Source organism: Cupressus sempervirens, chromosome 7 (assembly GCF_028749045.1).
Source record: "Cupressus sempervirens isolate cs-2001-9-10 chromosome 7, ASM2874904v1, whole genome shotgun sequence".
Lineage (NCBI taxonomy): Eukaryota > Viridiplantae > Streptophyta > Pinopsida > Cupressales > Cupressaceae > Cupressus > Cupressus sempervirens.
Window position 1 is genome coordinate 512,960,122 of NC_143124.1, and position 109,971 is coordinate 513,070,092.

At 33.4% G+C, this 109,971-nt stretch overlaps 1 protein-coding gene across 1 annotated transcript; it reads right to left on the minus strand.

Annotated features, from left to right (window-relative positions):
• Positions 1-12,300: 12,300 nt before the first annotated feature.
• Positions 12,301-94,025, minus strand: LOC149547780 (protein LATERAL BRANCHING OXIDOREDUCTASE 1-like). The gene is made up of 4 exons (XM_089791830.1): positions 93,584-94,025; positions 93,256-93,497; positions 91,632-91,962; positions 12,301-12,659 (listed from the first exon to the last, which is right to left on the minus strand). Exons 1-4 carry the CDS (start codon positions 93,842-93,844, stop codon positions 12,405-12,407), a joined length of 1,089 nt encoding a protein of 362 aa, XP_089647956.1. The 5' UTR covers positions 93,845-94,025; the 3' UTR covers positions 12,301-12,404.
• Between the last annotated feature and the right edge of the window lie 15,946 nt (positions 94,026-109,971).

Consider the following 109,971-nt stretch of genomic DNA (forward strand, 5'->3'; position numbering starts at 1 on the left):
CCTGATGATGGATCACATAGTGTGATTTGAAATGTTGATGGTAAAAATCTCAAGAAGATCTAATCTAAAAGCTAAGCACCATAATATTGTCCTTTCTAAAAATAAAAACTTGAGCAAGTGTGGAGGTGAGGGAAAAGTCATAGGTTATCTCCATTTTCGAATTTCTTAAAGAATGAAGTGTTTAGAGGCTCTCCAAATTTATCTAGGCACTTAAATCATGAAATTTAGAGCCCTAACATGTTATACTATCATGTAGGTAACTCATTTCCTAAAATGGCACTTTGGGGGACCACTTCTAGGTCCTCTAAAGTCCCTATCAAGTTTGAATCAAAATTCAACATGATATTGATCTCTCCTAACACTCTCCCAAGTGAGTCTAACTTGGATACTTAATGGGGATTAAATTTAGGTTAAATGACTTCATACCATAAAACCCTAGGTGACATGTCATCCACACATGGATAATACAAGTGTCAAGTGACACATTAAGGTACATTACACATCACAATGACATGTCTATAATTACACATGAATTTAAATATATTACACACACACACACACACAATTCGCATTTATGAAATAAAACACATAACAACAAGGTTTTGAATCTTTGAAATGTTCACCTTGGCTTTACCATGTTCACATAAGTTTGGGCCTTGATTCTCTGATTAAATTATATGGTTCAATTCTCTGCACACCAAACTCGAGCATTAGTAGTCCAAGGAAATCATATATCTGAAATAAATGTTACATAATTAAATTCAACATTGACATACTTTCATAATTCAAATCACATATAATTTTTTTGGAAACATTTAGAACATCAATGTAATTTCTAGTTTTCAAAATGAAATCCATATATCAGTTCCAACCTAGCTAAAATCCAATAAACATAACATAAAATTATCACAACTAGTATCATTTTAATTTAATTGAGCATAAGGGAAAAAAATAATTGTATTCAAATATCATCACAAGATATCCCATTATAAGATAAGATCAATTATGTCAACTAATCAGGATGCATGCATAGTGAGTTCAAAAATTAATCAATAGATAAAACTAGTACATCTTATTTGTTAATAAATCCTAACCATAATACTAATTAGCATCCCATGATAATATATCCTCATAACACTACTCATATAGTAATTGACTTGATTCATTTACATCATACCTCATCCTACCATGTAGATGCTTTTCCAATTTTAATAACTACCTCATCCTACATTATTAATAACTTCTCACAAGGGTGAATGTTGAATCATTTTTTCCATAATAACCATCTAAATCAATTATCCTAACAGAGCATAAAATACTATGAATCCATCAACATAGTTTCTAGGCCAAGACATCTTGAACCTTTACTTCATAAGGTCTTAACTTATTAACCTAATGTAACCCAATAGGTTATTCAACATAGCAATAACTAAAAACTTTATCAATCTCAAATAATATCTCTAGATTTGTTGTTGATAAGGAAAATGTCAATCATGATGTACAAAAATCCTAGGACCTCTTATCATCATTCTATCATAAGATGTATGGAGAGAAATATATGATCCACATCCCTTCACAAAAGTCTAAAACATGTTATCTTACCTCTTAACTCTTTCCAAATCCTAATCATATTCGTGTCATTAAGATTTATAATACGGCACCAAAGAAGAGCCTTACATAGTTTTACATTGAAAGATAACCTAAGTGATTGGTGAGCATGAATAAATGGTCGTCTGCAAATTATTAATAAAATGAATGTTAGTTCAGAAATTGAGGATTTGTCAAGTGTTTTATGACTTAGACGATTTCTTGAATAGATTTTTGGCCTTTTCTTTGATTTTATTTTGCGTTTATGTGTATGTTGATCTCCTATGATGGAAAAAATCAGCCTAGAGGGTTGATGATGATAGAATGTAAATAGGTCTGGTTATAGTTGATAAGTTCACTATTTTCTTCTACATGTTCCAATTATCTTTCATATTTGTTCTAATGAATGTGGATCTAGCATTGTAATATGTGCAATGTGTTCTTGATTTTTCTTTCTCTTTAGATGGACTATTCTTTTAGATTTGGGTCTCAATGTTATATTTAATGATTGTTGAAGCATCAAATCAAGTTTGGGTCTTATAGTTAATTCTTATATCTTATCCATATGGGTCTATGCTACATGAAACTTGTGTATTTAATGATAGCCTCTTATTTGTTTGGATCATTGGTTTGGATTCTTCAGAAATATGAATTATTTGCATTTTTTCTATTTCCTTAGCTAACATAAAACTTATTTGCAATATATATATATATATATATATTGGATTGGTCAACCTTGTTGTAATATCCAATTATCTATCATGTATATAAATATTTTTGGTGAATTAGAAAAATGTAAATTTTTTTGAAGCAAGTGAAGTATCTAAACCACTTAACCAATCAATAGAGTAGAGAAATATGAGTATGAAAAAGAAGGAAAGATAGAAATAGTTTGTGGGTAGACTAGATAGTATTTTGCATATCAACCTCTATTATCAGGGGAGTCTATCGTTATCTACTTTGAAGAAGAGTAATTAATTTAATACAATGAATCTTGGGTACTTGATTTTGTGAGTGTATCTTTTTTGTAATGAACCTTTATATTAAATTTTGAATAAGTGGGCTCCTATTTTTACAATAAGATAGGGATTATTCTTGCCTATATTTATTGGTGTATAGGTAGTAAGACTCTAGTTGTTATTATGGAGTAGTTAAATCTTAATATTTTATAATAAAATTATATTTTTTCATGAACTATTATTTTAAGGAAGTTATAACTATATTCTTTGATAGTTTGGAATTTCCACATAAATCTTGGTGTTCTTGTGTTGATGATTTTGTTCTTTACTTGCATACTTTTTCATGTGGTTATTACTAAAGTTGGTTGTTGGATTTTTTTTATGTTGACTTAACACCACCCCCCCCCCCCCCCGCCCCCCCCCCCCCCCCACCCAGGTATTGAGAGTTTCTTTATCAAGAAGTTGGAAAATCTATTGCACCTTATGTTTGCATAGAAAACCCAAACAAATTGAGTTCTATGTCTGATTAGTACACATTTTATTTGTCACACATGTCAAACATTATTACTCAATTTGATAGATCTCCTATAATTGAGTTGAAATTATGTGTTTCAAATACTAACATTATTTTAATTGTATATAGGTATCATGTAGTATGATTTATTATTACTTTTGTGAAAAGTGGTTTGATTGATGCATACAAATCTTTACATGATTTTATGGTTAAGTAAAACACAACATTCTATCACTCTTTTCATGTGTGTGAAGGGAAAATTTATTTAGACCATGAGATTCTCCATATTCTATTACAACTCAATTAAATTTTTTTGAAGGGTTTCAAAATTAGGGCTATGCATCCTTATGATTCTTCGAAGGAAGAGGGTGAAATATATTACAAATTATAGGCTTTTTACATGGAACAAATGGAGTATCTTTCATACAACTATAGAAGATAGATTCTAGTATGTGAATGGGAGATGTCATTTTTTGGGTCCATTGATGATGAAAAATTATGCTAGATGTTTAAAACATATTCTTTCTAGTACAAAAGGGTTGTGAAAAGAATCATTGGAGATGAAATCCTCTATCCTTAGGCTAGAAGGATGATTTTCCCATCCCAATAATATATGTCTTTCTTTGAACAATACTTTAAATCTATTATAGTTCAATCCATTTCTTTAGTTGATTGTTGAGAAGGTACTTAAGGAGGTTTTATAGTGAGATGTTAAATTGCTCACAATGGTGCAAGCATATGATTTGTGGATGGGATAACATGAAATTGGTGGTATGTGTCCATAATATTTCCTTTTGAACGATATAGATTTATGGTAGGATACAATGCCATAAAGAATACATTGGAGATTCAAAATTCAATTTACCTACAACAAACACTTGAGAGGAAAATGATGGTCATGTCTTATGATCTCACATAGAGGATTCAAAGGAAATTGATTTATTATTGATATTTCTTGCACATGTTCACAATAAACCAATTTGACCTATTGCATTGAATCTACTAATATATGTCATTCAATATGATCCATACATGAAATCTTATGATGGTGCTACCTCCTCCCATCAATCTCAAAATTCTCATATCCCAATCCTAAGATTATCCTCCCCTACACACACCCTAGTGGGTAAATTTCAAGAACAATAGGGTGAGAGTGGCATTCAAGTCGATGTAATGGAGTAAGATGGTTGTTACTGCAATATTTATTTTTTTTATTTTTTGGTAAAAGGGGTCTACCTAGTATATTGTAATTTTTTTTTATGTATGTATATGGTACTAGATGAGGGTCTAGGATGAGTAATAGGCAGGGGCTTTACACTTTGTATATTTAAATTTTTATGTTCATCCATCTAGCCAACAAGACCCATTACTTACCAATTTTGTATTTTTCAGAATTTCTCTATATATCAATATATATAAGCTAAATGTATTTTTCTAAAAAAATTATAATTCAAAACATGATGATTAAGAACTACTTGTTACAGGCAAGAGCCTACAACCCAATGGTAAATTGTGAGCCTCTCATTGGGGAGGTCTTGGGTTCAAACCTACTTAAAATTAATGCATAATAATAATTAATCTTGACAATAATAAATAATCTAGGCTTCAGCTGATTACTGATTAAAAAAACTACTTGTTACATCCTATATATAGGTATTTTATTGTCCTTGTTATAATGAAATAAACTTAACATGATATATTATACATATGAATTTATAATATTATATTATCATATAGCTTATAAATACTAAAAAATTAAAATCACTAATAGGAGAAATAATATAAAAAATAATAATAAGACCACTTGAAATGAACTCATCATATAGACTAAACATTTAAATGAGAAGAACTTATAATAAAAATGAAAAGGTAAGCATGAATTTTTGAAAGGGCGCATACCCTTGTATAAAAAATATCAAAATAAAAAGAAATAAAGAAACTGCATTCTCAACTCAATACAAGTTTCTTAAAGGGAAAGGCAAAAAAAAACCTAGATTAGTGTCATGTCCCCTTTTCAAATAATTAAAAATAATCATCTTTGCTAAGGCAGGCAGACTCAAAAGGGTAAAGTTTTGGCAAAAGGGGCTAATCTTTGGAAACCAATGGACTAATAAATAAAAATTATTATTAAAATATGTTTATTAACCCCTCTTGGAAATGAGTTAGGGTTATGCCCTCTTTTAAGGGATTTGGAGGCATTTTGGGCTTATTGGAGAACTTGATTTTTGCTTATTGCTTTGTTGTTCTTCAGAGGCTGCCAAACCTATGGAGAAGGAGACCCAAGGATGGGAGTTTGCAGGTTTCTAAGAAGGATAAGGATGGGATTTTGAAACCATTCCATGTGCAATCTCATGCAAAGTTTGCCTTTGTGCTAAACAGTGCAAATTTGTGAGTTTTCGCGTGTGTTTTTGTAAGAGTTTGGTGTTTCCGGTTGAGTATTTCATATCAGTTTGGGTTACTGTTATATTTTAGACTTTTAAATGTTAAAATAGAGCTGAATATATGTATTGGGTCATGGTTAAACTTTTGTGATAGATTATTAGTGTTTTGTGGTGTTTTCGGACTATTTTGTGTTATTTTTGAGAGCCCGATGAGCATTGTTTTTGCCCTCCATTTGGGAGTTGTTGTGTAAATGTTATACAGATCTAGAAATGTCATTTTGTAGGCTATTATCCTACTAAAAATTTTGTAAAAATGTCCACTTTCAGATCTATTAATAATATGTGAAGCTGTGACATTTTTGGCACTATTTCAGGCATACCCGATTGGGGTTTATTGAATAATTGGTGGATCTTTGAAATATTGGTTGTTTGATTTTAAAATCTAATTAGAGGCTTGAAATATCATATAAAATCAGAGGAAGGGATATTAAAGTGGTATCAGAGCTATGATCTTGCCAGCCTGAGGGTTTGTAGAAGTTTGCATGCAACCAAGTGAAAGAGAAAAGAGATATTTGCAGCAAGAAAAGAATAAAGAATTTTTTATCAAACCTCCAGTTAAATGTAAAAGTACAAAATCCAAGGAAGGAAAAAGTATGGTTGATCAAGATGAGATGGCAAAAAAAAAATTTCAAGACATCCAAAATACTCAGAAGCAAACAGTGGATAGTTTGGCAGAAACTAGAGAGGCTTTGCGGATATTGATAGAAAAACTGCAAGGAGTTGCATCAATTAATGAGAAAGAGAGCACTTCAGAGGAGCCAAGAAATCAGAAACCCACACCCTCTAAATCAACAAAAACTATTTTCCTACCTAAAAATGAACCACCAGTACCAAATCTAGCCCTTAATCTCATGGAAGAGGTTACAGGTAACTTGATTGCATTAAGAGCTACTTACAATGGCTTAGATGATGACTTTTGCAGTTCAGTTCCTTTTAGAGAATATTTGGATATGATGAACACTTTGATGCCCAAAAAAGAGTACAGGAGTGAGCATGACATAAGTGGAAGAGAGCTCAAAAATAAAATAAGCAAGTTTATAGCACCTACTTTTGATAGAACAAATAAAATTTCAGCTAGAGCATGGCTACAAAAATTATAGACCTTCTTCACACTTAACCCCATGAAGGAGAGTGATGTTGTTCAATTTGCAAGTCTACACTTGGAAGATGTAGCATACAATTAGTGGTATCATGGAATGACTACTCAAGGTCATGATCAAGTAACTACATTTGATGATTTCAGTCAAAGAGTGATAGATAGATTTGACCTCAAAAATGATGAAGAGTACTTTAAAGAATTGTCAAAGTTGAAGCAAACCAAATCAGTTAATGAGTATATAGAAGAGTTTCAAAAAGTAGCTATTATGGTACCTGATATGAGTGAAAAGAGGATTGTGTATCTTTTTCTTGATGCTTTGGAAGATTCTGTTAAGGGTTTGGTTAAGGCTTTCTCACCCTCAACCTTACAAGAAGCTATCAAAAGAAGCTTGCAACTTGAAACTTGTGTGCCTATGAAACCAGTCACTAATCAAAAACCCCCAAATCTTGGGCAACATAAGGGGAATTTTTAGAAAAAGACTTTTTCAACACTACCACCAAAAGCTATGATAAATGTGGCAAAAAAAAGGTAGATGAAGAGACTAGGAGTGAATTACGAAGGAAAAAGCTTTGTTTCACTTGTAGAGAACCATGGGTTCCAGGACACAGATGTTTGGGGAAAGGTCAAGTGCACTATATTGAAGTTGCTTCAGAATCTGATTCAGATGAGCATGAGGAATTTCATGATACTAAGGAGGAGGAAGAAGAAGAGAAAGAAAAAGAAATCAACAAGGATGGCACTTTAGCAGCATTATTAGGAGTCCCAAGATACCATCCCTTTTGAATTCGAGGGGTACTAGCAGGGCAAAGGTTGACAGTTCTTCTTGATAGTGGGACAACTCACAATTTTATTGATGAGGGATTTGTCATGAAAAGAGGGCTTAAAGCAGAAGATTTTGAGGGATTCAATGTTACTGTAGCTGATGGATTCACTATGCCTTGCACACGGGTGGTGAAACAACTCAAGATGACCTTAAGAGATTATGAGTTATGTGATGACTTCTATGTGGTTGGCATTGGGGAGACAGATCGTGTATTGGGTGTTCAATGGTTGCACTCTATTGGAGGCTATTACATGAACCATCAAACTATGGAGTTTAAATTTCATTCCAATGGGAAAGAAGTCTTATTAAGAGGCTTACCGAATGGAGCACCTAAGGCAATCTCTGCAAAGAGGATGGAGAGGACTTTTCGAAAAGGATAAGTAGCATGGGCAGCAGGAGTCATAATCCATCCAACAAGCTCTCTAAAGAATCAAGGTAATTTGCATTTTGAAATTCAAAATATTCTTGATAAGCATAGTATAGTTTTCAATGACTTGCCTCCAGGATTACCACCAAATAGAGGTTTTGAGCATGTTATAGAGTTAGAACAGGGTGCCAAACTAGTTATAATAACCCCATACCACCATCCAAGAGGTTATAAGGAAGAAATTGAAAAAACTATTAAAGAACTCCTGGACATGGGATTCATAAGGCCTAGCTCTAGTCCATTTGCATCATCTGTGGTACTTGTCAAGAAAAAGGATGGTACAATGAGAATGTGTATAAACTACAGGGCTCTAAACAAGAAGACCATAAAAAATAGGTATCCCATACCACACATAGATGAACTCATTCATGAGTTACATGGTGTTGTATACTTCTCATAAATTGACTTAAGATTAGGGTACCATCAAATCCGAATGAGGAGTGAAGATGTAGAAAAGACTGCTTTCAGATGTCGCTATGGGAACTTTGAATTTCTTGTTATGCCATTTGGCCTCACTAATGCACCTGCAACATTCCAATCTTGTATGAATAAGGTATTCAACCAGCATCTTCAAAAATTTGTTTTCGTATTTTTTGATGATATCTTGATTTACAGTAAAACATAGGAAGAGCATCTAAAGCACATAAACACTGTTTTGGGAATCTTGGAGCAGAAATTCTTTTATGCTAAGCTATCTAAATGTGAGTTTGGTTTGACAAAGATCCTATATTTGAGACATATTATAAGTTCTAAAGGAGTATAAGTTGATCAACAAAAAATCCAAGCAATTTTGGATTGGCCTCCACCCACTAATCTTACACAATTGAGAGGTTTCTTCGGGTTGTGTAGCTACTATAGGAGATTTGCCAAGGGATTTTCTTAGCTTGTTGCCCCCTTCACTGATTTGACAAAGAAAGGAGCTTTTTTTTGTACAGAAGAGGCATAAAAAATATTTGATAAGCTTAAGGAGGTAATGAGTTCATGCCTTGTGCTTGCAATTCTAGATTTCTCTTTACCTTTTGTTGTTGAATGTGATGCTTCTAGAGAAGGTATAGGGGCTGTCCTAACTCAAAGGGGAAATCCAATAGCATTTGAGAGTAGAAAATTAAATCAATCAGAGAAAGGTTACTCCATCTATGATAAGGAAATGTTGGAAATCATGCATGCACTTCATAAGTTTAGACAATATTTGGTATGTGGGAGATTCATTGTAAAGATAGACCATAATAGCCTCAGGTTCTTCTTGAACCAAAGGGATTTGAATGATCGTCAACAAAAATGGGTAAGAAAATTGCAAGCTTATGATTTTGATATTGAATACATGAAAGGAAAGAATAATGTGGTTGTTGATGCTCTCTCAAGAAGCCCACTTTGTGTTCCTTAACATCTATCTCTTCTGATTGGAAAGTCTCCATAATTTCAAAGTATGCTAAAGATTCCTTTGCCACCAAGATTTTGGATAAGTTAGTGGATGATAACAGGTACAAGGTTGTTGATGAATTGATTTATTACAAGAATAGGATCTTCTTAGTACCAAGATCAAAAACTAAGGAGAGGATATTGAGGGCCTTTCATGATAGACCTTTGGCTAGTCATCAGGAATACTTCAAGACATACAAGCAAATTTGAGAGCAATTTTCATGGAAGGGTATGAAGGATGATGTCCTTAAACACATTAAGGAATGTACGGTATGCCAATAAAGCAAGAGTGAGCAAAATTTTCCTACAGGGTTTTTGCAGCTACTTCCTATTCCTGAACAAAAATGGGAAAGTATTTTCATGGACTTCATCACTGGGTTGCCCAAGGTTCAAGGTAAGGATTGCATATATGTGGTGGTAGATAGACTAACTAAGTATGCACATTTCTTTCCTATCACATCTGATTTCAAGGCATCACAAGTGGCCTAATTATTCTTCAAGGAAATTTTTAGATTACATGGCTTGCCTAGAAACATTGTCAATGACCGAGATAGTAGATTCTTCAGCTCTTTTTGGAAGGAGCTCTTTCATTTGGCAGGAACTAAACTCACTCCTAGTGCTAGCTATCACCCTCGAATAGATGGACAAACAGAGATAGTTAATAAATGGATAGAGGGATATTTGAGGAACTATGTTTCAAATCAACAACATGCTTGGGTGAAATGGTTGCACCTAGGGGAGTATTGTTACAATACATCTCATCACATGTCTATTGGTATGCCTCTTTTTCATGCTCTTTATGGTTATGATGCCTTTTCCTTTGTTGATCTAGTACTTTCAGATAGCAAAGTACCTGCAGCAAGTGATTTTGTCAAGCAAAGCCAAGACATAATAAGGTCCCTCAAGGATAATCTACGACATGTACAGAACCAATAGAAGTTGTATGCTGATAGGAAAAGGACTAAAAGATCTTTTGAGGTGGGAGATTTGGTATTTGTTAAGTTGTAGTCATATAAGAAAAGCACCTTGAAGAAGAGTGAGGCAGAGAAACTCAAGCCAAGGTTCTATGGGCCTTATAAGATCATCAAGAAGGTAGGAGAGGTAGCTTATGAATTGGAGCTCCCACCAAACAACAAAATACATAATATTTTCCATGTATCTTACCTGAAGAAGGTTCTAGGCCAGAAAACCATAGTATCTATAGAATTACCACCTCTTGATGATGAAGGAAAATTAGTTTTGATAACAAAATAGATTTTGGATACAAGAGAGAAAAGATTGAGAAATAGGAGCATCATAGAGCATTTGGTCAAATGGAAAGGATTACCACTGGAGGATACAACTTGGGAAGGAGCACATATTCTTGAGAATTCCAACCTTCATTGCTTGAAGACAAGCAATATTTGGGAGGGGAGGACATGTCATGTCCCTTTTTCAAATAATTAAAAATAATAATCTTTGCTAAGGCAAGCAGGCTCAAAAGGGTGAAGTTTTGGCAAAAGGGGCTAATCTTTGGAAACCAATGGACTAATAAATAAAAATTATTATTAAAATATGTTTTATTAACCCCTCTTCGATGTGAGTTAGGTTTATGCCCTATTTTAAGGGATTTGGAGGCATTTTGGGCTTATTGGAGAACTTGATTTTCGCTTATTGCTTTGTTGTTCTTCAGAGGCTGCCAAACCTGTGGAGAAGGAGACCCAAGGATGAGATTTTGTAGGTTTCTAGGAAGGCTAAGGATGGTATTTTTAATCCATTCCATGTGCAAGCTCATGCAGAGTTTGCCCTTATGCTAAACAGTGCAAATTTGTGAGTTTTCGGGTGTGTTTTTTGTAAGAGTTTGGTGTTTCTGGTTGAGTATTTCATATCAGTTTGGGTTTCTGTTATATTTCAAACTTTTAGATGTTAAAATAGAGCTGAATATATGTATTGGGTCATGGTTAAACTTCTGTGATAGATTATTAGTGTTTTGTGATGTTTTCGAGCTATTTTGTGTTATTTTCGAGAGCCCGATGAGCATTGTTTTTGCCCTCCATTTGGGAGCTATTGTGTAAATGTTATATAGATCTGGAAATTTCATTTTGTAAGCTGTTATGCTGCTGAAATTTTTATAAAAATGTTCACTTTCAGATCTATTAATAATATGTGAAGCTGTGAAGTTTTTGGCACTATTTCGGGCATACCCGATTTGGGGTTTATTGAGAAATTGGTGGATCTTTAAAATATTGGTTGTTTGATTTTAAAATCTGATTAGAGGCTTGAAATATCATATAAAATCAAAGGAAGGGACATTACAATTAGATATTAATAACATAATCAAAAGGGTGGAACAACAATTGGCAAGTTGCAAAACAACAAAAATAGATGAAAGAGTTGGGGCCCTAGTGTAAGGAGGGATTTTGAAATGGTCAAAAACTTTTATGAAAAGACTAGATTAAAAAAATAAGAAATATATATCCTAAACATATACAAAGTTCCCATAAAGAAAGGAAAAACAAGTCCAAACTAGCTAAAATAATAAGAAAAATCATAATCAAAAGAGAGGAACAATAACAAAAAAGTTCCCAAAATGAGAAGAATAAATGAGTTGAAGCCCTAATTTCTCATTTTTCTAATAAATACTAATTTATATTAAAATAAAATTTAAATATAATCATATTAACTCTGTAACAATACAAATGGATAAAATAGTTTTACTAATTTATATGTGTAACTCTTTATATTGCATTTTTTTTATAGGTACATAATCTAATTTTAATTAAGAATATTTGAGTCATGGATTGTTATATTTTGTTTACCTTTCTATTATAAGTCACATGACATTGCAAAAAATATAGAGAATGATTGTTTTTACTTTGATATTTTAGATGATTGTCTTTCAATGTGATTAAAATACGTTATCCATTAAAATTTTATTTATTTTTATAAAGTTAATTATAAAATATATATATATATATCGCTTCTAATTACATGATTACTATTATTTAATTTCTATGTTTTTTTTTTTAACACATTTTAACATAACATGTGATTCTAAAATAATTATTTTTGAATAATAAAAATAAAAGTTTAATATTTTTAATAGAATCTATTGTTTTACATTGGTATTGAACTATTGTAGCTAAATGATAATAGTCAATCATTTTCATGTACTTTTAAAAAATCAATTGATTTCTTTCCTTCAAGCTTCTTAGATAAACAATGCATGGCATACTCAAAAGTTGTAGTTTTTTTATAAAGACTAGGATGGTATTCATCTATAAGATCTACAACAGGCCTCACTTCCACCTTATTGTCTGGGTTGCAAAAGGTAGCAATTGATGTCCTTTCCTTACTCATGTTTGTCACTGCACGATGTTCAACACTCTTGTATCTTCCATTGCTAATTACCTGTTGATAATCATTATCATTTCTATATAAATATCACAACAATATTGATATATCAAAAAAAAATCTAGGAAAAAAGGATTTTTTTTATCAAAATAGTTTAAATTTAATCTAAATCACTTGCATACAATCCTTATAAAGGTATCTTTCATTTACTTTTCATTGTATTTTTAAAAATACTTAACCTCTTAATTATGTAATACCCACCCATAGCTTTCTTTTAGAATTTGATGCCAAATTGTTGTAGGTCACTTTTTGTGTCTGTTGATTATTTAAGTGATACTTGAGGATATGAATGTATGACATTACATTATAATTTGATATATTATGAGTCATTAGATAGCTATGAATATATGAATGCTCATCTTAACAATAGTGGAAAAGCATCTAATTGACTACACGATGTAAATTCATCAAGGTGATGTATACTTATGAACCCTTTTATTGGAGATGACTGTTGTATTTTGATTTGGTCAATCTTTCCATTATGGTGCATTCATGTAGTTTGATGTCATTTTTTGCTCTAAGTCAATTCAGGGTTTAATTAAAATTAATTATGAATTAAAAAATTATATCTTATAATGTATTGAAATGTTAAATATTTGACTATTTAATTAATTAAACTAATTAAAAATATATGCTATTAAATGACTTAAACAAAAATTCTAAATATACTAAATTAAAGATTTAATTAAATATTACATCTAAATTAGAAATTAAATGCATAAGTAATAGGAATAATATTTAAATATCCTAAAAATGTTAATTCTAACTAATATATAATTATGCAATTTAAATGCACTTCAATTAAATAAATTGAATTGGTGATCTAATTATAAAGTTGTGTTATGACACTTACGCAAAGGATAATTTTAGAATTATTATTTTTAACTGCTTAAAGTTGAGTTTATTTTATTTTAGAGTTGCATATTTTGAAAACCCTAGCTTGTTAGGTTTTCTATATTAGATTATTATTTTGTCATTTTAGAGAGGATTATAGGGTTAGAAGTTCTAGATTTTTTTAGCGATTAAAGAATTTGGTTTAAAGATTTGGATTTTGTTTTTAATATTGATTTTCATTATTGCAATTCAATTTTGTGAATTGAGGTAGGGTTATAATCATTTTGTATTTTCTATTAGAAATATCATATTATATGTGTCTACATACACCTTATGTAGATTTTGAGTGTTGAAATGGTGTGTTTAGGAAATTGAGTTATTATGAGAATTTTAGAAATGGCTTTTTATTAGGTTGTTCCTATAGGAAATTATTTTAACATGGTATCTGCTAATCTAAAGAGGTTTTTATACAAACTCTAGGAAGTTGGTTTAACTAAAATGCATGGATTTTCCTAATTAGGGGTTTTGCATTCTTAGTATTTATTTCCTTGATTATATATGCATGTATATATTTTAGATTAAGGTAAAATCAGGTTTTGAAGGGGTCCCAAAATCCCATATAGTGAGAAGAGTGTAGAAGAGATCCCTATAAAAAGTCAAAGAATATATATGTGCATCTATATGTTAGATATGTGATTGTAATATATATATATGTCATAATTGATTGTAAATATAAGTTTTTTTATTTACTATTTCATTTGATAGATATTTTACCACTATTTAATTAAGGCTACCCTAGGAGTCACTTTATCAATGACATCATCTGAAGTTTTGATGAAACCAAGAAAGATTAGTAAGGCCTCTTTGCACTTTCTAATGCATTCTCACTATAGAGAGCACCACATGTCAAAGCAGTGGAGTTTTGAAGGAAAAAAGGGATTCAAAACCATGAAAAAGACCAAAAGCTTGCCACATGTCCAATATGAAATCAAACTTTTCCATAATCCAATAGGCCCTAATATCCAAGTAACATATTAAATTGTTTGATCATCTAATGGTAATAATCAAGATATTCCCAAAGTTCAAGCACATATTTTCATTCTAATGGAAGGAGTTTTAATTTAGACACAAGTGTCACCCATGTCGCACATAGAAAGAGGGAAATTACTACAAGGTCAACATGTTGAGGCATTTGTAACAACTAGCACAATGATTCTTCTACATGGTGAGAATCAATTTTCTATTGAAAACATTTTTAGATTCAATTTGGATATTTATTTATATAAAAGACCTGTTAGAATTTTGTAAAGGGAAAGATTTTTGGAGAGTTCAGTTAGAGTTAGATTTCTATTTTAAGAGTATTATTCAGTAGTAGAACATTGTACTATATACGTATTTACATTCTTTTGACCCTAGTCTTTTAATCTATGCATCATTCATAGAAGGATTTTATTGGACTTTGCTCAATTTCTCTATTTCTTTATGTTCCTCTATATTTTGTCGAAGGGTTTATGGTTTTGTGTCATCTCTAAAAAAGATATAGCTATCGTATTCTTCTTTTAGGCTCTTATAACTCATTGCAGTTTGCAAACATTCGGATGAAATATGGATACTCTTTCAAAATTTGTAATATGCAATTATACCATACATCCAGTGAATAATTTTCTTTGAGGATAGTTAATTTAGAGTGATAAAGAGGTTTTTATTTCTTACAATCCTTAAAAGGTTCTTCTCACAGGGAGATATGAATTATTTGGCCCATGACTAGGAGTTTTTTATTGCATTATCTTCCCAACAATAATGAGTATGTGGCATTTTGTGTCCATTCTCAAGGTATAGCCCTCTTATCATTTTTAATAAGAGCTCAAAGGGTTCAAAATCTATAGCACATTGTCTTAGTTTTTTTTTTTAAGGTTCTTCCCCCTTTCCTAAAGAATCAAAGAGAAGAGTTAGCTTCTATAAAACCCCAAAGGTTTCTTTGTAGTATGCACCTCAATTTTTCCCCTAAAAAGATTTTTAATTAATCTCATGTAGGTGGGAACCTAGATCTAGTATTAATAGAGTTCCTAGCATGACTAGTGAGAAAAATATTTCATAGTTGAAGAAGTGGCACCTTCTTCAACATTTTTAGCCTACAAGAGAAAATTTGAAGCCCCCAATCACCTTGTGGCCCAAAAATGTTAGGTTGTTAATGATGGTACAGTTCAATTTCTCAAATTTATTCTCCCTCTCATTACTCACAATCCCCTTTCTCCCCTCGTGCATTTAGATGGAGGGTTATGATGGCTAAAAAATAATTTCCCCTCCCTTCCATGAAAATTCACTTTCTACCTCATTACCAATAATCTCAGGCTAAGAGTACTAATAGTTTTACTTTTTGCTCCTATTAACTTCTATGAGCATGCTTACCCTATTTCCCATAGTAGCCCTACGGGGAAACAACAATATATAATCTACAAGGATATTTTATTGAGTTTCTAGGTAGAGCTAAGAGAAATTGAGGAGGAGGAAGAGTATTGCCATCATTGAGAAGAGTTGGATTATCAAGATTATGTAAGGAAACTCAGGTGCGAAAACAGCTTCCTACACTAATATCATAAGGAAAGTATGATGCAAATCCTATTTAAATCTTCTACACTTACAAATTCAATATCATGTAAACAACAATGTTGCAGCCAACCATGCATACAAAAAATAGATAGAGAAAGGAACACATAACACAAAGATTTTCCGGTGGGGAAAAACCTTTCGGTAAAACAACCCCACCCCTTCAGAACCTGCACAATATATTATCTTCAACACAAGGTTACAATACACTTGCAATGCAAGTTCAACATCAACAACAGAAGACTCCAGTAGCTACTCGCAGTACCAACAATACACCTTTTTCGCATCGCATCTCTTCACAACCCTAAAAATGCTTATAACATGTGCTTCACTTTAGGGCTACTCCCAAAGGTAAACCGTATTAGGGTTTTACCATTCTCCGAAAAATAGGAACCCCAAAAAAAATTTTGGGCTTGGGGTAGAGTGTACGATACTCAAATATCTTAGTTGCCACATGTCTTCACCTGTCATTGAATCTTCCTAACATAGCTCTTACATGTCATAGGAATCCGTCATAACCATTTTAGTCATGATCTCCTTATACCCAATTCAAGATGTCGACACATCAACATTATTTGCAAGAAATACATTTTACAAAACAAATAATAAGAATAGGAATTATACAAGGTCGAGACACCTTATTCCTAACAGATTACATGTTACAATAGAAAGATAATATCCTTATAAAATAAAAGGATTAGTTCCTTATGATGAAAGTCATTATTGAAGAAGATTGGAAAAGGTGGCTAGTTTTAAAGAAGGAGGTAGAATGTCTGGCAATGGGATTCCACTTTCTCATAGCATAGACAAAATGACTTTGGAGAAAGAGGGAGAAAAAGAATATGAAATGAAAAAGGATTCATGGTAGGATATTGAGAATTATGTTTCTAAAAAAACCACCTTTTGCACATGGCACAAGAAAGGGGAGAGAGAGAGAGAGAGAGAGAGAGAGAGAGAGAGAGAGAGAGAGAGAGGATATCAAACACTTCTTAGGGATTCCTTTCTTCATTGATATGGAGGAGAGAGAGAGAGAGAGAGAGAGAGAAAAAACTAGTAAGGAAGGTAGTTTAGGAAGAGGAACTTCATGTTCTTCTAATTCTAAATTATCACTTCTATTTTATTGAACTATCTCTAGACTAAGAGTTCCTAAAATAAATTGATTTAAGGGTTGATTTTATAAATGAATTCATTTTCATTTTCCATCCATCAACCTTGTTTCAAAGACATCTAGGCATATAGATAAAGAGCTACAAAAATAGAAGGAGAACACCATAGAAGTAAATAAACCATTAGACTCTATTATATATGGTTATCAAGAGAAGGAGGGTTTGAGAAAATCATTTTAAGAATATCCCATTAGATATTTAGCCTAGGCCCACAAGATGTCATTGGTCATGCTTATTTCAAAGCATGAAGATGAGCTTCATGAATAAAAGGAGAATCCCACCCATTTTTCACAAGTATATGACCTCACAATGTAGGTGAGTTTTTTTATAGTTTTCTATCTTTGGGAGGAATTTTGACTTGTCAGATGCCTTTGAAGCCTTCTTTTCTAGCTAGTTGTATAGAAACTTATTTTAATAAATAAACTAGTTAGGAAGGTAGCTACTTCAACAAGCTAGTTAATGACTTTATTTAATGTTGTAATGTAAAAAAAAATAGTAGGCTAGGTTGATGAAGTATGCTCTCCTTAATACCATAAACTCATAATAGAAATAGAGAAACAACAACATATGCAAGAACAAAATATGGACTTCTTATTTGCACTACAAATGCAAATTAAAAAACTCACAAGTAAAATATGCTAACCCATATGGGCACCTTCATTATAGTAATCTGCAAGACTAAACTACGAACTACCACACAGAGATGTTCTAGACATTGTTCGGGCCTTTCTTAAATAGGTAATTTTATGCCACCTAGGAAGGTTCTAGACATTGAAACTTAATACCTAGGGCCGACAGACCCTAACAATACATATAGAGTTAGCCAAATACATCATTTGTAATTATTTTCAATATTTTAGGAAGCCCAACTTTAAAAGGCCATAACTCATGAACCATTGCTCCAATTAGCTGTTATAACCACTTTTCAAAAATGTTAGATCCTAATCTATAGGCTTGGAATGGCACTAGCACCTTTTCGTTGAGTTTTCAGACCTCATCCAGGCACTCTAAGGCCTCTAACGGTGAGCCTAAAGATTTTTCTTCAATTTTTTCCACTGAAAATCTGCAATAACTTCTCTGGTATTTAAGTTGGAGCAATGAGATTTTTATGGTAGTCTTATAACTCTAAATTGAACCTTCCTATAGAAAATGAGAACATTTTGAGCTCGTATGACAAATTTACTAAAAATAGCAAGTTCTCATTAATAGTAACCACCCTATCTACTAGTCATTATTAAAATAGAAAAGACTGAAATGAAAATATTTTTGGGTGATGCAAGATTGCTCTTACACCCAAGATGCTCCTACATCATAGGTTTTTTTAGTTTCCCAAGAACTTTTATTGTACATGTCTCATTCTCCTTAAGGAAGTACATGTTTAGTTTCCATATTTCCTCCAATTGCATGCTTGTACAAGCTTTGTCTTCTCTCCTATTTAAAGTTTTTTTTTTACTTTTTTCACAATAGATAAGGCTCTAGTCAATAAAACCACATATTCTAGGTTGATTCTTAGTAGGCTAAGATCCCTTGCGAGTCACCAAAATATTGATATTTCAATTGCAATTTAATCAAGGTTGTCTTGGAATTATATTTATTGATTAGACCATGTCAATTTTTAAAAAAATTTGAAAGCTTAGTATGCCATATTTTTACATTGTGCACTCATTGTAGAGAGCACCAAGTGCCAAATTGATGTTGTTTTTAAGGAAAACAAAGAATCAAATCTTGATGGCCTACTACATGTCTATCTATGATTAGACCTTTCCAATATCTAATAGGAACCAATATCAAGGTAACATATTATGTTCTTTGATCATTAAATTGTGACATTCAAGGAATTCCCAAAGTTTAAGCACATATGTTCATTATGATGACAAATTTTTTAATTTAGACACATGTGTCACTCCATGTAACACATAGAAAGAGGAAAATGATTGCAATGCCAAAATGTTGAGATAAGCTTAACAACTATTGCAATGATTCTTCCACCAAGAAAACAATTAGTGATCTCTTGATTACATTTTCAAGATTTAGTTTGGATATTTCTTTCTATAAAATACTTTTAGGCATTTTTTAAAGAGAAGGCTTTTTGGATAGTTAAGTTAGAATTAGGATTTCTATTCTAGGAATATTATTCATTAGGAGAATATTGTAATATAATTGTATTTGCATTCTTTCAATCCAAGTCTTGCAATATTTGCATGTTTAATAGAAGGAATGTATTGGGATATGCCCATATTTCTTTATCTTTATGTTCCTCTCTATTTTGTGGAAGTTTTTGAGGTTTCATGTCATCTCTAAACAATTATAGATATCATTTATATATTTTATGATATTATAATTCATCATAGTTTCCAAATCATTGGATCATTTTTTACTACTCTTTTTGAATTTGCAATCTAAGGTTTTACCGTGCCATCCAGTGAAATATTTTCTCTGAGAATATTTGTTTTAGAATAATAATAAGGGTATTTTCCTTTCAATCCTTAATTATTATGGTTAGAATATATAGCCCACCAATATAACTGAGAGGGGGGGAAGGTGAATCAATTATCCAACTATTATCACAATTATCAACCTTAATCAAACTTAACCATGTGAGCAGTATAATCAAAAACCACAACATGATACTCATGTACAATAGCACCAAATATGTTAACTAGGGAAACCCTTGATCAAAGGGAAAACCTTGGTGGGGATGGTACCCACAATATGATATACTAATATAAGTAATCCTTGTTAGAGGATGCACCTTGTTAGGAGTCTATAACAACATTCAGTACATATCAGTCCCTGTTAGAAGACTTTGAATCCTTGTTAGGAGATTCCAACCCTATTAAAGGTTGTGGAAGGAAAATGGATCCATTATCTAAACAACTTCAATGGAAAGACCAATGAACTCACTATCCAAATGATCTCTATATTATTCATTGTAGAATAATAGAGTTGTATTGTACTACTCCTTCCTCTTTCTCTATCCTATAAATTGAACCTTTGCTCGTTTGGATCTTGTTACCAGATCACAAACTTTGCATCAAATAATCCCTTGGGTCACTAACTCGCATTCACCAAACATCTATACTCATTTTCATACTTTTCATTCAATACTTGATCACACACACATAGTTACAAATAAGGAAAAATATTTTCTTTATACACTATCTTAAAAATAATTCCTTGAGTTGGCCTTGAGGCTTTCCCAATTAATTATAATAAGATAATTAATTAATTCGCAATTACAATAGCACTTTCGCCTCATAGTATATACAAAACTTCACATGTGTGATAGTAGGGTTTGCACATTCACTAACATCACCATTTGACTATCATCTATTACTGGCTAACCACACATCACCAGATTATATCTCTACTAGAAGATATAATAGGATCATCAGAAATTGTTTTCCATGTGCTCTATCTCTACACTGCTCTCTGTAAATCACTTATAGATTATGTACATCTTTGACTTGGACTCTGTGCATTTAACCTCATCATTAGAACACAAGTTTGAACATTTCCTTGAATGTGCATCACATGTACATCAAAACTCTATCCATATAAGTATGATCTATGTATGCTACTCTTCCAGTCTTCATAGACTTACTACCATGTTGTCATCAATGACAAACAAAGTTGTGAATGCAACAAGTACACTCTAATACTTAGGATACTCTCCCAAAGGAATACCATTAGCATTCATGCTAACAATCTCCCCCTTTGGAATTGATGGCAACATAGATGAAAAACATCTAAGTTCCAAGAATACCAAATAGTGCTCTACTAATGTTGCTTCTATTCTCATCTTTTCAAATCCTCTTCATCAATCAAAGCTGAAAATCCTTTGGAACATTGCTTGATCTATATCTTCATCCTATATATCTCCCCCATAGAGATATTCATGAATCTTTCTAAATCTCCCTAATAAAGTAGAGATTTTTATGCACTCTTCTCCCACATACACACCTAGGACATTCTTCTCCCCTATATACGCTTAGGAGATGTTTTTCATGCACTCTTCTCCCCCATTGACATCAATGACAAACACTTCATTATGTCAATTGCTGCTCAAACACTTTAACCAACTCAAGTATCCAAAGACATTGTTTAATATCAAATACCAAGAGTCCTTAATGACTCTGCTCATCACAGATACTCCCCCATATAAGAAGCATCAACGTTTAGTCTAGTCACACAATAGTTCTCCATACCACTAGACTAATGCAATATCTACATCATCTACTCTAAAGTAGGCAGGGGCCTAACCCCAAGCATACCTCCCAAGTACTCAAATGTATCTTTAGGGAAGGGGTTTGTAAAGATATTTGTAATCTAATCTTTAGTACTCATATATTCCAATCTAATCTTTTTCTATCACCTTCTCTCTCAAAACATGATACTTAAAAGATATATGCTTAGTTTTAGAATACAATATAGGATTCTTAGACATACTCCCTATACTTGTGTTATCATAGTATATGATAACAGGTTCTAAAAATTCTATCCTGGCATCTTTCAGGATCTTCTTTATACACATCAATTGATTACAATTATTAGTTGTTGCCACATACTCCTCTCTAGATGTACTCTGTGAGATACAATATTGTTTCTTGCTTAGCCAAGAAAACAATCTTCCTCCAAGAAAGAATGCTCCACCACTATTGTTGTTTCTATCATCAATACTACCTGCCCAATCCACATCAGTATGTGCACATAGAGTGAAATCATTTGATCTATCATACCATATTCCATAAGTAGATGTCCCCTTCAAATATTTGAATATCATTTATACTGCTACATAGTCATACTCCTTAGGATTATCTTGAAATCTATCTACAATCCCAATTGCATTTTCTATATTTGATCTGGTGTGATTCAGATATTGCAAACCTCCAATCATGGATCTATACTTTTTTAGCTCAATTGTAGGTGTCTCATCTTTGCTAGATAACTTGTAACTAGTTATCATTGGTGTACCAATAATCTTACAACTTTCCAAGCCAAATCTCTTCAACAAGACTTTCAAATACTTAGCTTGTGAAATAAAAATGCCATTATTATTTTTCACAATCTACAAACCTAGGAAAAACTTCATTTGTCCTATCATTCTCATCTCAAACTCATTCTTCATTTCTTCAAAAAACTTATCACTTGCTTCATCATTACCTTCAAATATTATGTCATCAATAAATTTTACTATTATCAACAAACCATTCTCTATTTCTTTCAAATACAAGTTACTATCTACCATACCCTTAGCAAATTCAATATTTGCATTATAGTTGTCCAACCTTGGATAACAAGTTCTAGGTGCTTGATTTAGACCATATAGAGCTTTCTTTAGTCTACATACCATATTTTTATCTTCTATTAGAGGGAAACCTTCAAGCTTCTCAATGTATACCTCTTCTTCAAGTTCTCCATTCACAAAGGTTGATTTTACATCCATGTAATACACTTTGTATTTCTTGTTTGCTGCATAAGCCAAGATGATTCTTACTGATTCTATTCTAGCTATAGGAGCATAAGTCGTATCATAGTCTATTCATTCATGTTGTGAATATCCTATGCACGCAAGTCTAGTTTGGTTCCTTGCAACTTCACCTTGCTCATTCATCTTATTTCTGAATACCCATTTGGTTCCAATAACATTCTTTTCTTTAGGTCTTGGAACTAATTCCCATGTTTCATTTTTCACAATCTAATCTAATTCTTCCTTCATTGCTTGAATCTAATAATCATCTTTACAGGCTTCATCTACACTCTTAGGTTCAACTTGAGAAATCAAACATATCTCTTCATTAAATCTATTTATTGTCATCACTTCTTTGTCTTTGCTTCCAATTATCTTCTCTAGAGGGTGATTCTTTGTCAGATTCCTGATAGACATATGAGTTGCTAACTCAACTCTTATCTCTTATCTTAGTTCATATCTTTCTCCTCTTTGCTCAATAATTTGTGCATCATTGTTAGTCTCAAAGGAAACTTCTACATTCTGTCTAACAATTCCAATATTATCTTCTTTTCATCAGAGTTTTAATCTATCATCTTTTCCTTAACTCCAAACTTTTCATCAACTTTTACATTTGTGCATTCAATTATAGTCTTAGTTTAATGGTTAAAGCATCTCTAAGCTTTACTTTTCAATGAATAACCAAGAAAGAAACCTTCATCACTTCTTGGATTAAACTTACCAATATCATCATCTCTCTTTATATAACATTTTCTTCCAAAGATTTTGAAATACTATACCAAGAGTGAATGACCAAACCATAATCCATAAGGAGACTTGTCCATACCATTTTTAATCTATACTCTATTCATAGTGTACACTACTGTATTGACCGCTTCTCTCCACAATCTCTTGGATACATCATTCTCAAATATCATTTCTCTTGTTGCCTCTACTACTGATATATTTCTTCATTCAAGAATCCCATTTTTCTCAAGTGTCTTGGGTGAAGAAAATTGTCTCTTGATTATATTCTCTTCACAAAATATGTTAAACTCTCTAGAGGTAAACTCTCCTCCTCTATTAGATCTCAAACATTTTATCTTAACACCAAATTCCTTCTCAACTCTATTCTTGAATATCTTAATTTTTTCAAATGCTTTAGGCTTTATTTTAATAAATTCTACCCATGTCACTCTAGTGAAATCATCAACAAAATCATGAAATAACTTTCTCCATAGAACCCTCTTGTCCTTTAGGGACCAATGAAATTAGTGTGAATAATCTCTAGCTTCTCTGTAGTAGTGAACTTCTTGTTGGGAAAAGATACCTTCTTCTTAGCCAAGATATGTACATTCTTTGCAAACAATATTAGTAGGCTTTATTATCTTAGGTAGATCTCTAACTGCAAATGTGCTACTAATCTTCACAATGTTATCAAAATTTATATGACAAAACCTTTTATGCCATAGCCAACTGTTATCCACCTTAGCAACCAAACACGTTATTTGAGTAGGATTCAATTGAAATACATTACCTTTGGACCTTGTTCTAGTTCAAATCAGCTTTCCATCTTTGTCTTTGATAATGCAAGTTTTCTTTGTGAATTATAATAGATAACCTTTATCTACCAACTATCCAACACTCAACAAGTTATGCTTTAATCCATCAACAAAGTAAACATCATCAATATTAGTCTTTCCATCTAGGGTAATAGATCCTAACCCTGCGATGTGGTAGGTTGCATTATTATCAACTCTAACAATACCTCCATTATGATTCCTGAATTTAAAAAACTTATTCATATCACCAGTCATGTGATGTGAACATTCACTATCTATTATCCAATCAAAATTCTTTTCAACTTGGGAAACTAGATATTTTTCTTCTTTAATTTCTATGTCAAGATCATCTTCCTTAATGGCTATGAATCCTAGCTCATCATCACTTTCACTCTAAACTTTTTCATTAGATTCCTCATCTTCATTTGCATACAAACAATTTCTAGGTCTTCTAGGCTTAAACTTTCCCTTATACATTTTCTCTCTTTTAGGACATTTAAATGCATAATGACCAAATTCATTACAAGTCCAACATTAAAAAAAATTCTTACCATCTAGTTCTCTTCTTACAAGAAGGGCTATACCTTCTTTAATCTTCTTATCCTCATCAGATTTGGTTCTGCTATTGCTAGCAAAATATCTATGTGTGCTCACACTTCTACTCAAATTAGGCAGAACACTTAAAGTAGTGAACATTATTTCAACTCTTGTCAATTCTCCAGATTGTCTTAGATTTTTTTCTATTGATTCTAATCTTGCAAGAAAAGTTTCTCTTAAAAACTTCTCAGTATAGGGTATCAAAAGTTCAATCATCTAGCCTACTTTCTTGAATGGTGGTGTCAAGATTTTCAAGATCTTCCATACTACCTCATCTTCTTCTTTGGATCTACCATATGATTTAATTCCTACAACAATCTCAGATATTCTACCAACATAGCTTCTTACACATTCATCTTCCATCATTTTAGCATCTTGAAATGCCCAAATCCAATTCTACAATCTTATTCTCTTTGTATGTGTATCACATTCAAAAATAGATTATAATGTTTTCCAAATCTCACGAGATGTTAATAGAGATTTTACCTGATTATATTCATTTTCTAGAGGGCTGATAGTAAGGCTTATTTGGCTCGAATATTACACATAAACATATATCTTTCTAGTTCATTGCATTCTTCAAGCTTTTCTTCTTTCATGATTGCTTCTTGTGTTTTGTCACAAGCCAATGACCTGGACCTATACACAATAGATGAGTCTTCATCTTATCCTTCCAACTATCATAGTTGAAGCCATCAAATTTAGGACTATCCTTTTCTAAAAAAGATTCACCATAGATCTCACAAATGTGTTAATCTTTTTCTTAAAGGACCTAAAGCTCTAATACCAATTGTAAGAATATATAGTCCACCAATATAACTAAGAAGGGGGGTATATCACTTTTCCAACTTTTATCACAATTATCAACCTTAATCAAACTTAACCATGTGAGTAGTATAATCAAAAATCACAACAAGATACTCATGCCAAATAACACTAAATGTATTAACTAGGGAAACCCTTAATCAGAGGGAAAATCTTGATGGGGGTGGTACCCACAAGATGATGTACTAATATAAATAATCCTTGTTATAGGATGGACTCTCTTAGGAGTCTATAACAACATTTAGTACATATTAGTCCCTATTAGGAAACTATGAATCCTTGTTAGGAGATTCCAACCATGTTAGGAGTTGTGTCAACCCCATTAGGAGTTGTGGAAGGCAGATGGACCCACTGTCCAAACAACTTCAAGGGCAAGACCAATGAATTCACTATCCAAACAATCTATGTATTATTCATTGTAGAATAATAGAGTTATATTGTACTTCTACTTCATCTTTATCTATCCTATCATCTAATCCTCTACTCCTATTCTTGTTACCAGATCACAAACTTTACATCCAATAATCCCTTAAATCACTTACTTGCATTCACCAAACACTCTACTCCTTTTTGCACTTTGCATTCAATACTTGATCACACTCAGACTTACAAACAAGGAAAACATATTTCCTTTATCCCCTATCTTCAAAATAATTCCTTGAGTTGGCCTTGAGGATTTCCTAATTAATTATAATAAGATAATTAATTAATTTGCAATTATAATATCATTTTCAACTCATAGTCTATACAAAACTTCACATATGTGATACTAGGGCTTGGGCAATCGCTAATGTCACCATTCAATTGTCATCTCCTACTGGCTAAGCATGAATCACTAGATTATATCTTTGCTAGAAGATGTAATAGGATCATTATATGTTAATTTCCATGTACTCTATCTTTGCACTGCTCTCTATAAATCACTTGTAGCTTCCATACATCTTTGACTTAAACTTTGGGCATTTAATCTCATCATCAAGAAAAAAGTACAACATGTCCTTAATTGCATGCCACTTGTACATCAAAACTCTATTCATACAAGTATGATCTTTGTCTACTACTTTGCCAATCTTTACAGACTTATTACTATGTTGTCATCAATGAAAAATGTAGTCATGAATGCAACATGTCAATACTCTCCAATTCTTAGGATACTCCCCCAAAGGAATACCATCAGCATTCGTGCTCACAGTTACTTCTCAAAAGAAGATATGAACTCTTTAGTTTATTTCTAAGATCTTGTTGTCATGTTCTCTTCCCAACAACAAAGAGTTTTTGGCATTATGTAACCATTCTTCGGGTATAACCATCTCGTTATCACTAATGGGAGTTGAAAGAATTTAAAAATATATAACACATATCCTTTGTTTTTTGTTTAATTTTCCTCCCACTTTTCCAATGCACTAAATAGAAAATTTGATTTCCATAAAACATTAGGAGTCAATTTGTAGGACACAACCCTATCCTACCATATAAAGCTTTCAAACTACCCTCATTTGTATGCTAAAAGCCTAGATTCAAGATCAACATATATACATAATTATCAAAAAATAAATATATACATTCAAAATAAAATTATGGGTATATATGTATATATCAAAACCTATATTTGATATAAATATATATAAATACATTTGTATTCAAAATATATGTAAATATAAATATATATTGTAAAAAAAATGTATAGAATGAATATACATGAAATATATTTTAACAAATAAAAAATTTGAGGTGGTGGACCACCACCCCTATCACCCATGTGGGTGTACTATAGTGATTATCATAGTATTATAGTATCATGGGTACATTGTAGCTCTGCAGTAATCACAGGTTGTAATACATACAGTAGCTACAATAAACACAATGTGGGGTGGGATGGACCCTTGTCCCCCTCCTCCCACTCCTGCCTCTCCAACACCATGAAGTCATTTATAAATATGCAATTTTAAAAAGAAAGTATTTAAATATGAGTTTAATTTTTAATTATTGGTATTTTTATAACAATTAATATTAGTATTTATTAATTTAGCTAAAACATGTCATAATGTTACTTTTTAATTGATATTTATGTTTTCTCAATAATTTATAATTTTATTAATAATAAAAGGGTGCTTACATCTTGAAAGTCTCATAAATATGAGCTTAATCTTCAATACATCAACTTCCATGCATCCCATCTATCAACCAATAACCAAACCCTTCCCTAATCTCTAAGATGCACACATACATCAAAAATCAATGCATATCATTCCCCAAACAATTGCTCCAACAATCACTACTATTTTCAACACTCTCCAAACCCTTACATATTAACCATCACATATCACTTGGAAACAAAAGAGTTATATTGACCTACCTAGAAGACTATTCAATGACAATACATTTTTTAAATCAAGATTTTTGGAAACCAAACTAAAATGTCAAATCTCATTCAACTAAAGACCAAAATACCTAGAGTTATGGAATAACATTCATCTTCACTGAGATTTCATGGAATTCCTATTTCTTCAACATTGTGGAACCCTTTTAGGGAAAGCTAATACATTTAGTACATGTAAAAATTGTGCCTATGAATGTCCATATTCATTTCTCCCCACTGTATTAAAATATTTAGTTTATATTCCACTTTATCCACCTTTCCCATTTAGGGTATGAATGGCATAAGTTTAAGTTATCTAGATTCTTCCTCATCCATTACACCTTCTCAGATATCTATTCCAATTCTAGACACTTCCCATTCTAAAATAGATTCTATAGTATGAACAATAATTCTTCATCAAACCAAAAATTAGCAATCCAAAAAAATAGTTTCAACTTCCTTAGCTAATTTGAACCCGTGGGACATCAAAATCAAAATAACATCCAAATTAACCTTGGACTCATCTTTTTTTCGTAAAACACACCCAAAATGAAATATATCATTTTATATAGCCTAGTCTTCAATGTTCCATATAACCTCTCTCACCACAAAGGACCAAGAAAGAATTCATGTTAATTTTTGGTTGAGACTTTGAAGTTATCTTCAATCTCAACACCCTACTCCAAATTAATCATCTCATACTTTTCCCTTGTAAAAAGTTAAATGCCTCAAATAGAACTATAAAAATTACATAGAGGATGGTGAGGACCTACATTTGAGGAAGAGTCAACTACTACTTAAAGAAAATGGAAGGGGCATATTTCCAAGAAACCATTGAAACATGTGAAGGATGAGGGAAAAAGGTGAAAAAAATATTAAGGTGGTTCTTTTATCTAGTGATGATTATGATGCTTGAATAATAAGGACATTCATACTAACAAGGAGGAGCCTAAGAGTCAAAAGATGAAACAAAGAAGACCCTTCCATGATCTAAAGAGAAAAAAGATAAAGAAGACTCCTCCTAAGCCTAGTGGTGATGTTAGGAGAATTGATGTGAATGAGGCTTCTCAACACTCCCCTAAGACTTTTTTTATGGACAATGTATCTTTCCCCAAGACAATGAGACTTCTCTTTTGAAGTAAAAAACTCATAGAAGGATGTGGACCTGAAAAGAATTAAGCTAGTAATTTCTAGGCCTAAGATTAATCTACCGGTTAGGGAAGAGGAGATTGGTGTGGATTCTCTTAGGCAAATTATTGACCCTTACGTTCTCATTCTAAGTGACTCTAATAGAGAATCCAATATAGATGTTCTCAAAACCACAAGGAATGACATATTGGACTATTTCAGGTCCATCAAATGGATTTTGTGTGAGATTAAAGAGGTGAACCTTGGGATGATGGATCTTGAGAGTAAAATGGATATCTAGAAACATGTGGCCAAATATAGTAGAGTAGATGTTTATTCAAGCTCACTTGTTGTATAAAAGAAGAATAATACAAGTTCTAGTGTGGACATTATTGTCTTTCATATCCTAGAAGCTAAAATCTTGGATTTGGATGTTGGGATTTCTAGTTTGTAATCTTCCTTAAAAGGGATCACAGAAAAGAGCTACAAGATCCTAAAAGCTTCTAATGAGAACATCAATATTCTCATTAGTAAGTTGGAGGTGTCTACTAATGATAGGGCTATTATCCAAATCATAGAAGATAAAGAGGCTAATACTAATTGCCACGATAGCCCTAGTGAAATGACCAGAGCCCACACTAGAAATATGACCTCTTCAGCAAACAAAGGTTAAGGAGATATAGGCAGTGGAAAAGAAGTACAAGATCAAGATGAAGGTTGCAAAGCTTTTAAAATGTCTAGGATAGTAGTATTTTTGATGTGTGGTGATGTTCTTTTTTGTGGTGGGATGTCTTTTGGGTTATTTACTTTTGTTTTTTGTCCTTTCCTTAGTTGGCCTTTTGTTCTTGGTTGGTTTGTTTTATTTTAGTTATGTTTTATGACTTGGGGCTTTAATGATATAAAAAAATTATTTCTTTTGTTAGGGGTTTCATGGGCCCTTCAAAACTTATTTTCATATAACCAAAAGCTATATAAATTACATAATGATCCATTCAACAAACCATGTCAATAAATTAATATTGAAGTAGTTGTCTTCATTCAATTCCTTTTTATCTCTTCTCTAGTTGTCATATCACAATAAGTAATTTGAAATATACATTATGCCAACCAATCCTCATATTCTTGAGATCACACTCTAAAATACTTCATCTCTCATCATGATTAAAAATCATTTTTTGTGTCCTACTACTTTCATAGCATAAATTACTTCAAACTCTTCACTTTTAATAATATCATTAAATATTCTTATGAAATTCTATTTGTTTAAGAATTAAATTCTATGTTATAATCCATTTCCCATTGTTCATTTTAACTTGATCAATCTTTTAAAATAACCATTCAACTCTTTTTCCATATGCATTTAGAAGTCTTCAATCCTTGAATCCTTGCCTATTTCAAAGGTTGTGATCCATTTTGAGAGAGGGGAAACTTTTTTATTACCATCTCAATGCACATGACTAACTTTGAAATTCTAAATATGTTCTTACAACTCTAAGTTTGCATCAAGGAGATTATATAAATACTACACATTATTTTTCCATTTCCAATAGAATGAACTATAATGAGAGAGTCACCTTATAATTGAATCCATCTAAAACCCTTAAAACTACTTAGCTTCAATACTAATAAAGTGTTCTTTCTCTCTACTATTATTTATTCCATCTATTAAATTTTGTACTTCTATGACTAAGTTTCACCGTTACAATCATGAATGATGACCCCAACACATGAAGGACTGGAGTTTATCTTAGCTTCTCCATCAAAATTTTACCTTAACTCACCGATTGATTGGCTTTCCCCAACTTCCCCCCTTTCTTCCCTTTATTAGCATTTTTCTCAATACTAGCTTCACTATGAGCTTTAATCCTAATCCATGATTTTCTAAATTTCTTATTTCCCAAATTATAATGAACATGAGTGGGTAAATGCAAGTTTGTAGCTCCAAAAACTTCCCCAATAATATTTAATTGATCCTATATTCTAATCTCTCCAATGACTCTAATTTGTCTAAAATAATACTTCAATTTCTCTATTTCCACAATTCCCAAATCAAAATTAAAGGACTAACAACCCAAACATGTGAAAGGATTTTTTTCATAATAAAATGATAGCTATTAAAAAAACTTCTTTATGTTGAAGTGTATCATGCCAACCTAGATTCGATTTAAGAATATTCCAAATATTCACAACTACCTTGCAATTAAAAAATTAATAATCTATATCTTCTTCATAATCTTTAGTACACATGACATATCTAGTTTTTCCATATACTCTTAATATTTCTCTTCTTTCCCTTGTTAATAGTATCCCTTTAATTGAAAGCCACACAAAAGATCCTTCCTTTGGAGGTTCCCAAAATAGTTTAACTACCCAATTTTCATCCTCTATAACCCTCTCTAAATTTATTTATTCTATCTTTACTGCATAATCACCACTTTTAGTTGCATGCCATACAATCTTATCTTTTGTTTGAGCTATTAAGATTTTCCTACTCTTGAACAACGATCTCATTAAATTTGGAAATTGGTCTAAATACCCATGCCACTTACACTCTTCAACACCCATTAATGCTTAAAGTGATGTTTTAGTTCTAAATAATTGCAAAATTTATCTCGCCACCTTTGCAAAATCTTATTCTTGATATCATGATTTTTTCTATATCCTTTAAAATTAGCAATATGCCCTAAGACTCATCCTAAAACTTAGCCTTCTTACCATCTCCAACCTACCAAGTACTGTGGTTATTGATTATAGACTTGCTATCAATAATAAAATTCAAGATTAGAAACTCTTTAAGTGTATTTAAAATTTTCAAAATCATGATATCCTTAATTTTTTCAAGATACTTAACTTTTAACACTATTACCTAGATTCAAATAGTTGCACCAAACAAACTTCACCCACATGCTTCATTCACAAATTTCCATCTCTAATTCCTACCCCACCATTCTCCTTTTCTATAAAAATTTGGTTCTAAGAAAGAAGATGATGTTTATCTTCTTTACTAGCCTAATTCTAAAAGAATCTATGCATTCTTTGACCTAACATTTTTATGATATTTTGTATAATTTTAACTCATATCACAGAAAAAATGGGGAGCGCTAATATCATTGATTTAAGCATAAGTATTATACCTATTAAAGTGAGCTATTTTCTCTTCCACCCCTCAATTATCTTGAAGAAAATGTCAATTAGATATTTCCATAGTTTATCTCTTCATGCACCTCCAAATGGTGGGATTCCCAAATGGTTTCCTTGAAGGCTTCCAATCTGCCTCATTCCTTAAATTTTGCAAATCTCATTCTGCTTCTATATATTAGTATTGAAAATATAACTTCTAATTTATGTATTGGTCTAAAGCATTATTTTATTTATCAATAGTGTCATTTATTATTCTTTATTGTCTCAAAGAGGATTCTCCCATATTATAAGAATCATATACAAACTACATATGAGATAAAGGAGCAATACCCTCAATTACCATAATGAAATCACCCAATCATAGATTTTAATCATAATAGCAAGTATAAAGGATGGGAATGGATAACCTTTTCCAATGATTTTTTTTGAATTAAATAAAATCTATGCATTTCCATTCATAAGAACTGAGAACCTTGGGGAGCTTTCGAACTTTCAATCCAGATTATTCATATCCTAAAAATCAAATTTCTCCATGACATTGAAAAGGAATTTTTTATTAGTTTTTTTATAAGCCTTCCTAATATTAAATTTGATCATTATATCCTTTTATTTGTCTTTTCTCATAGTTAATAGGTTCATGGACTACAATAATCCCTTTAAAATTTGACCTATTTGGAGAAAACCTAGTCTTGCCACTAGATATAATTGAATCTAACACATTCTTTAGGCTATCAGCAATTATTTTGGCAATAATCTTATCTATCGTGCTAGACAAGGAAATTGATATATAGTCCCTAAATGTGTTCCTTTCTTCTCTTTTTGGGATAAGGGATATTATAGTATTATTATTGTCCTTTAAAAATTATCACTTTTAGATTCTTCAACAACCTTTCAAATGCATGATCCTACAATATCCCAAAACCTTTAAAATAATATGGTTGAGAATCAATTTTTCCCTTGGGCTTTTCGATGCAGGGAGTTTGGAGAGTCGTAACTTTTGACTCGAATCTAGGTTTTCTTATATTTTTGTGGGATTTTTTTAAAACCTATAGTTGAGGTGGAATCCATCTTAGCTAGCTCTATTGGGGCCATTTCAATTTATTTTTCGAGAGCTAGAAATTCCATCTTGACCTTTGAATTTTAGTTTTAAAATATCTTAAATGTTTTCTTGTTTTGTTTTGCTTTGTAATAACTTTAAAACTCCTTTCTAAATTTTGGAGATTAGTTGACAATTTTCCTTTATGGTTTAAAGGGTAGATATAGGAAACTTTGGATTTGCTTTCAAAGGATTTTTTAGAAGTTACAAAATATAGCATATTTTCTAGTTGTCAAAATTTTCCAAATTTGGAAATTTCTTGTTTTTTCTTTTTGGAGTTAGTTGTTATTTAAGGGAGTTAGAGATCCTATAGAAGCAATTTTTAGTAATGAACAATTCAGAGTTTGAATCTAAGTGGAGTTTTTTTCATGATTTATTAAGTTCTCTATGAATTGAGATCGGTGTGCTACATCACTTTCTCACCTCCCAATTCAAAGAGGGAACTTTGAACCTCATCTTTAGAAATTAGGTACATTAACAATACATTTATGTTGCACCAAAAGATTGACCTTTTAATGCTTGATACAATCAATAGACTTACAGAAGATATGAGAGGTAATTAAACCATGTCACAAATCCTAAAGGGAGTTGTTGGCAATTATTTCAATAGGGATGACCCCATTTGATCTTTAATATATAAAAAAATTTTGAAAGGTCTTTTCACTTTTACTAAGTTATGAAAAAAAATTATATCCATATCCCCATTCTTTAGCCAAAATTTATGCAACTTTTATCTCCACAAAATTTACATTCTAGCTATCACTTCTAGTTATTTTTTTGACCACTTTTATGTTTGATATTCATCTTCACCCATTCCATTCTCAATAACCTTGGAATCCAAAGTAGTTAAATCATCTTCAAACTCTGACATTTCCACAAATATATTTCTAAAATTTCCCTATTCCAAAATTTTCAATTTTCTTTATCAAATTGTAGCTTCTTGAAGGAAAAAGGCCTTTTTAACTCGTCTATAAGGAGAAGATCTCTAGAGTTCATAAATTCTATCTTTAAGTTCATCATCCTATAGCCACATTGCCTCAAATTTAAAAGTGCCTCTATTTAAGAAACATCTTCTTGAATGGAGACACTTATAGGGTAGTGATTAGATCTAGTAATAGGGAGGATCTTTACAAAATAAGTCCAATATGTTACTACCCAATTTCCATCAATCAAAACATATTGAGTTTTTCCATTATATTTAGGAAATTTCTTCTTCTATTAGTTCAAGGAAACAACAAAGTTCTTAATTCTATCTCAATTAACCCATTATTCATGATAAAGTCTAGAAAATATTTTTGACCTTTCGCACCCTGCCCAAAACTACCTTTATTTTTTGTTGGGCTAAGGATGACATTAAAATATCCTTGAAGGATTAATTTCTCATTTGAATTTTTATAGGTGACGAATTATAAATCTCCCCATAGATCCTTTTTTTAAAGAGTGATTTCTTAAAGCATATAAATGTAATACATTAAAGATTGTGAAAATTTATTTGCAATCTATTCCAATCTACTTCCATTTCCTATAAAAACTTCCTAATTGCACATCCATTATAGCTTCATTCCACATCACTCTTAAGTACCTCATTTTGCCAACAATGTCAGATTATAAATCTTTCCATCTAAAATACCATTTTTTTAAAGAATCTACTTCAACACCTTGTAAATTTGTCTCTTACCAAAACTAAAGCTTGTAGACACACAAATGTGATTACACTAATTCATAATTAGATTTGGTCTTATCTCAAAATCTTGATTAAATACTACTTATTTAATTAAGCTATGTTGATTTCCTATTTAATTAATTAACCCCCTTCTTATATTAATTAAATTAAGTTAAATTTATTTATCCCCCTTTCTTCTTGAATTAAATGAAATCATTTAAATCAATTAACTTCTCCTAATCCAACCATTTTAAATCCTATTTTCCAAGTTAGCCACTAGAACAAAATATAAACCATTTTAATATTCAAAGTGGATTCTTAAATCATTTTTATATTTAGAGTGAATTCTTAAATCATTTTTATATTCAAAGTGAACTCCATATAATCATTCTTTAATCAAAGTAGATTCATAAATCATTTTTTATATTTAAAGTGGATTCAAAAATCATTTTTTTATTCAAGGTAGACTCAAGATAGTCATTTTTCATTCAGATTGGAGTACTAAATATACATTTTTAATTTGAGTGGGATTCTCCATTATGTATTATTAAATCAAAGTGGATCCCATGAAAAATATTTTTAATTCACCTTAACCTTACCCTGATGTAATCATGGTAAGTTCTAAACTTGACCCCAACCCTTGGAAAAAGCCTATAAATAGAGCTCTCTACCCTTCACAAATCATCCACCATTCAAGTATTGCTATCATACCATTTTGCATCTAAAGCATAAGAAAAAGAAACACCATTATGTGAAAATGTATCCACTTCATTGAAGCTTGAGCATCATCTTTTGAGCACACATCCATAATCTTGGACAAATCTAGAAAGCAAGGAAGGATCTTCTTCATTAGGTTTAGGGAGGTTTGCATTTCTTTAGGCTCTTTGTTTTATTGTTTTCTCATTTTTTATTTTATAATCATATATGTAGTTTTTGTTATTGTATTTTGAATTCTTTCATTGTTGTATGTATTCCCTTGAACAAATTTTCATAGCTTACATTTTGGCACACCCAATGGGACTCGATTGACAAACCATCCTCTTATCCTTTTGGGTTTTGTTTTGCTTTTAAAACTAAACCATTTTCTAACATTTCTACTTTTATTTGAGTGTGTTGCAATTTTATTTTATTTTGTTAGGCTTGAAAGATAAAAAAGGGAGAATTCGTTTATTGTTGAAAAGCTCAAAAGGGGTTATGTTCCCAAGACTTTCCCTATTCTATCTTTACTTCTCTTCTCTCTATATTTTTCTAATTCTTAATAACCAACAAGATAAACATTTTAAAATAATTCACTTTTTTTTTTGGTACTTAAAATGAACATTGTATGCTAAACAAAACTTCACACTTTGTTTTGGGTTCTCAAAATCAACAAAAGTTAAAATTGAACAAGCCAAACCCTCACTTGAATTTGAAAAAAAAAAATGAAGTTTTATGCATCTACATCAACAAGTTTGGTGGATATAAAAAAGTAATTAAAAATACCTTCTTCAAAAAAACTCAAAAAACATACAAGAAAATCAAAATAAAACATCCAAAAAATACCCTTTTTTTTTAATACCACAAAAAACACCTAAAAATATTTAAAATGCCTAATTTTTTTTCCCAAAAAATACTTGATCGAATGACCCTTAGAATTCCTATAAAATTGGCATCGATTATTAGAGCCTCCATTATGACTAGATGGCCATTTGTCCCTTGACTAGTTTTATATGGACTCAATGATGTGGTGTACTCCTAGAAACATAGTAAATACTGGTTCGTACTTCTGGAATTTGATTGTGTTGTAAGTTTTTTGCATCAACGTTTCGGATCACACACAGTGATCCATCATCAGGATGAAGAGCAAGAGAAAAATACTGTTCTCTTGCTCTTCATCCTGATGATGGATCACTGTGTGTGATCCGAAACGTTGATGCAAAAAACTTACAACACAATCAAATTCCAGAAGTATGAACCAGTTTTTACTAATGGATTGTGGAAATCAAATGACACTCAACATAGTAAATGTCTTTTAAGCATGAACTTCAATTGATGATAATTCCAATACTACAACTTTGAGTTAGATATATGCCTTTTAATTAATAAAAAATAAAGCATCCATTTTTTCAACACTATCTAATTGGTATGTCCATGTTTCTTCATACTTCTCAACCCATTTTTTGCATGTCAAAGAGCAAGATTTTTAAACAATGATTATGAAAATTCTTAGTATTAGAATGAGAGTAAATTAAAGTAGGTGTAAGAGAATTTTACTATTAATAAAGTCTCTCATTATTTTCATACCTGAAAACGATGACAAAGACAATTTCAAAACTAAGAGAAAAAATAAAAAAATAAAAAAATTTGTTTATTTATTTATCAAGAGAACTGGGCACAACTCAATAACATACAACAAATCAAAATGTTCATTGAGGCTCTCTTGGTGTAAGCTAGATATTTGAGTGTTGGCAGGGGTCACACCATCTTGTGTAGTTCCTAATGTTGAAACTCCTAGCATTGAGGCTCCTTATCCCTAGATTTCATTCATCAAAATTGTAAAACCACTATTCCTCAATAGAATATTCATCTATTGAGTAAACTACCTATCAAAAATATATCCTTTCCTTTGATTTGCAGAGACTTCTTGATGGTGTAATATCATGTAATAAGTTGCCTCCTAAAACACTTTAGCTAACTCTTTCATAACATCCACTACATCTGATAGTTCCCACCCCTGGTAGTGTTAGTGCTTGTTGAGGAACATTACACTTAGCCTTAAAGCTCTTTTTCATCACTTTATAGTGCTCTTTGTCTACCTTAAATTGGTTTAGTTACTTCTTGAACCAATTTAATCTCTCATTAATAGTAACCAGCTATTCTTGTGACCTAATAGAAATGTGTTATTATTTTCCATATTTTCTCTAAAAGCCTCAACTTAGGCTTGCAACAAAACAAGTTAACTTTGAACACTATTCTCTTGGGCTCTCTCTACTACTACTATACCCCCCACATAGATTGCTTCTATCTAGGCCCTATCTTCTCAAGCCCTTTTGACAAGACCTTGCAACTAGACAACCTCTTTCTTAGCATTTTTGGATCTCTCCCTCTCTACTATAAGAGACTTTAGTAGCTCACCGCCCATTGCAACTATTGCATCATGAGCCTTTTGAAGCACAAAACCTAGTCGAGTTCCTTTGTATGGCCAAAATGTTGGTTCCATTAGGCCACTTCATTTCTTGTCAAGAAGAAAAGAAAGGATAGCTAGATGGTTTATCTCCCTCAAAGCTAGATGTACATATAGAAATATCATTGACATCCCCAATAATATTTTTCCTAGGTCTCCATAGGATTGCCACCACTTCAACAATTAGCTTTGCTCAACACTTTGGATGTACTCTATTCAAGAATTTTTCCATCCACTAGACTTAATGGTATATAGAAGCACACTTCCTTAGGTATAGGCTCTATCCTTTCACTCTAAGGTGACAACTCTATACCTGGATCCTCTTGACTTGTGAGTTGTGTTGTTCCCTCTAATAGTAATCATAGAGAATCAATAGCAAGGTCCTCCAAATTATCACTAGAGCTACCAAGTTGAGGTAGAGGTGAATCAACTTGGCCCCTCTTAGGAGCATCATAGATGTATTTCCACAAATCAAGGTGAGAAAAAATTTGGCCCGCATCTTTTCGCCTACATCTTTCTCTCACTTTCTGGCTCATCCATTTTCCAATAGCAAGGCTTTCACTATCATCTTCACCCCATACTCTTCTACTCTTCTCTACCATCTCGATTACTTTTTGAGCTTGATCTTGAGAACTTTCCATGACTATTGTTTTTTGCTCACTCTTTCTTTCCAAAGACTTATCTTGAGAAAGTTTGATGCTCTTTAACATTTTTACTTTTTTTATCAACTTTTTAGTCACCTATTTATGGAACTTTTCAACAAAAAAATATTGTCTACAAGGTATCTCACATCTTATCTTTTGACCTATTAACTCTAATCATCCAATCAAACCCTGAGAGGGTTTGATAACAACTGAGTTCATAAGTCAATGAGCTAAATTACACAAATTTGATAAAAATAATGCATCAAACAAAAACACTTTTCATAAATAGTCAAAATGCATCCATTGTACCCAATCATATCTACCTAGAGACAAAATAGGTGTTTCTAAATAATCATCCTAACCAATGTTTATTAACACTCACCGTAACTAGTATTTCTTAACACTCATTATGGACATCAATGTTCGTAACCACTTAATGAATATGATATCTCAAATAATCACAATAATAACAATCAAGTGTGTCTCTTGAAACTACCACCTATCTACCTATTCCCAAAAATATCCACTCACCCATCTCCCCATGTTTCCCATGATATTTCAACATCGCGACATGAGACAGAGATATACTATTCCAATTCTTGAGCTTTGAAAGAGAGTCAGTACATTACCATGGAAATTTTTTTATTGTATCATATTAGATCAAATTTTCTATCTCCTCATCCTAATATTTTTTATAGTGATCCATGTAAATATATTGGTCTATCATTTATACATATCCCCTTGCATTTAGTTTTTTGTTTGGTCTCATTATGCATATCCTAGATTATTGTGCTTTCACAAAACCTTTAGTTATTCCCAACTATGAATTTCAGAAAGTCATCATGTGATCCTTTGGCATCAATGAATTTTCTTGAAAGATTTAAACCTCTCAGTCCATTATAATTCCAAATGCTACCAATAGGTCCTTGTAGGATGCATCCTTCATGATGTCTAACTTGGTTCTATAAATATCCATTACTATCAATAGCTTTTGAAAGATTTTGTTTTTCATGGCTTTACTCTTTCTTTCAACATTGGTTTTCAACTTTGGTTATTGACTATATTTTCCAATCAATTTGGTCATTCTCTCCTCACAGTCACTATGAACTCATATATCATGGTGCAATATGAATGGGGAAATCTAAGATGTAGGCCTTGTTTAGTTTTCATCTATTTTTTTGTTTTCCTATGAGTTGGGGGATGTGACCCTTACATATCCAATCATGTGATCACTTGTGGTTGCATGGTGTACCCGAGAAATATCATTTGTTTGTGGGTTCCTTAGTATTAGTTCCACTTTGAATCCTCTTGGACTCATATGTTGATGCTACGAAAATCCTTGTGCGTCTATTTTGAGTTCATCCCATTCAACATTGGTGACAAGCCCTGATGTTCTTGATAACCTTGGTAGGTCTTTAATTTAATATATTAGAATAAGTGCTCAAATCTATGGTCTTATTCTCTTTTGGATACCCCACACTCAATCTTCATATCCCTCATCTCACCATAATCCCCTAGTAATTTTCCCTATTCATAATCAAATCAATCCTATCAAAGCATCCAACATCCTAATCAACCATCTAAATTATTCCATCCCCTATCACAGTCACCACCTAAAGGGATCTATATATCAATCTTCCTCAAATTTCCACCCATCATCTAAGCCTATCATTCCCTCATATATCTTCAGATATTTCATCATCATCCCTCATCCTACCTACAATATCCTTTCCATTTTGAGAGTAGAATTGTGTTATCTTCAACTCACGTGTCCTCTCAAGGGGGCATAACCCAATATATCTACTTTTTCACTCTCATAATCTGGGGTAACTTTTTTCCACAATTTCTTTGTGTCATTTACTACTTCAAACATATTTGAAATAGTGTTATTCTAACACTATGTCAATGAGGGGAAAAATGTAGACACCCAGATCTAATTACACTAATTCATAATTAAATGGTCTTATTTCAAAAATCTAAATTAAATATTATGTAATTAACTAAGCTATATTGATGCCCTATATAATTGATTAAATATAGTTCACTTAATTAAACAAGCAACCCTTGCTATTTAATTAATTAATCCCCCTTCTTCTATTAATTAGATTAAGTTTAATTAATTTATCCACCTTTCTTTTTGAATTAATTGAAATTAATTAATTTATCCTATCCTAGCCCATTTAAATCCTATTTTCTAACTCACATGGCTAATTTAATCAATAGTTGAAATTTATAAATCCCATTTTCCAACTCAACCACTGGAGCCAAACATAAATCATTTTTATATTCAAATTGGATTCAAGATAATCATTCTTTAATCAAAGTGGATTCATAAATCATTTTTTATTCAAAGTGGATTCAAAAATCATTTTCTTATTCAAGGTGGACTTAAATATAATCATTTTTATTCAAAATAAAGTCCTAAACAACAATTTTTAATTTAGGTGTCATTATTCATTATGAATTTTTAAATCAAATTGACTCCGATGAAAATGAGTTTTAATTCACCTTAACCTTACCCTCATGTAATCCTGGTAATCTCTAAACTTGATCCCAACCCTTGGAAAATTCCAATAAATAGAGCCCTCTACCCTTCCCAAATTATCCACCATTAAAGTATTGTTAGCATGTCATTTTCCATCCAAAGCATAAGCAAAAGAAATATAATTATGCAAAAAAATCTCCACTTCGTTACATCTTGAGTGACATCTTTTGAGCACACATTCATAAGCTTAGAAAAATCTACAAAGAAAGGAAGGAGCATCTTCATTTGGTTTTAGGGAGGTTTGCACTTCTCTAGGCTCTTTGTTTAATTAGTTTTCTCTTTTTCTTTTTGTCTAATCATATATCTAGTTTTTTATTTTTTATTTTGAATGCTTCCATTGTTGTTTTTATTCCCTTAAATACATTTTCATAGCTTATAAAGACAACTTCACCTCGTCAATGAATCTCTTAATCAAGAAGACCTTATTAGGGGCATTGTAGCCCCTAAAATTCCATGAAAGGACCTTTATGGTTTTCAATAAAAGGAATAACCCTTTCCCAAACTCAATAATTTCCTATGATTAGTTGTATTACCATCCTTCTCCAACTTCATTTTATTTCTCTAGCTTCCATATTTTTTTATCTCCAATATTAGGCTTTCTTTTTAATTAAGGATTTTTTTCTATAGTTATAGTTTCTATAATCTTGGAATTATTCAATAGTCCTAGCTTGTCCTTGCCTCTCACCTTATCTTTTGATATAGATTCATAGTCAAACTCTTCTATGGTTTCCCCTAATTTCCTTAACACCATCAAAGGAAATCAAGAAGTTTTAGGGGGTATTTGAATGTATTTATAGAAAAACCATTCCTCACTCCTTCCATCTTGAATATCTCACTAAATAATTATTCCCCTACTCCTGCCCTTTAACGATGCTTATGGATATTAGAATCAATCATTGGTTTTTATTTTTTTTTCATTAAATATATGCTATAAATAATGCTTTGCAAAATATCCCTTTTTGGACTCATAGCCATCATATTCACCAATGTCCTCTCTATTATCGTCTTTGGAGAGAAATTAATACCCAAACATTCATTTTTCTCATATTGTAATAGCAAGCCATCACCTTCTTTATGAATTTCAATGAGTTTAGTTTTCATTTTTAAAAAATTGGCATCTTTATCCTGCATTACATTTTCTTTACTATTACCATTATTAGCATGTTCTCAGCATCCTCTTGGGTCTATCTGAAGTTATTTGATTCTTAAACATTTTGTAGCAATCAATTTCAGAAATATGATCAATATCACCTTTTGGCCTCCACCCTAGATTAACTATGAACAATATGACCAATCACTATAAAAATAATTATTTATGATTTTAACCCATACTTGAAACTCCATGGTAAACTCATCTCTCTTGCATTCCAATAACTTAAAAGTACATCTATTAATAGATTCCTATCAAGCCCTTTGCCTTTCTCATAAATTCAGATCTATCCTTTTTCACTATTTTTTTTCTTATCAATGATATATTCCTCACATTTGTCAATCTCAATCCATTTCATCCAAAATACTTCTCTTTTTCTTATCTATAAAAGGTCAAGAAAAATCTCTTTCCATAATATTATAACCCTTTAATAAATAGTGTAGTCATCACTATCTACAACTTTCTCGACCTTTACAAATGATTCTACCTTATTCACTATCATTCTCATAGTTTCCTTCTTCCAATATTCATGTCCTAAATTTGGTAACTTAATCAAGATAGGGATCAATATTCACCTTTCGGCCTCCACCCCAAATTAACTATGAATAATATGACCAATCATTATAAAAATGATTATTTATGATTTTAACCCATAACTAAAACTCCATGGTAAACTCATCACTCTTGCATTCTAATAACTTAAAAGTACATCTATTAATAGATTCCTATCAAGCCCTTTACCTTCCTCATAAATTAAGATTTATCTTTTTTCACTATTAGTTTTCTTATCAATGATGTATTCCTCACATTTGTCAATCTCAATCCATTTCTTCCAAAATACTTCTCTCTTTCTTATTTTAATAAGGTCAAGAAAATGGTTAACCTCTTTCCATAAAATTATAATCCTTTGATAAATAGTGTAGCCATCACTATCTATAGCTTTCTTGACCTTTACAAATGAGACTATCTTATTCCCTATCATTCTCATAGTTTCCATCTCCCAATATTCATGTCGTAAATTTGGTAACTTAATCAAGGTAGGGATTTCCTTAGCCTTCTCATACATATATAGGGTCAAAATGTGAAGACCATTCCAAAAAGTAAAGACATTTCCCATCGATAAAAAGGGCTCATTGTTAAAAAGTTGGTCCTTATTTTAAATAGAAGAACAAATCACCAGACAAAAGTCATTGGGAATATTTTTTAAAATACAACCCTCACTCTCATGATCGTTACACTATTTCCTTATTTTACTAAAATAAGGAAAAGTTCTAGACCATTTCAATAAAAAAGAATTTTCCTTTCAAAAACTTACTCACTTATCCTGTTATGCTTTATGTGCTAAAAGAGAAGTGACACATCCATCCTCTACATTTTTACTTATATGTTGGGTCTGATCTCCAAACTTCTCCATGGGTTTAGGATGCTAGAACTTCTTTTGTATCCTTTCAAAGTCAAAAGATTCTTTAGTCACCTAAAATCCTCATTATGGTTAAATATCTGATCAAATACTTGACCTTTTACTATTATAAGGAATATTATACAACCATTTCTCATAAATTTTTAGAACCCTACATGCATTTCTTGTCTAATACATTTCTCAATGTTGAATCTTGTTTAATTTTTCTATTAAAATTCCAACCAAATCCAATTAAACAAAATTATAACACAAGCCCTAGTATTTTATAAAACTTCCATCATTCCCTAATGCTTTTGCTCCACAATTTTGATAATAAAAACATCCTTAAAATGAGAATATTAGAAATAAGTTAATAAATATTTATTTGGATTTTTGAATAATATTTTTAAATTAAATTTCATAATTAGATTAATTATAGATTTGTACTATCTCAAACTAGAAGCACTTATTTTGAGACCTTGTAGCCCTCCCTAGTGTGGCTTTGGTCCCTTCCACTTCTTCCGTCATTTCTCAAATCTCTAGGTCATCTCTTATTTTATACCTGGCCCTTATAGGTGTTATTTATCACCATTTTGGCATCTTCTGGTGCTTTCATCATTTCTCACTTCTTTATGAACTTTCCCTAGGACATTAGGATCATCCCTCCTTGCAATACCCTCAAGTATAGGTTCAATAGTTGAAAGGGAATTTGGTCATGAGACTCATCTTGTCTTGGGTATTTAAATTGTTTTATTTTATGCCCTAGTTGACTAACTTTTTTTTAGTTCCAAAAAATAGTATATAAGGGAGCTTGGTCATTTTATTTTCATCCATCCTCAATCAAGCACAATTACAAACACTCGTGCATGAGATATCAAGCAATAATTTCAAGGCATATATCAGCCATTCATCAAGATGGAGCATTTCCTTGTATCAAACTTCTTTTTACCAAGGTGGTAGTGATTTTGGCTTCTAAGGAGGATATCTTCCATTCACTCATTCAATTATTCCATTCTTCATCAAGGTAAATTGTAAGCATTCATGTTCATAAGGTTTTGACTTACATAGTTTCCTTTTCGTTTTTGTGTTGAGTCAAGGCTATTACATTAACATACTGGATTGTATACCAAATTCAATTTCATCTACAAGGGTAATTACATTTCTCATTATAAAATTCAGTTCTAGTATTTACTAGAATTTTCTTTATCATTTTCATTTCAATTTTAAGGTAGATTCCTCAATGTAGGGATTCACCAAGTCAATCCCTCCCCCAACAAACAAAATCAAATTTTCTTGTGTGTGGGAATAAATTATTAAAATTGTGAATTCAAAATAAGAAACCTACAATCAAAATCTTATGAGATATTTGAGGTCAATCTTGTTTCTACCCTCTACAAACATAGTCATCAAGTGGAATGTAGTGCTTGCCCTCGATTACATTTTTCTGGACACATTATTGCTATTATTATCAGACTATGTTAGACTAGTTTTATGTTGATGGATTAGTAGCATTGTTTCAAGACTATCAAACACTATGTTATGGATTTAGTTGATGTATGATGAGATTACTTAGACTCTACATTTTATGTATGCATGATGATTATTACATTGCTTTCAGATATTGATGATGATTAGTTAGATGGTTTATTATCACCTGTGTTTAATTATGGATACTTACCCCATACTTGCATGTGTATGATTTACATGTTTATTCTTATGTATGGCATTTCTAATGTGGTTAAGGAAGGGAGTCGTAATCACCTGCTAGTCGGGATCTACACGATGCACCACTTCCTGCCATTGCTCGTTTAGCTTAGCATTATATATATATATATATATATATATATATATATATATATATATATATATATATATATATATATATATATATATATTGTATGTACATGCATGGTTTTTATGCAGGTTGCAGGTACCGGGTATCAACTTCCCTGAATTGCCAAGATGAGCGTACCCTATCGCACTATCTCAATGATAAGAGAAGGGAGATAAATTCTCAAGTCCAAATCCCAAACCCTTAAACCATTTGTCTTGGAGAGATAGGACAAGTATCTAGATATTTTACCTTTCGAATGTGTCAGATGACATAATTCGTATTTTTAACCCTTTGGACTGATTTTGTATTAATTGTTCTATGATGGGTTTTTATATTTTATCTTGGAAGTCTATGGTAAATTTTCTATTAATTAAGTCTTAAATAAATAGATTTAATTAATAAAATTAATTATTTGGAAAAAATTAATATAATATCATGATCTTTTGATATTTTGATTATAATTAATTAAATGGAGAATTAATTGAGAAAAGAATTAAATAAAAGAAATTAGAAATTAGAAATTAAAATTAATAATAATAAAGTAATAAATAAATAATAATAATAAAAGTTATAAGAGAATTAAAATAAAAGTTATAAGCTTGCCTAGGAGTAAACACACCTCTTGATTGCACATATGTCAACAACATAGGAGTTAGTGCACCAATTAAGCACATGGTGTCTACAACCTTATGACTTATCTAGAAGGTTTGAATAGACTCATGCTTAGTTGTCAACACCTTTTGGTTGTTTCTAGAGACATTCTAGGTGCTTCCTGAGAGTTCTTTATATTCAGGCACTCCTAGAGGCTTAGGGATCGAGTTTGGAGAGCATTTTTGGAGGAGTCGGGAACGTAGGAGAAGGAAGGAGCTTGCTCTAAATTTTCTGAAGAGAAGCAAATTAGCATCAGAATCTAGATAGACTCTTGTGATTTTACCTATGATATTTCTACTTCTTGCATTCTTGTCTTCTTCGTGTCTTCTGAATACTTTCTGAGGATTCTATGTGTGAATTTTCCAATTATTTTAATCTTGTCATAGATATTTAATTCTTATATGAGAAAACCCCTCATGCGCAGATCCGATGAAATTATGGAACTAGGGTTAAAATTTATAGTCAACCCTATTAAAAGAATTATTGGATAAATTTAGAGAACAAATATTTTCTTAGAAGCCCTTAAAAAAAATTGTGTATATGTTCCGTAGAAATATACATGTTTATATTTTTAGATATGCATACATATGTGTGTGTGTGTGTGTGTGTGTGTGTGTGTGTGTGTGTGTGTGTGTGTGTGTGTCTATATATATATATATATTGAAAAAAATTGAATTGTATTTGGGCCAAGTAAAAACTGAATCGTATTTGGGCCAAGCGCTTATTAAATACGTTTGGTTTTTTTTTTTTTTTTTAAATGCACAAATTTAAGTGGGCGGGGAGGGACAAACCTGTACCCCCACCCCACCTAGGGGCACTGCTACTGTAGGCCTGCATCAGCAGGCCTGCACAGTACCCCCTCATTTGTGGTGACATTTTTTGATTTTTAACAACTTTTTTTTTTTTAAATGTTTATGTCATATATATGTTATTGACTTTTAATATGTACACTTTTTATTATTAATAACGTTGGTAAAGTTATGATGCGATTGGTGATTCATTTAATATTATTAAGAGATGGTTATATGTTATTATATATAAATATATGTATATGTATACATACATACATACATACATATATGGATGAAATTTTAATATTCTAGTTAATTAGATATTAGATTTGAAGAAAAATATAGTTTTAAATTAATCAATTTACTTAATTAGAAATTGATCTAATTAATGTTAATTAAAAGTTATGATATTTAAGTTATAAATATATTTTAGTTATTCTCAAAATTGTAAATTGAGTTTTTGAAAAAAAAAAAATTGATAATTCATTATCAAAATAAGAATAACGTATAATTCTTGGAACATTTAGAAAATTGAATTCTAAGAGTTAGAGGGAAAAGTTTTAATCCATCAAAACAATACATGGGTTAGGAAAAACATACAAAGTGTTTCTCCACTTGATATCTAAATTTGAAAATGAAAATTGAGACCTCCACACTTAGTTTAATTATAAGAATTTAGCAAACCAAAACATGTGCTTGCATTGTGTTTTCTCTATGCTATCTGTTTTGAGTTTTTGGGTTGACTAGTGTTGACCAGTATAGGACGTCTACCAGAGGCTCAGGGGTTATGATTGTGATGTCATGATGTCTTCTTGATCTCGATTCCTTATAAACCCAACCATGGTAATTTGATGGTATGCTCTATGAGATGTTTGTATTCACTGATTGTTATTGTTCATCAGTCTTCTTGAGTGAAGCTGAGTTATATGTATATGAGACACTTGACTTAACCATTTTTGAGTCATCGATTAGTTATCCTTGGATTATTTTCCAATCGCCATGATGGGACTGAAATGTTGATTTATTTCTTGATGATGTCATGTTGTGACATGTTTTGATTCAATCATTTTGGAGTCTTCGATCAGTATGATTTTGAGATATATTTTGGTTATTGAAAACCAATGGATACTTTTGATTATCAGTGATACCTTCAGTTGCCAATAGAGAACTGTTGTGGTCATGATTATCTATGATGCTTTTCATGTGCTCATGGAGATTTAATGCTCTTATTATGGATTATTCTTTTGGTATTTTCCAGTCGTTTGTATAAGACTGTGGTGATTTTGTGATTTATGATTCCATGAGCTTAGGGTAGGTTATCTACTTGTAGTGTTAGGAAGTGGCTTGCAATGGGGGTTGGGGCCCTAAGAGGCTGCCAAGGTAACTCATTATAAGTTTCCTTAATAAGTGAAAACATTCACACCTAATACTAACTAAATGAACCTAAAAAGATAATTTTTTTGTTCTTGCCCATGCCTCAAGTGCTAGTACAGACTAGGATGGGAGTAGAGAGAACACTTGGTTGCAACCTTGCATTCTGTAGTATGCCTCGTCTATATGAGAGGATACTAGTGGCTGTATAGGGATCACTAGGGGACCGGAGTCTATTGGGAGACTACCAAGGTAACTCCAGCATGATTTGTGCGATGACACTTTCCCACTTGCATAGTAGGTTTCCTACATGTCTTTTTTGTGCCTCTGGGAATTAGATGTCAGATTTGTGTTGGAACCTTTGAGTTAGTATACTTTTAGGATTCCTGGACTTAGAGAGTATTTATTCTATGTGATTTGAATTGAGACACCCTAGCTGATGCATTCATGATTATGATGGTGGACATGTATCCTTATATTGATGATTTGCATATGTTAGATGATGATATCTTATGCTTTACTTTGTATGTTAGATTAATTTCTGAATATGATGTAGTATGGTTTAGGAGTGACATTCCTACTATGTTAATACTGATGATCTCCTCAATGATTTGGAATGTTACACACGGAGGGATGGCTAGGACCCACGATGGCCTAATGATGTTATTTACGGTTGGGAGGAACCATGCACTTAGTTAATTATGTTTGATGATTTATGGTTATCTCTTATGATGGTGTATCATGTATAATGTATGGTTTCATTTATGTTGTTGCATCATGGATTAGATTTAGAATGATGATATACTTTATTTCACACATGTATATTCTTTTAATCCTATCATACCATGTGACATGTACAGTGGATGATTGAGCAATCTAAAATGTAATTCTAAAAGGACACTTGCATAGAACGTTGGATTTATCATTATTATTTCATGAGAATGTGATGTTAGATGAATAGTTAATTTAGATGTAATTCAACATTAAGGGATCCATAAAGAATGTAACCTGTTATGTAGGTTTATGTTTACTTTCATTTGGATTGTTGCTATTGCTTCTATTATCATATGTATAAGTTGTAAATGGTTTTTACTTTCATGTATTTTTTTATTTTAAAAAAAAAATGCTACCAAACTTAGTGAAACTTTAAGTTAATTCCTTGGATCCCTTGGCGGAGCATTACATGGAACATATACTAGTATAGGTTGACCAAGTTGACCTTAACCTAGAGATTTACAATTTTTAGGCTTTTTTGTATTTTTTTGTTCTAATTCAAAATATGCAATTATTTTCTATGTTGTGATTTCTAGTCAATAGTTTTATGAGTAGAAAGGTATTTTGTATAACTCCTATTTAAGGTGAGTTACTTTTTCTCTTTTCCTTCGGTCTCTAAAATTTGATTATTTTCTTTACTAGGGTTTCACTGTTAGTCCCAACTGATATTGTAATTGATAATGAGAGATTTTTAGGTGATGATACTATGAATGTATGTAAAAGAGTCATGTCAATTGTTATATTATTATTTATATCAAAGTCTTAATTGGCTAGAGATTATGTTAACTCAAGAAGGTACCATATTATTAGATTGATGAAGAGGATTTGAAGAATGTATGATGAAGACAAAGTTGATATGTAAGGTATTCAATGGGTGCTTGAATGAGCTAGACAATAATTATGTAATATTGGTTTGATTGTTTTACAATAATGTATTGTCAAGAAGTATTAAAAGTTACAAGCTTAATCAAGTCACAAAGTTAATGAAGGGAGATTGTACTCACTAAGTGACTACCATATTTCCCAAGCTATTGGTAAGGATGAAGAAGAACACAACATTGCCCCATCAACTTAGTATTAACTAAGTTATATGTTGCTCAAGTAAATGTAATGTTTATCAATTCACAACAAGATGAACAAGTTTGGGAATTTAGAGTCTAAGGCCATCTTTTGATGAAATTATGGAAAGATCAAGAAGGTCTAATGTGAGAGTTTGTTGCGAGACCAATGATGGAGAAAATTCAAGAAGGGTATGATGAAGGAAATTAAAAAAAGGATAAGGATGGACACAAATTTCTATGTAAAGTTATATTTTTTATATGTCTAAATTCATTGTATGAAGGAATTTAGTTGTAAATGTAAGATCGATAATATTGTTTAAGAAGAAAAGATGGAAGGATTTGGAAACTTTGAGAAATTTATTTAAGGAGAAGAACAAGGCAATTTATGTTGTTGGTTCAAAAGTTGGTATTATTGTTGGCTCGTGTTGTTGCTAAGTATATTGTTAAGAGGAGATCAAAGTGTGAAGGTGAAGAAATAAAAAGGAGATTATTGATCCAAATGAACTAAACAATGAAAGGACAAAGAGAGGGAGTTGAACAACCAAGTTAGAATACAAAGTGAAGAATGATCCAAGAGAGAGATCTAATAGAGGGGAAAGAAGGGATATTTTAACAAGAAAAGGTAGTTTCTATTCTTGAAAAATCACTTTATACTATTACTATTTAACTATTATAGTAGAAAATCTTGGAAGTATCGAATGGACCTTACAAGTCTATGAAATTATATATGGTAAAATCGATTAGTAGTGTTTGTAAGTCCTTTAAATCAAACCACTCTTTTTAGTCCTAGATAGTGAGTTATAAGGTCTAGATGATATTTTTTTTAAATCCTCTAATAAGGTCACTTTAACAAAGTGTATGTACCCTGTAACAAGGTTGTCACCTGGCAGAGCTCACTTTAGAAGAGTATTTTTTTGGGTTTCTGGTCCCAGGTGGTTTTTCCCTTAACAGGGTTTCCACATTAAATATTGGTGTCAAAATTGTGTGAATGTTATTTGCGTTGCAAGTTATTTTACATGTTTTAATAGTTTAGTGCAACTCAATAATTTCTAAGATATCGCTAGGTAATTACTGGAAAATTACTGATAATCCATAATGCAAGGAATAATTTGATAAAAGTTTGGATTAAAGTATTTAACAAGTTAATCAAGGACTATACCAAGTGATTGAATGTATTAAGGATAATGATATTAATTTTTACAATGCTTTGATGGTGTTGAAAAGTTTGAAGGGACTATGAGATAACTCTAGATATAACTAATTCACCCCCCCCCCCCCCCCCCCCCCCCGCCTCCTCCATTATCTAACAATTTGGTATCAAAGGAAAGGTGCTTGGAGAAATAAGTTTAAAGGTACTTGAGAGAAAGATCAAAGATGTATAAGAGAGAGCCACCAAAGCTAAATAAGGAGAATGATTCCTTGTAGCAAGACCAAATGAGATTGAATCTTGTAGGTATTGGTGATAATATCACAAATTAGTTGTATAATAAATATGTCACACTTGTTGGTCCCTTGACTATAGAGAAATTGAATGAAAAGAGGAGTCATAACAATATGATTATCTATATTGCATCTTCTCTAAGTGATGTTGAATTTAATGATGTCAAGAACTATGTCAATGCTAAGAAAATGTGGGATAAAATGAAGCTAGTACATGCAAGAGATGAAAATGTAAAAAGAACCAAATTTGAAATTCTCAGAGGTAATTTTGTTGACATGAGAATGAAGAAGGTGATAATGTTGCAAAATATGTGAATTGAATCAAAGATCTTATGAGTGCAATGAGAGCTACTTAGGTGCCATCTTGGATTCTAAAATTGTAAGTAAAATCTTGAGAACTCTTTTACATGTCTATAATATCAAAATTTCTTCTATTCAAGAGGTAATAGCCATGCCTTGTAATGATCATACACTTTATGGTCTAGTTGGTCATTTAACTACTTTTTAGTTGAGTAATTATGGTAACATTATGGTTACAATGGAAAATGATTTTAAGTCCTCACTAACCATCAAAAATTCAAACAAAGAAAAGAAAAGCAAAGAATAAATTGAATCTAAAACTAAAGATGATCTTTATGAGATTGAAGCATTACTTACAAGAAGGTTATCAAGAGGTAAGGGTAAATACAAAGGTAAATTACCCTTGATCTACTTCAAATGTAATGAGGTTGGTCACTTTATTGCTAAATGTCTTAACAAAGGAAATTTTGATTGAAATGACAAGAAACATTACAAGTACATGAAGAATATGGATTGAAAAGACAAAGAAAAGAAGTCATGTTACATTGTTGAAGAAGAGCACACCAAGAAAAGTTTTTATGATGACAAGGAAGTAGTTAAGATGGTCTATGTTGCAATCAAAGAAGATCCAAATAGTGAAAGGGATGAGAATAAAACTACCCTTATTTTACATATTACCAAGAATTATTCATGCATTATTAATAGTGGTTGTTCACATCATATGACTGGTGATCTAAGTAAGTGTGACAAATTTGAAGAAATTGATGATGGTGGAATTGTTAAATTTTCTAGTGATGTTCCATACTCAGTGAAAGGTAAATGATCACTAATGTTGAATGGTAATTAAATGTGATGATTCATATTGGGTTCAAGGACTTAAATTTAATATTTTTAGTGTTTCTCAGTTGAATAACTCAAGTCAAAAGTTGGAATTTGAGAAAAGGAAGGTTAACATCTTTGATGATGAAGGTATAATCTGATTGGAATAAGAATAAAAACAAAAGTTAATTTATTCTACTTTGATCCTATAGTTGAAACATGTCTATTTGCTAGAGTTGAAGATGTCTGATTATAGTATAAAAGGTTGTTTTGTGCAAACTTTGAAAACATGGTGAAAATCAATAGAAATAAAAGAGTAAGATACTTACCAAATCTGAAAAAATATGAGATTGCTATATGCAAAGAATGTCAACTCGATAAGATGAAAAGGTCAAGTTTTTCTAGCAAGGTACACACACCTCTAAGGATTTTTAGGAGTTTGTGCATATTGATTTATGTGGTCTGATTGGAATTGATAGTTACTATGGTGATAGATACTTTATATAATATGTGGATGATTATTCAAGAATGATGACTATAATGTTCATGAAAGTGAAATCACGTGCTTTTGATATGTTTAATTGGTACAAAGAAAGAGTTGAAAAGGGAACTAGTAAATCATTAAATTGTTTGAGATCTGATAGAGGTGGTGAATTTATACTGTTTGAGATACCATTTTCATCACAAAAGTTAATGATCTCAAATAGATCTGAAAGTGGTAGAGAAGCAGTTGAAATTGTTATTTATACTCTCAATCAAATTCAATTGAAGAAAGGAACAAACAAGACACCTTATGAGTTATGGTATGTTCGTACACCAAATGTAAGTTATTTTAAAATCTTTGGAAGTAGATGTTACATTCACAAGGATACTAGGAATGGAAAACTTGATCTAGAAGGAGATGAAGGTATAGTCCTAGGATATTCATCTAATAAAAAAGATTACAAATGCTTGAACAAGGATACTAGCAAGATGATTGAAAGTGAAAATGTAAGATTTTATGAGTTTGTAGAAATAAATAATCTAGAAAGAAAGAAGGAACTTGAAGATTATAAAAAATTTGTTTATTTCTATGATGATGCACCAGATACTCTACCTGAGTTATAGCACAAGCCTATCGAGCATGAGGTAGTTAGTACCTAATTCACATGCAATCTTACTCAAGCATCTATCAATAAAAACTAAGAAAGAAGTTTAACTTCTACCAAGTGGAAAAAATAATGAGAATCAAAGAATTGAACCTATATTAGCCAAATATGTGAGGAAGAACTATGCACTTAAACAAATCATTGGAAGCAAAAGTGCAGGATTACAAAAAAAAAATAATAATAATAAGAGAAGGTACATGTTAAATAGCTAATTTTGAGCCTAGATTAGTTAAAGATGCATTAGATGATGAATGTTGGATTAATTTTATGAATGAGGAGATTGATCAAATTGAGAAGAAAAATACATGGGCACTTGTACTAATACCTACTAATAAGAATGTGATTGGAACAAATGAATTTTTAGAAGAAAAAAAAAACTAAATGAGAATGGAGAAGTGGTAAAAAACAAGGTTGGATTGGTTTGTAAAGTCTATGCATAAGAAGAAGGTATTGACTATGGTGAAAATCTTGCACCTGTTGCAAGAATGGATGGTGTAATAAATTTATTGGCTTATGCTACATACAAGAAATTCAAGGTATGTCAAATGGATGTTAAATATGCCTAAAAGATTTTCTAAACCTAAAAAGAAAGACATGGTCTGCAAGTTGAACAATATATGGATTGGAGCAAGCCCCTAGAGCATGGTATGAAAGATTAAACTCTTATTTGATTAACGTTGGATTTTCTAGAACAAGTAAAAATTGAAATTTGTATTTGACGAATGAATTACAAGATATGGTGTTGGTTGTTGATATATTTATTGATGACATAATATTTGGAGGAAATGATATGTTGAGTATGTCATTTTCTAATCAAATGAGTGCTAAATTTGAAATGTCAATGTTTGGAGAGATTAAAAAAAAAATCATTGGTTTGAAATTTTATCAAACATGGAAATATATATATGTTGCTCAATCCAAGTACATAAAAAAAGATTTGAATTTTTTGGGATGGATGAGTCTAAACCAGCCAGTAAACCTATGGTGATGAGTAAAGTTATCAAAGAAAGACACTATTAGTGAGGTTGACCAAGCACAATACAAATCTATGATTGGGAAGTTACAATATGTTGTACATAGTAGACCTAATATTTCCCTAGTTGTTTGAATTGTTGCAAGGTTTTCTTCTAATACAAGGGAAACTCGCTTGACTGTAGTAAAAATGATATTCATATATCTCAAGGGAACTACAAATTATGGCATATGGTACAAACAATAAGATGACTTTAATCTTAAAGCTTACACAAATGTTGATTAGACTGGAAATGTTGATGAAAAAAAAAGTACAAGTGGGGGATCTTTCTTTTTAGGAGAAAAGTTCTTTCTTTTTAGGAGAAAAGTTGTTAACACGGATAAGCAAGAAACAAAGTTGTATTTCACAATCTATTGTTGAAGCTGAATATATTATTGTTGCAATCAATTGTTCAAATATAGTATGGATCAAACAACTATTGGAAGGAATGCAAGAAGAAGTAACTAATCCTAACACTATTTACTATGATAACATAAGTGCTATAAATATATCAAAAAATTCAGCGATGCATGCAAACACAAAGAATGTATCAATCAAGTATCATTACTTGAGGGAACAAGTTCAAGAAAATCAAGTAAGGCTTAATTGAGTATGTAAAGTCTAAGGAGAAAATTGATAATATATTTACCAAGCCATTACCTAAGGATGCTTTTCAGTATCCAAGAGGTAAACTAGGGGTTTTGCCCCTATCCAAAATTTACTAGGTCAAGTTACATCCTACATCAATTTATTTATGAATTAAAATATCTTTATGGAGTTCATGTAGAAGTGTTCACATTTTAGGAGCATTTATGAAGTTGTTAAGTTAACTATGATGAAATTGATTTAATTTGTACATGTAAGGTACAAAGGTAACTACAAGGTTTTATAAGTTTCATGATGGAAATTATAATGACCTTTGACATTGTTGTTAAGGGGGGAGAATATACCCAAAAGGGGGAATGATGCAAAAAAAAATAGAATGCTACAATTAAAGACCATAATCAAAGGGGGAGTAATGTTAAAGATATTGAAGAGTTTTTGGCTACTAAAGATACGGACCAAGTAATAGCTTGAAGAACCAGAATTGCAAAGTTGTATTGTTGATAGTGCATACATTTGATTATCTTATGTAATGTTTTGTAATGTAAAACATTATGTTGTATTTTGCCATCAATGCCAAAGGGGGAGATTGTTAGTCCCAACTGATATTGTAATTGATAATGGGATATTTTTAGGTGATGATGTTATGAATGTATGTAAAAGAGTCATGTCAATTTTTATATTGTCATTGATGTCAAAGTCTTAATTGACAAGACATTATGCTAACTCGAGAAGGTACCATATCATTAGATCGATGAAGAGGATTTGAAGAAAGCGTGATGAGGATAGAGTTGATATATAAGTTATTCAATGGATACTTGAATGAGTTGGACAATGATTATATAATATTGGTTTGGTTATTATACAATCATGTATTGTTAGGAAGTATTGAAAGTTATAAGCTTAACTGAGTCACAAGCTTAATGAAGGGAGACTGTACTCACTAAGTGACTACTATATTGCTCGAGTGATTGGTAAGGATGAAGAAGAACATAGTATTGCCCAAGAAATTTAGTATTAACTAAGTTATATGTTGCCTAAGTAAATGTAATTTTTTATCGAGTGATAGCAAGATGAACAAGTTTGGGAATTTGGAATATGAGGCTGAAGTTTGATAAAAATGTGGAAAGATTGAGAAGGTCTAATGTGAGAGTCAATGTCTTTTGCAAGATCAACAATGGAGAAAATTCAAGAAGGATAAGGATGGACACCAAGTTTTGTTTAAAGTTATATTTTCTATATGTCCAAATTTTGTGTATGAAGGAATTCAGTTATAAACATAAGATCAACTATATTGTTCAAGCAGAAAAAGATGGAAGGATTAGGGAGCTTTGAGAAATGTATTTAAGGAAAAGAACAAGATAGTTTTAGGTAGTTGCTTCAAATGTTTTGTTGTTGTCATTGGCTTATGTTATTGCTAAGTATATTTTTAAGAGGATATCAAAGTGTGAAGGTGAAGAAAGAAAAAAGAGATTATTGAGCCAGATGAGTCGAACAATGAAAGGAGATAGAGGAGTAAGAAAAAAGATTTGACAAGAAAAGGTAGATGTTATCCTTAACAAATCACTTTATATTGCTACTATTTAACCATTGTAGCATAAAATCTTGGAAGTACTAAGTGGACCTAACAAGTCTATGAAATCATATATGGTAACATCAATTAGTGGTGTTTGCAAGTCCTTTATATTCATGCGACTCTTTTTTGTCCTAGATAGGGGGTGATAATGTCTAGATGTTCTTTTGCAGAAATCCTCTAACAAGGTATGTAATTTGTAACAAGGTTGTCTCTCAATAGAGATCAATCCAAAAGAGTGAAATTTTTGGGTTGTACATCCCAAGTGAATTTTCCCTTAATAGGGTTTCCACATTAAATATTGGTGTCAAAATTGTGTGAATGTAATTTGTGTTGCAAGTTGTTTACATATTTTAATAGTTTACTGCAACTCGATAATAATTCAGATATCACTAGGTAATTACTAGGAAATTACTAACATATGGTAATGCAAGGAACAATTTGATAAAAGTTTGGATTAAGTGTTTAACAAGTTGATCAAGTACTATACTAAGTGATTGAATGTATTAAGGATAATGATGTTAATGTTTACAGTGCTTTGATGGTGTTGAGAAGTTTGAAGGGACTATGAGATAACTAGACATAACTGATTCAAACCCCCCCCACCCCCCTCAGTTATCTAACATTCTTATGTGTTTCTTGTATTGTATTTGAATCATTCAATCTCAAGCAAGTTAATCATTTTCACACTTAATCAATCAGTTTCATCAATTCACTTTAATCACATTTCAAATCTTAAGGTTAATGAACATTGCATGAAAAAGGACTTTCTTGTGTACTTCCTTAGAATAATATGGGTTTAGTATTAATTGGCATGCCTTCATTTTTCTTGGGTTTTACTAATCTAACTTGAGTTATATTGATTGTTATGTTTGGAATCCCCTCTTTCTTTTATATTTGAATGCTTGGGGCGGATGTCTTGTTTGATTTACACATCTTATTGAGTGATTCCATCCCTAAATAATTTTGATGTATATATGATACATATGGTCATTAGATAATCTATTTAGCTATGATATTTTATTAATAAACACAGACACACATACATACACATAGATGTGTGTGTGGGTGTGTTAATGTAAAAATGGTGTCAAATTAATTAAATTTAAATATACTTAATGAATGCAATTGAATTTAATATATATTTTAAGTAACTTAACTGGAATAACAAATAGATGAATTATTACTTAAAGCCAATTGATGAAAATTTTGGTTGTTTCCTATTTGTTATCTATTTGAGGTATAGGTTGAATTTATGGATTGTTTACCAAATGATTAAGAGTTGTTATTTTTGCATAAGTGTACTTTATGCATGTATAGTGTAAGTAGTTGATTTCTCAATTTTTTACCATATAACCTTATTCTTTAGCTTTGATCTCATATGTGTTAAGATTATTTTTTACAACACATTTGTGATGTTATGGTTATTTGAGGACCACTATGTTCCCTAATTTTTTATGGAGCTAATTCAAAGTTTTTTTTAACCCTTATTGTATTATTTGATTTAAGACTAGATACTTTATCTAAGTGTATAGTGGGGGAGTGACTTGCAATGGGGGCTAGAGCCTTTAAGTAGCTACCAAGGTAACTCATTACAACTAGTTAATAAGTGATAGTAATATATTAATACAGTTTATAGATCACTTAATAATATGTATTTTGTACCTAATCTATGCCTTGAGTGCTAGTACAAGCTAGGATGGAGTGTGTCATGATGATTTCTTGTTCAATGATATGTTGAGGTATAGCATAGTTAGTATCATTATTTATATGAAAAGTATGTTGGTCTACTGCATAAGATTGCTTGAGGGAAGAGTCCCAAGAGACTACTAGGGTTACTTTAGGGTTAGATGTATGCGATGATACTTCCCCATATGAATCCTAACTTTCCTACATGTGTTGGGTGCCTTTCATAGAATGTGTAGTACATCTTGTGGTAGAGAGCTCACAGGATATCATGTTATACTTTTGTTGTATTTCATACTTTGATATCCAAGTGATGTATGGTTTTTATCTCCTTACCGCTATGGGATGATTCTCTAGGTTCCATGTGGTCAAGTGGTATGGATTCTTTTACCATTTGAGATTCTTGACAACTAGGTTTAGGTGCTAGATAATCCTTGTTGTTGTTACTATCTTCTTGTTCATCTTTGGATACTTTCTCTTATCTATCATGTGTTGCATATTTGTATAATGTACTAATATATTAGTTGTGATACCTATTTAGAGAAGAAGTATTTTTATTGTAGATTTACTTGATTTATTATTGTATACCATGTGGCTTGTGCAAAGGAGTATGGTTCATTATGTACAGTATGTGAATCAATTGTATCTATGTTACATTTATATGATGATGTGTTTATTATTCACATTTCATTATGCAGATTTGTATGCTTGGGATTTTTTATTAGATTAGTTAACATATATGTAATTCTATGTTATGGAACCCTTGAGATTAGTTAACTATAATTGTGTTTACTTATATGTATGATTTATTTTATTTTGTGTTGCTTGAGCATTATTATTGTGTAAAGTTTTAAGAAACGAATTATTCCATCAATCTATTATCATGGTTTAGTTTAATTTATCTTGGGTTCCCTAGTGGGGCATTACAAACTAACCCACTTTAAATGAAAATGAAAGATGAAAATTTTAAAATGTTAACACCTCGAGAAAATATGTTCCATTAGAAACCAATCAAATATTGAATGACATATACCTAATATATTAGTTAAAATGTAGGCCATGATATTTTCTCTTTACACCAATAGTTACAAGCGTGAAAGTAAACCATATTCAATCTAATCCCATCTTATGAGATACAATATTTTTCAAATATCCTCCACAAATATGTGTAGAGGAAACTAAGACATTTAGTATAAATTATTTAAATTGTAAGAAAATAAAATAAGGGTGATTGAAATTGTTAAATTATTATAAAAATTGGGCATGTAAATTGATTGAAGTAGAATTAATGTAAATTAATAAATAATTTATGTATCTATTGATTTAAAATAAGAAGGATTGCAGTTTTGTGTATCTTGAAATGAGCTTTATTTGATGAGACACTATGAAAAAGGACTAAGAGAAGATATTTAATATTGAATTATAAATATATGAACTAAGAAGTACAAATCATTGGAAAAAAAGGTCAAGTTTGACTTTCAATCTACTATTTTAGTCAAAATATATGATTGTATCTCAAGGGTAATTCTCACATCTATTAAAAAAATTGTGTTTGATACCTACACCAAATATTTTCCTACTAATTCACTTAAGGTAGATAAATGTAGTACTAATTCTTGTAATAGGATTGAATTTGAAGACTTCCTCGACCCATAATCAAGTCCTTGAATAAATTAACAATAATTATAAAAGAGAGATGGCATGGAAATGAATTTTTATGTGCATCTAAGAGTGACTATCAGTGACATTGATCGTAGATTTTTTTTATTACAAGAAAAATAGGTTTTGAAGGAACCCTGATAATCTTTAGGATAGAAAGTGATAATGATAAAGTACTAAGCCCAAAGAAAAATAAAATTTACTAGAAAATCCTAAAAGACAACACCCAAGACCAAAAGGCCAGCCAAAGTAACACCTCAAACAACAATAGAAGAAACTAAAAATAAGAAAACATGAACTAAACCAACACCTAAATCTAGTAGAACAAACAACTAGACCAAAAGAAACAAGAGACCTTATGCAAACTCTTTGAGAGTGTTGGACACCTCTCCACATAATTCATTCATTTTTTCTGGAAACCTTCTCAATAAAAAACTATTATGAAATGCATTATCTAAGCTTAAGTATAATTAGTGAATATTTAATTACACCAATACAAATCTTATTGAATATAAATATTTCCTATAAGGATAAATTTTTGAGGTTCTTCAAGTCAAATATAGAAATCCAATCAAAATCTTGATTTTCTCTTAAAATTGGAGCCCAATTGAACCCAAAATACATCAAGCTTGTGGGATTTTATGGGAAACATTTTTTTCTTGCATTTTATCTATATGATAGCTCAATCATGATGATAATTACAATTTTTTACATGTCAAAAAATTGCATCATTAGATTTCCCCATTTACATCGAATCAATGTATGGTGTGTCTTCTCCAACCTCTATTCTATCATGGGGAGGTGACTTTCCCTTTCTATGATGGTGATTACTTCACTTTTTTGGTACATGGATGCGGTTTCCTTTTTGTGAATCAATTCTACAGGTTGAGATATTTTATCAAATTGATAATTGGTGCTCTACATTGGAGGAGTTGGGTCCATTATTTGATTGATCGATGTGATTGCATCTCAAACACATGTCACATATATAAGATTTTTAAAGACTTTTTTTTGGGCTTGTGTTGGACTTACATGGTGTAGACATGTGGCAAAAAAGTGGGATTTCTTTGAAAGTTGATTTCTAACACCTTTGGGATACTACCATCTTGACATGTGGCATGTAGTGAAATAGGATGCAAATGGAAATTCGGTAGAGGGAGGCCACATATTTTAGGACTTAATTGAAAATTTTGATTTTTAGTGACGATATATACGATATGATTTATTGAATAATAGAGTTAATTTGATTGCATATTCAAGGTATTACTGAGTGATGATTAAGAAATTATCTATTAGATGATTGATGAGTAACAATGCAATGCATTCTATTTTGATATATTAGTGAATGATAATTTTTTATTGGTGAAAGAGTCGCTACCTCCCAAAAAAATTGAGTTGCCACTCTTTATTTTTATATTTGAAAATACTAAATTATTTTCCAAATTGAGCTTGCAGTGCCTCTCATGTTTGCATTATGTCCCATGGCTTAGATACTTTGAAAATTTCATGTATTTATTTGCATTTGATATGGTCTAAGGACCTTATTCCATTTTGGTTGCTAGAATCATAACTGATAGATGTTATATGTTATACTATTTAGTTTCAACATATCTACATGAGGATGCTAGTGATGTGACATGATGCTTTATGATTATGTTTGGTTATTTTGTACTTGGACATGAATTGTGTTTTATGATTACCTAATGGATATTCTAGATTCATTATTGGTGTGATTGTGTTGCATATAGTTATATTGTTCTTTTAGTCAACTTATGCAATGATGCAAATGTATTATTTAAATGAAGTTAATTAGGTGCTTTATTATGCAATTATGTGTACTTGTTGCTTTGGCTATTATTTATCATGCATCTACACTTGATGTTGTTTGTTTACTATATAGGAACTTATATCCCCAACATATGACACATGGAGTTGGTGATTTAGTCATTCATATTGAATCAATATCATCCCTATATGGGCAACATAATCTTTCTTAATGATATTATTAATTCTCTGGTAATTAGTAAAACAAAATTCATAATGTTTTTCTTGCCTAAACCTATGAGCATATTTGTGTATTTTGAATTTCATAATTGTCACAAAAAAATGTTATTTAAATGAAAGTTTAATTATTTAAGAGAAATGATGGATCACTGCCATGAACACAAGCAAAGCTTGGGCCTATGCTAGGGCTTGCATGCGCTAACATGTTCAACATCGAGGGTGGTTTGGGCGTTTGGGGGGAGTGAATGAGTTCTTGGGGGAGATTTTCTACTGCATTAGGAGCCAAAGTTCTTGCGCTGAGGGGATTTGCTAGTTGGGTGGCTTATCTGGCTAGTTTCAAGCCCATAGGGGGCCCTTTGTTGCTTCAAACACCACCTTGTGTGTGTCCTTGGAGGGAGACCTGTGGGTTTTTGTGAGGGTGGGGTTTCTATTTCGTCTTTCTTTTCTTTTTTTTTGTGTCTCGATCCATTGTGAAATGGGGGACCAAGGTATTGCCTCATCTCAACTCTTAGGCGAAGATATGGAGATGGGTGAACCGTCTTCTTTACTACATGTCAATAATAATGCATTGAATGGTAAACCCCAATTGGGGGACGGTGATTCCTCTCCAAAAGGGATGATTTGATTAAGAAAAGTTAATGGATGCTTTTAGAGATCCGAGGATCGGCCAGTTTTGGTTATTTTACCAGAGCAAGTCTTGGAGGATGTCAAATACTAGAGCAATCAGGCTCTTATTTGCAAATTCCTAGGCCTTCGCCTATCTTTTCCTAAGCTTGAATCCTGGGAAAGCCAGGTGTGGAACCCAGAAGGAGATATGGAAATTATGTTAGCAGCTAACAACTATTTTATGGTTATCTTTTCAAGCATGCAAATAGGAATAAGGCATTTGAAGGAGGCCCTTATTTCGTTAACTAGGTGGGGCTCTTCATCAAGCCTTGGCACATGGGATTCAACTATGCTGAGGAGATCCCATTGCAAGTTCTGGTGTGGGTTCACTTACTAAGGCTTCCTTTGGAATTCTAGAGGGAGGATATCCTTCACTCAATCTCTCTGCTTCTTAGAAAACCTGTGGCTTCAGATACTCAGACTCAGGACTGTAAGGTAATTTCTTTTACTCATCTTTGTGGAGAAGTTGATTTAAATAATCCATTGCTAGATTCTATGGAGATTTGCATGGGTTCTTCTTCCTGGATCCAATAGCTAGATTATGAAACCCTTCCATTTAGATGTAGAATTTGCCATGAATATGGTCATTGACATTGCAGATGCCCCAGGAATATGGCCCCCTCCTTGGCTGCCCCCGGCCCCCTCCTTGAGGGAAAAGCCCCTTTATCTAACAAACCTATTGATAGTGAGGGATTTATTCAAGTTAAGTCACGTAACAAAGGTAAGGGTAAGAAGAGAACCTGGACAGACAAGCAGATTGATGGCACCTTTAATAGGTTCGATGCTCTTGGGGACCTAGTCCAAGAGGAAGGTAATCTAGTTGAGCTCTCTTCTAGGGCCAAAGGTTAGCATGAAATTCTAGTTAAAGATGTGTAGAAGGAGGATTAGACATTGTCCCCAAGGAACAACAAGCTAGACAATTGGATATTGAGTTGTCATCCCTTAGTCAGGATATTGGAGATCTTCGAGGGTTATAGGGTTCAAAGGGATCAATCTTGGTGGCATCTAATCCTCTTACGCTTAAGGGGACCTTAAACTCTACAAAGTGTAATAAGGCTCCTCCTGTCTTGCGCATAGAACAAAACACCTTCAAAAAGGGGTTGTTCAACAAACCATCAAAGAGTGACAGGAAGACTGATCAAGAAAAGGTGAAGATAATGGGTGAAAATTTTGGTTGAGTTTGGGTCTGTGAAACCCATTGATTCTCATTTCTCCCAACCCCATAAATGATTTTTTTGTCATGGAATGTAAGGGGGTTAAACAACATCCCTAGACAAAAGGTTGTTCATAGATTAATTAAGTCACAGTCTCCAGATGTGGTTTTTATTCAGGAAACTAAGCTTATAATGGATGGTTTGGCTAATTGTGCTTCGTAGATCTGCCCCCAGGGCTCTTGGTAGGGGGTGGGTGCTTTGTATAGTTAGTGGGGAGTGGCTTGCTTCTGGAACCCAAGGAAAATCTCCCCACTATGGTGGTTTTCTAGTCGGTCCTCCATTTCTCTAGTTGCCTCTAGTTTTGAGACTAGAGAAAGGTGTCTTTTATCCAATATTTATGCTCCTACTAATTTTTCAGGTAAGTCCTATTTATGGGCTCATATCAAATTCATCAAGTCCCTGGACCCTTACCTCCCATGGATTATGGTAGGAGATTTTAATGTTGTTAATAGTTTGGATGAAAAATGTGGAGGATTAGCTAGGTTGGACCCATCTTCAAAGCTTCTCAAGGACATGATTGGCTCCTTGAATCTCATTGATGTGAAGCCAACCAATGGTGTCTTTACTTGGAATAATCAAAGAAGTGGTGTCGAGGCTATCTCAAAAGGCTTGACAGATTTCTAATTTACTGCTACTAGATGAACAACAGGTGGATCACCAATTCTGAAATTTTTGATTGGAGGGGCTCTGATCACTAGCCTATTAAGCTCTCCATCACCTCTTACAAACTCACCAAAAATCCCTCCTTCAAATTTTAGTTGATGTGGTTAAGAGACTTTTCTCTACCTGACCTTATGTTGAATTAGTGGTATCAGGGGAAGCCTGCCCATGGTACGACCATGTTCACTTTCAGTAAGAGGCTTCAACATCTGAAGTGTAGGCTTAAGAGATGGAACAAACAGTGTTTTAGGAATCTACATGCTCATAAGACTATTGCTTAGACCAACCTGGATAATATTACCCATCAAATTTGAGACCAAGGGCTACCCTCTAACCTGAGTAAAGCTGAATCATTGGCTCTTAAAGGACTAGAAGAATGGGAGCTTTAGGAAGAGATTTTTTGGAAGCAGAAATCTCATGTTGATTCATTTCAAGAGGGGGATAGGAAGACTATTTTCTTCCATAACTCAGTTAAGGCTCGGAGGCAAGGGAACTCTTTCTCCTCTCTTGTCTCTATCGATGGAGCTCTAATCTTTTCTTGTGAAGACATTTCTAGGGAAGTTGTCAATTACTTTTCTAATCTTCTTACTCAAGAGGATCTTTCTGTTGAGATTGAGGAGTGAGACATTTTGGATTGTATCCCCCACCTTATCTCTGCTAAGATGAATGGGGGCCTCTTAAGCCCTATCTTGCTACCTGAATTGGAGGAAGTTGTGTTCAATATGAAGAAAGGTAAGGCCCCTAGCCCAAATGGTTTTTTGATCAAATTTTTCCAAGAATTCTAGGAAATAATAAAGTTTGATCTCCTACATGTGGTTCAAGAATCTCATAGGAATAAACAGATGCTGAAATCTTTGAATTCTACCTTCTTGGCTCTCATACCTAAGAAGGAAGGGGATAATTAGTTGGATCAATTCAGGCCTATAGCGCTATGTAATGTTGTCTACAAGATCATCACCAAATTGATTACTAAGAGACTCAAGCCACTCCTTGGTTCTTTGATCTCTGTTGAATAGGGGGGCTTTGTTGAAGGAAGACAAATTTTGGATGGGGTTGTGATAGTAATGGAGGCAGTCCACTCTATGGCTACTTCTAGGGAGAAAGCTATGTTCATTAAACTAGACATGGCCAAAGCTTATGATCGGGTGAGTTGGGAGTTCTTACAGAAAATTCTTTTGACTTTTGGGTTTGATGAGGAGTGGGTGAACTAGATTCTTAGCTATGTTGCCTCACCCTCCTTCTCAGTTCTTATTAATGGAGAACCTTTAGATTTGTTTGATGCCTCTCAGGTACTTTGGCAAGAGGACCCTCTATCTCCCTACTTATTCATCATCATGATAGAGGGTCTTGGAAAATTTCTAAATTCTTAGGTGCGGCAGGGTCTTATTCAAAGTTGGAGCTAGAAAAATGACTATCCTTCTTATTCTCATCTTTAGTTTGTGGATGATACCAGGTTGATGGGCACAGTTAGAATCAGTGAGGTAGTGAATATCAAGAAAGCTTTGGATACCTATTTGAAAGCCTTAGGTTAGAGAATTAATGATGATAAGTCTTCTATTTATTTCTTTAATACTCCTCGACTTATTCAAAGTAGGATTGCTAGGATTCTTAGATTTCAAATCGAGTCTCTTCATTTGATGTACCTTGGGGTCCCTTTATCCTTGGGTGTTCAGTGAAGGGACTACTGGCAGGGGATGTTGGATAAATTTCAAAGTAAGGTTAGTCACTGGACTTACAGATGGTTATCTTATGTTGGGAGAGTGGTTCTGCTAAAGATGGTGGTGCAGTCTCTCCCCATTTATAGGTGTTTTGTTTAGGTCCCCCACTCTAATTTTGTGAGGGATTTCGATGCTCCATCTCAAAAATTCCTTTGGTTAGGTAGCCTTCTATCCTCGAAGTGGAGCCTAGTCAAGTGGGAGTCTATGTGTAGGTTGAAGCATGCTGGTTTCCTTGGTCTTAGATCAATGGCTCTTGTTGCTATGGCTTTAGCTACCGAGTTGTACTAGTGATGGTGCAATAGTCAGGACCAAGATTGAGCCAAGATTCTTACCCATAAGTATTTTCTTGGTGCTGATTGCTTTGATGTGCCACGACTTCCTTTAGTGGGTAAAGGCTCTTGTATTTGGGATACTCTTAAGAAGGGAGCCCAACTTGTTAAGGTTGGTCTCTTCTGGATTTGTAACAGAGATTCAGATGCTCTATTTTGGTAGGACTCTTAGGATGGCCACCCTCCCATTCTATCAAGCTTTCCCCAACTTCTACCCCTTTTCCATACTTTTACTAATGTGGGATGGTTTAAGGTGGAGCATTTTAAGGCTATCAAGCATTTGGGTCAGGTGGGGGTGACTTGTTAAAAGGATCCTCAAGAGTGGTCTACTAGTGGCTCTATTAAGGATCAAGCTCTTCTTTCTAGAGTTTTGGAGAATAGGTTATGTAGCTCCCTTATTGGGAGGGGCGGCTTGGCCTGGAGTCCTAGCCCAAAAGGTAAATTTACTGTGGCTCAAGGCTATGCTATACTTGATAGGAATTTACATGGTCTGACAGAGGTGCACTGGAGGAAGAAGGTTTGGAGCAACTATTCTTGGCCCAAATGTAATTTTTTCTTATGGTTGTTGGTTCAGAAGAAGTGCCCCACTTGGGAGAATCTTCGCAAACGAGGTTTCCAAGGACCTTCTATTTGCTTCCTTTGTTCACATAATGAGGAGTGTGCCTCCCACTTGTTTTTTCTCTACCCTTTTTCAAGAGAGATATGGCATATATGGTGGGAGGCTTGGTGTCATGGTTATATTCATGCTACCTCTCTAATTGATTTTTGGGAAATTTTGGGCAGACCTCCTACGAAGACTTCTTTCTTGTAGGTTGCCTAGACAGTTGGAACGGTTTTTATTCTCTAGAATCTCTGGCTAGAAAGGAATTGCAAATTTTTTTGTGATTCCAAATTAGGAAACTCTTAGCTGTGGAAGTTGATTCTTAATAGGCTCCAAGAGACTATTTTTGCTAAGTGTGATATGTCTGTCTCTATAGATCCTGGTGACCGAGTTATTGTGAGGAATCTGAACCTAGAGGATAATAGTTGGGGATGCACTCTTGGCAAAAGACCTTGCCATGTTAAGCAATGATTTTTTTGAGATGGGAGGTGGACTCCTCCCAAGGCTAGGACCTTGAAGATTAATACAGATGCTTCTTCTCAAGGGAACCTTGGTCATGCTGGTATTGAAGCTATAGGTAGAGATAACAAGGGTGATGCAGTTTTTCTCTTCTCTATTTACAAGGGTCAACATTCTAATAATCTGATGGAGGCCCTTGCTATTAAGATTGTTGTTGAGCATGGATGCTCTTTAGGGTGGAGGAAGATCATCTATAAGTGTAATTCTCAGACTATTGTGGATATGTTGAACAACCAAAATTTGGAGGATGTTAGTTGGCAACTAGCCTCTTTGGCTAGACAAATTCTTAGTCTCTATAGTCTCTTAGATTCTGTCTCCTTTTTCCATATCCCTCACGAATGGAATAGAATAGCAAATTGTTTGGCAAAGTGGGCTTCAACAAATGTGGGTTGATGTGATATTAGTGGTAGGGATGAGTTACCTTTTGAGTATTGTGAGATCATTGATCAATTGTTACTGGAAGACAGGAGTATGTAGTGTTGCTTTGGGCCTTTAGCCTTTGCTATGTAACTTGGATTTGATTGAATAAATTTTTACCCCTCTTTTTCCCAAAAAAAATTATTTAAGAGAAATTTTATATTGATTTAATTTATTCTTATTTATCGACTGATTTACTAAAGTTGAATTCCAAGAAATTGGGATTGCATTATTTATTTGGGAAAAAGGGGTCCAATTAGTTATTAAGTCATTTTAGTAACCTATTTTGCAAGTCACTTTGGAAGTGTTCTTATATTAGCAAAATGAACTTTATTATTTCATCCTCAACTTGTCATTTCATGTTTGGAGAGAAAAAATTACTCAAACCCTCTTGTGGAAAACTACTATTTTGTTTGTTGGGAGAGATTGGCTCAGTGTATCATCATGAGGTCATTCTCATTGGATTCATAGAAGGGAAATCTCACTTGGTCAAGTATTTCATCAGATTTAATGGATCAGTTATTTTGTGGTTGTATTTCTCATTTTTTTCCTTTTGGCTATAACAAAGGGCTTTCTCATTTTTAATGTTTTATTTCATTTTAGCTTACATTTATTGTTTCTAAATGCTCGAGGGATGAGAACTAGTGTTCCTTTATGTTTCCATGCTTCAATTTGACCTAGTTAAGTAGGTATGAATATTTTTGTGAATTTGGAATTTTAAATTGTAAGTTTTCTTACTATTATGTTATTAAAATTTGTGTACAATCTTGTGTCTTGAATTTTATATGATATTTTGGTGTTTGATCCCATTTGGGAAATGGGTTTATAATTTCATCAAATTCTAATAACTTTCATTTTTTAGCAATCTTTTTCTTGCCTCATTTTGCATGTTACTCAGATTTTCAAGTAGTTCTTGGAACATGTTGTGGTTTTGGATTTGGAATGTTTACTAGTTTCTAATCTAGACATAATTTTACTTTTTGAGCATTAGTATCCATGCCAAATTCATAGTCCAAGCAATATGCCCAATTGAGTGCATTTTCTACTTGATGTTTTATTGGCATTTCTAATCCAACTTTTGTTTTGGTTCTTTGACTTTTGTGGAGTTGATTGTGTCCACAAACGAGCATGGCATGCATATGATGGGATCTTGTGAGACCCAAACTCTTGGATATAGGTTGATTGAGAGATTTTTCATTTGGGGGTACGATTGGGAATTTGCATTGCCTTTGGGTGCTCATCATGTGATGAGTGTGGTTATGTAGGGTAGATGTGTGGAGTGGTTTCTCTCATGTACCTAAACTTAGAAGTGACTAACAAGGTAACGTGAAGAGGATTTAACAAGTGATAACTAGGATTAACTTATGGGCAATAAAACTTAATGATAAGATAAGTGAACACCTATGAGGTTTCAAAGTGTCCTAAGGGAATTAGTTCAAGGGTGTGGTACCTACGGTTGCCAATATTTTATAAGAGTTGCTTCAAAGGCACAATGTGAGGCCTTCTATTATAGTTGATCCATGTCAAGTATGTGGCCTCCCAAGGGAGTTGAACCATACCAGATATATCTTGGGATTGCCAATGTTAGGTAGATTCTAAAGTCCCTACATAGTTATTACATAGAGTGTTTGACTAGTGACCTTTTGTACTACATTTTTTAAAAATTAAAGTCCACCATTAGAATTAAGAAGGGGAGGGTAAATATCTTATGCGCTTTAAAGAATCTTTATCAACTTTAGAAAAACCAAAACATACAACCAAAAGATATATCAACCACAAGATGATAACCATACAAAGTGAACCAAGATATGTTTATTGATCTTAGACTGGTTTTGACAAGTGATTGGCAACACACTTAAGCTATTTACTTAGTTCATGTTGAGCACAACATGTAAATATTAGACCATGCCAAGTTGCAATGAGTGTCGAATCACTCAAGTGTCGAGAAGATAGACCATGCCAAGTGATTTAAGTGCCGAGTAAATAGTGGATGCCGAGTAATGCAAGTGCCAAGTCAGAAGTAGAAATACAATGCATGTTGAGCATCAGTGACTTCATATGCCGAGTGAAATAGTTTTGACATATTTGTTTGTAATGGCACAAACAACTATGTAAACCATTTCTAAGTCGACTTAAGGAAAGATTTCTATCTTTTGGAGATAAGGAAAAATCTATATTTGGATTCCCTATGTAATTACATGTAGCCAATCAAAAAATGGGAAGGTTTAAGCAACAAAATGGATGAATCTCAGTTGTAGATTCTTACCAAACCCAAAGCCACTAGAGTCTTCTTAAAGAGGATGAAGCCCTAAACTCTTTACAATGAAATGACAGTGTATGATGGGTGAATGAATGAAATGGAGAAGCAAATAAGATAGTTTGTAGAGCATTCAAGGTGACTTAGATGTAAGAGTGAATTGCAGAATCAGTTAGAGAAGAACAGAGGATAGAGAAGGATGCAGCATTGATACATCAGATTGTGAAGGATCAATTAGAGATTGTGTAGAGGTGATTTGTTATCAGGCAAGCAAGTGCCAACTATAGAATCTATGTTGAGACATTTAACAGGTGATTTTAGTTAAATCTCTTAATAGAGTAGTCCTAATAGGTTGTATGAAATCGTTTAACAGGGTGTTTACTTAATTGTAAGTTGAAGTGCTCTAACCAGGCACACTTCTAACAGGGTGGTGAAATCCTCTAACAAGGTGGGACTTAATATTAGGATAAAACACGAATAGAAATAAAAACTACATGCAAATATAACCAATAATAGAAAATAATAGATCACATAGAAATGAACACAAAGCACCAAGATTTAACGTGGTTCACCAAATCCTTGGGCTACATCCACCAAACAGCAAGTCCGATCTTATTACAATCCAGTGATTACAACCTGATTACAGTCTGTAATCTCTTACAGCTCAATACCGCCGCAAGAACCAATTTTGCATCACAACATAATGAAAAATACCTAACCCTAAACCCTTTTATACAAGTATTTTATCTGTTTAAGGGTTACAACATGTCGGTCATATGTTGACCATAATATGTTGGCTACAACATCGACCACAGCCCAAACCCCACTAATTATGAAGTATGTACAATACTTTCCTGATCAGTCACCATAATCTAACAATCTCCCACTTGGGAACTAATCAAGCTCCACACTAAACAACAATCTCCCACTTGGAGACTAATCCTGTAGCAATACCACTACCACATTGGGCTCCCACTAGATCAAACCACCCTGCACTCTGTTGTTCTTTTATTCATGTTTAATCTAAAAGACCAACCAAAGCTGAAGAGGAGTTAAGCTTCTCCCTCGTTACAACCTTTTTCAACATATGTGCTGGATTGTTATTTGTACGGATCTTCTCCAACTTTAACTGTCCATCCTCCAAGACTGATCGAATGAAATGGTACCGCAACTATATGTGTTTGGTCCTAGAATGCAAAGCTGAATTCTTTGCAAGATGAATGGCACTCTGACTATCTGTGAACAAATGATTATCCTTCTGAGGATGTCCCAATTCTTCCAAGAATAACTGAAGCCATATCATCTCCTTGGCTACCTCTGTAGCAGCAACATACTCTGCCTACATAGTGGATAGAGCATTAATATTCTGTAACCTAAAAACCTAGCTCACGGCTGCCCCACCAACAGTAAAGACATAACATGTAGTACTCTGCCTTTTATTAATATCCCCTGCCAAATCTAAGTCAACATAGCCCTACAAATCAGTAGTAGAGCCCCCAAAGTGTAAACACTTATTGGATGTTCCTCTCAAATATCTGAGAATCCACTTGACAACATTCCAATGCTCAAAACCTGGGTGACTCATATACCTGCTAACAACTCCCACTGCATGTGCAATATCTGGCCTAGTGCATACCATAGCATACATCAAGCTTCCTACAGCTAAAGCATAGGGTACCTTGGACATCTTATCCTCCTCTTACTGTGTCTTAGGACACATCTCCTTAGTCAATTTCAAATGACCAGGTAAAGGTGTGCTGACAGCTTTAGCATTCTCCATAGAGAAACGTTGCAACACCTTCTCAACATAATCAACCTGAGATAGCATTAATGTTCTATTCTTCCTATCTCTGCAAATCTTCATACCAAGGATTTGTTTTGCTGCCCCCAAATCCTTCATAGCAAATGCATGTGCTAACTAGCATTTTAGCCCCTTAATATGATCCATGTTAGACCTACCTACAAGCATATCATCAACATATAAACATAAAATAATGTAGCTATCATCATCCAACTGCTTAAAATAAACACAGTAATCTGAATGACACCTATTATATCCATGCTCATGCATAAAACTGTCAAATTTCAGATACCATTGCTGCTCATGCATAAAACTGTCAAATTTCAGATACCATTGCCGAGGTGCTTGCTTCAAGCCATATAAACTTTTCTTCAATTTGCACACTAAGTTCTCCTTACCTTTGACCTCAAAACCCTTTGGCTGAGCCATATATATTTCTTCATCCAAATCACCATGAAGAAATGCTATTTTAACATCCAGCCACTCTAAATGCAAATCTTCAGTAGCCACAAGACTTAAAACAGTACGAATAGAAGTCATTTTAACAACAGGAGAAAATATCTCATCAAAGTCAATTCCCTTTTTCTATGCAAATCCTTTTACAACTAACCTGGCCTTAAATCTTTTCTTACCTCCTTCCTCTTCTTTCAACCTGTAAACCCACTTATTCTGTAAAGCCTTTTTACCTGCAGGCAACTTGCACAAATCCCATGTCTTATTCTTTAGCAAAGAGTCCATTTCATCTTTCATTGCAGACTCCCACTGAATCTTAGTATTCACCTGCACAGCTTCATCATAACTTTCAGGTTCACCAACATCAGTAAGTAAAATAAAATACAAAGAGGGAGAAAATCTTTGTGGAGGTCTAATTTGCCTCATTGACCGTCTAACATTCACCGGTGTCTGTGGTATTTGTTGTTGCAATTGTTACACATCATGAGGAATGGTTGGAACATCAGCTTTTGGAGTATCATCCAGCACTACATAATCATCTTCTTTCTTCTCATGTTGTTGCAACAGATCTTTGTACAACACTTTCTCATTGAATATGCATCCTAGCTTCTTACAATTTTATGATTTTCAAAATCCCAAGGCCTATAGCCAAATTCATTAATGCCATATCCAACAAAGACACATTTCTTTGATTTTTCTTCTAGCTTGGTTCTATTTTCAGAGTCTATATGAGAAAAAGCTTCACAACCGAAGGTCTTTAGAAAAGAATAACTCACCTTCTTACCAATCCATGCCTCCTCTGGAATACCACAGCCCAAAGGAGTAGAGGGACCTCTATTAATCAAATATACTACAGTATTGATAGCCTCTGCCCACATGTGTAAGGGCAACCCAGCATGCAACCTCATGCTCCTTATGCGCTCCATTATAGTCATGTTCATGCGTTCAGCCACTCTATTTTCCTGCGGAGTCCTTGGACCAATTTTCTGTCTACGAATACCATTAGTGGAGCAATAATCTTCAAATTCATGATTGCAATACTCACCACCATTATCAGATCTGAGACATTTTAATTTCTTACCAGTCTCATTTTCAACCAAGCATTTCCATTTCTTAAAAGTTTGAAATACATCAAATTTTTGTCTAAGGAAATAAACTCATACTTTTCTAGTTGTTTCATCAATAAATGTAACATAATAATGAGAGCCACCAAGCGAAGATACCTGAGCTAGTCCCCATACATCTGTATGCACAAGCTCTAATTTCTCCTTTTTGTTTTCCTTCCTAGTCTTTACAAAACTCACTCACTTTTATTTTCCATACACACAACTTTCACAGAAATCCATATTAACACATTTCAGACCTAGTAAAACTTTCTTTGAATGAAGTACTTTCATACCTTTCTCACTCATGTGCCCCAGTCTATTATGTCATAGTGATGTATCAGAATTTACAGCGACTATTTGTTCTCCTTACTCAACTGCAGCAATTGTTCCTAAACATTCATTTTTCTCTAAAACAATCAAAGTCGAAGGAACAATATGACCTGTACAAAGATATAAGGTGCCTACTTTCACACCTTTTGCTACTACAAGGGAACCTTTTGAAACTTTCCAATTTTTATCATTAAAAGTAACTACACAACCCTCATCACCAAGTTGCCCCGCTGAAATTAAATTCCTACTCAGCCCTGAAACATGTCTTACCTCATGTAGTAGTCAATGGTTCCCATTCTGCAACTTAATCTTAATTTTTCCCTTTCCAACAATTTGATAGGGTTCATTATCCCCCAAATAAACAAGCTCAAAATCCCCTTGGACATAATCAATGAAATAACCTCTATGAGGTGTAGCATGAAATGAAGCACCAAAATCTAAAACTAATGAATCATCAACACTTTTTAAAGACAGAAGCAAAGCATCCTCTTTAGATTTTTTACTTACCACATTTGCCTCCTTGTCTCCATCTGATTTATCTCCTTCATTTTTCTTTTGATTCCAGCAATCTTTCTTTTTCTGCCCTGGTTTCCCATAGTACTAGCAATCATTCGGTCCTCTTGATTGAGACCTCTTCCCTTTTGACTTTCCTCTTGATTTCCCACGATTTCCAGAATTACTTCCTCTCTCAGTTGTTATGCCCTTGCTTTTTGCATTCAAAGTACTTCCTAATGTAGATCCACCTGAGGATTTCCTACGAGTTTCCTCACTCAAAACAACATCGATCACATCATCATATTTTAAGGTACTAGATCCAGGAAAAAAATTACTCACAGTCATTACCAAGCCATTCTAGCTTTCAGGCAAAGAACACAAAATCAAGAGAACCCTAATTTCTTCATCAAAATTGATGCCCACAGAAGATAACTGACTAGTAATAGTATTAAACTCATTTAAATGATCTGCAATAGATCCACCTTTTGCCATTTTCATACTAAATAAATGCTTCATGAGAAATACCTTTTTTGAAGCAGAGGGCTTTTCATATAGTGTCGCTAGGGTTTTCATCAAATCTTTTGTTGTCCTTGCTTTTGTAATATTAAATGCCACCGATGGTGCCAAGCATAATCGAATGCTTCCGAGTGCCTTTCTGTCCAAAAGATCTCATTCAGCTTCTGACATAGTTCCTTGATTCTTGGCTTTGCCTTCCAACGGCTTCCATAAATCCTTCTCATACATATAGTCTTCCATTTGCATCTTCCATAACTAGAAGTTCTGTCCATTAAACCTATCAACCCTCAGCTTACCCTCATATGCCATTGCTCTCACTCAACTATGAGACTCCCACTCAACCGTGAAACTTTTCTACAGAGGATAACTGAAAAACAACTAGGCTCTAATACCACTTGTTAGGATAAACAACAGACAAATAAAAACTAAATGCAAATATAACCAATAACTAAAAATAATAGATCACACAAAATGAACACAAGGCACCAAGATTTAATGTGGTTCACCCAATCCTTGGGCTATATCCACCAAACAGCAAGTCCAATCTTATTACAATCCAATGATTACAACCTGATTACAGTCTGTAATCCCTTACAACTCAATACCGCTGCAAGAACCAATTTCACATCACAACATAATGAAAAATACCTAACCCTAAACCATTTTATACAATTATTTTATCCATTTTAGGGTTACAACATGTCGGCTACAACGTTGGCCACGGCCCAAATCCCACTAATTATGAAGTATGTACAGTACTTTCATGATCAGTCTCCATAATCTAACACTTAGCAGTCTTTGTAAGCCTTTAACGGGGCAAGCCTTTCACAAGGCAAACCATGATTCATGGTCAAACCATTGTAACCTTCATTGGATACACTTTATTGCTACAATATTGAAGATTTGTGGGTGTCATCCCCACCCCAGTTTTACCTTCTCACTTGGAGGGTTTTTGGGTAATCATATCTAATGTTATGTGTGTGATTGATTATATGTTTAATTGATTTAGATGCATATGCTTTACATGCTATTTCAATATATTAATGCATGTGATGAATGAATGGTGAAAGTTTTATGGGTCCAAGTTTAAACTCCTGATTCACACACCCCCCCCCACCCCTCAGAAGTTTACTCTCTTCCCACTTGTAACTCCAACAATGTTAACTAGGAAAACCCTTGATTAGAGGGAAAACCCTGATGGGAATGATTCTTGCAAAATGATGTACTAATATTAAAGTTCCTTTTGATAGAGTGTGACACTATTAGGAGTCAAATAAATATAATTAGTACATATGATTCTCTATTAGGAGACTTTGAATCCTTGTTAAGATACTCCAACCCTTTTAGGAGTTGATAAGAAGTCAACTGAACCCACTGTTCAAATTAATTCAGAACTATTTTCACCAAACAAGTCAAGATAACCTATCCAAGAAAATTGAGCAAAATAAAACATAAATATATCTTACCGATGTAATTCCTTTGAAGTCCACAACTTATCCTCAGGGTCAAATACTTCTTTGACCTTCACAAATTCGCATCCAAAGCTTGTATAACATTACATCACAATACATGTGACCACATATGATGATTTTCAACCAAGGAAACACCTTTCCTTTATACCAAGTCATAATAACTAATTGAATCAGCCTTCAGCATTCCCTAATGTACAATTAATAATAAGGGGCCATCATAAAATATCATAATTGAGCTCTACATGCTACAATACAAATTACATCAATAATACAACATAGTTAGCCTCAAAGGAACAAACAAATGTTATCCCTCACAATTCTTCACAAGAGGAAAAACAAATTCCACCATCATGAACATAGCATCATGAACACATCTTTGACCAAAATCCAATCCCATTGATCTAACTTTAAATCCATCAAAAAGATACAACAACATACAATTTCCTATACATTGGCCTACAACTAGCCCTCAACAAAAATTTTGTAATTCTCCAAAAAATTCATAACTCTTTTTGTGAACATTTAAGTAGCATCTATAAATATCCACAAACATACTGCTAATCCTATTGAATGTAACTCTACAACCAAAAACCTCACCAAAAAAAAAAAAAATATGTTTGTGTGGCTCTAGCTAAACAATCCAGAAAGTTGATATGTTGACATCAATGATAAACTAAGTCATGAATGAAACACATAAGTATGCAATCATCTCCCAAATCATACTAACAATATCTATAATGCATTCATGCTAAAATTATTCCCTTTGGCATTGATGGAAACATATGATGAGAAACTTTAAAGTTTCAACAATACCAAAATATATTTCTTCCTCATTTTTTTTAACTCAATAAACAATACTTGTAATAATGATATTATCCAACATTCATGCAAATCCCCCATCAATGTACATCTCATGACATCAATATCTAAAAAAAAAATGTGGTTTTCATGTAATAGTCTCCCCTATTGACATCAATGACAAAGGTTCCATTATGACAAATCTTGAAGCTCAATCATCTCCAATACAATGTGAAAAATCTCGCCAAGTGTCAAAAGACATTGTAAACCAATGCTCAAGAGTTCTCAATAACTCTACCCAAAAGTGACTAATCCCCAAAGGAAGCACCACCAACATGTAGTCTAGATGTAAGAATAAGCTCTGAATATATTGCACTAATGTAATCTTGCATCAACTACTCTGATGAAGGTTGGGGAAACCCCAAGCATACCTCACAAGTAATCAAAGGTGTCCTTAGCCAAAGGTTTTGTGAATATGTCTTCTATCTTCTCCTTTGTGCTAAAATACTCCAATCTAATTTTTTTCTCTATTACCTTCTCTTTCAAGAAATGATACTTTATTGCAATGTGCTTGGTCTTTGAATAAATAGTGAATTCTTTGAAATATTAATTGTGTGTGTTATCATGGTGAATGATAATAGATTTTGAAAATTCAAAACCAATGTCTTGCAACATTTGATTCATCCAAATGATCTAATTACAATTATTTTTTAATGCTACATATTATGCTCCTGATGTAGATTAAGATATGAAATTTTGTTTCTTACTTAGGCATGAAACCAATCTTCATCCAAAAAAAAAAAAAATATCCACCATTGGTGATTTTCCTTCCATCAACATTTCCTTCCCAATCTCCATTTGTAGAGGCACATAAGGTAATGTCATGTGATCCATCATACCATAAATAATAATCAGGTATTCCTTTAAAGTATCTAAAAATCATCTTTTTTGTTGCCAAATGTGTCTCCTTAGAATCTTCTTGAAGTCTTTCACAATTCCAATTGCATTAGTTATATTAGGTCTTGTATGTGTCAACTATTACAAAACTTCTATCATTGATCTATATCATGTTTGTTCTACACTAGAAGATTCATCCTTACTACATAATTTGCATCACGTAACCATAGGTGTTCCAGGAGGTTTGTGATTCTCCAAACCAAATTTTGCCAACAAGTCCTTAAGATATTTTGTCCATGATATAAAAAAATGTCATCCTCATTCTTTACTATTTACAATCCCAAGAAATATTTCATCTTACCATTCATATGCATTTTGTTCTTCATTTCCTCTAAAAATTTATTTCTAGCTTCATAATTTCCTCCAAAAATAATTTCATCAACAAATAAAACTATAATCAATAAACCATTTGCATTCTTCCTTAAGTACATGTTGTTTGCATTACCTTTCTTAGATCCTAAATTTTGTAAATGCTTATCCAATCTTGCATACCAAGCTCTACGAGCTTGCTTCAATCCATACAATGTTTTTTTGAATCTGCAAACCATGTCTTTGTCTTCTATTAGGGGGAATCCATCAGGTTGTTCAATATACACTTATTCCTCAAGCTCACCATTAAGAAAATTTTACTTAACATCCATTTGATAAAATTTAAAATTCTTGTTAGCTACATATGCCAAAAACATTCTTACTATTTCAACTCTAGCAATAGGGGAAAAAGTTTCCTCAAAATCAATTCCTTCTTGTTGTGAATAACCTTTGCATACTCACATTGCTTTATTTGTTACCACCTCTCCTTTCTGGTTCATCTTTTTTTTTAGTACCCACTTGGTTCCAATAACATTCATGTCTTTCAGTTTAGGGACCAATTCCCAAATCTTTTTCTTCTCAATGTTCTCTAGTTCCTCTTTCATGGCCTTCATCCAAGATTCATCTATAACCTTAGGTTCAATTTGAGATATCAAACATAATTCTTCACTCACCTTGTTTATTTTCATCACTCATTTGTTTGCACTTCCAATTATCTAATTCATAGGGTGGTTCTTTACAACATATCTATTAAGTGTTCCTTGCTTACTTCTGATTTGTGCTCTAGGTTTTGATCTAGGCTATTATCTTTGTATTCCAATCTAAAAATCAATTTAGTTTCATAAAATAATTCCTTCACATCATTCTAGTTGTTAGTCCTTCGATTAGTATTTTCATCAAAATCATAATCGAGTAGTCTTTCCTGAATTTTGAACTTTATATTCAGGTGAAAGCACAAACCTATATCACCATTTGTGATATTTGGAGGGGTTATGGCTATAATGGTTACGGCCAAACACATTCTGGCCGTACATACATGGGAGGCTTCTTCGTCCACGTGGCATGCAGAGTTACAACCGAAACACTTCTGATCGAAAGGGTTCTGGTTGTAACCCCCATGTATCAAATAACTCAAAATATCATAAATAATAGCCAAAAAGTGATTGACAACAATTTAATAAGCCTAGGAGTTTCGATTGTAACCCCTCTAGTTGAAACAGTTATGGTCAAAACGATTTCAGCCGGAACTACCTATGTGGCATCCTAGGTGGCAACCACACAAGCAAAAATAAGAACTTCTGCAAACTTCTCACTTTGAAGGCCAATTTGACTTACTAAATTGAAGTTTTTTTTTAACTAAAAATATAGTTTTGTAGGTCTCGGACTCAAGATTATGATCATATAATTTTATTATTATTTTGATTATGGATAATATGTTATAATTTGAAAATATTACAAGAAGCTATTTTAAGATTCAGGAAGATGTCTATTCAAAAATAAGAAAAAAATAGTAAATCATGTTCAAAAATTATTATTTTTTAATGCTGCACTAGAGGAGAGAGTCTTCTTCAAGAATATGTAATTTTATTTTTTTAAATGTAGATTTGATGGAAAAAGTTTGACGGGAGAAAAAAAATGTCAATTTCTGATAACTTTGACTTTAACTAGTTATAACTTGAAAAATATTAGCCAAATTTCAATTTTTCTTTTTTGTTGCACTAGGTATACATGTCAGCTCTAACATATTCCAAAATCAGACCAAAATATGAACATTTGCATATGTTTGTTTGATGGGAAAAAAATCTATATTTTCAACATTTAAAAAAAAAATTAAAATAGACTTTAAAAATTAAAAAATAGATAAAATTTTCACTCAATTTTTTTAAAAAAAAATTACTGAAATAAACTTCATCTAATTTTACACATTTCATTAGTTTACATCATCTTTAAATTCTAAGCACAAATGCCACTTTTATGTCATTAAAGTTGAAGACTTTAAATTTTGATATCACTTTTCCTTTATAAAAGGTAAAACAGGTTTGTGCTTTTACCCATTCACTTTTACATTAGCACTTTCAATAGTAGTTTTTGATCTCTAATTAAAATATCTATATGTCTTACTCTTCAATGAATATCCACAAAACATTTCTTCATTACTTCTAGAGTCAATCTTTCAAGTATCATCATCTCTATAAATATAACACTTACCTCCAAAGATTCTAAATTATTTCACAAAAGGTGCATGTCCAATCCATAGTTCATAGGATGTTTTACCAATTCTCGGCCTTACTCTATTCATGGTGTATATTATGATTTTCACAAACTCTCTCCAAAACATATGTGATACATTATTCTCAAACATCATTGCTCTAGATGCTTCACTTACTGATATGTTCCTCATTTATGTTTTCTCACTCTATTGTCGTGTTTTAGGGGCTAAAAGTTGTCTCTTAATTCCATTCTTCTCACCAAGATGTTAAACTCATTTGAAATGAATTATCCTCTTCCATTTGATCTCAAATACTTAAAGTCAAAACCAGATTCATTCTCTACTCTATTCTTAAATAACTTGAACTTCTCAAATGCTTCATATTTTTCTCTAAGAAATTCTACCCACATCATCCTTGTAAAATCATTAATAGAAAGTATAAAGTGTCTTTCACCATGAAATGATCTTGTTCTTGTAGGACTATTAAAATATCTATTTACAATCTTCAACTATACTGTAGTAGTAAACATCTTGCTTGGAATTGAGCTCTTCTTTTTCTTTGTCATCAAACATTCTTTACAAACCATGTTAGAAGGTTTCACAATCTTAGGCTAATCTCTAACTGCATGTGTAGTACTTACTTTCACAATATTATCAAAGTTAATGTGACAAAATATTTTATGCCATAAACATATCAACATTTGCAACCAAACATTTCAACTCATCGGGATTCAATAGAAATATGTTACCTCTTATTTGTATGCATGTACCAATCAATTTTCCATCTTTATCCTTGGTAATACAAATCTTCATTGCAAATTGCAACTAATATCCCTTATCCACAAGTTGTTCAATACTTACAAGATTAAAAATGACCAAGTTCTTTGCAAGTCCAACAAGAAAAATAATTGTTACCTTTAGGTTCTCACTTCATAAGAAATGCAAGTCCTTCATCAATTTTTTTATGTTATTTGTGTTTTACCGTCCATTCTCTAGCATAATCTCCACTTGTGCTCGCACTCCTTATAAGTTTAACTATGTCTTTCTATACACTAAAATTTTATTTTGTTCTTGTTACTCCTTGATTCTCTTTAAATTTTTGTTCAAATCCTTGCAACTTCCCAAGTAAATTTTCTCTTGTCAAAATTGGTATCGCAGAGATGATTTCATCAATGATTTCAACTTTGTGTGCATACTCAGGTGTCAAAGACTTTAATATTTCCATACCACATCATATTCTATCATAAAACTATTTGAAATTTTGCTAAGGGTAGTTTTAAGATTCGTCATTCATGGAAACAAATTTTGAAGTTTGAGATAGCAGAAGTCAGAGTGAAGTTTGAAGAAAGTATACTTAAAAAATTGTTTCCATACCACGTCATCTTCTATCATAAAACTATTGGAAATTTGGCTAAGGTTAGTTGTTAGGTTCGTCATTCATGGAAACATATTACTAAGTTTGAGATGACAAAAGTCAGTGTGAAGTTTGGAGAAAGTATACTTAAAAAATTGTCTAAGTATATGTTGGTAAATAGGGAAAGGAGAATTTTCTTTTGCAAGATTTACAAGATGTTATGAAGGCTTGGTGGAAGGTAATATGGATACCATAGAGTTTTTTGGAAAAATTTTTGAATGTTATGTTAAGTTTTACATGGATTTTGGAAGGATTCTCACTGACAAACATAACAACACAAAATAGGGAAACTGGTAGAGTATTAAGTTTTTGGTTAAGGAATTAGTTTGGCTTCAAAAAATAATTACTACATAAAGTAGGGATAAAATCCTATATATTAACCCTCACATGGAAAAATTTAATTTGAAGATATGGTAATGTGCAAGGTAGCACAAGGTCAACAAATTAAAGTTTTGCTTATAAAAAATAATCTTTTTGTTTAGTGAAGATGTCAATGATGTTGTAATGACATGATTGATATATGTGAGATTTTTGTATTCGCTTCTGGGTGTGATTGTGTATGTTTTTTAACATCAACGTTTCGGATCATACTCTATGATCCATCATCAAGATGATAAAGAGAGCTAAGAAATAGAATGTGAACATATGTGATAGATTATATGTATGCATGTTTTGGCAGTGGGCACAACTTGTATTTTGTATTGTAATAACAACTCCTAACAGAGTTGAGGCTTCTAACAAGGACGTATACAGTATATAGATGTAATAGACTTCTAACAAGGTCAATAAATTTCACAAGATACTTTTTATTAGTGGATCATTTTTTGGGTGTCATCCCCACAGGGATTTTCCCTTGGCCACATCTTTCCTAGTTAACAAAATGTGGTGTTACGAGTTTCTTTATGTTGTGCATGCTTTTACTTTTCAATTTATTGATTTATGGGAGTTTAAGATTTGTGAATGATATCCATAGTTGAGAAAAATGTTGTTTAAATCATATAACTAATTCAACAACACACACCCCCCCCCCCCCCCCTCCCCCCCACCTCTGTTATATTGGAGAACTTTACCTTCTAACAAGTTCCTTCACAACTCTTGATTCCTACAACAATCTTAGCTATTCTAGAAAAATATGCTAGATAATAGGTTCATCCTCCATCATCTTAGCATTATCCATCATATTCTTCTAATTCTATAATCTAGACTTCTTTGCAAACTTTTCATCTTCAAATAAATTTTGTAACTTAATCCAAATTGCATTTGCAAGATATAAACCTTTTATCTCAACATACTATGATTATGGAAGGGATGACAACAGTGCTTCTCTAACATACATATTGTACATGAATATATTTGTTCACCCTTGTGTGCAGTTCTATAAATCTATCTCCTCAATCACATCCTTGCTTTCCCTTGTAACCAACCAGTAATTTTCTCACATGCATAGTAAGTGAGTCTTCATCCTCTCCTTCTAGTTGTCATAGTTACTCTCTTTCCTGAAAGTGTCCATGGATATATTTAAGATGTTCAACTTTCTCTTCAAGGACCTAATATTCTAATACTAATTTCTAGAAAGTAAAGTCCACCAATATAACTGAGAGAGGGAAGAGGGAGTGGGGTGTGAATCAATTATGCACTAGAAATAATCTTTATCAACTTTTAAAAAAGTGAATCATGTAACCAAAAGATATATCAACCATAAGATGATAACCATGTAAAGTGACACAAGATAAGTTAACTAGGGAAACCCTAGATCAGATGGAAAACCTTGGTGGGAATGATGCCCACAAGATGATGCATTTTAATATAAAAGTTCCTTGTGAAAGGGTGTTGTTGGGTCTTGACTTAATAGAGATTTCAACTACCAAGTAGCCAAAACAAAAATGCATCTAAGGGAAGCTATCTCCTATGATGGACACAGTTTTTCTAGAACTCAGGTCAACTATAAGGCTAAACTCCTTCTTCACTTAAGGCTTTGCAAAACCTAGGCGGGTAGACTTCAGATTCATCCATATCGTACCAGTTGCAAAAACATAAATCTGAATCTATATTAAGCAAATGAAAACCACACATCCTTTTATGCTCATGCAATGACAAAGTCATGAGATAGCTAATAACATGGACTATGAGATTCACAAGCTAAGTGTGGGTATTATTTTCAGCTCTACAACATGAAAGGGAAAATGATTTTGATTATAAGATTGATATTAGCATAACCCACATATGAAACAACAATATACTTGTAGATCCTATGACTAATTAGTGCCCTGTCCATTGGGTATTCCAAAAATGACCACTTACATTAGGATATTGGTGATCTATCCTTTTACTTTGTAAATCAAACATCTATGTTTAAATTGAAATCTCATACTCATCAAATCCTTCCATGAAATTTGCAACCCTGACAAGATATATTAAGCATTTATATGATTCTTTGAATCAAGGGCAAAGCACATCAAGGCATACAACCCAAAACAAATTTCAACTAAGATCTCTAATCTTTTATCATAAATCACAAAAGGTTACAGACAACATAGGTTGGAGACAAGAATGAGAATGAAACTAGGTTCATTTACTGCTTTTGTATTCATTTCTTTTTAAAAAGTACATTCAAGATGTATGGAAATAACTCATAAAACACACAGTAGATCATAACTAAACACTAGAATATCATTGGATTATGTTCATACAAGAGAGAGTACTAAGGAAAAATGGTGGAATCACAAGTAGAGCCTTGCTTAATAGTCTAGAACCAACAACATCCAACCCTATAGAATGACATAAAAGAGAAAGATATAGGAGAATGAAAGATGGTCGAATCTAATCTTAAAGTGCCAAATTTCATCTCCATTCTTCATCTGATGTTGTTGCAAATCTTCTCTCCTCTCTTTACAACTAAAATCTGGATCAAATCTCATCATTGTGCCCAACAAACTTGCAAAATATCTCTTCTAGAATGATGAGAAAACCCCTCTCTGAAAAGACATTAGATCTTCTACCAATATGTTGCCAAAACCTTGATCATTTTTTTAGCAAGACCCTCTCCAAGTTTGGTGGATACCCATTTCACCATTTGGCCACAAATTAAATATGAACTGTTGAACTAAGAATCAGTTGAAAATAAAGCTCCTTGGACAAATTTGTAAATGCCTCTTACCCACTAATACATGTGCAAAAATTGATGACAAATATGGAAAGTAGACTCCAAGAGATTTTCGATGATATATAATAGTCCTATATTTTCTTCCCATGAATGCCCTAGTCATCCCTTTGAACTTTTAGGTTCAAAAATGATGAATAGGCAATTCAAATAACATTTTTTTTACTTTATTATAAAGTTTAAACTTTATAGTATAACCCTTTTCAATTTAAAATGTCTACACATTCAAGGAAATAAAAATTAATATTTTGGGATTTTTTTAATTTTCCCTCCCTTTTGAATCTTGGTCAAACCTAAGTTGACCGACCTTGACGCATGTCATTCCCTAATTGGTCTATCAATCCTTATCATCTGTCCTATCAGCATCTTACTGAGCACCTTTCCACCTAGGTGCCATGTGGTACCTCCTAATTGGTCCACAAACTGCCATTTCTACCCAAACCCGCTACTACGTGGTGACCTATGATCGGGTTGCTTTGTCACATTCCTTAACAAGTGTGCATCTTCCCATAGCAACATCACAATAGTTGTCGATTCACTACCACGTGGCAAAATATGGTATGTCCCTTTGAGCTTGCCTTATCATCACCCTTGCCACATGTCACCCTATGGCTATGTCACATGTTAAGTCACCACCTTGCTACATCATCACAACATAGCAATCATTCACCACCTGTCCACTTTACCATGTCACCATGTCTCGATCCTTGTGCCACATCACCTATGCCACATCACTACTCCGGACACGTGTCATCTTGTCGCTATGTTGCATGTTGGGTCGTCTTCCTACCACATTATCACAACATAGTGACATTCTACCATTTGCCTTCATTGTCCGATAAATGTGCCATGAGGCACTCTATCATTGGTACTCGGGCTGCCACGTGTTAGTCACTGATTTGTCCTCATGATCATTTGGTTGCCATGTCATCTCTGGTTGCATGCACATGATTGGTCAAAATTACTTCAAAGCCCGCCCAATTGCCATCTGTGTCCCAAGTGAAACTTGCACCTCATCTCCAAGTGTACACAACTTGAAACACTTACAAGTAAAGTGTTGGTATATAAAAATTGAATAAAAACCCACCACACATGATTGATCCCGCTTCTATGCATGTCTAGCTTATTTTGTATCAGAGTGCTCTTTGACCAATGTCAATCACCATACCATGTTGTTCCCTGATCTGTATCTTCAATTTGATGGCACCACTCCCTTAACGTCACCAGCCTTAACCGCATAATGGATAGTAACTTATTTCTTTATCGTCATCGCTATATTCATCCTCAATTTCTTCTGTTGGAGAGCAATTCTCATTCACAATGTACATACTAGGCGTTGCAATGGGTGAACGAATGTCGGGTGAGTTTTGAATGGGACGATGTGCATGGGAGTCGATCTGAAACACAGGCATTAGTTATTCCGGCAGGCCAAGTCAACCAACCCGCCCAAATAGCACCAGAAAAGATATAGACCTCCATCAGATCTACGTGGGCATAATACTTATGCGAGCTCGAAATCTAAGTCAAAACAACAAAAATTCTCATAGCGGTTATTAAGAATTTGATCCACCTAGTACCCTCAGCTCGTGTTCCAAACTGAAAACGTCATCCAGGATCATTATTTCCAGTTGACCTTGGACCATTCCCCGGTTCTTAAATATGGGAACGTAATAACTGCCAAAACTACTTCAAAACCACAGCTTCCTGTCTTTATCAAATGATCGTTATTCGCAATCAGACGTTGCAAAGATGGGATAGGTGTTTAGCAATTTTAGTAATATGCATTGTGAATTCAACTTCCATTAGTCTGATGTACACATCAGACTATCAGCATTTAACCCAAACTGGCAAGGTGAGTAGATCCTTTGGATCTGCAGCCCATCAGTTAGACTGGGAGAAAGTCCTCCATAGCGTCGAGTCTGTATAAAATTTAGTGAGCACATTGGGAACAAGCTCCTCAAAATCCCTTGTGACCTCCATATGCAATTGCCATGCAACACAACTGTGCTCATTCTTGATTTGGTATGCCCCTTGTTAGAACAAACCGTAGACTTCTCACTCCAGAAGCACATTGATCAAGACTTGGTGCGTTGAAATACGACCTGTGATGTTATAAAATCACAAAGTTTATTTTGGTGAGTAGGCACAAGGCCGCAACCCAATGGGGATATGAGAATCTTAAAATGACTATCCATTGGTCAGCCAACACATTCTCAAGTTTATAATACTCTAATATCTTATAAAGTTCTCCCATATGGCATCAGTTATAACAACCAGCTGCTTACATGAATTCAATATAGTCTGACATAGTGGACCATTCCTCATGTGAAAAGTGTTAGCTAAAAGAAAAACCCCCAAGGCAAAAAATATCATTTAAATCAAACTTCATTGTGCGCGAGTCTTGGGATCTCCCTTGTATATTCACCTTCTTTATTGTTCATTGTGTGTACACATCCATATATCCATTTTCGAATGATTATCTGAGAAAAAAGTCCTTTTTATAGTTACCATGACTTCCTTTAACATTTTGAACTCCACAATATCATATTAGTTTGGGTCTGTTAGTCACAACTCAAAGTGTCGGTCCGGCTTTAAAAAATTCATTCTCAAACAACTGCCCCTCACATCTGATACACTGACTCAATGCTTCACTTGGATTTACAAGATTCTAGTGTATGTTTCCTTGCGATTCACTTTACTGTTTGATGCATTGATATTATGGTTGTGATGATGTTTTTTACTATGGCATAGATCTTAGATATGACCCATGATTAGTATGTTAGGCATTTTAGATTCTCTTTTATGATATCAAGTTCTCATTGCTCAATGTATGTGGCTCCAGTACTCTCCGATTTGGAGAAATTAGCTTATTCAGATGTCTTATGTTTTAATTTTGTTGTTGTCCTCGTAATGTCATATGAAGATGCATCTCATCATATGAAAAAGCATTTTTTTTGTATGACAAGTGCATTTTGTCCTATGGGCTTTCATAAGTTCATATAAGGAGGCACAAATGTCATATGAAACTAGCAAGAATTCATCATGTCTCTTGAGTTTTTTGATATGGGAGCCAATCCTGGCTCGTACAAGAGTGTACCTTGTTTTGTTGTATGACAAAAAAGGGGATGTGTGTGCTCATTTACTAGGGATGCACATTGTCCTATGGGCTTTCATAAGCTCATATAAGGAGGCACGAGTGGCATATTAAACTAGCAAGAATTCATCATGTCCCTTGATTTTTCTCGTATGGGAGTCAATCTTGGCTCATACGAGAGTGTATCTTATTTTTTCGTATGAAAAATAGGGAATCTTTGTGCTCATTTATTGGGGATGCAAATTGTATATATGGATACCCTTTTGGGTCTCACATCTTCCTAGATCATACCAGATCAAAATTTGAGTACTTCTGAAAATAAATAGTAGATACCCTATCATGTTAATTGGTTTTAGTGAAGAATGAAGTGGTATTGTTAAATAACATAGGAACTTGTCTCGGGTTCTAAAATGAACATTGTAATTAATATTAGTTTGTACATTGGAATGAACATTGTACGATTAATTCATGTAGTTGGAAATGAACAGGTTGCAAGTAGTGACACTTGGGGGATCTTTGGTAGTTTGGTGTTAGTGTTCCGTTGTGATCTTTGTATGATTGTATATATGATTTAACTTTATCTTAACAAAAAAATGTGTTACTTTGTTTTTATCCTTGTTTCCAAGGATCTCTAGGCAAGGCAATACAAATCTCCCTTGAATATCCTCCTCAAACAAAGCCTTTTATATCCTTTATATTTTCCATTGTGGTGGAGAAATCACACCTCTTGAGCATGTTTTTCCTTTGCAAAAATCACAACCTTTCACAATTACCACCCTTTGAAAGAGTCAACCCTTCATAAATGTTTTCCTTTGATAGAGTCATTTCCTTATTTTATTCTTCCTTTAATCATTCTATGATTCATATGATCCATTATTTCGTCCTTCCTCCATATCACCTTTCATTAAATAATCTCCCTTATTTCACATTTGAAAAGGTGACATTAATAAGATAATATACCCACACCAATTCATGAGTACCAGGTAGGAGTACACATGGAGAAATCAAGCATAAACAAAGTATGATCATGTAGATTTCAAATTGCAATGGTTGGAAATGACTAAGAATGAATTGTAGATATGTAGATTGAAATGAATGGATCTTGGGAATATGATCCTCTAGATAGGTTGACATTTAGCTTTATTGTCATGTCTAGAAAGGTTTCCTCACGCAAAAATGTGTATTTGATACCTAGAAGAAGTGTTTGTGTAATGTTATGTAGCACGAGGAAAACATGGATTGTGTTTCATGTTATGGTTGTGCATTTTTTATTGCAATTCTATATATGTGACAAGTGGGTCTAGGGAGGCCTCACCAAAGACAATAAATTTCCACCATCCAAAACAACTTTTGTGTTGTGCTTTTGAATTCAATTGGACAGATTTTATTTGCACCAAACACTACATATCACACTCCATAATCCATCATCAAGATAAGAGAGTTGTCGAAAGAAAATAGATAGATTTCAAACAGGTTTAAAAAGGAAGGGTAGGGATAAGAAGGATTGTATCAAGTCCAAGGTTGGAATTAAAAGGGAAAAAATCGTAAAACAATCGAGTACAAAGGAAAAATCTAAACATTAAAAGAATAATCTACATAAATATATGAAGTAATAGAATGGAACATATTTGATAAAAAAAGAAAATGAAAATGACAAAGAGAAAAAGACAAATATATTTTCTTATATAATAATGGAATTAAAAGAGGCAAGAGCCTCCAACACAATGGTAACTTTTTAGCTCTTATTTGGGGGGTCTTAGATGTGAAAGAAATGGCAAGAGAGGAAAAATGTGAAAGAGGGTGAACTAATAAGTTGAAATGAAAAGAATGTGAAAAAGAAAACTTAGATGGTGACCAAACTTTTTTCTTAGTCCTTAGTTTCATAGAGATTCCACAAATATAAAAGGGATCGCTAAAATGTAATTAAATGAAAGGAAGAAAGTGTGTTGCATATTTGTCTTGTATTTGAACATTATTGCATGCATATGTCTCTCTTTGATGTTATTTAATGTTGTATAAAATGCTATTAAACTAAAGGGAGGAAGTGTGTTGATATGTGTTGTTATATTTGAATATTGTTACATACTTGTGTGTCCTTTTGGTTTAATCCTAAAGATTTAACAAATACACACAAGGAACTACTAAACTATTATCAAATTAAAGAAAAAGATTTATTGCATGTGTATTCCTACATTTCAATACTATTATATGCATATATCTTTTAATTGAAACTATTCTTTACTAATAGACCAGAGATCCAATGACAATATTAGATTTTAACATATATTTATAGATATTAATTTTTTATTTTATTTTATTCAATACTTTGATATTATCCTCGAGACTTTTCCTCAACAGAATAGAAAAATGAATTCAACACAAACTACTACTTAGTAACATAACTTTGGGGTGGAGGGTACCTCAAGATGATCTCCGATGTTGATAACAAGAGCATCTGGGATGGATGGAATAGGAACCCATTCTCCACCCTTGCGAACATGAAGAGCTTCCCATGGACACTTATCATCTTGCAGCAATATGGTGATTCCCACTGCATCCGAGTGAGGACTTAACCCCAAAACTAGCTCTGGTCTTGGGCAAGGTGGGTAGTAATTCATCCTTACAGACGCGTGCACCTCTCCAAAGCTTTCAACAAAACAATTTGATCTTATCCCCAAACCTTGTGCTAACGCAGTTAGCAGCTTTTCTGCAAGTATTTTTGTCTCCAGAGCGTACTCCTGCATAGTCTCCCTGTAAAATTTTAGAAAAAAAATTACAGCATTACATTGGAATGGGTGCCAATATGCAGACCATGAAATTCAGAAGATTTGAATTTGAGAGATAATTAACGGTGGAGTCCAATGAAAAAATAAAAATACGACACTGATAGAGAGAGCATCAATTAAATGTATATGGCCTGTGGCGCCAGTTTTGGTGTTAATGGCATATAAGAAAAACTGGGAAAAACGCATATTTCTATGGAGTTATCTGATAGAAGTGGTGGCCAGGGGTTTTGGAGATGAGAGATCAAGGTCTAAATTTTGGAACTGTACAAATTGAGGTAAATTGAAGTCCTCAAAGTAAAATCTATTATATAAGATTTTTATGAGGGTTATAAACTAGTTTTATGAAGTTAAAGGTTACAATATTTGAATATGGGATCAAAAGTCTAAATTTTGGGATTGCAATGGCATGGCAGTAGAGCCACAGTGAACGGCTTAAGCATCACAACCGAAGTCTTGATTTCTAGATTAAAAGTGTTTTTGAAAAAAGAAGCAGCAAGCGGTTGTTGACCTGAGTTACAAAGAAGACCCAACAAACAAGTCACCGACAGCACAAAGGCTGCACAAAGTCAGCACGGGGAGTGCTGCCAGAATACAAATAAAAGAAGAAGGCAAAGAGGTCATTGCCCAAACAAGCGGGCCAAATCTCACACCGTAAGAGAAGGCAGGAGAGAAACAATCAAAACCTACAGATAGAACATAAAGGGAAAGCCCACAAAAGAGGGTCAAACTCACTCCATAGAAGACAGGGAGCATGAGTTCCTTCTTAGCCTTGATACGATCCTTAGGTTCCCCAAAAAAAGAAACCCTGATAGACTAAGTGTTAAATAATTAAAGTTGACTTATTTTTCCAAGCTTAATTTCTTTCATAGTGAATAATGTTCAAAAATGATTGGCCAAACCACAAGGGTAAGACAATTCCAAGGTAGAAATTGAAATAAATTGAAATCTTTCAAACGGCAAATTAATCTTGTTGAAGTTTAAGGCTCAATCAGTCTGCCATGACAAGTATAACAAACGACCCAACAACATCCCCTGCAAAGGTAGCAGAGGTGGTGTGGTAGATAAAGGAAGCGCATTTTTGTGGAATGGTGGGAAAAAGATATAATGTAATTTAGCATTTGTATACTATTTTTCATCAGATGCATGTTGTTTGTTATTTGGGACATACCCAGATTTCTCAAAATAGGGCTCTTTCTTTTAGGCGATGGAGGGTCTACCCTGAATCTACATAAACATATCTATGAACTCTGTTCCATACCTGAAATTTTCAGGAGTTGTGGGCCACAGATTCATGTCCCTGGATTCAACAGGAAAGGTGAACAAGAACAAGATATCAGCCCAATCAAGGCGTTGTTCTTCAGAAGCCACAAACGCCTGGCCATATCCTTGATTATTTTGCATTTCATACTTGAGCTTCTCTTCTAGTGGAAGTTGAAAGAAGCCCTTCACTACACTCCTCATTCTTTCCATCAGAGACCCAGGAATTCCATGGTTTACTACCTGCATATTCAAACCCCACAAATCACAAAAATTCATCCAAACTGGAATAGATCAAGACTATGAAGGTTTAATCTTCGCGGACTTACTTGGAAGAATCCCCATTCTTGGGCTGCTAATGCAATTTTTTCCAATTCTTTGGGGTTATCACGTAGAATTGACATGTCAATTACAGGGATAGAATCGGATTCACAGGTAGAGAAAAGTAGAGATGGCCTGTCTTGTTCAGATGCAACGTATTTTTCAGGTACCGCATGGGGATCCTCTAATGCCAATTCTTGCACAATTGGGACTGGGAGGCTTACTGGCTTTCCTGTATTGTCATCAGGAAAGGTCATTGCTTTGAACATTTTTTCGAAGGCTTTAGGGCTAAGCAAAGCGCACTTTACTTAGAATTTGTCACACAAGGTGAGATGTATATGGATTGCAGTCGAATGTATCTATTCAATAGAGATGCAGATGGATTAAGGGTGCTCTGAGAATCTGGCTTTTTGTATGATACCAATCGAAATAAGTTAGAAAAAACAGTACAAATCGGCCGGCCTTAACTAGGAATGAATATACATAGCAGATAATCCTTCATTAAGCTTATTAAGATGCTTTGAACATATCTTTCCGGACAATTCATATTTAATACGATTAAAATAAACAGGGCAATTATTGAACTGTGTCTTTTATGGATAATATCTGATGCGTGGAGACAAGGAGATGATTTCTTGCCGCTCGTTAGAAAACATGAGAATCAAATCCATGGTTGGGACCACTGAATAGAAGTGACATAGGCCGAGAACAACCAAGCAAAGAATAGCACTTCAAGATTATCTTAAATTTGTTATGCAACACATAAAACAAACTGCATTTCAACAGATGAAACTCTGAGGGGTAAACCACAAACCATAGGCCGGTACCATGACATGTAAATGGCATGCCAATCAAATATCCAAATTCTAATGATTTTTTAGTCTTGGCATTTGAAGCTGAAAATAAAATATCCTCTTATACCTATCGCACTTTATCAGAACCTTTTATATGCAATTGTGTGAGTTAATGGGCGCTCCATTTTGGTTCTATTGTTTTCATTGGAAAATTTCTATAATGCATCATAGCATGCATCATAAGTTGGCCAATAAGTCAAGAGAAGGAATGACCCCTCTTATATTCTCTTGTCATGTAAGATCATCTATGATAATATAAGTGGTATGCATGATCATATATGATAATATAAGTGGTCTAACATGTATAATCATGTACGATAAGATAAGATAAGATAATATTAATGTCCAACAAAAGACCACAACGAGGGTCTATGGGACTGGAACTTACACCAAGAAAATAGCAAACAAATGGAGCACCAAACAGTGTCTACAAAATAACAAGTACAACAAAAGAAGAAGAAAGCAAGAGACGTCATGGAAAAGATTAGGTATCCGTCTTCACACGGAAAAAGTCCAACAATGGCTGATCAGTGCAGCTACCAGAGCCTTTGTGATGAAGTTGAGTGCTACGACAGGGGTGTCGTTAGCGAAAAGGTCCCCTATGGGGTCTCACAGATCAGGAATGGCCCGTATTACAGAAAGTGTATGGATGCTTCACACCCCGAACTGGAGTTAAGGGCGAAAAGAAGGTCATAATAAGCTATGTCTAGGCCTGACTCCTAGGAAATGAAAGCTGTAAAGTATGATCACGAAGCTGCAAGGACTCACAGAGATAAAGCGCAATGCAACGCTGATCGATGTACCTAAAAATCTAAGAGGGATCTGCAATCTCTAAACAAATAGTAAAATCTCCCTCTAATCTCATAGTATATGAGGCATCTAAAAAGAAAATGAGTTTCAGATTCTGCCTCAGCTAAGGTACAAAGTGTGCACACCCAATCCTCTCTAGTAATATGGTGATCGACTTGGATGCAGAATCTGTGCGAGCCCACCTTGAAGGAGCCAAGGGAGATACACACGGCGTATGTCTAGTATTTGTGTAAGTACTTAGGGCGAACAATAATCCCATCCCAAATATCTAAGAAGTGCTTGGCTTAGAAAGCCATCCTCGAACGTAGTCCCCTTGGAGGATCCACCTAGGTTCATATGATATATTGTCTATAGATGTCAAGTTTGGCATGCCTGTTCAACTCCTGTCGAGAGGGGAGTAGATGAGCAGGAGCATCTAATGAGAATTGGTATGGAGGGAGACGGTCGATGTCGATCCCAACTGAACTCAACTAGATAGTAGCCTGAGCATACCAACCATGGGCTTACATGACAAGATATTATCTTGCAAACATTTGCTGGTCATAACAAAGTATATATGTGGCAATAATAATCATGTCATAGTGTAACATCAATTTTCACAAGCACTGAAAAATGACTAAGAAAATAATAAATAAATATGACATTAGAATGTAAGGTTTATGTTGCAATTTTCAACAATTTTGTAATCTTCTTGTTTTCCACCCTCAATAAGGAAAATTTCATATATGTAAATGTATTATATGATAAATAAAATAGGTCTATGAAGTGACCTACAAGTCACTAAGAAGTCACTTGGTAAATATATGTATTATTTGCATTTATATTTTTCTTAAATAACATCTCATGCATATTTAGAATTTACCATCATCATTTCATATTCTTAGGATTAAATGTTATACTACACTCCCTAGTTTTATAAATATATTATAAAAGAAACATATTGTTCATTGTATGTACTAATGTGAGATTATCATGTCATCTACTTAGACCCCACTAAGGAGCTAAATGGCTTTGCAAAGATGACATAATTACTATATTGGAAACATCTTGAGTGAGATGTCAATCAATTCAATTATAAAGTCCAAGACCTTTGAGGACATGGTGAATCTATTTGATAGTGATATTACCTAGATCTTGGGAAGTTTAAGACATTAGATCTAGAGGCCTAAAATGTCAAAAATATGTGTTATTTAAGTAGTTACAACAACAATACTTCAAATAGAAGCTATGCATAATATTCACGCCAATGGCATCTTGGATTCCTTTCGCATTAGATAGTGACCAAAAGATTGTACCCTCTTGAGTTTGAACTAACAAGATGGACATACATTTTTTTGTGAGCATGGATCACATTGTGAGTGATACTTAACAACATTCACTATAACTAAGGGAAGGGTGTGTTAGCTTATTCATATCATGACTCCAACAAGGAAAATGAGCACAAGGCATCCAACCACAAGCTAGATAGCAACAATAACATTGTTAAACACTGACTAAATTGGAGTTTAGACAAAATTGAGCAACCACTAAAACAACCAAACTTCGCAAACTACAAAACCCCTTGGTTTCATTATTAAGTAAAGTTACAAATGCCTAATATTTAGTGTTTGAGAAGGGAGTGGTCTTAAAAGGGTGAGGGTTGGATATGGCATATGTGATCAATTTTAGATAGTCTAGGTGTGGATGATTAAGATAAATAGGAAGTGATACAAACAAATATGCTAGTGTGGGTGCTGAAATTGCATAGAAGAAGAGATTTCTAATTTATTTATGAGATTGCAAATATTAAAAAGTGTGAGAGTAAGGAAGAGAGTGTCCAGTGAATCATCTTCTACAATTTGATGTTTATTATGGAGAGTGACGCCTTCAAATTTTAATGACATGTGCATAGAGCCTCAATCACAAGCTAGTTGTGAGGTTCATAGACAATCTAGTAGTGATAGATGTGTAAAACCTAGAGGAGGCTAGGTAGAGGATTCAATTTGATATTAGTGAGATTTACTTAGAGGACATATGAAAAGTGGTGGTTTAGTGTATTACAAATATATATGTAGCAATATTGAGTTGCCAATAAAAATGATATGCAACACATCACAATGCTTATTAAACCCATTGGTGACTACACTTGAGAGATTGATAACTAAGTAGCATACATGCTAAAATATGCACTCAATTGTTTATTTTATCATTAAAGGCTATGATTGAATGCTTACCTAAAGTAAATGCAAATCAACAATGTTTTGTTACAGTAAGAGTAAATTATGTTCTTGCATGGGTATTGAATTGAAACAGTATCATGCATGGTTATAGTGATAGAACTTTCTATGGATTTTGTAATAGATGAAGAACCTAATTACAATGCACTCCTTTCATTTCTATTCATTGTTGTTGAGTGTACAAAAATGATGTTGTAGCCTTGATTCAAATGTAAAAGGTGGCTAAGCTATGTTCAATTAGGCAAATATTTATTTGATCAAAAGAAGAAAAAATATAGTGGGTGTTACCAATCATTTACCCATTTTAAATAACATAAAATTGTTCACATTCTTATTCTATTCTAAAATTCTAGGTATTATTATCTCCCTAATTTCATAGATTCTAATTAAGATGACTCAAATGAGATTAGTGTCACATTTTACTAAGTGATTACAGTGTCTAGCTTTAAAGCTATATCTACATTGAACCATGTAAGCAAAAGCTCTAGCCATTTTTGAGACAAATTTGCAAATGATTTAAGGATAACATCAAACCAAATGAGAACTTAATGTACTAGCAAGAATTAATAAATCCATCTCAATTTTGATGATAATGTTTTCAAGTAGAGATGCATTTTATTGCCTATGATTTTATTTTATTTTTTGATTAAGTAAAATAGGTTTTAACGGGTGTCTGAAACCCAACAGTTTACAAAAGAAATAGACATTAAGTCCTAAACTATTTTTAAAAAAAACATCAAAGAAACAATAGGTCATAAAAGCCCAAGAGACCCTGACTAAAAGGAACAGCCTCTAAAAGAGTAGGTGAGCAATAGGTTTTGAAAGGACCCAAAAGTTGATTCATTACAGACCCTCAAGATTTTCATTTTGGTCTCGTCTTTTGAGATTGTAAAGACATATCAAACAAAGGTTTAGACGACTTTTTTTTTTTTTCATTTTATTGATGTCCATCCATCCTCCACCTTCCCAGCAACCTTCTACCAATCTGGGTAATAAGCCCCACAACCAACCCCCAATACCCTCACAGCAATAGATAAAACATCTAAAATAGCACCAGCAACAGTGTTTTGGACAGCTGCAAAAGAAGGGACAGCAACACCATGTTGAATCAGATCTGCCAAAGGGACATCATTCAAACCAATAGTTCCAATAGTAGAAGAGGGGACAACAACAACATTTTGAGTCACCTCCATAGGGACAACATTTGAATCATTAGAGATAGCAACAAAATCTTCCATCAAAGAAAGATCAATTTGAGAAGAGTTATCCTTCCCATTTGCAACTGGGGATACTTTCTAAATTGTCTAGTGATCATCTGAAACCCCCAACCACCAAGAAGGTGATTTCTTTGACCTAACCTTTTCAGAGGAGCATCGCACAGTGAGATGGCCAGTCTTATGACATTTCCTGCATCTGAAGGGAGTTCCCTCATAATCAAGAAGCTAAATACAAGAACCAAAAGGAGAGGCCAACATAATCATGTTAGGGATCCCCCTGGAGACATCAATCTCCACAAGAATGTGAGCATACTTCGTCCTATACACATTGGAAGATCCTGAATCAACCAACCAAAAGTCCCCAAGGGCCTCCCCCACAACCTCCAAGACTAAATACAGCCACAAGTGAAGGGGAAGATTCGACAATCGAACCCACAAAGGAATCTTATTAAAGAATTCAAAATTCAAGTCAAAATCCTGATACCAAAGTTTGGACATCAAGGGGAACCTCTCCTCCGAAGAGAAACCATGGTACAAGATAGACTTTCTATCTTCAGCATTTGCAAATTTCACAATTAAAAAACCCCTTGCCACAAGGTAAATCTGAACTAAATCCAAAATGATATGATCCCAATATTTGGAGATCCAAGCATGTAGATCCAAAAGAAAGGGCCAAAAATCCTAAAACAAAAAAATAGCAGCAGTAGCATAGTAATCCACCTCATATGTCTTGATCTCATCAACAATATCTAAATCCAAAAACTTTTGGGAAAAAATTCCAATCCTATACCCCAGGCCAACGGATCAGGTACTTGGCATGAAAGTCCCATAAGAGAAACTAACCTACAACCCTTCTCCACTACAAAGGGGAATCGAACCCATGACCTCAAGGAAGTAAACCTCAAGGCACAGACCAACTCACCTACAAGTGGCGGCTCTCTTTTGGGGGAAAAGTCCAGTCCTATACCCCAAACTGGTAGAGTAGGTACTTGGCATGAAAGTCCCATAAGGGAAATTGGCCTACAACTCTTCTCCACTACAAAGGGAAATCAAACTTGTGACCTCAAGGAAGTAAACCTCAAGGCCCAAACCAACTCACCTACAAGTGGTGGCTAAACTTTTGGGGGAAAAGTCCAATCCTATACCCCAGGCCAGTAGAGCAAGTACTTGGCACGAAATTCTTGTAAGAGAAACTAACCTATAACCCTTCTCCACTACGAAGGGGGATTGAACCTGTGACCTCAAGGAAGTAAACCTCAAGGGATAGACCAACTCACCTACAAGTGGTGGATTTTAACTTTGGGGGGAAAGTCCTGTCCTATACCCCAGGCCAGTGGAACATGTACTTGGCATGAAAGTACCATAAGGGAAACTAGCCTACAACACTTCTCCACTACAACGGGGAATCTAACCTATGACCTCAAGAAAGTAAACCTCAAGGCACAAACCAACTCATCTACAAGTGGCGGCTATTGCCTATGATTTTATTATTTTCTTCCATAGTTATCATGTAAATTTTTAAAAGACATTATCACTAATGTTTCTATGGATATTCAACAAGCAAGGAGCAAGATGGAGAAAGTTTAGGCTAAAGATCATTAACATCAATACCTATACATATACATATAGTGAGAATATTGAATATTGTTTATCTCTTATTTATATGACTTCATAGATAGTTGAAGAATCTCGAATTAATGTTTCTTATTCCCAATTCTTGTATGTTCATATATATAATTTAAACAACAATATTACTACAAGAAATATAGCTAAAATGAAAAGAATGCCAAATTTTAGTAAATTAATTTTGTGTGAAACTCATCATCTTGCACCCAAGATTTTTGATAACATGTTTATGAAAACTTTATCAATCAAATATAGTTTATAGTACAATCTCTGTGTTCTAAAAATTGAAGCATTACACTTCAAGTGTATCAGTTTTAACCTAATTGTTGCATAATATCTATTTTGTAACAATAAGCATATTCGTACTAGTTCCCATGACCATAGCATTAAGACAAGTTTAAGAGGTAGCAACTTCAACCAAAGACTTCAAGGAGACTTTTCATGCATCATTTTTTTTAATGCAACTCACACTAGATAAAAATGAACATAATGGGTTGGAGGGTTTTTCTACAACATATTTGAGCAAATGTTATTGTAAGTCATATCGCTTGTAGTCATGGGAAAATTCAAAAATTGGTATTTGGAGACAAGAATTATAAGGCCCCTTCCCTAGTACCCTATTATAATTTTTAATAACACGAATATGATTAGATCTAGGAAGAGTAACGAGGTGAGATGTCATATTTTTGTCTCTTGTGTATAGAATGTGAACTATATACTATTATCTTATGATGTAAATATAATAAGCCAATTTTTGTGTAAGTAGTATTAGGTGGACACATTATGGTGGCTGATAATTAAGATGAGGATATAATATATTGACTAACAAGATGCAATGGATTTATCTAATGACTAATTTTGAACCTATGCAAACATGATTATGCAAGCATCCTGGTTACCTAACATAGGTGATTTTAAAGACATATGCCTTATGATGTGTTATCTTATAATGATATCGAGGTATTGTTAGAAATATCACCATGTTTAATTCAATAAAAGATACTTGTTGGGATGTTTACATTTTGGTGGATTTTACATATGACAAGTACTATGACCTAGTTCATATGTTGGTGACTTAATAGTTATGGATGCAATATTTCATCACCGTGATAGAAAATAGAATATGATGTGATTCATAATATAAATTTGATCATGTTAAGGAAAGATTAATGTTGATATGTAGATTTTGATAGCTTAATGTTTTGAATGCTTTTTATTTGAAAATGAATAGAAAAAGAAAGTTAATTATGAAAATTTGAATATGTTAATTATGTGTATCATGAAATATTAAAATTGTCATGCACCTATATACATATATTTTTATATGATTTTCATTGGAATTCTGATGCTCAAGTTTAGTATGCAAGGAATTGAACCATAGAAATTAATTAGGGAAACAAGGTCCAAACATAAGTGGACACAGTATAGCCAAGGCTAATCTGTGGAAGATTCAAAGCCTCATTGTGATGTGTTTATTTCATCAATGTGATTTTGCATGTGTGTAATAAATTTAAATTCATGAGTAAAGTAGGGACATGTCATTGTGGTGTGTAATGTGTTTTAATGTGTCACTTGACACTTGTAATTGTTTGTATGTTGATGACATGTCACCTAGGGTTTTGTTCATGGTTACATTTAACCTTAAACTAATTGCCTTATAAAAGATTAAGTAAATCTAGTTGGAGAAAATATAGGATGGGTCACCATCGAGGGAAATTCGAATTTCAAACTTGACAAGGCTTTTTAAGGGTCAATAAGTGGTCCCAAAGTGTCATTTTTGTGAAAATAAGCCACTCATATGTTTGCATAACATGTTAGGGCTCTAAATTTGACCATTTTAGTGCTTAGCTAGCCTAGAGACCCCTTAAGAAATTCATTCTTCTACCAATTCGAAATTTGAGTTGCCCCATGAGTTCATCCTCATCTTTCCACTTAGTCAAAAGTAGTATATTTGGTAGGGAAAAAGGTGTAAGAAATAGTGGCTTGATGTTTTTGCCAAAAATGAGTTAGTCAGAGAGTCTTTTTAGTGAACTTGGACAAACTAGTGGGGTGTTCACCCACTTTCCATGTTTAGAGAAAATTAGAGTTTGGAGGAGGAAGGACTAAGGAGAAGGGAGCTCTTCAACAACTTTCATTTGCCTTTAGCTTGGACCAAGGTCAGTGCCCATGTCATAGCTCTCATTCCACTTGCTCAATGATGTTGTTTTGTTCATTTTGTGTTAAAATTCATGTAATGTGTTTGTGTTGAGATTGTTGGTATGTGCCATTGTTTGTGATGGATTTCTCTTTCATATTTTTCCTTGTTTTTGTGTATGAATGTTAATGGGTGTGAAGGCTTCACTCACTCTTGGGAGGGAAGACAAGCCTTGGGTGAAGGGGTTCAACATTGAAGTTAAGAAATTTTCCTCTTGGAGAAGGATTAGTTTTTTCATGTAGTATGGGCTCCATTGAAGCCATATGTCGTGTTTGTATTATGGGAGGTATAAGTGTATTGATGTGATGAGGAGGATGTATTTTGATAGCCTTGAAGAGGCATTATGCAATTGCAAATGTATATGTGTATACGGATATACCATTATCCTCTTTAGAGAGCCCACCTTCACCCATCGTTTCATGATTCCAGTGGTGAATCATTGTGTTAAACCTTGGAGGGATTATAAAGGCATTCTAATATTGTGTTTGCATGCATTGTGAAATGTTTGAGTGTAACCCCATTTGAGCCTTGTTTCCCCAAGCTCGGTGAGTGACTTCATAGAAGGCTAGGATGGGAGGTGAGCCTCCATGGTTCTTGTTTCCATGTATTTGCAAATTTGTGTGCTCAAGGAATTTATAGGAGAAGCTTGGTTTCATCATTATGTTGATGTAGTATGAAGAGGGATCTTGTCAATGTGCAATGCACTTGGAGTGGAGAACTCTCCATCCCATCCATATTGTTGTAATGCATGATTGCATGGTAGCAATGTAGAACTTTGTAAGAAGATCATAAGTAATAGTACCAAGGTTTCAATTGATATGCATTTGAAATATCATTGTTGGTGTAGTTGAAATGTTGCAACAAATCACTCCAAATAGATAATCGATTGTACTCAATGTTCCTTTGAATAAGTGTATGTTTTGGATTATGTTCTTTGATTTGTGAAATGTTATGAGGAAATTACACTCAAATACAATTGGTCTTGTAAATGATTTCCTCAAGGTATTTAACTTAGTATGCAAACATACTCATATTTCATTTGTAAATATGAAGAAAAAAACTAGATGATTTCATAGTTATTCTTGTTTTGAGCATAATGTATGAAATGAAATATTGTTGGCAAGTAAATAGTATGTCAAGAATTCTCAAGTTTTAAATTCCAAATGATCACAATAGGATTCAAAAAGTTATTCCATTTGATGTATCATGCCAACAACTCTAATAGGGAGATTGTCCTAATATTCAACCAAAAACCTTGTAATTTAAAACCATGAAAATAATATAAACTTCAGTATCAACATAGGGCTTTAGGACATAAAAATAGTTGAACCAATAAACCTGGAAGAGTGCATTTCACTCTTTGGATTTTTTATGGGAAGTGGGAATAAATCCACTCCTTATTACAGCCCATGAAAAAAATAAGGAATATTCCATTGGTATCTTCTCTTAAAGAAGAAATAATAATATCTACATATTAAAACAACTCACCTATCTTAGTTAACACAAAGGTCAACCTATATTGCTAAAGATGTTAACATAATTTCAATATAATAATGCTCATGAAACATAAAATATCATTTCTTTTAATCCCATGGCAAATATGTCAAATCACACCAAGAAACATTTTTTAAATAATTAATAACTTGGGAATATGAGAATTTGGTTGGGAGGGAAGGGGGAATCATGTGATTCTCCCCTCCCCTCATCTCCTTCCCTAGGCACTCAAGGAGCCTCCATGAATCGACCCTCCCTACTCACATGTGCCATGTCAAGTGTACATGGTCGAAGTTGGAAGCATCTACCTAGCCAAAAAATTGGCTATTAAATTATTATTTAATATTAATTTAAAAGAATAAATTCATTTTTTTGTAAATTTCTAAGAATTAATAAATTAAAATATTCAGACATTATGTCGGTTGCATGGCCATTTCGGTCAGAGTTTTGGAAGGGCGTAGATCGAGGCCCCATGCGATGGTGAATTGGGAATGGTGCAGGGCACTTGGGAGTTAGGGGAAAACATGGGCTTAGGGTAGGACACATGTATAGAAGGTTATTAGTATTATAAATTATCTAATGTTGCTGATTAGAAGTTAGGTATATATAGGTGAATTAGTGTATGTAGTTAATAATAAAATGGGTAGATAAGATAGATAGATAGATCAAATAAGATAATTATTTAATGTCCAACAAGAGGCCACAAACGGGCCTAAGGGACTACAAATACAAGCAGGGGCCAATAGGCAGCAAGACCACCAAACATTTTCTATGAAAGAACAAGCACAAAAACCAAAAGAAGCGAGTAAGAACCATCTCGACAAGGAGTAGGGATCCAAGCTCAAAGGAAGAAAGAAAGAAAGAAAGAAAGAAGAAAGGAAAAGATGTTGTTGACTCCCAACCAACAGGGAAAGTGTCATGAATCACAGCCTTGAGGTTTTTGATCATTGCCCATTTACCCTCCTATCTAGCAGCCACAAGAAGAGCCTGAGCCTCCTTAAGTTCGGCCACCTGCGATCTGGTGAGATCCTCATCAAGATAAATCTTGATGGGGAGAGAAAAGAGTTTCCTCTTTGTCCTAAGGGCCCAAAGGCTATCAACAAGTGAAAGGAACAAGATAAAGAGGGTATTGTTATGTCCAACCAAAGCACAATCAAGTGAGATGTCAATGATATCCAGTTGGTCTTTAAGGAAGGAGTAGCCCACTACAAGAGGCTCGAGGCAAAGAAAAGGGAGACTATAGACCCTCAAGTTTAGCTCACAAACACACCTGACCCTTTCATTTGCTATCTTAGTCTAGATTATCTTCTCAATGCCAGAGAGAGTAGCAGGAGGAGGGGAGGAAGAAATGGGGTTGTTGCAAATAAATGCCCATGATTTCAGCTATTGTTTTGTTTCGATCTGTAGGGAGCGTTGTTTTTTATCGAGTTCCTCTTGTTTCAACTTCAAATCATGGATATCCATCATTTGCGTTGTGTGCTCAAGTGTTTCTTGAATTTTATCAAGGTCGGTGACTGGGTTCTGTTGTCGGCAACAGTCAAGTTGGTCCTTCAAATCCATCCATATACCTGTGAGAGAGTTGTCCACATGTTGTTTCAAATCATTAAGTGTCTCATGTAGGGACTACACAGTATCACGAAGAGTTTAATTCTTGGATTCAGCCTCTTTCAATTGATTACAAAACTTAAGAGAGAGTGAGGATGCCACAACAGAAATGTCTTTGAAGGCTGCACTATCAGTCTCAACTTTTGTCATGCGGTCAAGTAGATGTTGGAATGTGATTGGGTCAAGTTGGGGGTTCATAGTGGATGAAAAAAGGTCTGACATTCTATCAAATGGTTTGCAAGTAACCCATAGACACAAAGGCAAAAGCAAACCCTGGTTGGATGATGTTTAGAATGGCTTATCAATTTGAGGTAACCCCCCTCAAGACACAAGCCATTGCCAAAATGCTAGGCACCAGTCACCACAAAAACCAAGAAGGAAGATACTGACCTGAGAAATCCACAACATAGTAGAAGACACACCATGGTGCCCATGGTATTCATAGCACAGTAGAGGCATAGCATAGGAGAAGAGATGCAACCACGTATAGGTGATTAGCGCAAGGGGCAAAAGAGACATGGTACAACAGGCTCAATGAATGAGTGGCGACAAGGGCTGAACAACTGCTAGGGCATCACGGCCAATCGAGCAGACAAGGGCTAGGAGAACATCATGGCTCTGCATGGCACAGCATGACTCTGCAACAAACCACAACATCACAGCTCTAAGTACATTTCATCACGGCTCTAAGTACATGTAAAGTGTGAAGTTAGTGTTAGCGATTGTTTTGCTTAAGTAAAGATAGGTTTTGAAAGGACCTGAAACCTTGTACAAAGGGACCAGAAAGATATAACAATGAGGATCTTAAAACAACTATGGAAAACCACCCGAAAAACTAGAGGGACACACCAAAGTTCCCAATAAGAGGGAAAATAGCCCAAGAGTCCACAGACCATCAAGATTTACATTTTGGTCTAGTCTTTTGAGAACATAAAGACATATCAAATGAAGGTTTAGAGGATTTTCCTTTTTTTCCTATAATTGAAGTCAAACCATCCTCCTCCTTCCTAGCAGCTTTCTGCCAATACCCACTAGCCCCCAAAGCCCTCGTAGCGGGAGAAGCACCAACAATAGTATTTTGGATAGAGTTAGCAATAGAAGGGATAGTAACAACATTATGACTCAAAGGTGCCAAAGGGACAACAAATGGATCAACGGGTCGGCATCAACATTTTGAGTCAAAACTATTGTAGGGACAACATGCAAATCATTAGAGACATCAACAAAATCCTCATCCAAAGTGAGATCAATATGCAAAGAGCTATCCAACCCATCCACATCTGAAGATACTTTCTTAGCCGTATAGTGATCATCTGAAACCCCCAACCACCAAGAAGGTGATTTCTTCGATCTAACCTTGTCAAACGAGCATCGTGCGGTGAGATGGCTGGTCTTATGCCATTTCATACATCTGAAGGGAATACCCTCATAATTAAGAAGTTGAATCCAAGAACCACCTGGAGAAGCCAACTTCAACATTGCAGGGAGCCTAAGAGACATCCATATCCACAAGGATGCGAGCATATGTTGTCCTATAGACATTGGAGGAGATCGAATCAACCAATGAGAAATTGCCAAGGGCATCCCCCATAGCCTCCAATACTGAGTCCTACCAAAAGTAAAGGGGAAGATTCGATAGCCTAACCCAAAGAGGAATCTTATTAAAAGATTCAGTAGTCAGATTAAATGTCGGATACTAAGGTTTGGCCATCAGGGGGAAACTTTCCTCCCAAGAGAAACCATGACACAAGATGGAATTTCTATCATTAGCATTAGCAAATTTCACAATAAAAAAAGCCCATGCCATAGGGTAAATCTAAACTAAATCCAAAATGATTGGTTTCCAATATTTGGAGATCCAAGCATGCAAATCCGAGAGAGAGGGCCAAAAACCCCTAAAATAAAAAATAACAGTAGTAGCAGAGAAATCATCCACATATGTGTTGATCTCATCAACAATGTCTGAATCAAGATGAAGCACAAGCAGGTTACTTACAGGGACAGGCATAGCCGAATGACTAACCACAGTCGGACGTATGCCCTTCCTCAAAACTAGAGCATTAATACCTGCCTCAAAAGAAGCCACATCTGCATAAGAGATAGCAGATCTCCCCATAGCAACCTGAGACATCAAGAGAAGCATCCATAGAAAGAACAGCTGGAGCAACAGGTACAGGACCTGCGACAACAACCCAGCTATAACAAAAGGGAGCACAAGATGCACCGAGTGGATGGAGCCACTTGAGCAGGAGATGTGGCAGGGAACTAGGCCACAACAGAAAGATGGGTAGCCTCCACACTAGCAATGGCTAGAGAGAAATAGGCGGGAGAAGTTGTTTGAATTGTTGCTCGTGCAGGATCAGGAGCCATCACACAATCTAGTATCATGAGCACTTTCTTTGTTCAAACTTTTGGGGGAAAAGTCCAGTCCTATACCCCAGGCCAGTGGAGCAGGTACTTGGCACAAAAGTCCCATAAGGGAAACTATCCTATAGCCCTTCTCCACTACAAAGGGGAGCCAACCCTATGACCTCAAGGAAGTAAACCTCAAGGCATAGATCAACTCACCTACAACTGGCAACTTAGTGTTAGTGATTGTTAGTAGTTAGTGTGTTATGGAATTGTTAATAATTAATGAAAAATTAGTTTATACAATTTAGTAGGTAAGAAGTTCTATTTAAAATGTGAATAATTCTAATAATTTGGCTAGTAGACATTGATTTAAATGGGTTAGTAGTAGTAAGATGTTTAAGTATGGTCAATGCTAGATCAAAGAAATTGGCAATCAATTAAGGAGTAGTAGCTTGTGAGTTAGTGTATCGGTGTGAGTTGTAGTATGAAATTAATTGGTAACTAATTAGCTAGATGTTTAAAAGGTAACTATTGTTACACGTTTGTTGTGACATAATGCTAAATTATTGATGTTTAATTCAGTATCATGGTTTAATTGACATCTAGAATATTCAACATCCCAAACCATAATACATATTACTATAATATACATTACTTAGTAAGCGTCTTATAACTAGGATATCATGCAATCGAATCTTATATATGATATTAGGAACAAAGTGTATAGTACAAAATGGAGATTATTTAGTGGTCAAAATCGAACAGGATTATTTTTAACCATTGCGATTTAGCTCAATCGCAAACCTATGTCTCAGAAGGATACTTGTGCAATACATTATGGATGCAATCCTCACCACAATGATTAGGTTGTTACATTTAATTGATATCCTATATTGAAAAATTACACAAATATTCTTGTAGGAAAGTGTACTTTTCTGAAAACCATCACCTAGTCTATAAGTTATAACTTGAAACTTACTAAATGATAACATCGAAGAATCCTTGGGGACATATATTTTTTATTAATTTTCTGATGTGGTGAGTGTAACGAAACATCTAGCCCTATCACCAAACTAGAATTATACATTCAACCACATTCCATAGGTACATACATCATCACAATTAAGATAAATCTATACATCAAATAGGAACTATTCTTTAGGGTACACTGGATATAATTATTCTACGTGAAACACCTAAGATCTTGAGTAGATATACTATGAATACCTAAATTTAATACTCTAGTTGCTCTCACTCTTGTCAATATGTGGTTTCCCTTAGATTAATCATTTAAAACTAATAATTATTATTATTAAATAAATAAATAAATTGTAGTTGTGTTTTTGCCCAGTAAATTTTGGGCATGACAAGAACTTACAATTGGAAAGTTTTTTTCTTAAAACGTACTTATTTTCATTAAGTTTACAACTTCTAAGTAGCATGAACCTAATTCTAAATTTCACTTCAAAATTAGTAAAAATAAGGTTGGTCGATGATAATATTGTATGGAAAATTCAAACAAATAAAAATTTCTATAATTAAGTGGGTGCACCTAATATTGGTTTGACAATGTCCCTACCTTTACAAGGTTATGATTATTTATGCTTATTGCAAACCATGTTTATTATCAGATAAGTTGTTATCATTTGTCTATCTATCAAAGTGAGCACATTGTTGGTGGAGGTTGTCTCAAGGCCTACTAGGAATACTAGGAATGACAAAATGGTCATAGAGAACTACAAGCTCAACCTCTATTTCCAATACCAAAGAAAAATATTTACCACATCTTAGAATACTAGAGGAAGATACAAAAAAATAAGTCAATGTCTATGCTTTCTTAGCCAATTAACACATGAATACTATTTTAGGTATGACAAGACTTATGAAAACTTTATTTACAAAATAGAAAATTTATACTTGTTATATTTGGGAGTGTACTATCAAAACCCAAACCATTTTAATGCACTTCCAATTTAGAGAAATGAATCTAAAAGAAATCTCTGAACACATCGTGAATGAAAAACTTTA

Coding starts and splice junctions, on each gene's coding strand:
- LOC149547780 (XM_089791830.1), bottom strand. CDS start 93,844: ATGTTCAAAGCAATGACCTTTCCTGATGACAATACAGGAAAGCCAGTA. Junction 93,498..93,583: donor AAGAATGGGGATTCTTCCAA/GTAAGTCCGCGA, acceptor TTGAATATGCAG/GTAGTAAACCATGGAATTCC. Junction 12,660..91,631: donor ACATCGGAGATCATCTTGAG/GTACCCTCCACC, acceptor GATTATCAACAG/GTAATTAGCAATGGAAGATA.